This window comes from Delphinus delphis, chromosome 6, assembly GCF_949987515.2.
Source record: "Delphinus delphis chromosome 6, mDelDel1.2, whole genome shotgun sequence".
Classification (NCBI taxonomy): domain Eukaryota; kingdom Metazoa; phylum Chordata; class Mammalia; order Artiodactyla; family Delphinidae; genus Delphinus; species Delphinus delphis.
This window is the reverse complement of record NC_082688.1, coordinates 81,215,985-81,360,163: the sequence shown is the minus strand read 5'-3', so window position 1 is coordinate 81,360,163 and position 144,179 is coordinate 81,215,985. Positions and strand designations below refer to the sequence as shown.

Sequence of the window (144,179 nt, the reverse complement as noted above, 5' to 3'; positions counted from 1 at the left end):
GTATATGTCCATGCCTCTCTCTCACTTTGTCACAGCTTACCCTTCCCCCTCCCCATATCCTCAAGTCCGTTCTCTAGTAGGTCTGTGTCTTTATTCCCATCTTGCCCCTAGGTTCTTCATGACATTTTTTTTTTTTAGATTCCATATATATGTGTTAGCATACAGTATTTGTTTTTCTCTTTTTGACTTACTTCACTCTGTATGACAGACTCTAGGTCCATCCACTTCACTACAAATAACTCAAATTTCATTTCTTTTTATGGCTGAGTAATATTCCATTGTATATATGTGCCACATCTTCTTTATCCATTCATCTGATGATGGACACTTAGGTTGTTTCCATCTACAGGCTATTGTAAATAGAGCTGCAATGAGCATTTTGGTACATGACTCTTTTTGAATTATGGTTTTCTCAGGGTATATGCCCAGTAGTGGGATTGCTGGGTCATATGGTAGTTCTATTTTTAGTTTTTTTAAGGAACCTCCATACTGTTCTCCATAGTGGCTGTATCAATTTACATTCTCACCAACAGTGCAAGAGGGTTCCCTTTTCTCCAAACCCTCTCCAGCATTTATTGTTTGTAGATTTTTTGATGATGGCCATTCTGACTGGTGTGAGATGATATCTCATTGTAGTTTTGATTTGCATTTCTCTAATGATTAATGATGTTGAGCATTCTTTCATGTGCTTTTTGGCAACCAGAAGCTTTATTTTGAATCCATTAGTTAGATTAAAAAATCTAAGCCTTATTGAAATTACTTTAAATGATTGTCTACTTTTGATATATGATCATATTGAGATAAAACTGGCATCATTAACTTATCACTTCAGTTTTCTTACATGAACAAGAAAACTTGGAATCAAAAATGAACTAAATTAATTTTGAAGAGCAGTTATTTAATCAATATGAAATTACATTTAAATGTACCTGTTGTAGTTGCACTTGCTGAATCATCTCTGGGCATCACTTTCTTGCAATCACTATCAAGGCGACTTTGAATTAAGTGCTGAAGCTTCTTTAGTATATTTGTGTCTGGTTTTCATATGGTCACTGATATTGCTACAGCCCCATGGTGGATGCTAAGTGTCAACATTTTGTGTAAGTTACACTTTATATTTTTTTTAGGCAGGGAAATTCAGTGCTTAATTTTTCATTAAACATGCACTTTTATTACTTTTCTAGCTCACTGCTGCTGAAAAGATTTATTGAAAAAATAAAAACTATATTATCAAACAAAATAAATAAGTAGTTGTAGATTTATACCCTGCAGTAAATGACAAGACCACTGTAACAAGATCTACTAATCTAAGAGTAATTTACTCATAAACCTGTGCTCAGTCATAAACCTGTGCTCATGCATATTTTTCATGTTCACCTGACTTATGTTTCCCGTGTTTCCTACTGACCTAACTCACTGACTAGCTGCTTGTATCTTCATGCATCTTGCAAGCCATGGTGGTGTTCATGGCAAAACTGGCTGGTACACCAAGTGGCCAGCTGCAGCAATAGCTTCCAGTACTTTTCCTACCACTACCCTATACCAGGAGTTAGCCATCTCCTCTATACAACACATTTTTTTTTAACAAGCAAGTATCCTGCATGTTGAAAGGGAAACACTAGTTATATTTCATCTGGAAAGGGTTTGGAAGAAAGAGATGAATTACACGTTTTAAAGTGAAAACTCTGCTTACTGCCTATGCATCTTCCACATTACTAGACAAGGCCATGGCAGGAGGAGCTGGAAGTACAAAGTGGAGATCTTGCAAACCCGTCCTGGCTTATTGTAATTAAAATGATATTGACAGTACTTCATTAAAAATGAAAAATCCAGGGCACATGCTAGATCAAATGTTATGCTGCTGGGACCATAACCACAATCCAAGATTGTCCTATGGAAACCAAGAAGGTTCTGGAGAAATGGATGCATGATTACCCCAGTATTAGATAGTCAAGCAGAGATAGTCACGTAGGCAGTTAGATAAAAGAGCCTGGAGTTCCTGGGAGGCAACTCTTCTGGAACACATTTGGAAGTCTATGCGTTTGGGAATCATCAATATGTACATCATATTTAGAGCCATATATCGGATGGGGTCACCTATGGGAATAAGTGTAATCAGGGAAGAGAAGAGGCCCAAGGACTGTGAGCTGGGCATACTCCATCATGGGGAAGGGGGCGAAGATGAGGAACCAACAACAGAGACTGAAAATTGAAACAATTGCAGAATGTCACTTATCAGATTGCAAAGAGTACTTGAATTTCAGAGAGCCAGAATATTCCCTGAGTGCTTGCTATCTGCTTGGAGACTTCATACCCTTGCAGGGTTGCTGAAAAAGAAGTTGAACTCAAATATACCTATAGGCCTGGGCAAAGAACACAAACCCCTGATGCAGGTCAGTATAAAAGCAGAGGGAGGAATGAAGGGTGTGCCAAACAGGAGAAGGCAGGCTTCTTCTAAAGGAATGTATAAAGCACTTTTCACAATTCTGTGAACCAAAGAAATTATGTCTGTGGGCCAGATATGGCCCATGGGCCCTAAGTTTGCTATACCTGCTGCACGTTAAAACTTTTCAAAAGATATTCACATGTTTCCATGGAGGGTCAGTGCATCCCAGGGCCACGTAAATATTAAGCGGCAGATCCTGGGATGGAAACAAGTCAGTGGACTGCAAAGCTGGCGTTCTTTTCACCGCACCAGACTGCTACCCTGGAATTTCGGAAACCAAACCTCGCTGGAAATTGACTGATAAATCTAAGCATCGAGCTGGCTATGTCTGTGTGTCTGTTGAAGTGAAGGTAAAAAGTGGAGAAAATTATATTTTATTTGTTCCAGAATATTCTCACTGGTAGTTTTAAATATTTCCCTTCCTACTGCATCCAAGTACTAGAAAATGGTGACACTTCTTTGTATTTTTTACTAGAAGAAGTCCCATGTCTTTGAAGTCTGAAGGAAAGGTATGGAACCCAGGGCCACAGATGTAAGAAGAGGATCACAGAAGCATCCCGGAATTTTAAGGGCCTTACACAGTATTAATGGCTCTCAACATGACTCTGAAAGGTTGAATGACCCCAAAATGCTGCTCATTGTTCTTGGAGCGAATGACGTTTTTATTTATTTCCTTGCTGGTTTACCTCTGGATTCAGGCTGTCTGTTTATACTAGATGGCATAAGTGTTCCCTCTTGGCTGTGCCTCTTGTTTTTCCTGTGGAACCCACAAGGGGTAGTGGTTAGCACGTTGACTTTGAGTCAGCAGGCTGGTGTATGGGGCCAGGCTTGGCCACGTACTAGCAATGTGGCCTTCGGGCAAGTCACCCAGTCTTTCTGGGCCTTGTTTTTTTCTTTTTTAAATTCTAAAATAGGGATAAAAACACCTTTCCCCATTATTTCCATAGGTGGTTGAGAACCTACAATAGAATGTGTGTGATTTCGTCTATTTGAGAACACGTTATTAACTCTCTGAGCGTAAGGATTCTTATTTTAAAAGCAAGTAGGGTGAAAGAAGTATGCTGGTGTGGAGAGAGGAGATTTGCAAGCAAGGGAAGAAAGAGAGATGGCCAACTTATATCAAAAAACCCATAGGGAGTTAACTCCAAACTTTCTGTGCTTTAAAAGTTCATGAATTTTTTAGTGTTTCGAAGGTAATCATGTGTACCCAGGGAATGAGAACAAAATGTCAGGGCAGGGAAAGGGAGGAGATCAGCTTTCTGTCCAGCTGTGAGTTTTCTCACTGTGACTCTAAAGCAGAGGGAGATCCAGTGTTCTGGAGTTCCTGGTCCTTCTGAAATTACATGACTGAAAATATGACTGCGGATGGTACTTTCAGTGCTGGGGAAAAAGGGTTCTAGATAGGTTTGAACTTTTAAATGAGATCATTTTTTCTCTTTTTTAAAATTGAAGTGTAGTTGATTTACAATGTTATGTTAATTTCTGCCATACAGCAGACTGATTCAGTTATATATATATATATATTCTTTTCCATTATGGTTTATCACAGGTTATTGAATATAGTTCTCCATGCTATACAGTAGGACCTTGTTGTTTATCCATTCTATATATTGTTATAATAGCTTGCATCTGCTAATCCCAAACTCCCAGTCCATCCCTCCCCCATCTCCCTCCCCCTTGGCAACCACAAGTCTGTTCTTTATGTCTGTGAGTCTGTTTCTGTTTCGTAGGTAAGTTCATTTGTGTCATAGTTTAGATTCCACATAAGAGAATCTTATAGGCAAATGGATAAGGCAAGGAGGCTGTCACTCAAATCAGTTTGCACAGTACTGTCGTTCACGGGACTTTCCACATCCCATCTCTTCTTCCCTCATAACAGCAACACTATGCAAACGGGGCAGATATTATTGTCCTTGTTTTATAGCTAAGCCAGCTCAGGACATATTGACTGAGAGCTGGTAAATGGCAGAATGTAGATAAGAATGTGGGTCTGCTGTCTTACTCTGCTCTTTACCTACCAAGCTATCCAGGGTCCATATTTGTTGACGCCTAGAGAGGTTAAGTGACTTCTGAAAGGTCACACAGCAATAAATAGCAGAGCCAGGACTTTATTCCAGGCATTCAGACTCTGTATCCCATGCACTTTCCACTATTCCACTCAGCTTCCTTAAGGGACAGTAGAAAGGTTATCTGACAACAGCTGGGCACTCAGCAGGTGCCAGGGCAACACCCCAGCCTCACTGAGATGGCATTCAACGGCACTGGGTGATACACCTGGGCCTACCACACCTGCCTAGAAATGTGCCACACAGCCTTCACTACGTGGTTAGGTGCTGCTTTTGAAGTTTTGTATTTTTATGTCCCTTCTTAAGGACCCTCCTACTGAGGACTAGAAGAGAATATCAAAAGAAGAAAATCAAACAGTCTCATACAGTGGGTCTGGTATGAGAACACAGTGGCATGGGGTAGAATTCAAGAGTTTTTGACAAACAGCTGAATTACTAGGTTGGAGGAGAAAGGCCTGTGTTACGCCAGGGGAACTATAGAAGGCAGCTCAGGGTCCCCATGACAGAGAAACAAAGCAGAGGGGGCCCTGGTAACTTGCAATGGGTATAGACCCTCTCTGAGGTTTTGACAGCATAGAGATGGGGACAATTTTGTGGTGCCTTGGAAATTTTTAAGTAATTAGTGGGTTCCCTCGAATGACCAGGGAACAATAAATTTCTTACACACAATAACATATTCAAATAAACAGGGAATGTCTTTAATGAGGTAGAGATCATTTAATAAATGCTTTGCCATGGGGAGAGCAATAGGTCTGACGTAGAGAAAGAGAGCGGTGGGGGATAGTAAGGGAATGTCTAGGGTATGTCAGGGGAAGTGGTGATGTTATCGATAATATCTCACTGTAGGGGAGAGAACTGATTGAATTCATAGCAGGTGAGTTAGAATTGATCAAACTTGCTTTTCATTTCCACTGTATTTTATATTGCAAAACAAGTTTTCTGGAGCTGTTTTTTGTGGGAAGGTTAAGCAGCACAGAGTATTCTATTAGGCCAGAGGAGAAAACATTGGTCTGTCCAATTCTCCAATGGTCTGTTGTACTTTGTTCTGAATGCAGCGTCACTAACTGCCATGGGAGGGGTGCATGTGTCTAGCAAGGTTTAGTCTTGTCGACAGTGCTGCAGTTTTCTTATTCATCTCTTCGTTACAGCTAACACTATCAATACTGCCCAAGGGATTGGAAAGACTGATGGGAAATAAATAAGCAGGGTTTCTGAGTTAGGCTTTAGTTACAGTTTCTTTTGTGTGTGTGTACATACATATTCAGAGAATCAAGTGGCCTTCACTGGTAATTTTTAGTTTGCTAGAACATGAAAGTGGAATTCCCAGGAACGAACCATAATGACACTTTTAAAGAGAGAATATTTGGGGGAAAAACCCCTATAAAACATTTTCAATTTAGTTCTACACATGAAGAAAGACAATGAACCTATAGCATGAACAGTGGCCTGGGAGGGAGAAGATGTGGGTTCGAATCCTGACTCACCTTTACTGAAGTATAGGCTTGTTTTCAACCTGGACTTCCTTAGAACAAGAGGTGTAAAGAAGAGAGATGGTGTGTAAGGCCCCTTCCAGCTCTGATTTTTGAACCTGTGATTCATTCTGATGAATGGAGAGCAAAATGTTAATTATTCCGGAACTGTTCATCCTTTCTGTAGAATTTTAGAGCTGAAAGAAACCTTTTGGGCCAATCTCAGATGAGTTACATCATTTGATTGAGGCTGTGCATTTAGTTTTTCCTAGTGCTGGGTCTAGAGCCAGGAAATTGATTCCTAGCCTAGTGTACCTTCTAGTCCATCTGATTTCCCATCGTTTTGCAAGTATTGAGCACCTACCACGTGTGAGACCCTGTGTCTAGGCACTGGGGATATTAGAAATCCAGTCCTGTTCTTAAGGAGGTCATGGTCTAACTGGGGAGAAAATACACCTGCCTGGGGAGGGAGCCATCAACACAGCACCAGTGGCCTCTCTCTTGTCTTGATTTTAGTGATACTCTCCTGGCTTTCTTCTACATCTCTGGCAGCCTTCCTGAAACCATGTTTAAAAATTTTTTAAATCTGTCTCTAGAGAAAAGAAAGTCTGCATTGCTCCCTTCACACCACCTACGCTTTAGGTCTAAATTCCAGCTGTCCCAGAGACTGACGACATCTGTAGGCAGTTCTTCTGTGTCATGGCAGAGTGACAAGCCCTGTGTTTCTTTTCAGCATCTCCAAAAGATGTTCCTAAAATGCTGTTTGGCTGAGTTACTGCACATGATGAGCCAAAAATTAACCCTGGCTCTTCTCCTAACTTGCTTTTGGAAAAGTGATGGAACCAGTCAGTGCCTTGGTTTTCCAGTTGCAAACTGGAAATAATACTTGCCAACGGATCCTCTTCTAAATGTGAGAGTTCATCAGGGTTGAGAACTATTATACAAAGCCCTCTCCCGCAGGCAATTACATCCATTCTTGTGGCATCAGTCCCCCTCTACATAGCAATGAGTCCACCATCCCACTGGGTGCCCCATCCGGAATACTGGGAGCTAGCACACTCTTCTTCCTACCCCCACCTGCATATCCACCTAGTCACCAAGTCCTAACACCTAACACCTACATTTCTCTCAAATCCATTTTCCCTAGTTACACCTCTGTTTTCTCTCCATGGGCTTCCCTCCCAGCACCCTCCTCCAAATCCCTGGCTTTCCTTCAGCACATTCTCCACACCAGCAGTGTCCCAAGGGCCGGGTGGAAGGAAAGATCTGCCCACGTGCAGTCAGTAAGGGGATGCACTGACTGTGAAGAATCAGTCTGTTTTTTTATCATCACCATGCACTGGAAATGCTAAATAATTTTGGCAATAAAGTACTAATCCTTGAAAAAAATCTTTTGATGGTTTTAATTCTATACAATTGCTGTAGCTGCTGCTGAATTTTAATAATGAATATACAAGCTTTAAATTAGTCATTTTAATACTAAAATTAAAATGGAAATTGGGGGGGTTGGGATGAATTGGGAGATTGGGATTGACATATATACACTAATATGTATAAAATAGATAACTAATAAGGACCTGCTGTATAGCACAGGGAACTCTACTTCATTTCACTGTACAGTAGAAACTAACACAACATTGTAAAACAACTATACCCCAATAAAAACAAAACCACATAAATACCAAGAAGTGCAGAGCCATAAAGTTATATTTCTTCTTTTTTTTTCAGCTTCACTGAGGCATAATTGACTAATAAAATTATAATATATTTTTAAAAAAAGAAAATTTTAAATTACAAATGTGGCTTATATTACATGCTTATTTTATTTTTTTGTGTGTTAAACTATTTTATCATATGCAATTTATTATATAGTATAGTGTGTTGGTCTAGAGACTTCAGTTTTGAGCAGATAGATGGGGGTGGGGAGAGATAGATATAGATATATTGGTTCTAAAAGATGAAAACTTCAAAACCCAAAATTTTGAAGTCTTATATATATGCAAAAATTAATATTGTCTGTGTAAAACTGGGAAAAAAAAAAAAAAAGGAAATTAACTCAGAGAGCTCCCAGTTATACAATGAGCTCCTAAACATAGCAGGTACTTCAAACCAATCTGCATTGGTTTGAAAGTTAAGTTCATGATGGTTCAGGATCAGAGGTTGTGGATTAGTTCTAGTTCATGTCTCCAATCCTTATGTAACTACACATTCAAGCACTTAACCAGTAGATCTAAAGTAAACAATAGCACAGCAATTATAAAGATAAGGAAACAGAACTTGAGTTACTTCAATTTTATTATTCTATGCGACCTCATGGAGACTTCATATGCTTAACATTTAAAACAGCAAAACTTTGGTACATGTACTTTTTTGTTCATACATGAAGTTATTTACTGCATTTAAATAATGTCTTTAAAATGGAAAGAACTTTTTCAAAGCGATTGCCCTAAAGCTAAACAAGTCCAGAAAATAATAATTGTTATAGAAAATAATTTTGCCCTACAGAGGAGGGGTGTTGTTAAAAGTGATTTACCTCACCTCCACGACGTAGCCACAGTGATCTTTTTTTAAAATTCAAGTCTGATCCTTGCTTAATACCACTGGGTTCCACCCTCATTGTGCCCTGCAAGGCCACACACAGTGTGACCCCTGCCTGTCATGCTGCCTCATCTGGGTCTCTCCTCCTCACTATCTAAATGCTGGTCACACCAGCCTTTATTCATTTCCTCTGTGCCAAGCTCCTCTGGCCTCAGAGCCTCTCTCACCTGCCACCCTCTCCCTTTACCATGTGAATTCCCACCCTCCTTCACATCTGAGTGTAAATGTCTCTTCCTGGGGAACCCTTCTCTAACTCTCCAGTGTCACCCTGTGATATTGTGATTTATGAGAAATATATATTTGGTCATTCAGATGGAAAAAATATATTTTTTATATATTTTTGGTTTTCATCCATGGTTCCTGGCTCGCAAAACCCTTGGAATTTCCTTAGCGATAAGAGCAATGGGAGCATCTTCTGTTATATTTGGTCTCTTATCTTCAGTTCCTGAAAATGCTTCAGAGCCATAAAGGTGGAACAGGTGTCTTGTTATTCATAACTTTTACATCACAACTGGTTTATGTTAATGAGTGACTTGTGGAGAGCATCTATGGATAGGGGCTGGTTGCCAGGGGAACCAACCATGGAACTTGGGACTTCCAGCTGCCCTCCAGAAAGGAAAGAAGGGCTGGAGTCTGAATCAATCACCAATAGCCAATGATTAAGTCAATCATGCCCATGTACACTTTGCTGTACACCTGAAACTAACACAACATTGTAAACCAACTATACTCCGATAAAACTAAAAAAAAAAAAAAAAATCATCCCATGTAATGAAGCCTTCATAAAAATCTAAAAGGTTTTCTCAGAGAGCTTGCAGGTTGGGGAACCAGAATTCTCCCAAGTGCCACCTGCTGGGCCTCAAACCGCCTGAGGACAGAGCTCCTTTGTTCAGGACTTCACCCTATGTATCACTTCATCTGGCTGTTGATTCGTATCCATTGATATTCTTTGTAATAAACTGGTAATCTAGTGAGTAAACTGGTTTTCTGAGTTTTGTGAGCCACTCTAGAAAATTAATTGAACCCAAGGAAGGGGTCATGGGAACCTCTGATTTATAGCCAGCCCATCAGAGGCACAGGTAAGCCCCTGGGCTTGCAGTTATCATTTGAAGTGGGGGGCGCAGTCTTGTGGGACTGAGCCCTTAACCTGTGGGATCTGACGCTGTCTCCAGAGTTGAATTGTAGGACACCCAGCTTGTGTTGGAGAATTGCTTGGTGGTTTGGGAACCCCTCCCAGACACATTGCAATTGGGTACAGAACCCTGACACCTAATATAGTGGCCCAGCGTCTTGTACTTTAGCGTTTATCAGGGTTGCTAATTCAGTTTCACAAGTGACTACCTGATTGAGGTCGGCCTCCCCAGCTAGCCTCTGAGTGGCCCCAGGGCTGGCACCATATCTGTGTGGTTCCACCTTCGCCGTTGCCTGAGTTCCTGGCACATGTTGGTGCTCGGGACCAGCCCAGGAAAGGGAACAGCCCTTTCCTGAAGGTGTTGTTGAAGAGAAAGGCTTTAAGTTCCCCGGTTTTATTTATTATTTTTTTTTAACTCCCCCAGAGAAGCAGGTCCAGATCACAGACTGCTGTGTCCTAGAGGATGACTGGCTGGGGGCTCTGGCTTGCCGCCAGCCCCGCTCTCTCACTCTGCACAGCTGCCTTCACGCCAGCCGGGGCTGTGATGGACCAGGGCCTGAAACGATTTTTCCAGCACTGCGGGGCTGTTCTTCAGGTATCAGCACTGGCCCCCTTGTAGAATAATTTTTGCACTGCAGGGAATTGTATGGATTGGATTCTAATGGCTTTCTATCCACTTTCCCCCCTCACTTCCCATAAAACAGTACCTCTTTTGCATGGAGTTATATAAAAAATTTAATATAGTGAATGAGCCACTACATTCACTTGCCTTAAAAAATGAACATGGTATAAAAAGATATCCTTTGAGAAGTTTCACTCTCACCCAGTTGTATTAGTTTGCTTAGGGCTGTCTTAACAAAGGACTGTAATCCGAGTGGCTTAATCCACAGAAATTTATTGTTTCACAGTTCTGGAGGCTAAAAGTCTGAGATCGAGGTGTCAGCGGGTTGGTTCCTTACGAGGCTGTGAGGGAGAATCTGTTCCAGGCCTCTATACTAAGTTCTGGTCGTTTGCTAACCATCTTTGGTGTTCCTTGTCTTGTAAAGCATCACCCCAATCTCTTTCTTCATCTTCACATGGCATTCTCCCTGTGTGCATATCTATGTCCAGATTTCCCCCTTTTTATAAGGAAATCAATGATACTGGGTTAGTGGGATATTAGGCCCACCCTACTCCATTTTGACCTCATCCAAACCTAACTAATTACATCTGTAATGAACCTATCCCCAAATAAGGTCACATTCTGAGGCACTGGGGATAGCACTTCAAAATATGAAATTCCAGGAATCATACTTCAACTCATAACATATATTCTACATGATATTTTAATTTCTCATTGGACATCTGTGCAGGTGAAAAAACACTTTATAATTTTCTGAGTATAGAATGTAACACTGTTTTATGTATACACTCAAAGTAATTTTTGCGCAGTTTTAATATGCACTAAATTTCTCAGAAATGCAACTACAGATTTATTGAAGAATGAGTGTGCTTGTTTTATTTGGAAATTTACCAAGAGTTGTTCATGTCTTCAGAAAATCATGTCCTTAAAAGCAACACTGTGCATAGTGTTTGGGTCACCAAGACAGCACACCTAAAGCACTTTTCATTTAGAGAAAAATATCAGGCTCCTGCATCTGTGAAAACAATGTGGAATGTGCTTTTTTGTTACATAGTTTTTCTTCTGTCTGAGGTCGAAAGAATGGATTGCAAAATGTTCTAAGCCAGATTTATAGATATTTCCTCCCAGAATATTATGGGAAACACACACACACACACACACACACACACACACACACGTATATTGTTGGGGAGGAAGAAATTTTCCTCTACCTTTCTAGATTCTTCTGGCTGCTCTAAGAATTAAATTGACATGAGGCAGATTGACAGGAGAAAATCACCCAAAATTATAATAACATGTATACATGAGAGAGACCCAGAAAAACTGAGTAACTCACCAAAATGACTGAAACCCTCAACTTAAATACCATCTTCAGCTAAAGATAAAATAGGCCATTGCGGGTAGTGGTTTGGGACTTCAAAGGAGAGGAAGACAAGTTCCATGAAGATGGAAAAGCAAATGTTTATAAACAAATGTTTGCTGGGCCATGCAGAGACAATGAGACACAGAGTGAATTCTGATCTCCAAGGGTTTCTCCCACCACACCTAGCCCATATTCATTGCAGATATCTCTCGTGATGGCTCTATACCCGTCATAGACCAGGCCCTCTTTCTAAATTCTTCAGGCAGTTAGGGGGAAAGGTCAAAGTTTCTTCCTGAGTTTTTTGGGCCTTGATTGTTTTCAACTTGAAATAATCCGCAAGCCAAAGAGAAGTATTGGGGTGGTAAATTTTGCTTCCCTACAATATAAACAACACCCATACATACATATACATATATATGGTACATATGAGATATATGTATAAAGTTACATATTTGCGTCATCTGGGAAGTACTGAGCATAATGACGTTGTAAAATACCTTGAAGATTCTACTATTACCTTTTAAAATTCCTCTTAAGATCATTAAATTTTTGTTAGTCTCCCTTCGTTTATTTTCATCCAGTTGCTGGGGTCTCTGTATTTTCTGCACAATTTTGTCCCCAAGTTTTCCAAAGTCCAACACATTTTAGTGGTGTCTTCAGTTAAGGGTTTTTAATAGTGGAGAATATACCTGGGAGTTTGAACCTGATGACACTTAAAAACAGTGGGGTCTTAAGTGCCTTGCTTATTAACATGTGCACATATTAGTTTGAAAATTTGTCTGACAGAAGCTGTCAACAGAGAGTTTTGAATATTCAGTGAGAGTTTCCAACCTTCATCTGAGTTCAGAGATGAAAAATTTAGAAGGACAGAGGGTGTCCACTCTCTGTTGACATTCATGGATCAGTGGGTGTGCAAATATTAGATTCTTTCTGGCTATAATAACAGGCAAACAACAGCAAATCTACTCTCCAGAATAGCAAAATTATGAAATACTCACTCAAAGGGGAATGTGTGTCTTCGTGTGTGTGTGTGTTTAGAATTAATTTTATCCAGGAAACAGCACAGAGAGCACATAGTAGGAGCTCAGTAAGAATTTAATCAAGAATTACAAACATTTTTTCAGAGCTAGAAAGACCTTTAGAGATTATCTAGGTTATTCCACCTGCCTGTCATCCCCCACCTTTTCAAAATGATGATCCTGAGGCCCAAAGAGATTAACTGAGTTGCCAGTGATTGTTCATATACTTGGTCTATTTTGCGGGATCTTACAAAAAACAGTTGTCTTGCATTTTTATACTGATGTCTTTGAGGACTCAACTTGTGAGCCATCGTATGGCTCCCCAAGGAGTGTCACCTTCAAGAATACTTTGCTCTTCACTTTTTTAGCACTTTATTTGTCCACTTCAAATGTCGTGGATTGTTAAACTTTAAGGCACAACATTCTTTACAGCGACGTTATAAACTGTCCTCTTTATGAGGACCTATGAAATAAATTTCTCAAAAAACTCAGACTGAGGGATATTTGTCATTCTTCTGTGTAACTTGTTTGTGTTTACTTTATGGAATAAAGCACGATTATGCTTTCTTCTTCAACTTTGCTGCTAGGAAATCCAGGCTCAGATTTATGAAATTAAACATCTTAATAAGACCTAGCATGTTATGACTTATATTTTGTAAACTAACCTAAAACTTTGTCCTTATTTTATTTTTTCGACCTTTTTTTCCTGTTTATTCTTATTTTCTCCCTTCCTTATTTTTATCTTCTTGAACTGTGGGTAGTTTGAAGTTATATGCGATCTTTGTCAATATTATGCTTAACAAGCTTCTTCCGTCTATTATTTATTGCACATCAAAGTGTGTGAGGCATTGTCAATAGACTCACTTTAGAATTTGTGGTGAGACAGGCTTAAAAGATAGAGAATCCAAATAAGCTGTCTTTTTAGTATTGAAAAAAATTGGGGGCCCTAATAGGTAGGAAGAATATGAAAAGAATAAAGGATTCTTTCAAGTTCTAAGGGGAGCTAAATGGGAAAATAAATTATTGTATTAAACACATATTTAAAAGTACAGTATATCTTAAAAATATACAGTTGACTACGGAACAGTGCAGGTTGGTAAGGCAAGAAGCTGAAACACGGGACCTCTCCCTAGAGTGGTTCATTACCCCCTTTACTATTTTCCCCCTACTTTGAGTAAGCTGTGTTGTGTGCTGATTGTGTGCAATAAACTGAGTGATTCAAGGGAAAAAAAAAGAAGAAGCTGAAACAGTTCGGATAGAATCAGGACTGAAACCCTAGTTCTTTTGATTCCACATATTGTGATTTCTAATCAAACATAGACTCTCCCCCTTTTAGTTAAAAATCTGTAAAATGAAAATACAAGTGCAATATTTATTGAAAAAAAATCCTCGTGTAAGTGGACCCATGCAGTTCAAACCTGTGTGGTTCAAGGGTCAACTCTAATCTGTTAAGCGTGAAAGTAACCCAGAATTCTCTCAAGTGGTATAGTAACCCTGGATGGCAGTTAGAGGCTCAAATCCGACTTGAAAATTACACTATGGTATGACTCAACCCCAGAGATGTGTCATGTTTGATTATCTCCTTCTATAAATTTTATAGTCCTTGTTAAAGATATAAATAGAGCTCTGTCTCACCTACTTTTTGAACAAGAATTTTTGAACTGCCTGCATTTCAGCCGGTCATTCCAGTTGTTAGGGATTTTTAGCAAACTGAGGATGCAGCCCCAAAGATTGCTTGGAAGAGTAGCCTCAAAATTGTTTGGGACGATTTAAATTGTTTTCCTTATGAGTTAATAGATTTTAATCGTAGAAATTAAGAGTGGAAATGTTGATGAGAGTCAAGCCCATGTTATTTTGTGTAAAAATCTGTACATATTTGTGCTATAAGTATTTATAACATTTAAGAGGAATTGGCTTATTAAAATAACATGATGCTTATGATTTTAACTTAAAGTGTATAACTGAACACATGTTTCATTCATATAAGATAGGATTTACATCCTTACGGCTCTGGGGCCTGTTTTTTCTCTTCTTCCATGCAAATAGTGTAAGAAAATGATTGATTAGTGTAACTCAATTACTCACCAGTGAACAGGTTAATGCTTAATTTCTGGGTGCTGTCTCCTCTTGTGTACCAGCTGTCTCATTTTCTCTGAAGGTACTGTGTACTTTCACACCTATGTGTGTTTCTTCAGGCTGTTCCAGACACCCATTGTCCTATTTCTGCTTGGAAAAACTTAACCCATCCTTTAAGGCACAGTGGAAAAGTCCCCTTGGCTGACATCTTCCCCCTCCTCCTCTATAAGCAGGGTTTCCTACATGCTTTGTGTGTTCTGCTTTCCCTGCCTTGAAATAGGTACGTATGGCTGTCTGTGGTGTGATCATGCATGCATAAAGGCATAGTGTCCGGTCCATAATAATCACTTAATACATATTAAATTGAGCTAACCTAATGAGTTAGATTGGCATAAGTTAAACATGCTGACCAGCTAGATAAGAGACCATTCATTACTCAGCCATCTCTTATTTAGGATCTCATAGAAACAGAGTTATTTGAAAGATAATCTAGTTATAGCTCACATTTTGTGTTCTATGGAGAATTTAATTTGAAGGAAGGTTTCTGTGGCATAAAACAGCGTGAAAGCCACTTATCCTGGACAAACTCTTTATTTTCCGATGGGTAAACTGAAGACTTTTGAATATAAAATCTAGATAGTATGATTTCTTTTGAAAAATTAAAAGACCGAGCAACATGGTTTCAGTTTCTCATTGTTGGAAAGTGTCAGTCTTCTGGAACCTTCTCCAGTTTGCTACAGTCCTCACCACTCCCTGATGCAGAAGCTATCAAAAGCAGCACTAAACCCCCAAAATGATGACTCTGGCGTAGCGAGGAAATACACCTGGCCTTCTCCCTTCACTTGTGTTACCTGACTATCACTGAAGACAATTGAACTTGAGGCTTCAGATTTGCAATAGATGTGTTTCTATGAAGTATTGGGGGGGAAATATTGTTTACAAATTAAACTCCATCTGAAATGCATATAGCATGCTGTTCAGAGGACTCAACTGTAACTGTAAACTAACTCTTCTGTACATCAAATGGGCACACTTGATTATATTTCTATTGCCTTGACAAGATCTACATCTTAGTTTGGCACATAATTCTGAGAGCTCAATTTGTCCTATTAAAATTCTATGAAAATTTCTTCCTTTTATTTTCATGACATTGACTTTTGCACAGGGGAAGCTTGGGTTCAGCGTGATCGTTCTTCCTTTGCAGGTGATCTGTTTGTGTGGCTTTCTTTTGCTGCATGGATAAGATCAGGGTTCTTATACAGTTTGGGGCATGAAAACAAAACTGTTGCCAAGACAAGTTGAAGACTGAGCAGCAATAACTTTTGCCAGGGGCATGGTGAGCTCATAAGAGTTGTAAATTTAGGCTTTTTTTTTTACCCTATCAAGTTTTCCTTTTTGCCTATAGTTTCAAAAAACTTTTATTGATGTATCAATTTCATATAAAATTTACACATGCTAAGTGGTAAACGGTTTAATGATTTTTGGTTTCAGAACATTTTCATCATCCCCAAAAGTCCCTTTGTCCTCATTTGCAGTTAATCCCTGCTCCCCCCCAACCCCCAGTCCTAGCAAAGCCTGAGCCAGGAATATACTTGCCCCAGTCATGACCTCAACCTTGGGCAGGGCCCTCCTTATTCACTCATCACTGAGGTCATCACTTCCACCAACAATGCCATTGGACATGGGTGTTGCGATCACTCCAAGTGGAGCAAACTCCCTTCCACCGAAGCCCAGCCTGTCCCCTGCCCTGGCAGAATCCCTGTGCCTACTGAGCTGGAAGGGCTCCAGGCAAGAATGCTTCAGACTCCCACTGTTCCTACTTCAAGTTCAGCTGTTTTTTAAGCACAAATGTTTCACAGATTGTTGTTCGCAGTTGTTTTGGGGAAAAAGATTCATTGACCTCCTCATTCAGCCATTAGCCAGAAAGCTCACTTCTATATGTTTTTTTCTTCAATGATATCAACGGCCAGCTGATTGGAACTTTGTAATCTATCGCTATCTCTTTTTATCTTACCATCTTCAACTGTTTGCTCTGTACTGCCTTCAAGGTGGGCGTTAATTAGCTATCGCAATATTAGATTTCTTTACATTTATATTGTTTCCTTGCTATCTACCTTTTTATATCAACCTGGTATCTCAGTTCTGTTTTTATCAGGGGTTTTTTCTTAATTTTATGAAATTACTTTCCTTCTGTGTTTTTGAAACTAGATGTGCTTTTAAAATTTTTATCTGACTTCATAGTATTAATAATTTTTCTCTGTATTTTTGGAGCAAGAATATTCTTCTTTGATTTTCAAATGCTGCATGTTATATAATTTTCCTAATTATTCAATTTGAATAAAGAAGATAGATCCTGGTCTAATATTTGCCTGATAGGACCCATATTCTATTTGGATTCTCTTACCATCTACCAACGTACCATCAGAATTCTTTTTCAGGAAAAAAGCTAGAGGCCAAGCAGATGCACACATCCCTAGCATTTAAGTTTTTAATGTCTAGAAGACATTTATCCTGTTCAACATTACTTTATTGAGGGAGGCATGACTACTTTTCTTCCTATTACCTGATTTTCTAACTCTGAGCTAGTGTATTTATTACTGGAAACTTTGAATTAGCATGTAGCTCTTGCTTTGTTGGAAGTAGACCATGGGTAATCCAGTCTCCAAAGTGGATTGCTTCCTCTTTCTGCCCCCCACCTACTCATGCCTTGACACCACAGGGTACAATATTGATTGACCCTTGAGCTCATGACCAAGTTCAACTACTGGGTGTTATAAGACTCCAAAGTGAATCTAGCAACAAAGCACTGAAAAATCCTCAGGGAAGAATTCCTTTAGGGAGGAAGATTCCCCTCAGGAACTAGGTCTCTAATGTAATAGTTAATTTTTATGTTTGTATTGCTGTCTTTCAGAGACCCTTTTATGACCTCACTGGCCATCATTTCTCAGTATGACCCATCTACGTTACAGTTAGGACTAATTCCTCCCAATGATTAAAAAAAAATCCTTGATATCATTGATTTCGTTTCTACTGCTATTGTATTTTCCTACCACATTGATCAAAGGGGGAAATTAGCAACCTGATACTATATACTAAAAATTTCCAAATATTGGCTAAACTAATGAAATGTTTTCATGTTCAGAGGGAATTTTTTTCTATGACCCTTAATATTTTTAGCTTAAGTCCCTAAAAAATACAATTTCTGCTCTACTTTAAGTACAAAGAAATACCTTGGAGGGGCGTGTACTAGGGCAGCGAATCTGAAATTTTAATACACAGTGCTTCTGCAACTTTAACGTGTGCACAAATCCCCCGGGGATGCTGTTAAAATGCAGACTCTGCAATTCTCACAAGCTCCCTGGTTACGTGGCTACTGCTGTTAAGAGCTTCCAGTAAGGTGCTGGAAGAGCTAGCATGATTTGGAGCCAGCTCGGGTTTGGATAACCATTCAGGAAGATACAAACAGGGAAAATTCTGCAACATCTCCATTTCCAGACTCACCGAGGGCCTAGTGTTCTGTGACCCCTGCCCCCAAAGCGGAGACTGTCACCAAATGATTACTCTGTCAGTAATCGTGTGCCATTTCACATTCAACGACTCATGGCCTTTTTTTATCTGGGAGGAGATTGTTAGAGGAAGGAGGTGGCCGCCACAGATAAGACTTATCATTTTCATGATACCAATCATATGTGTTTATTTATTTATTAAAAGCTTATAAGAGTTTGAGTTTGTTGTATAGCAGGTGACGTCAAAATTCAGACAGCCCTCTGAGGCCGTAGATACAGGAGCGAGAGATTCCATATCTCCACAAAAGTATTTCTGAAAAGAATGCAATTTTCCTAGGAAAATAGCCAAGGGTGTGTTTGGAGCTATGGGAAAAGAAGCAGCAGGCTGGCTCTGCTCTAGAAGAACAGAATTGTGGATGTTTCAACACTCAATACAAATAAATACCCTTATTGATTTGGAAGATTTAACAGTCAGTAAAATAAATGCCCCTATTGATTTGGATAATATGTTATAGAACTCCCCTCAAAATAGGTTCCACTGTAGTCTTTTGTTTGGCAATTTGGGCATTTGCATGGTGTCAAACTTAAGTCAGAGTTAATTTTCAGGGTAAGACTGCTTTGATCCCCCTGCCTGCTTGTCATCCACTATTTTCTAGAACTCTTGTCCAGCATAATTACTTCCTTATTCTAATATTTTCTTTAGAGAATCTTCTTCGTGACTGATAGTTTCAGTTTATGGGTTATGTTGTGGCTAAGAATTACAAGGCAGTTATCTGGAAATGCCTAAAAAGTGTGTCTGGCTTCTTTCTTTTTTATTTTAATTGGTATAGTTGATTTACAATGTTGTGTTAGTTTCAGGTGTACAGCAAAGTGGCTTCTTTCACTTAGCATAATGTTTTTAAAGTTCATCCATGTTGTAGCATGGATCAGTATTTCATTCTTTTTTTATGGATGAATAATTCCTTTGTTAATTGATAATACCACATTTTGTGTATCCATTCATCAATTAATTGATGGCCATTTGGATTGTTTCCACTTTTTGTCTACTATGGACAGTGTTGCTATGAGCACTTACTTACAAGTTTTTGTGTGGATGTATGTTTGTTTTCAGTTCTCTTGGCTATGTACCTGGGAGTTTAATTGCTGAGTCGTATGAGAACTCTATATTTGACTTTCTGGGGAACTGCTAGACTCTTTTCCAAAGCAGCTACGTCATTTTACAATCCCATTGCAGTTGGTTTTTACATTCTTCTTTCATTTAATTATTCTTCTATAATGGGCATATATTATTTTAATAATTAGGAAAAAAGTGATTTTTTAAAAATCTGTGAGCCCCAATCTGTGGGCCACAGGCCTGTTGCGATGGGCTTTTAATCCGTTTGGGTACCAGTTTTGTCTTTAAACTGAGCAAAGACCCCCTTATGCTATATATAAAAGCTATTGTGATCAAAAAGGAACAAATTCTTTGTTGGAGGAAAGAATCTGCTCCTAGTCAGTTTGTCCAAAACGATAGACATGTTGCAAAGAGTTGTGGACTAAATGTTCTTCACAGGATTTCTCTACGTGAGTTATTGAGTTCCTATCCTGAGTGTTCTCTGTTACATGTACCTGTGAAAGTACAGTAAAACCACCTCTGCTGATCAGGTGACTGAGAATAGGGAAGGGGAGAAGAGGGATGGGAAAACCTGTGAGTGGAAAAAAATCCATTTCAGAACATTTGGGATATGTTGCTATGTCTATACAACTATCTATCTGTATATGTCTATCTCTATACCCATATCCATGTCAATAACTATATCTGTTGAAGTTGGCCATCAGAATTTTGACTCATTCAGAGTCCTGAAGTGATTTGCTTAAATAAATAATATAACCTATATGTAAAAGAATGTTTCTTAGTAGCATGCGGGAACCTAAAACAACTTAAGCATCTATTTCTTGTCTGTCACAATTATGTGTGACAAATTGGTGGAACTCAATTTATGTGACTTTTAAGGCTCATTAACAGTGCTATGCTGAGGTATATTGGAACCAGAGGCAAAAGGAAAAATAAGTAATACTGATCCTGATTTTGGTGAAAGTTTTGACATTTTGTTCATCATAGATTTTGTGTGCATTAATTTTGATTTTTTTTAAATATTGCACTAAATATTATATATCTTGATAACTGAGATTTTGGTACTCTCTTAAATTGTGTGCCCAAGGGGAGTGCTTCATTGGCTTCACCTTAGTCCCAGCTCTGACGTTGACTATATTTAGAGTTCCTTAGGTAAAGGAGCTAGAAAACTGAGTGGCAACTTATTCATGGAGAAACTGAGACATGGATTAGATCATATGATGTAGTCATATAGTGACTAATGGGGAATCAGAAGAGTAACCCATCACTCCTATTCTTATATCAAACTATGGGTGATACGTCCCTGTTATATGTTTACTGAGGTTTGATCCCTTCACCTTAATTCCAATTTCAAATATTTGATTAAAAAATGAAATATTTCTGGGCTTCCCTTGTGGCACAGTGGTTGGGAGTCTGCCTGCCGATGCAGGGGACGCGGGTTCGGGCCCTGGTCCGGGAGGATCCCACGTGCCGCGGAGCGGCTAGGCCCGTGAGCCATGGCTGCTGAGGCTGCGCGTCCGGAGCCTGTGCTCCGCAACGGGAGAGGCCACGACAGTGAGAGGCCCGCGTACCGCCAAAAAAAAAAAAAAAAAAAGAAATATTTCTAACTCTTTCAATATTGTCTCTCTAATTTTTTAATACTTACGAAGTAGGTAAAAGTTTTCCCAGTCACTAGCAATTTAATCCTCATTCCTGAACTTTCAGAGTTTTCTATACAGAAGTACTCTATTTTAAAGCCAAGAAGGAAATTAGTATGACCTTGCAGTGGAATTTGGAATTTTCTGCATAGATCCTTCATTCCTGCCAAAGAGATTAGGGGGAAAAAATCTCTGTATTTCTCTTTTTAGCCAACTTCTTAGAGCTTTTCAGTTTGAAAGTAAGATATAAGAGCCAGATGGTTATGAAAATTTAGTGCATCGAAATGTTTGTCAAAACCATGGGAAGAATAGCACATCCTGGAGCTATCATTGGCACAGCAAATAATGAGTGACATTCAGAGTTTATGCTGTTTGCTCTCTGATACTGCTGGAATGAGCTGACATCACACACAGGAGTTACCAAGTGGTGACTCTTGCTCTTTCTGGGCTGGCCAATTACTATTTGTTTTTCAGTTTATTATCACTGAGGTAAAATCTTCATTTTCTATAGTTCAGATCACTGAGGAAGAGAGAAACTGACCAGTGGGACGAGAGTGTCATTTTAGCCCGGAATTTCCCAAAGTTATCCCTTGAGGGTAGTTATAAAAATGGTTTCCTGGAGAAATGAATTGGAAAATACTGCATACAAATACCAGTCTTGGAGGTTGTACATGCTCATTAGCACAGGAAGGCTCTGAGAAATCCTGCAGGGGAAAACAAAAACCTATAGAGTTTGGTTTAACCCAGTTTTGACCAATCTTTGTTATGGAAACCTGTGAAACAAACTGCCCGCAAACTTAGAGGCTTAAAACAATAATCATTTCATTATTTTTCATAGTTTCTATGGGTCAGGATTTTTCGAAGGACTCATCTGGGTGGTTGTGGCTTGGAATCTTTCATGTAGTCCAGTCAGGTGATGGTTGTTGCTAGGACAGCAGGTAGGATCAGCTGGGGACTGGCTGGGCATCTCTCTTCATGTCACATTAGGGCTTCTCCTGTGGTTTTTCCATGTAGGCTACACTGGGCTTCCTCGCAGCATGGTTGCCTCAGGGCAGTAGGACTGTTCCATGGAAGCTCAGAGTTCCAATGAAAGTATTTCAACTCACAAGGTGAAAGCCACCGTGATTTCTATGACATAACCTTGGAATTTATGCAGCATTACTTTCACTGCATTCTGTTAGTTACAAGTGAGTCACAAGACCACAAGAGCAGGGGAATTCAATTCCACATCTTGTTGAGAAAGTGGCAAAATTCCATAAGAGCCTGTAGATGGGAGATACTATTGCTACTCCCTTTGGAAAATATAGAACCTTTTTTTTCTATGTATCTATTCACCATGAAATACTTTGTGAATTTTGCTTTAGGCAAATATCACCAGAGCTGCTTCTAAGTAGAAAGACAGACTGGTCAAAAAAGATCTGTCTTCACAAATTTTGGAGATATCCAGATGTGCAATTCACAAAGAGATTATTTGGCATGACTATACTAAAAGGTACCATTATTTAAAATCCTAAGTGGAGGGCTTCCCTGGTGGCGTAGTGGTTGAGAGTCCGCCTGCCGATACAGGGGACACGGGTTCATGCCCCGGTCCGGGAAGATCCCACATGCGGCGGAGCGGCTGGGCCCGTGAGCCATGGCCGCTGAGCCTGCACGTCCGGAGCCTGTGCTCCACAACGGGAGAGGCCACAACAGTGAGAGGCCCACGTACCGCAACAAAAAAAAAAAAAAAAAAAAAAAAAAAATCCTAAGTGGGTATACCCACTTAGATGTTTAGATTTTATGACTCAGAAAGAGTTAATACTCTAACCTTCTTCATCAGGGCCAGTGACTGAACCAGGTTGTGTGGAATCTCTTGGTACTTATATATCTAGACTGGAGTAGGTTCAGAAGTGATCTACTATAATTCATAATTGCCCTGGAAAATATTCTGCAAGTAAGATGGGTCGTTAACAAACTGAATGGCTTCCTGGCAGTGTAGCCAAGTTTCTAAAGACATTACCAATAAGCTACTGGTGTTTCCTGAACCTCCTAACACTCAAATTCTTGTCCCAGGGTCTATTTCTGGGGCAACCCAAATTAAGACATGCATTGTTAGGAGTGGAAAAGTACTTAAATATTTGAAATACTGTGTATGGCATTGCATCAATGCCAAGAGCACAGAGAAAATGAGTTGAATTTTGCGTACAGATGGGGGAGAAAGATTATGAGATGCATTGTTAGAGAAAAGGAAGGGCCTTGTTGGATTGATAGGCAATAATTTACCCAAAAGAGCTAGCTTGAGGACAGTGTCACCCAGCAGGAGGTTACTCCCAAAACACTGTGTAGTAGATTTTCAACATTTGAAAGCTGGGGGATTAGATGAACGCTAGCTCATCACACTGAAACCATCCCCTCAGAAATGGAGAGCTTGGTGATGTGTCTTTCAAAACTTGGCTACCCTGCCTCACAGATATTTTTTCCCATCCCGGATGTTCTTCGTACATGCTTACTTTCAGGCTAAGCCTGATCTAAGGAAGAGCCACACATTCTGAAAATAATGAACAAGCTTCCATTTAATATCTCACTCATGTGAATTGTAGGCTTAAATGAGAAAAGGGCACCCCTTTTAGGAATAAATCCTCTAGAATGATAGCAATATTTGAACTTAAAGCAATAGCTGTTAAGTCAAGGTACTTAAAATTCATTCCCACACTAGTGATGAATTTTTATTGATTTTATCCAGAAACGTCTTGGCCCCAAAGGCACTATTTGAAAGTCATCTGACAAGTGTTAAGAGTATGTAGTCTGTGACATAAACGATAACTCGGTTTTTCTTTTTGTTTTTATCTAAAGGTAACTGACCTATGTAGGGATAAAACCCATTGATTTTGCTGAAATTGTGATTAACAAATTACTAGGGTATGGGTTTAAAAGAATAAAATAATATGGAATAAAAAGTATTATATTGAAGCTGTCATCATTATTTTTAAAGAGTTTCAGGATTACTAAGATGCTTCATAATGAAAATATTTTGTCTTTATATAAATTACAGAGCATAGAAGTAGAAGCATTGGATATAATTCTATTCGTTTTTGCAAAAAAATCCCCTTTGTAGTAGTAGGCACTCTATTTTTGGCGCTGTTCCTTGAGTTTCGGATCAATGAATAGGAGCAAATAGCAACTCATCTAAGAAATATGGGAAATACTGTCCACCACAACCAGGTTTGGTTCTGGATGAAATGTACAAAAAATTAGGGAAATCATCCCTAAATTTGTTTCTTTGAGTCAGTGGCTCCCGCAGGCTTTGTGGTATGTATCTCGGTAGACTTGCCAGGTTTCCCACATCCTTGCTGTTAGTATCCTGTTTCAGGGCTGCTCGCAGACAAAGGATCACCTGTAAAAGTGGTCACACCCCCGGATCAGGACACGCTGTAACTAACCCTCACCAGTGGTGCCTCGAAAATGAAGCTTTCTTTTTTGTTCCAATCTCTCATTTCACTTTTGTTCCTGCCTTTTCTTTCTCCACTCTTACTGCCAGCACATTCACTACACTTTTATTCACATTGCTAGAATTGTTCTACTCTGGCACTCAGTCTCCCAATCTCATTATTCTCTCTCTGAGACATTTTCTCCCCCTGCCCCTGCTTTTCCTTTCCCAGCTTGCTCTAACAGAAGGATAGATAAAGTCTCAACTAGGGGGCTCTTAACCTAGGGCCCCTGGATAGAATTGAAGGGGTTTTTGAACTTGGATGGGGAAAAAAAATCATGTTTATTTTCATTTCTATCCTACAGTAACTTAGCATCTCCTTCTACCATGACTCTAGGTAACTGATTATGTATTAACAATACCTGTGACTTGGTCACCAATAGAAATCATACTTATTTTCATTTCACATTAAAGTTGTTGCAGAATCTCGGGGCTTCCCTGGTGGCGCAGTGGTTAAGAATCCTCCTGCCAATGCAGGGGACACGGGTTCAAGCCCTGGTCCAGGAAGATGCCACATGCTGTGGCGCAACTAATCCCATGTGCCACAACTACTGAGCCTGTGCTCTAGAGCCTGTGAGCCACAACTACTGAAGCCCACGTGCCTAGAGCCCGTGCTCCGCAACAAGAGAAGCCACTGCAACAAGAAGCCCACACACCGCAATGAAGAGTAGCCCTTGCTCGCCGCAATTAGAGAAAGACCACGCACAGCAACGAAGACCCAACACAGCCAAAAATAAAATAAAATTTTAAAAAATAATAAAAATAAAATTCCCCAATGCCATCAACCTGGGAAAGTCTAACTGGATAGTACATTAGATGTGATGATATGTTAAAATCATGGCGCATGATGACTCCAAGGTAAATTGGGAGTCTGATGTACAGTATTCTCAAGACTCCTTGTGAAACATCCTCACTTTGATCAGTTCTCTTCCTTATTATTTTATAAATCATGAAGCATAAAAATCAGTTTATATTGTATTTTTGGAAAGAGTATCTGAGAGACTCTCAATATTTGCTTAAGCCCGTGGTTATTTTGATGCCTTAGACTTTCTACTTTATAAGCAGAACAAGTATTTTACTAAATTGATCTAAGTAATTGGCCAACTTGTTATGAGGAGGAACTACTAGACACATTATAATTGGTTTACAGATTACCTATCCTGCTACCTATTGATATAGTACCTCATTTTTTCCTCTCAAATTCTTACTACTCTTTGAAGCCTTCTTTGAGTAGTAAGTGAAAAAAAAGTAGAAATCATATAGACCTGTTCGTTAGTTCTGTGAATTTGGGAAAGTTATATACTTTCTGAGCCCTAGATACCTTCTTTATAAAATGTGGGTCATAATAATCATCAGGGAGAGCTGTTGTGAAAATTAAAAGAAATAATATACATAAAACCCTTAGTCACTAGTACTTAGTATGTGCTCAATAAATGTTACTTTAATTATCTTATTCCAGCCTACATTGATTATCCCCCTCTCTGAATGCCTATAGCACACACTGGGTGTTCCCTACTATTTCTATAATTATAACCTTGTCTCCTTAACCAGTTTTTAAAGCACGAATACCTTTTACACCTGCAGGATCTGGCACAATGCAGGAAATAGTTTGGGGAAACACCATGAATCCTCCCAAGGTCAACAACATGTGAATTGTGTAATAGCTTATTTGATAGAAAAACACACCAAGGAGCATGACCCCTGTGGTTAAAAAAAAAAAAGGCTGGAGCTGGCCAATAAAAACCTCATCAAATTGAATTCTGATTGGCAAAGTATACAAGTAAATTAAGAAGGCCAACATTTCTTACATAAATCAGCAGCAGCTTGTGGTTTCTCTGAATTATCTCAAGTCTTTTTTTTTCGGACGCGCCGGCTCAGCGGCCATGGCTCACGGGCCCAGCCGCTCCGCGGCATATGGGATCCTCGCGGACCAGGGCACGAACCCATGTCCCCTGCATCAGCAGGCGGACTCTCAACCACTGCGCCACCAGGGAAGCCCTCTCAAGTCTTTTGAATACTAGTCCTTGAACAATTTTGACATAGTCAACATTAAATGGAAAAATAAAACTAGAAATAAAGTCTTGGCAGGGAATTCCAAAATGGTCCCTGTTGCCAGTTTCAAATCTCACCATCACTCACTTTGGAATATTAATACCAATGCTTTGCTTCAGAAAAGTTCCAGTGTACTTTTCTTGTTTCTTTGTTAAAACTATTACCATTTGGATATATTTGCTTCCAATTGTTTCTAATGCATAGGCTTTTTTGTTTTTAATAGTTGTACCTTTTTTTGGTCTTTAGCATTTTAGCAAATATTTTCCTGCATTATTGAAAACTTACCATTAGCATTATTTGAACATTTGAAATATGTATTAGACATCTCTTAAGTTTTGAATGGTTAGGATGTTTCTAATATTTTAAAGGAAAAGCTGCCCCAATGATACATTTTTTTTTGCATGGAGATTCCCATCTCCCATTCAATGACTATTTAGGCTAGATTCTCCAAAGTGGGATTCCTGGGTGTAATCACATGAAAAAAAACCTTAAAAATCTTGATTTTAATGTTCTCGAGGATTGAACTAACTTATACTCCATCAACAGTGGAAGAGAATGCCTTCATCATACCATTGCCAGTCACTGTTCTTTGGGGTGGGGATGGGGACTTGAGGGGCAGGGACAAAGTGAACTTCACTGATTTGAGAGGGGATAAAAGGAAGTTGCACTCTTGCAAGATTGCTTTATTAACTCTTGTCTTTGATTACTTGGTTTTATCTTTATACTTACGTTTGCTATTGGCATTTCTTCAATTGTAAATTTCCTATTCAAGTCCTGTTGAAGGCATAGTGGTTTTTGTAACAAAGAAATTTCATTCATTACTTTTAAGAAGCACTGTTCTTTTCTATCTAGATATCGGATTATTATATCCATATTTTATTTTACTTCTTATATATTGTTGAAAACTGACTCAAATCCATAGGGATTTTTACATACAATACTTATTTTAAAAAACATAAAAACAATGTTTTTAAAAATTTAGAACATACAGAATTAGATAAAGAAGGAAATAGGGACTTCCCTGGTGGTCCAGTGGTAAAGAATCCACCTTACAATGCAGGGGACACAGGTTTGATCCCTGGTCTGGGAAGTAAGATCCCACATGCCACGGGGCAACTAAGCCCGCATGCCACAACTACTGAGCTCACGCGCCTCAACTAGAGCCCACGGGCCTCAAACTACAGAGCCCACGTGCTCTGGAACTCACGTGCCACCACTGCAGAGCCCACGCACCCTGGAGCCTGCATGCCACAGCTAGAGAAGAGAAAAACCCGTACACCACAACTAGAGAGAAGCCCGCGCACCACAACAAAAGAGCCCTCAAGCCGCAACGAAAGATCCTGCGTGCCGCAACTAAGTCCCTATGCAGCCAAAAATAAATTAATCTTTTTTTAAAAAAAGGAAATAAAAATTGTCCTTAATTTTAATACTCAGTGATGAGCACTGTTTATATCTTCTGTACTTGCTTTCAGTCTTTGTTCTATATATGGAAAAAAATTTTTTAAACAAAAACATAATCCCAAGGATAGTTTTGTAGTATTTATTTTCGTTAAATACATGAAGAGAGTATTTTCAATTCATTAAATATCCTTTGAAAGTATAGTTTTTAATAGTTGCATAAAACAAATGTACAACTTCACTAACAGATATTTGGATAATTACTAAATGTTTGTTATTATGTGTAGTATGATAAAAATTTTAGGATAGAATCTTAGAGGTGGAATTACTGGATCAAAGGGCAAGAATACAAATACTGCAAAATAGCTTTCTAGGAAGAGGTGACAATATGCATTCCAACAGAATGTGAACATGTAATCTAACCTTACTTTGCTAGCATTGAGCACTATTATAATTTTAAATTTAAAAAATCTGCTTCTTTGATAGATTGGAGTTATAAATTATCATTTTGCTTTGCTGCTCTTTGATAGCAAAGTTGAACATTTATTAGAACAGTTGTTTATCATAGTTATTGTTTCTTTGCCGCTGCTCTCCTGTGGAATATGTCTGTATTCTTTTCACACTGAAATATTTATTATTTTGGAATATATTATTCTGGATATTCTTTGGAAACTAAAACTGTACATCAATATAACTATATGTATTCTTAACACCCCAAATTATCTGCTATTAATATTTAAATTTTTTTCAGTCTTCCTTTTCCTTATCTTTTCAAGGAAAAAGTCATCTACTTATGATTTATATGCTCATTATTTTATTTTTCTTCATAGCTGGAGGATTGCTGAGAATTCTCAGCATTTTATTGACAGCATAAATTCTGGGTGAGTGGGTGGGATAGGAACTAAGTCATACTAATCCTTCTCTGATCCAGAATCTGTTTCTTTTCTTTAAAAGTTTTTGAAATTTATTGCATTCAATGACCCTTGTCTTTTTTGGTTGCTCTTGAAGAGTTTTAGATGTTTTCACTTTTTTCATGTTTTTCTTGCTCATTTCATTGGCTATTGGGGAAAAGAGATTCAATGTTATAGATACAACCCAGAAAGTCTCTTCTCACTCTTATTTTTGTCACTGGGGTAAGGTGAGGATTTGGCATAAGTTCTGTGAGATGAGCCAATTTTCTACTGCTACCTGCTAAATAGTTTTAGAAATGTTTCTAAATAGTACCCTATTGGTTTGAAATGCTTTCTTTAACCTATGGTAAATTTTCCTCCTCATCAGAAAATATTTAATTCTATTACATTGTCTGTCAATTCTTGTGCTAATATCCCATTTTTCTATTATATTTTTATTAAATATTCTGAAATACAAAAGGAGAAGCTCCTAACTTCATTTGTAAACATTTTACTCTCCATTCATCCCTGTTTGATTTTCTAGGCAATATTTAGAATTGTTTTCTCAATTTCCTTCAAAAATTCTCTTGAAATTTTTTTATTAAACTCTTTGTAAAACTTTAAGTTATTTTGGAAGCACTGTCAGCATTTATAAACATTTGCATTCTGTGTATTGTCTTCAGATCTTTTTCTGGTTCATTATTTCTTCTATTGCATGAGGTTTGCAATTTAACCCATCAATTTTTTTAAATTTTAATTATTACATTTTCATTCTTAGAAGTTTTCTTTTTTTTTTCAAATCTGCCTAAACAATTTTGATAGTTTCTTGTTATTTGCTCATACTTTCAATACTAGTATTTCTTTAGTGATATTATGCATTCTTATTTTCTATTCTGCACCCAAAAACTCCAATATCTGCAGGATTTTCATGTCTGACTTTGCTACTTGTTTCTGGTAATTCTTGCTCATGGTGCCTTGTTTCCTTATGTGGTTTACGATTTTTTTTAATGTCAGCTCGTGTTTCAAATTCCCCTGGAACCCCTAGAGGATTGGGTGAACATACATTTCTCCAGTAAGGATTTGCTTTTTCTTCTTCCTGGTTCCTGGAATACTACTAACCCAGAATCACTTTAAAAGAAATTCTGGACTTAGGGCTTTTCAGACCAAACATGAGGTATAAATTTAGGCCACAAAGCACTGTGAGAGCCAACTTACAATTGTCATAAATACTCAGGGGAGTTGGGCAGTTTCTGTGATGCCTCCTTTTGGGGCAAGCATAATTTATTTTTTCACTGAAAGTGGAGACTTTTAAGATCCTGACTCTGTGGGCATATTTCTCTTCTGACTTCCGTCTTTGTACACACCCTAGGCTTTAGATCTCATCTTCTGCAGTGCCCTTAAAATATAAGATTTGAGACAAGTACCTCCATCTTCATTCCAAATCAAGATGCTAGGCCACCCATATAGGACATGCTAAGAGAGTATAATATTAGTTTTGCAGGATGGCAAACACCTACCCTCACTGTGTGAGTAGTGAAGGTTGAAGAGTTGGGGGAGGAATTTTGCAGGGAATGGGTCATCGGTATATCCTTATGGGGGAGGGAAGTGCCCCTTGACCTCAAGTCAAGAGGGGAGGGTTGGTGAGAACCACTAGGAGAGTTTGACCCATGTCCCCTCTGGTTTAGGAGCCACAGGGCCTAGTGTCTGCTTTGTGTTCTTTGAGTCCATTCTGGCTCCTAAATATGGTTGTTCTGAGAGCCGTCCTCTGTCCACACTGAGATGGCCACTTTCCATAGGCTGATGTGTGCCAATTGCTCTGAGGCCTTAAGAATGCTAACTACTAGAAAGGAATACAAACATTTCATTTTCTTTAAAAATATCATTAATAAAATGATTTTTTGATAAACATGAGTTCAGTGTCCCTACAGATCTGTGGATTCTTATCAGCTTGATACAAAAAGTAGCAAATGTGGACAGAACATGTTCCCTCCACTTTGGAAGCTGATTCATTGGAATTAGAGAGATTTAGCCTCTTGATGAACCCATAAAACGTTTTTATTGTTACAGAAAAAGCATTCAATCTCATTGAAAGGAGAATATATAACATTGCATTTGGGAAGAAAATTAGATGTACTAAAGCTTGTATGGTGATGGAAATGATAATTTTTTATTAACAAATTGTCAGCATGGGGCACATTCCTTCAATTTTCAGCAATTTGAAATCCCAGCATTAATCAGCTTTCGTTAAATGCCACCCACTGTTCGTACAGCAGCGAGGAAGGCAGTAATGAAAAATTGAAAAACTAGCATTAGATCAGAGATCATGCTGGCTGCAGAATCTTTATTTTATATGAAGACCTTTTTTTATTATTCTGGAATTAGGCAAAACATGCCATGTCCTCATCCAATGACTTCTGTGAGTGCTTTCTTTCAGAACAATAAATGGTGCTAATAAGTTGGCCAGCCTCCCACCAACTAGACCTTTGATATATGTTGTATCAGCACATTAATAACAAATTAGAATTAGAGAAACGTAGGGAGTGTTCCGCACTCATAATTGTCTTTTTCTGTAACACAAAATAAATCAAACTATCACGTTGCTCCCAGGAAGCCTAAACCATTTATAAAACAACTTTGTTTTTTATAAATTGGTTTAATTTATCCATTTTTAATTGCTTATTAGGTTCCTACAGTGTGCAAGGTGCTGCAGGGACTAAATAGATGCATAAAAAAGGCCCTGCTGTGAAAGAGCTCACAGTATCCACATACACTTCATTGTTTGGTCCACAAGTTTTACTTCCTCTGTATTTTTGGTCTATATACTTCCTCTATATTTTTGGTCTATTGAATAAACGTGCCAATATTCTTCAGATGTGAATGTGACACTGCTTACTCTTCTGTCTGTAAGCTGTTGCTTTGTGCTTTTTTTCTAGAATTAAGGCTAGGGACTGCCAGTTCATCACTTCTGGTGTTCTCGGTTTCCCTTGGTACCAAGCTATATACATTTTCAGAAAGACTTCTCAAGGCTAAGTAATATATAGACTGTCACCTAGAGGGAGAACAAAATAGATTGATAAGTACCCAGTACTGTGACCTGGGCCACTTTGTTATTGGGTATTACCGTGAGTAGTTCCAAGGAGCAAACAAGAATGTGAAATGGAAGTTCAATCATTTGTGATTCAAAGAAAAGAGAGCCAACCTGTGGACTGTTCTCAGTAGAGTGGTTTAGTAATTTGTGATGAAAACCTCAAACAGGAAGTCTTAAGTTGGAGTTCATGGCTGCTTCAGAGAATCTGTGAACTTCCTGAAACTATAAATAACATTTTGTATTTAAGAAGCTGTGTGTTTTGTTGAGATAATCCATAGCTTTCACTGGATTCTCCAAGACAGTCATGAATCCCTAAAATAGTTATGAACTATTAGTCTAGGTCAGGGGTTGGTGAATTTCTTTCTGAAAAGCAAGAGATAATAAATATTTTAGGCTTTGAAGAACATACAGTCTCCATAAATAAGTGAGTGTGGCTGTATTCCAATGCAACTTTATTTTCAAAAACAAGATGGCCCAGGGGCCATAGTTCTCCCACCTCTGGTTTAAGCTATGATTTGGTAAGACAGAACTTTCAAACTACTGTGCTGAAGTACATCCAAGTTTTCCCTTTTATATAAATCATATTTAACATGTGAATTTTATTTATTTAATTTTGTTTTTTCTTTCTTATCGAAGTATAATTTACATGGGGTAAAATGAACAAATCTTAAGCCAACTCAGTGAATTTTTGCATATGTTTACACCCATGTAACCACCACCCACGTCAAGATATAGACTATTTCCATCACTCCAGAGGATCCCTCATGTTCCTCTTTAGTCATAATCTTCACCCTCCCCCAGAAGTAACCACTCTTCTATCATCATAGCTTAGTTTTACCTTTTCTTGAACTTCATTTAAATGAGACTGTGGAGCAGTGTGCAGTTTTTTGTGTGTGCTTGGCTTCTTTCATTCGATATAATGTTTTGAGATTCATCTGTGGTTTTGAGCACACAGACTTTTAATATAGATATCCTGGTTGATTTATAATATTGTTGTTCCTAAAGACCCTTCTTTATTAACTAGCAAGAATTTCTTCGTCCTTCTGGTGTTTGTAGTGCCAGACTAGTGGCCACAAGAAGATGCAGAATTCCTGTTTCCACCTTCCCACCACTTGAAGTGAATCCACAAACACAGAAATTGCAATTCAGGAACTCCTACTTCCAAATAACATCAACACATTGAAGCATGAGCTCTGAGTACTCTTTCTCATTGGAGAAAGTAAAGGTCTAAACCTTGGATGAGTTTAATGAGTGAGGGCTCTTGTTTCTCTTTACCCTCAGATCAGTAGTATAAATTTAAAACCAATTGGTTTTATACTATCATTGGCCCATAGAATCATGAGGAAGTTTCTAATGTCCTTTAATCCAGTGCTTCTCAAACTTTTATGTGCGTACAAATCCCCTGGGGGTTTTGCTAAAATGCAGATTATGATCCAGTTGGTCTGGGATGTGGCCTGAGAATCGTCCTGCAGAACCCTGACGTTGCTTGCTTGTAAAACATGCTTTGAGTAGCAGGATTGTCATCTAGTAATCATTACTGATGTGGTTTAGACCAGAGACGATGGTATTCAAGGGCGGTGACAGTGCAAACTCAGAGAGAAATGCAATAGTTATGAGTGAAAATGGATAGGAGCTGCTGAGAAACTGAAATAGTACATGAGGAACAGAAGATACCAAATTAGATAAATGATGGTAGCTCTGGATATCTATCCAGACTAGTATCCAGCTCTGGATTGCTTCTGGGCCTGAGTCTTTTGCAGCCATGGAAACTTAAGAATTTTGGTTCCTGCTGGAGCAACATATATTTTCCACCATCCTTATGTCTAAACTTTCAAGGTCTGAACACTCTTCGTCTTCCTCTCTTGGGTTTATTGTGGATTTTTTTCTCAAGAAAGGCCTGCACTCTCTGTATCATAATAGTTAACTAGTTAGTTCTCATGATGTTACCTAACCACCTCTACTTTTTTTTTTTTTAATTGGGGTATAATTGTTTTACAGTGTTGTGTTAGTTTCTACTGTACAGTGAAGTGGAGTTCCCTATGTTATACAGCACGTTCTCATTAGTTATCTGTTTTATACATATTAGTGTACACAGGTCAATCCCCATCTCCCAATTCATCCCACCCCTCTCCAGGTTCCTCAAAAAACTAAAAATAGAATTACCACATGATCTACTTTTTTTCATTGAAGTATAGTTGATTTACAGTGTTGTGTTAGTTTCTGCTGTACAGCAAAGTGATTCAATTATACAAATATATGCGTATTCTTTTTCATATTCTTTTCCATTATGGTTTATTACAGGATATTAAAGATAGTTCCCTGTGTTATACAGTAGGTTGTTTATCTATCTTGTATATAGTAGCTTGCATCTGCTAATCCCAAACTCCTAATTTATCCCTCCCCCAACCCCTTTTCCCTTTGGTAACCCGCAAGTTTGTTTTCTACGTCTGTGAGTCTGTTTATGTTTCATGAATCAGTTCATTTGTGTCATATTTTAGATTCCACATATAAGTAATATCATATGGTATTTGTCTTTCTCTTTCTGACTTACTTCAGTTAATATGATAATTTCTAGGTCCATCCAAGTTGCTGCAAATGGCATTATCTCATTCTTTTTTATGGCTGAGTAGTATTCCATTGTAACCACCTCTACTTTTATGTAGTAAATATTGGCATAACATTTGCTTTTAGATTGTTAACACATTCTTAGGGCTTATGATCTTCAAATGGACCCACTGTTTTGTCAAGTAGATATTACTTCATTGCAACATGACCCTCCTGCAATAGGCAGATCTTTTTACAAAAACATGTGATTTTGTTGATTTTCATCTCTTGCTTCAGGTTGCCCACAATCATCTCCAGGAGCTATTGTTCACAACAGCTCATGTTCATGCATGGGTTACCTCTTCACTGAGCCCAAACACACACACATATTACTTATTTAGAAACCTCATTTACACAATAATTATGATTACTCATCCCACATTTTATAACAAGCCCCTGCTAGTAGTAGCAGGTTGTACAGCACTTTTGCCTATGATAGCCTTCCTCCCCCTCTCTATAATTCCAAAGCCCTGTTTTCAGATGTTTACATAAATAATATATCCAGCATAAAGTCCTTCTTAGTTCTGTCTTTTAAAAAATTGTATTTGAAAAATTCCCTGTATATTGAATGATATTTGTAACATACAGACAATTTAAAAGATAATTGTAAAGTAAAAAGACTAATCGGAAATCACTCATCTATCTACCAACCATCTTAAGAAATAGAATATCATCCATTGCATATAAATCCTCTGTGCACATCACCCTGCCTCGGTAATAGAGACCATCAATTGCCTGGCATTGATGAGAATGATTGTCCTGTTTTTACTTATAGTGTTACCATATATGCATGCAGCCTTAAAAACAGCTTCATTTTGCCTCTTTAAAAATTTTTGTAACTGGAATCATTCTGTACATATTATTTTGTGATTTGATCCTTTTGTTTAATATTGTTTGTGAGATGCACTAATGTTAAAGCATATGGTTATGGTGAATTCATTTTAATTAATATATAGTATCCATTGCATTAACACATCACAGTTTTTGTATTTATCAGGTCTATTATTGATGGACATTTAGGTTGTCCAATTTTGGCTTATTGCAAATAATGCTTCTATGAACAAATAGAGAAAACTTGGAAGTGAATGTTATTCGGGGAGGAAACATTTGAGTGTGTTCTTAGCTATACCGAGTTTGAAGTGCTTTGGGATATATAAGTGGAGATGTTGAGTATGTATAAGGATATAGGACTCTGGAGCTCAGAGCAGGATCTGCCTGGAGATGGAAGCTGGAGAAGCTATGGCCATGGTTGACATCCAGAGAGAGATTATCATATGAGAGGAGAAGAGGCTCTTGCCTTTAACCTTGACAAGTCCCAGTAGTCAGTGATGAGACAGAGGAACCTGAGTCTGCAAAAAAGAATGAGAAGGAATAGCCAAAGTGATATGAGGAAAACCAGAAGAATGTGTGGTTTTTTAAGAAATTTTAAAAAAACTTTTAAGAAACAGGCAGTGGTTAACAGTGTCCAATGCTGCTTAAAGTATACATAAAATGGGGATTTTAGCATGTTTGTTGGATTTAGCTCCTAAAAATCATTAGTGACCTTCATGAGAATTGTTTTGGGGGAGTGACAGAGTAAAAAACCACATCAGCATAAAATGATAAATGAATGGAAAATAAGAAAATGGAGATAGAAAATAGAAATTTTTGTCTAGAAGGGCAGGAAAGAAAGATAAAATGATCACTGGATAGGAACATAGATAAAGTGAACACTGGATAGGTCAAAGGAGGCTTTTGGTTTTTTCATCAATGAGACTTTTTTTTATATATAAATTTATTTATTTATTTTTGGCTGCGTTGGGTCTTCGTTGCTGCGCACGAGCTTTCTCTAGTTGCGGCGAGCGGGGGCTACTCTTCATGGCAGTGCACGGGCTTCTCATTGCAGTGGCTTCTCTTGTTGCAGAGCATGGGCTCTAGGCGCACAGGCTTCAGTAGTTGTGGCACACCGGCTTGGTAGTTGTGGCTCACGGCTCTAGAGTGCAGGCTCAGTAGTTGTGGCGCACGGGCTTAGTTGCTCCACGGCATGTGCGATCTTCCCAGACCAGGGGTTGAACCCGTGTCCCCTGCATTGGCAGGCGGATTCTTAACCATTGCACCACCAGGGAAGTTCCACATCGATGAGACTTGAACATGTTCAAATTCTGGTGAGAAGGATCCAGTTAAGACAGAATAATTGGATATATAAGATGGAAAATGTATAGGTGACAGCATATGGTTCTGGAAAAGGCTGGAGTTGATGAGATCCAAAGATGTATAATTGGCTCTTTTTTAACATATTTATTGGAGTATAATTGCTTTAGAGTGGTGTGTTAGTTTCTGCATTATAACAAAGTGAATCAGCTATACATATACATATATCCCCATATCTCTTCCCTCTTGCGTCTCCCTCCCTCTCACCCTCCCTATCCCACCCCTCTAGGTGGTCACAAAGCACCTAGTTGATCTCCCTGTGCTATGCGGCTGCTTCCCACTAGCTATCGGTTTTACATTTGGTAGTGTATATATGTCCACGCCACTCTTACTCAGCCATAAAAAGAAACGAAATTGAGTTATTTGTAGTGAGGTGGATGGATCTAGAGTCTGTCATACAGAGTGAAGTAAGTCAGAAAAAGAAAAACAAATACCGTATGCTAACACATACATATGGAATCTTAAAAAAAAAAATGGTCATGAAGAACCTAGGGGCAGGACGGGAATAAAGACGCAGACCTACTAGAGAATGGACTTGACGACATGGCGGGGGGAAGGATAAGCTGGGACAAAGTGTAACTGGCTTTTGAAAGGAAGAGAAATGCTAAACCAATGAAGGAGGAGTGGAGAAAGATGAAAAAATACATGAAAGGACGTGGTAGTGGAGTATTGAGCATGAGGTAGGAGGTAAGATCACTGGCTATGAAGAAAAGGGAAGCTGGAGCTATAAGGACACGTCTAGAGAAGAATGACATGGGTTTGAAGGCCATTCCAGAGAGTGTAGTGTGTTGGCCAGACAAATGTTAGCAGGTTGCTGATCATTTGTTTAAAGTGTCAGTATATCGTGTGCCTTGTTCCAGTGCAAGGCCAGAGAATGTGGGTAACAATTTATGTGGATTCTGAGTATGAAAGATAAGTGAGATAGGATTTTGGGATACTGGCTAGATTATCAATGAAATGGTAGATCATGGGATTTAAGCAGTAAGAGAATAAAGTGAGTCTTTTGTGTATATATAGATACTTGCATGATATACTGCAGTCAACACTGATTCCCCAAAAGGTCTTGCTGTTGTCAGGAGTTATGCACTACATCCATCATAACTGTACTAAACACATTTCATATGTAAATAAATATGGGACATCTTGCCCTTGAGTAAAAAACATGAATAAAATGAAGAAATTAGAAGACTGGTGGTAGGAGTGAAAGCAAGACAGATATTTGGAGGCCCTGATGAGGTGGAAGAATGGTCATGGTGGGAGTAATTAGAAAAGTAGTTATAAGATAGGAGGAAAAAAAGTTGGGGTCTAAATGAGGGATGCCCCAGTTAGTAATTTCAGGGTATGACAGGGTCCAAGGCCGTCCTATTGGAGTAGGTGGCTAATGGGGTGCAGAGGAGAAGATCATAAGTTGTTATAAGGTCAAGAACCCAAGGTCAAGGTGTTAGAGGGGTCACTGACTGGGCTACTGAAGTCACCCAGGATATTGGCAGGACTTAGGGTGAAGAAGAAGACTGTGATTGTATAGTAAGTCTTTCATGAATGGTGGTGAATGAGGGACAAGGGAAGTTGATGTGTAACAGCAAGGGTGGTAAATGACAGCTAAGAGGAAGGGGAGAGGCTGTCATGCATGATGTGAGGGGAGGTGATAATTGTTGGCAAGTGATGATGGGGAGCACAGAGGACAAAAAAATCTCTGTCCTGATTTTGAGCTACATGACAGTGAGAAAATGAACGGTCTTCACTTATGAGGGGTGTGGGAAAATATTTGCAGCGGGGCGTCTCCCTTAAAGCAAGGCAGAGGGATTAAGCAAAGAACATATACATTCATGGAGGATTTAGTGTTTGGAGCAGTATTTCCATAGAGCTCAGCTCAAGGGTTTAGATGGGGTAGGGCAGGGATGGGCTGAGTCCAGGGCCCAGAAGTACCAAGCAGAAGGGATGAGGGTGGAGGAGAGAATGGATGGCCAGAGATGCATTCTCTGGGTATTCCTGGTGAAAATGCAAGGTGGGTTTTCAGTTAATCTCTTTGGAAAGAGGGGGCAATAGGCAATGGACTTCTAAAAGAAGTCATGTCCAGATGACTTCTCTTAGATGATGTTGGTCTAAGAAGCTGCAGTTTCTGCAGTCACTTGGCCTTCAGTGGTGTTCTTCTAGGCTGCAATCCTGCAGCCAGCATGGGATGCTGTAAAACCCTTACTGTTATTCAGCCTTATAATCAAAATTCCTGGTTATGATTGGTTTCAGCTTTTATATCCTACATCTGACTTACTTGTCATAAGTTGGCTGGGATCTATTGATATAATAATGCAGCCATACACTTCCATAGTGTTTACAGACTTCAGAACAATTTTAAGGTACTTTCAGTCAAGCACATAATCCTATATAATGCCATGCATTTTACTTTTATAAAAACAAAGTTTTCTCTTATGGTTTCTTCACAATTAAAACTAGGAGAATTTTTTTTTTAGTTTTTTTGATGTGGACCATTTTTAAAGTATTGAATTTGTTACAGTATTGCTTCTGTTTTATGTTTTGGTTTTTTTGGCTGTGGGGCATGTGGGATCTTAGCTCCCCGACCAGGGATCAAACCCGCACCCGCTGCATTGGAAGGCGAAGTCTTGTGCCAACTCTAAGACAATTTTATTGTGGGTTAATAATTTTTGTAAGATCAATTGGTTTATCAAGTGGAAACAAAAAACACATTGAGGGGGTTTAAGATGTGAAAAATACGCTTGGGGAGTGAGAGGCAAGGTGTACCCTTTGTCAGTTTTCAGTGATCCTGAATGGGTGAAGTTGAAACTAATTTTAGCAGGTCGTTCTTCATGCTTCATTTTTCATGCTTCATTCTCTAGACTTGATGATGGCTTCCCTCCATTCTTTATTTTTCCACTTTTAACATAGTGTTCCTCAGTGCAGGAGTCTATATTCTCCCATTTAGCTTTGTTGACTTTTCGAGATTAGGTGGAAGTGGCAGATATTGTGAACAGTTGGCTGGTTTGGCCTTGGAAGTAGCAAAGGAGGTAGAAATAGCATGAAGTGTTGAAACTTAGCGTCTTGCAGATGCTCAAGCTTGAGTGAGCTACGTAGCAGCTCCTGAACCCCATTCTCCTCCCTGTTAACAATGAAAGTTATAATATCCATTTACTTGGAACAAGATAGGCATTCAATAAGTGTGAGGCTTTCATTTCTTCCTCTTAGCTGAACAATAGTTTACACTTGGCCCTCAAGTGAAGTTTGAAAGTATAGGAAGGATATAAAGAGGTCTTTTGTCCAAGGCAAACTAACCCTGGTAGTGGGCAAGTCTTAAAGAATGTGATGTGTTTTATTTTACACTTTCTGGATATCCTGATACTAGTTTGGGCAGATAAATGTTTTTAGAGCGCTAATAACGTTTTATTATCATTGTAAGTATATTGAAGTACACAAAGTTGATGCCATATACCAAGAGATTAATCATTTGAGAAATGCAGAATTCTTTGGTCAGATGAAGCAAAAAATTTTCAGAATTTGTCATTGAGATGTTCTTTTCATGGGAAGAAAAAGGAAATAATTCTTTGTAGTTTTAATGGAATGATACCACCAAGTATATTTGTGTAGATGCGTCCTCTCTCCTTTCCTTTAGCAGACGCATTGATTATCAAGTGCTCTGTTGCTGTATATTAAGTAAAGTGTCTTTAAACAGCATTTTGATTAAAGGATCTTTAATATTGTTCATCTCCTTTTATCGCACAGACTAACTCAATATTTCTTGCAGTCTCTTTCAGAGGCTTTACAGACGGTATGAAAAAAAGACTCAGAATTGCTTCTTTTTAAATTTCCTCTGTTGATTGTTTTATAGTTATGGAGTTATAGTTCACAGTTTGTTTTTTAAAGGATTTTTATTTCTTTAAACAAGAATGATGAATTTGGGGAAAGAGTTTTCTCAAGCAAAAAGTTGGTCACTTTATGGAAACTTTAAGGAAATACTTACATAAATTTAATAACTTAGAATGTTCCTAAAGAAAAATCCATTGATAACCATTAAAACCAATATATTTCCTTTTCCTTCTGTTGATAAGTTTTATAGGAATTTTCACACCAAGATTTCTAAGTGATGTGTTTGAAGGATTGTTTCATCAATTCGGTAGAGAAATGTCATCTTGCCCTTGTTTCTGAATGATCTTTTAACCTCACTAATTAAGCACCCTCCATCACTATTCAGTGAAGCTCTCTTGAGAGTAAAGGGCCTTTGACTAGGGAAACTCTCTAATTGGATAGGACCTCTCATCATAAAACAGTCAAAACATATTGATTATAGTTTTACCATTAGGACTTCCATTGCTTAAAACAAATGGCTTATAACAAGAATTAGATTGACCTAAGTCAATTTTAGCCTGGAGATATTTGGAACCATTAAAAAAAAGATCAAGTAACCTTAGCATTCCAAGAGTCTATGGAAAGAGGGTGGGCTTTTGATTCATAAGCAAAAATAGCAAAAATAAATGTTGTACAGTCGATTTTAGGTTTTAACATAATAGCAATCCTCCAATGATTACTAATATCTAATACTCCTTTTCTTTATGTCTCCCAACTTACATTTAAATATTTTTATTTTGAAAATATTTATGCACAAAAGAATACACAAAAGAAGAACTGTATAATGAATTCCCATGTATGTCACCCAGCTTCAATAATTACCAATATTTTTTCAATCTTATGTCATCTATCTTCTCCCCCTTTTTGTCTGTTTACTGGAATAATTTAAAGCAAATCCCTCATATATCATTTCACCCATAAACACTTTAGTATTCACCTCTGTCAATCTATTTTTATGCTGTTAGAATAACTGTAAATGCTAAAACTTACATAGTGCTTTATACTTCTAGACTGCCTTATATCATTAGGTTATCACAAAAATTTGATAGGTGTTATCACCACTATTTAGAAGATTTTTAAAAAGAGGTTTTAAATGGTTAAGTGACATTATCAGGGGCTACTAAATAGTGACAATAGGTTTCAGTCCTGGGTCTCATAAATATATAAGTCAGTTTTACACTCTGTAGCAGATATGACCATACCAAGTAAAAGTCTATTCCTTGGATATTTGACTTCAACTGCTCTGGGCAGAGGCTCCCTTCTTTTGGTCTTATGATACCTGTGGACCAACTGAAGAGTGAGCATAGCCAGAGGGAAGTGGCCATTAGAGATGTGTATCGAGCATGTCTTTTTATTCTGATGTTTTGACATCTGGGGCTTTGCTGACCCTGGAGAGACTGCCCTTCCGAGGGCTCCAATTCCTAGAGACAGTAAAGGACTCACTTGCAAGTGTGACTTGCATATGCAAACCAACCAATCCAATGCCCATATTCCCCAACCATCTCCTTTACCTAGCTCTTACACTCCAGGCCACTATCTGCAAATCCTAACCACCCCAGGGCCAGGTACCCAACTAGGGACAGCCCCTGTGCCCTAGAGCCCACCAAAATTATTCAATCCAGCCCATCCTAAACCTGCTTACTGTGTCTCACCCATTCCTTCCAGTGGAAACCACAATAAATGCTCTTGCCCACATTTTCCCCACACTCCTTTGCCTTCGTGACCCTGGTGCCAGTGTGGTGTGGCATGACCCCTCCTCTTGGGAGCTGTGAATGTAACAAACTGTTTTCAGTGGCAATCATCTCCTGATCTGTTGACCTTGCCATATCTGGATAATAATAAAACCTACATTTTAAAACAAGATGGTAAAGGCTGAGTAAACACTCTGGGACTTAATATCAAGGCTTACTGCTGGAAGATGTGACAAGCTTAGTTGGAACAGGTGACAGTCCTAGGTCGGGTAATTGGGTTGGAGATCAAACTCTAAAAGAATAGCAGAAGGGGATGGCAGTGAGGTCAACAGCACGTGAAAGGCATCATAATTGAATGGCAATAGGCAATTATGCAGTTATCTTGCTGGCTTCCCAAGGTGGGCTGAATTCCAGGGGGAATTATATTTTTTCTTAGGTATGAATATCATCTCAGGTATGAATACATTCCCCTAGGACTATAGGAAGGCAGTGTTCCCTCACACCCTGTTGTTGATACCTCCCCAATAGTTCTTCCCTTAGGCCACCATTCCTGCATATCCCATCCAGTCTTGCAATAGTCAACAGTGAATGGTTATATCTGAGGTTTTCAGTACCTGACTCTACCTCAAGTGTTTCCTCTTCTATGAGACTCTAGTTCTCAAGCTAACTCTGGCATTTCCAGCTCAGTTTCCATCTTGAGTAGAATTTTAGATCAGACACCAAAGATCCTTATAAATCCAACATCCTCATTTTAAGGATGAGGAAACTGAGCTTCAGAGAGGTAAAGGACTGGTCCTAAGGACATACATAGGCTGCAAAAAGGTAAAGGCCTTTTGACACTAAGGTACACATTTTTACTATGTTGGTAACTTTTGGTAAAATTTGACTTCTATTCAATATAGACCCTATTTCACAATAACAAGTTCTGGTGGACTATCAGTTACTGGGCTGTAGCACAATCAATATAACAAATATGTATTTAAATAATCAAGAAATTAGTTACTTCCTTATGAAAAAATGTTCTTATGTCATATTTCAGTATAATACTTAAACTATAATATGCTAGGTTTTTCTTTATGATTTTTACTTACATACACACAAATGTAGTCACAAACACTCACAAACACACAACATACACACACCCTACACCTGAAGACTCACTCTCCTATTGCCTAAAAAAAAAAAACCTCCTTAACTCAACCTAATAAATTAATAGTTCATGTGTTAAAATACTTAGCAATAACTCATTCATTTTAATATGAATTGATTTTGAAATAATGTCCTAAAAGTATGCTGTCAGTTAAAAGAGGTATTTTATTATTTTGTACTGGTTCTGGGAAATATATGATTAAAGCTTCATTATTCAGTAGTGAATTCAGTTTTCCAAGATGTAATCATGGACTCAGGACCCAGGTGCCTGTGTCAACTAATAAAGCAACCTGGGCATGATTAGGGAGATTCCTGAGGTCAGTGATTCTCAAACTAAAGAGGCATGGGAGTCACCTGGGGGGCTGTTAAAGCACGGATCACTGGGCCCTACCTTCAGAAGTACTAGGGTGGGCTCCAGGCATTTGTATTTCTAACAAGTTACTGCTGATTCAGGAACCACATTTGGAGAGCTGCTACCTTAGGTAATCATTCAACTGAAAAGCATACAAAAAGAGGGGCTGGTGGGAGTTTCCTGATTCCTTCAGAAGCAACTCATAGGCTTGCAGTCTTATACCACGTAGACAATGTTATTACTTACTATCTTGCCTGTGCCCTTACTATGACCTGAAATTTTCTAGGTCACAGTAGTAACTCAAGTCAGACAAGTACGTGTGAAAAATACACCAATAGCACCAGCTGCTAGAATAGAGACACAAATACCTGCAAGTCTTCATGCTTTAAAACAATCAGACAGGTTTTATATGTTCTGTAATTTGAGCGTGACAGGTGGTTCCATATTTTTTGTACTATCAATTTGTAAGAAATGTGAAAATCTTTTTGATAAACCTATAGGCTATCCTGTAATTTAGGTGTTACTAGCATGAACTAAGGGAGTGCTGCTTCTATTGTAATCTTTGACCATATATACTATTGCTGATTTTAGTGTGTTGATATTGTAGATCCTCATTATTCATGGATTCCGTATTTGAAAATATGCCAACTTGCTAAAATTTATTTGTAACCCCAAAATCAATACTGTGGTGCTTTCCTGGTCATTTATGGACATTTGCAGAGAGGTGACAAATTTGAGTTGCCCAAGGTGCATGTTCTCAGCTGGGATCCAATAGGGTGAGGTTCTGCCCCCTTGTTTCAGCTCTCCTACTATAAGGAAGTATCCTTTTCATGGTCCATTTAGTGCCGTGTTTTTCACATTTTTGTGCTCTTCATTAGTGATCTTGCTATTTAAAATGGCCTCCAAACATACTACTAAAGTGCTGTCTAGTATTCCTGAGGGCAAGAGGGCTGTGATGTGCCTCATAAGAAAATATGTGTCAAATTAGCTTTGTTTGGGCATGAGTTATAGTCCTGTTGGCCATGGGTTCAGTGTTAGTGAATCAATAATATATATTAAGTGTCTTTAAACAAAAACACACACAAAACAAGGTTATGTATTAATCACTTGACAAAAATGTTATGACCAGATGCTCGCAGGAATCTGACCCTGTATTTCCTTAAGAGCAATGACTGAGTATTTGCTAATCCAGTGTTTGCAGCAGCTTCACAGAACATAACTACCATGAGTAAGGAAAATCAACATGGCTTGGATTTGCTGAGGGTACGTGTGAATTTTGTTCATCCGTTGATTAAATTTACTACTTCATTTCATGTTATTAGCACTATTTGTTCACTGCCTCAAGTATAGTATTAAAATGCAGACTTTCCACCATAAAAAATTTTAAATGTCACTCAGGTGACTTCAGAGATCTGCTGAAGTACGTGGATCAGGGAACACAGTATGACACTTCACTGATTTTTTTTCCTTCCTTAGTCTCCACAAAATAGAAGTATTTGGCTGCCTTGCTCTTACCGCCGGGAGTATCGGCTCCCTGGTCCTGCAATGTCCACACCTTCGGGCCCTGAATATTGGGAGAGTCCCCAAGGTTTCTGAGGCCTGCCTGGTCAGGAGCCTAGAGAACTTATGAGAAGTTAACTGCGCTTAATGTTTCTGGCCTCAAAATGGTGAGACTTCTTGGACTCAGACTGACTTGTTCATTGGTTTCCATGTTCCTAAGTTTTCAGAACATAAAACCAATAATGCTTCCATGTCTTTCCCACCTCATCATGAAGTAGTGCTCTGAAATGTGCACTTTAGGGGGGAAAGACTCCCAGAGTACCTGTGTGATAGAAAGGGTTTGGACACTGCACCATTTCTTCTACTCAAGAGAAGAAATATTTGAAACTGTTTCCCTGAGGAAACATTGCTATTTGGTTATGGAATAGGTAGGCAATAGATCTAAAAGTTGACCTATTAACTGGATCTTTTGCCACTTTTCTAACTGAACTAATATTTACAATAATTCAATAAAACTATTAAACAAATAAGAGATAATGATAACAGCTATTATTTCTTGAGCCCCTTCCATGTTCCAGGAACCACATAAGGCACTTATTACACACATTATTTCATCAGCTTCCCATCTTCCCTGTGTGAGAAGTAGCATTGTCCCCAATTTACAGGTAGAGTCATTGAGGTTCTGGAAGTTGAAAAAGGAATGGTACAGGACCCAGGTTTGCTGGTTTCCCCCCACTGTATTCACTTGGCTTCTGTCTATGTGGAAGGAGAAGGGAGTCTGTCTTCTCCCTCAGATATGATTAGCCAGAAGGTGATGTGACAATGGGACAGGCTGATTTTCACAAATTAAATGTTGATTGCAATTCTGTGAATTTGGAGTGGATAGTACTTCTGCTGAGAACAGATTGTTATCATGCTTTTTGATACTGGTTGATTAGGAGCCAGTGAAAAGATGTTCTGACATAGCAGTTGAATTACAATTTTTATGTTCTCCGTTTTCTCTTTTACTAGGTTCATCTTGGGCTCTGAAGTGTTCTTGCCTTAAACTGAATGAATTAATGCGAAGAACAACACTACATTTCTTCTTTTTAATCAAAATGTCATGTCTTTGAAAGGAATTCTTTAGAAGTTGACAGTCTGCTCTTAGCTTGCTTGACGATGTATTTAGGTATGTTTGAGGAAGTCTTTCACAAACTCAAAATTTGGGGAAGAAATAAGCTTTCATTCTTAGTCTCTTTTCACTCAGAACAGCAAACTCACACAACAGCAGTAGCTTGATCTTACTCAATTTCTAGGCATTCACTTCTAATCCATGAAGAACTCCGAAATTTGCATTACATGTACCATGTTGGATTACTCGATATCCTAAATAAGATGACGGATGCCATACAAGGGCAGAGCCTATTGCTTAAATTATTTGAGTCTAATTTAATAAATGCTGTATTACTATCGTATTTGAGTTTCCTTAGTTATTAATCCAAGCACAATACCGGATAAGCAGTCTCTGATTTATATATTCAAATGGGGATTCTGTAGAGTCTGGCACTAAAACAGACATGCAAGAGCACAGATTTGGAGCCCAGCCCCAAAAGGTCTCTGGGGCTCTAAGTGTTGATCATGAAGCAAAGCACAGTTCCTGGTATGTGGCCAGTGCTCTGTCAATTTTTGTTAACTTAATGATTGGGTTAAAAACAGGCTGTGAAGGCTATATCACAGTAAATTATGTGTCAACTGAAATTGTATGAATCAATTCTCATTTTGAATGCATCGTAAGAGGTTGTTAGATCTAGGAAATTTGCCTGGAATTATCTGTTAAATAAATAACTACTTCCCAATTGCCTACTCTGTAAGTTTTACTTTTTTAAAAAACAATTATTGACTATATCCCGCACACCGTGCATTTCATACCTGTGATTCATTTATTTTGCAACTGGGAGTTTGTATCTCTTAATTTCCCTCAGCTGTTTCTCTCCTCCTCCCACTCTCTCCCTTCTGGCAACCTCCTGTTTGTACTCTGTATCTATAACTCTGTTTCTGTTTTGTTATATTGTTCACTTGCTTTGTTTTTTAGATTCCACATATAAGTGAAATCATATAGTATTTCTCTTTCTCTAACTTATTTCACTTAGCATAATACCGTCTAGGTCCATCCATGTTGTCACAAATGGCAAGATTTCATTCTTTTTTATAGCTGGATAATATTCTATTGTGTGTGTGTGTGTATATATATATATATATATATATATATACATCTTTTTTTATCCATCCCATCTATTGGTGGGACTTAGGTTGTTCCATATCTTACTACTTTAAATAATGCTGCAATGAACGTAAGGGTGCATATCTTTTCTAATTAATGTTTCAGTTTCTTTGGATAAATATTCAGGAGTGAGATTGCTGGATCATATGGTAGTTCTATTTTTAATTTTTTGAGTAATCTCTATACTGTTTTCCATAGTTGCTGCACCAATTTACATTCCCACCAACAGTGCATGAGGGTTCCCTTCTCTCTACATTCTGACCAGTACTTGTTATTTGTTGTCTTTTTGATTTAGCGATTCTGACAGATGTGAAGTGATATCTCTTTGTGGTTTTGATTTGCACTTCCTTGATGATTAATGGTACTGAGCATCTTTCATATCTCGGTTGGCCATCAGTATATCTTCTTTGGAAGAGTGTCTATTCAGATTTTGAAAAAGTTTGACATTTTCTTCACATGCAATTTCCTTAAAGTGTGGATCACCTGAGTGAAAAAATAACTTAGTATAACATGGTATCCTGGACAGGGTCTCTCCTATGATTTTCCATCTTTTCATGTCCTGGAAAGTCAAAGACCCTTTATGATATTCCCTGAATGTGAAGCTTTGCGATAAGTTCTTAAGAGAGTCACCGTGGAAGAAGGGCATGTTTTCTTTGCTCCTGAGAATGTAGCCTTTGTGGTCTAGATGGAGTCAAGGTTTGAAAAATGGGCTTTTGTGCTCCCTTATATAGACAGTATAAGTATATATGTGCACTTAAATCAGACTATAATGGGTAAAGGGAATAAATATTACAGCTAATTATAATATATACATAGATGGATAGATGATGGAACATAGATACAGAAAATGTAATGACAGAGATAGAGATATAAGGATGGGTGAAGGCTATAGACGACTCGATTTTCCCTTCTTTGCGGGTGTGTACGTGCACATGTATATAAAGAAATAGGGCTTCCAAGATCCTGCTCTATTATAAATGATGAGAGGAAATAATTGGGTCTGTGTTCAATGCCTAGCACCATCCTAATTAAAATTTGGTGCTTATTAATGATTTTTTTATATAATGATGATATTAGGGAGATAAATAAAATCTTTCTGTTAATAGAGTACTATATAGTCATTAACTTGGTCAAAAATAAAAACTAAATGAGCAGTGGTTAAAATATGCAGAAAACTCATATAAAATCTTGGGGTTAACCATAGATTAGATTTGATTTTCCTACATTTATTAGGTTCCAGTTTGGTACATTTTGATTCTTTATAGCATATCAATTTCTTAGTGTTTTATAAGTTGTTTCATTCTAATAATAAGTTAAAGCTCAACCTATAAGGCCTAAACTTTTCATTCATTTTAGAATCTTACAGCTAATTCCATTTTACATCATTAGTTTATCAAGGTCTCTCTTACTTGCAGATTTTATTAATAAAGAACCTGGGTGCTTGCATCAGATGACTAACTCTTACCAGTTTACTTCTCAACTGAAAATGCTTTGGAAAAGGTATGAGATTTGGAACCCTCACCTCCAGATTTGACTGTTACCTTCGCTTTGTACATAGGGACAGCCTCAACAAGACATTTACTTCCCATACCCACAATTTCCTTATTTGTAAAATGGGGATATTAACATCTATTTTGTAGGACTCTGTCCTACAAAATAGATGTTAGACTAGCTCTATGTTTAGAGCTAACGCATATAAAATGCCTAGCTCAGAATCAGACACACCTTAGGCAGTCCTCAAATGAAAACTACTAATATGATGATGATTATAACACAGCTGGAAAAAAATGAACATTTTAATTTCTAACACTCTTGATTCATTGCCCCATCTTCTCTGTGCAGAGAGACCTGTGCTTAAAAACAGATTCTATTTGCTTCCTCCTGTAGGTGAGGGATCAGATCGTCCATCTTATTGTCACAGTGTCCTAAACTGGACAGTCTGGTCCTCAGCTCCTGCTCTCAGGTAGCCAACCTGAGCTTGGTGGAAATCAGCACCCATCTACGAACCCTCAGGTACTTCCTCCTCTGTGGGATCCTAACCAGATCCCAGGAAAGTAGTTACATAGCTCTTTAGGCCTGTGGCTCTGGTCTTTTGACTTTTCTTTATTTAAACCACTGGAATAACCAATACACTCACATCAATGGAGGAATGAATTAGAAGCCGGGATTCTGCCTGATACGTTTTTGTGTCTTTGGCAGAACAGCCAGCATCATTTTGTGGGGTGACCAAACCCATCATCACTGACTGGAATAGAATCAAACAGAAAGGAATGGATGCATGATTTGGGGATGTGTGAGAATTTGTTTGACTAAATTGATTTTTTGGAAGGACCAATTTAGGATATGATTTCAACAACAGAACTGTGACCATTCTGAATTCCTAACAGGCCAAAATATCAATAAATAGTTCTACCACTTCTTTCTTTCACCATCAAAAATAAGCAAGAGCTGGGACAGTGTGAAGAGGTAAGGGAAGGCAGAGTGGTCTCAGAGGAAATGCACTCCATGACAGAAGCCCACTTGCCCACGAGCATTCACCAGAGAAAGACATAGCATGAAAGGTGGTGTTCTAATGGGTCTGAGCCACAGCACTAGTTGCTTAGTTAATTCCCACTTCATGATACTTTGCCCCAAAATTACAGAGCTCTTAATCCCAAATTATAGAGCTGCGAAGACAATGGGGAAAACTTTGTATCTTTATACAATCTAGTGTTATTAGTCTCTGTTTTATTGGCTGTTGCTGCATATGAAAACCATCCTGGAATTCAGTGGTGTGAAGTAACCATTTCATTAGACAGATTCTGTGGTTTGTGAATTTGGACAGTGCATAGGAGGGATAGCTTGTCTCTGTTCCTCCATGTCTGGGGCCTTAGCTGGGAAGACTCAAAGGCTGGGTCTAGAATCATCTGGAGGTTCCTTGACTCACATGTCTGGCATCTGGACAGGGATGACTTGAACTCTGGACTCAGCTGATAGTATCAACTGAAGAACCTACACATGACCTTTCCTTATGGTTTGGGCTTCCTCACAACATGGAGGCCTCAGGATAGTAAAACTCCTTACATGGCAGCTCAGGTCTCCAGCATGAGTGTCCCAGGAAACAAGAAGGAAACTGCATCATGCTGTATGAACTAGCTTCAGAATTCATGTAGTTTCATTTCCTCTCAACTGTATTGTTTGAAGTAGTAACAAGTGTGCCCAGTTTGACAGGGGAGGGCACATAGATCTCAACTCTCAATGGGAAGAATATCAAAATATTTTGTGACCATTAAAAAAAAAAAAAGGTCACTGCCCATTCTATAGTTGAGGCATCTAAAAGTCAGAAGGTATCAATCACTTGCCATGTAAAGTCTAAATAAATTATAGACTTGGAATTTTTGAGCTGAAGAAAACCTTAAAGATCCCCTAATCCAAACACTTGTTTAAATAATGAGGATGTTATCAAGAACCAGAGAGATGCTATGACTTTCCCAAGCTCACACAACTGTGTAATGGCAGGGCTGGGATTAGATCCCAGGTCATCTGACTCACAAGTGCTCTCCCCACCGTGCAGAATGAGTATCAGCAACCGGGTGACACCCACTCCAAACAAGTCTCTCACTCATGGAAGAGAACTTTGGAAAGGCAAATGACACCAGCAGTAACATCAAAGACTGCAGAAAATAGTAACCGCCGCCACTCCTGAAAACATGAGGGATAGAGTAACAGCTGGGAAATCCATCAATATCCCACCTCTTGAATAATATTGCCTTCTATCTGATTAGCAATATATCTCTTTCACAGAGACACGTGTTTAATCACAATAATAACTCTAAATGTTAAAGTTGTTCCCGTTTTTTTTCCCCCCAAGGGAAACTAGGGATCAGAGGAATTCAGTAACTTGTCCAAATTTGCCTAATTAGTAAACGGCGTGTAGGCCTCCCCATCAAGTCACCTGGCTGCACATCCTATGCTATTTTTTCCTAAGTAGGAAAACTGTTTTAATATTTAATGTGCAACATACATAGTTAGGGGTATCCTGGTTCTATGAAAGTTTGTATTGTAAGAGGGAAGGGGGTGAATGTCATGGAATGCATCACAGAACAAGGACACAAAGCCAGCAGTTTTGACTGCAGCCCCTGAGCTCACCTAGTGAACTTTCCACTTCCCAAGCATGTCCTCTTTCCTTCAGAAGAAGGGAAAAGGAGTAACAGGCAAGCGATGCTATTCCTGCTGCCAGCAGTGCACCCCGTGTTACAGGCTCCTACCCACGGCTCCCAGGCAAGCCAAGCAGAGGCTTTCAGAGATGGGTATTTGCTTCCTTCGAGAAGCAAGGCAGGTAAGGGGTGGTGCCTTCTGGAAATAAGACCTTAAAGGAGAAGACCCTGGAGGTGATGTTTATCTCATAAGCTTGAAGGGTTGTTCACTGACTCCACAAGGTGATGTTAGAGATGGAAGGAAAAAGGGGATTAATAATATAAAATATAGATAATAGAAACAATAAAAAGTTAATAATATAGTTACTGTTATTATTATGTTTGTGTAGATGTTTATGTACAAGCTCTTCTCTATTCTGAAAGCTGAAGCTATTTTTGCTCTTGCAAAAATTTGGCAGTGATTTCTCAAATAGTTTTTCATTTAGAAAAGTCTTTATTCTATTTCTTGATTTTGATATTTAAAAATACTTAGACAAAAGCAGCAAAAACACTAGAACTTTATTTGAACTCTGATCATGGAAATCTCATTTATATTATCTTTAGCACCTTTTTTTTAAAAGATTTTTTGATGTGGACCATTTTTAAAGTCTCTATTGAACTTGTTACAATATTGCTTCTGTTCTGTGTTTTGGTTTTTTGGCCAAGAGGCATGTGGGATCTTAGCTCCCCACCCAGGTATCAAACCCGCACCCCTTGCATTGGAAGGCGAAGTCCTAACCACTGGACCGCCAGGGAAGTCCCTTCAACACCTTTTTAAAAGAACTCTCATGATCAGAACATTCTGTGAAAATCTAGATAAGGCTAAACTTGTTTAAATGCTTAGAGCTCATGGTACTTAACCAAGTAGATGTGGGGAGCACAGAAGACAGAGCCCTTTCTCTATTTTGGAAACTGAGACCTGGGGCAATGCACAATGTGATTTGAAGCATGTATGTCTTCTTTATAGCAGCAAATTCCATTGAAATGGCCTCTCCTCTCAGCTAGTTAGTTAAATATGAAGCTAATGTTTCTCCACATAAAAGTGCACCAACTCTTGTCCTGCTAGCTAGGAAAAGGGTAACGGAGTGTGCCAATTTGTGAAAAGCCCCGACTAAATCCTTTTAAATTAAACTCTACAGGTATCTTGATGTGAGTGGATGCCAAAAGATAACTAAGGCAGGAATCCATGCATTGCCAAGCAGCTGCCACCAGCTCAAGTATCTGGATCTAAGCTCTACAGGGATAAGCAAAAGAAGGTAGGAATTTTGCAGATTATCCTTTTTTATCCAGTTTAAGAACTTGAATCATGAGTTTATCCATTTCAGCTTATCATTTTAAGGGCACCTGTTAGTCTGTAATGTAGATTATGATATGATAGGCCAAAAGGAATCTCTAGAGATGCTAAATGAAAATATGAATGGAGATTTATCCAATCAACTGAGGGGAAAGTTGTTTGCCAAGAGGGATATACACCAATGATATATTGTATATAGTCTGGTATGAACTACTACACAAACTTGGAATTATAATATGGTAATAATTATTTACTTTTCTAATTAATTGCTCATTTAAGCAATTCCTGCTTCATTTATAGGAAATCTATTTTCTTCCTCTTTGGTCTGCCCCTTTGCTAAATTATACTGGGACTCTGGAGGCTTACACAGTCGCAAGAGGAGGGAGGGTCTATCCAGCTTCACCCAAGTGAGGAGACTAGAAACTCAAAACATATTCCAGATCATCTGCTTTTGTCTAAATCCCGTTTCGTCTGGCTTTGACAAATGTAAGAATCTTCTGATTGGTGACCCCTACTTCTACTTGAACCCTTCTATAAATTGTTCACTACACAGCAGCAAAAGTGATTTTTACAAAATATAAAGAAGACTCCTTTGATGAGAAATAGTGCAGGGCTTCTCATTGTATTTAGTACAAAGCAAACAAATTAATTTCTTTCCCAGCTTTATATGAACCTATAAGATACATTTCTTTGAACTCACTTAATACCAATTTTCCCTTTTCCCTCTAGGCTCTCATTTAATGATGCTTCTTAAATTCCTAAAACAAGTTAAGCCCATTCATCACTGTAGGGTCTTTCCACGATCTAGTTCCACTGCCAGGAATTGGCTTTCTCAATCTTTGTATGGATGTCTTCTAAAGATTATTTAGCTTAAATGTCACCCGTTAGGTCTTTCTGACCCCAAAGTCTAAAGTCTAGCTGGGCAGCCCTCTCACTCTTGGAGTCTTTTCCTTTTTCAGGAACTTCGTGGGAGAGGAACAAATTTCCTTGATAGAACCCACCCACTTCTTGTCTCACCTCTTCTTCCTTCCCTTCAGTGATGAAGGAAAAAAGAAAAAAACATCAACTAGTGAAAAGTGCTATGCAGAAGATAAAAACAAGGAGAGTAGGCATAATCAAATAATCATAGGAGCAAACCCAAGGCATATGTAATTACAAATGATGGCAAGTATTATGAAGGGAATTATGGAGTATTATGAAGAGTGCTGTGGTGTACACATACTCTCCTCTGTGGTCCTACCTGTGACCCATGGGGCTACCCACAACTTTGCGATGATATTGGCTCAAGTGGCTTAGTGGCCTGTGAGTGGTCTGGAACAGTCTAAAACCAGGCTTTCACACAGATTTGTAAGCCATATTTGCATATTCATTAGCTTGGCGCTTTGACCTATTCTTTACAAATAATAAGGTACCAGGAGCAGGTACTTTATTACTCATTCACCTGAGCTGTGCACTAACTACAAGACTAAATGGTTGAGATTTAGAAACTGGGTGTCATTAGCACTCAATAGACAAGATTGCTCCAATGTCTTGACTTGAAACTCATTTTATTATTCCTCTATTTTATTTTATTTTTTTGTAATTACTTTAGGAAATTGTAACAAATCTATTCTGGATTCCTTTGAGAAGTAATACAATTCCTAGAAAGAGAAGTAGGCTGTGTGTCAGAAAGAGGGGAAGAAAAGCCAACACAAACATAGACTGCACACCTACTGTGTGCTAGATTGTTAGGCACTTGTTATATGCTCCCAAACTGCACTGTAGATATCTCTTATACTCATTGCAGTTAATTTATATGATAATTTGATTAATGTCTAATTCAACAAGTAGATATTCAGTAAAGTTAATGCAGGGATTTTTTTTTTCTTTAACTTACTACCTGGCACTGTGTCTAATACGTAGAAAGTGTTGGAATAAAATTTTTGAATGTAAAATATGAACATATGTTATTTCATTTGATAATCTCAGTAATCCCATCAAGAGGTAGTGTTTCACAGATAATACCACCACTCAGAGATAAAGCTAACATTTTGTTTCATGAAACATATAAAAGTCTTGTGGACAAATAAAACTATGTCTGCATAAAACTGTTCAATAGGGCTTCCCTGGTGGTGCAGTGGTTAAGAATCTGCCTGCCAGTGAAGGGGACATGGGTTCGAGTCATTCCTCTATTGATGGACATTTTACCACCTCTTGGAGTTTCTAGAAATATACTCTTTTTGTTTTATTTCAAATCCTTCTCACCTCCCTGACCTTATAACTTAGGGTGTGAAGAGTCTGCTCAGGCTGCTATAACAAAATACCATAGACTGGGTACCAGAAAACAATAAAATATATTTCTCGCAGTTTTAGAAGCTGGGAAGTTCAAGATCAGGGTGTCGACATTGTTGTGTTCTGGTGAGAGCTCTCTTCCTGACTTGCAGATCGCAGCCTTTGTGCTGTAGTCTCAAAAGGGGCGTGGGGGGAGGAGGGGGGAGAGAGAGAGAGAGAGAGGACTCCAGCGCTCTGGTGTCTCTTTTCATAGGGGCACTAATCCTATCATGATGGCCTCACCTTCGTGACCTCACCTAATACTGTTTACCACCCAGACACCCCATTTCCAAATACCATCTCATTGGGAGTTAGGGCTTCAACGTATGAATTTTGCGGGGACATAATTCAGTTCATAACAAAGTGACTTTTTGATTTTTGTCTTCAGTGTTCCTGCTACTCCCCCTGTAATCTGGCTTCTATTGCAATACCCACCCCTTGATAGTCAGATATGCCTACTTCTTTCTTATTGAGTTCCTGGCCCCAGGAAAATCAAGGGATGTAACAAAATACTTGCTTTAAGTGACTGATATTCTATCGCACTTACTCTCTATGGTTGCCAGCTTCCAAGATAGCCCCCCCAATAGTCCCCAGCACCTGTTATTCATACCCTGTGTAGTCCCTTCCAACAAAGTACTAGCCTTGCTCTGTGTGACCAGCAGAATACAGCAGTATCTCATATCTAGGATTAGATGACAAAAGATTGTTGGCTTCCATCTAGGGCAGCTCTTTCTCTGTCTTTCTATCTGTCTAATAATGTCTAGTAATGAAATAAGAAACATAGAGGAGATGTTGGTTTGGAATGTATGCAGGGCCACATGCACATTATTAATTACTGTTTGAAGTTTTGCAGCTTCTTTTTAATGACGCTTAAATGATTTTATCTCATGAAAACTGAGATTTTATATCTGTAAATGATAATAGTTTAGAATAATTGAATATATAGACAATCAACTCCCTATGATTATAAGAAGTCAATGGACTCCCCAGCTTCTGGGTATTATTTCTATTACTATTTTTAGTTTGCAGTGAAGTGGGAGGGCATGGTGGTAGCTGTGGTTTACTGGAAGCAATTTACTTTCCTGGAAAGTTAAGTGATGTTCTTGTACCTATTTGTTGTTATTGGTATATATCTTTTAAATATTTCATATAAAAGACTGCTTTGTTGTTAAGTCTTCTTTGTGGAATCACAAAGCTGAATATTCTAGAATAGATGCAACAGTATAGTTCCTGTTATTTAATTTAATTGATATATTTTAAATATATAATAAATTCAAAATAATTATGATGAGCTATTTATAGTGAGGGATAGAAAACAATGTCCAAGACAAGTTCTTCCCTCAAGGTACTTATCATCTAATTTGAGAAAAAAAATGTCACACACACACATGGGGAAATCTAAATGGCATGCACATCCTTTGAAGAAAAAAGAGATTGCTGGAGCTTTAGGAGTGGGTTTAACCTCAGTCCTTGAAGGACTGGTAAGATTTAGGTAGGCAGAAAAAAGGAAAAGGGACTCCAGGTGAGAGCAAATTCTTCTACAGTGTGATATAATATATATCACACCTGCAAGGTGCCTAGGGCAGGTATTCCCACCTACTGAATAGGACATTTTAAACCAGAAAGCAACTTGAGAACTTACCAAGTTAGTTAATATAAGACAGGGATTGGAAAATTGTAGTCAGCTGCCTGTTGGTTTTTTTTAACATCTTTATTGGAGTATAATTGCTTTACGATGGTGTGTTTCTGCTGTATAACAAAGTGAATCAGCTATACATATACATATACCCCCATATCTCCTCCCTCTTGCATCTCCCTCCCACCCTCCCTATCCCACCCCTCTAGGTGGTCATGACCTACAAGCTAAAAATGGTTTTTACAACTTTAAATTGTTATAATTTAAATGGTTATATAAAAACCTCTATTATACCTTTGATTTTTCCTCTTAGCCTGTGATCAAATACAAACTAAATCCTGCAAAGCCTAAACTACTTACAATCTGGCCCTTTAAGAAAAAGTGTGTCAACCACTGATTTAGGATCTTCATTATGAAATAAAACATATTTGGATTATTATAATGAAATTAAGATATGGAATTATTACAATACACTTAAATATGGATCATCCTGTAAATATAGTTTTGTATCTGTCTCTTTTCCATCGAAACTTATACCTGTTCTTTTTATTCATCATTTTTTCAAAAACTTTATTTTGATGCTTGCTATTCCATTATAGAAATTTGAGATAATTCATTTAAATATTATTCTATTGTTAACATATAGAACATACAGATTGCTTCTAATTTCACTCATGAAAAATACAACAGTAAAAAAATCCTTGCACATAAATATTAACATCTTTTAAATTTAATTTATATAAAGCCCTAGCAGTAGAATTACTAGTTCAAAAGTCACAAAATGAACAGTTTAAAGGATTTCAAATGAATATTGCTAAATTGCCCTCAGAAAGGCTGTATACTTTATTCTTCCAATAGTAATGTATGGAAGTGCCTATTTTGCCACACCTTTGGAAACTCCAGTGCTCTCCTAAATATTTAGCCAACATTATGTAGAGGGTGTCTTATTTTAATTTGTTTTGCTGATGATTCTTGACATTCTTTTTTTTCAATATTCTAAATGGCATTTTGCATTTCTTGATTTATTTTTTATTTTGTGTGTGTGTATGGATGGATTTTTTTGCCCCTTTTACTATTCAAGCATACATCTTATTTCATAGATTTGTACATATTCTTTTTTTTTTTTTTTTTTTTGCGGTACGCGGGCCTCTCACTGTTGTGGCCTCTCCCATTGAGGAGCACAGGCTCCGGACGTGCAGGCTCAGTGGCCATGGCTCACGGGCCCAGCCGCTCCACGGCATGTGGGATCTTCCCGGACCGGGGCACGAACCCGTGTCGCCTGCATCGGCAGGCGGACTCTCAAACACTGCGCCACCAGGGAAGCCCTAAAAGCTTTCAACTTTAATCAGGTCCCATTTGTTTAGTTTTGTTTTTATTCTCATTACGAGGGGAGTCAAAAAAGATGTTGCTGTGATTTATGTCAAAGAGTGTTTTTCCTCTAAGAGTTTTATAGTGTCCGGTGTTACATTTAGGTCTTTAATCCATTTTGAGTTTATTTTTGTGTATGGTGTTAGGGAGTGTTCTAATTTCATTCTTTTACATGTAGCTGTCCAGTTTTCCTAGCACCACTTATTGAAGAGACTATCTTTTCTCCATTGTATGTTCTTGCCTCCTTTGTCATAGATTAGGTGGCCATAGGTGTGTGGGTTTATCTCTGGGCTTTCTATCCTGTTCCGTTGATCTATATTTCTGTTTTTGTGCCAATACCATACTACCTTGATTATTGCAGCTTTGTAGTATAGTCTGAAGTCAGGGAGCCTGATTCTTCCAACTCCATTTTTCTTTCTCAAGATTGCTTTGGCTATTCGAGGTCTTTTGTGTTTCCATACAAATTGTAAAATCTTGTTCTAATTCTGTGAAGAATGCCATTGGTAATTTGATAGGGATTGCATTGAATCTGTAGATTGCTTTGGGTAGTATAGTCATTTTCACAATATTGATTCTTCCAATCTAAAAACATGGTATATCTCTCTATCTGTTTATGTCATCTTTGATTTTTTTTCATCAGTGTTTTATAGTTTTCTGAGTACAGGTCTTTTGTCTCCTTAGGTAGGTTTATTCCTGAGTATTTTTTTCTTTTTGTTGTGATGGTAAATGGGATTGTTCCCTTAATTTCGCTTTCTGATCATTTGTTGTTAGTGTATAGGAATGCAAGAGATTTCTGTGCATTAATTTTGTGTCCTGCAACTTTACCAGATTCATTGATTAGCTCTAGTAGTTTTCTGGTGGCATCTTTAGGATTTTCTATGTATAGTATCATGACGTCTGCAAACACTGACAGGTTTACTTCTTCTTTTCCAATTTGTATTCCATTTATATATTTTTCTTCTCTGATTGCCATGACTAAGACTTCTAAAACTATGTTGAATAATCGTGGCAAGAGTGGATATCCTTGTCTTGTTCCTGATCTTAGAGAAGTGCTTTCAGCTTTCACCACTGAGAATGATGTTTGCTGTGGATTTGTCATATATGGCCTTTATTATGTTGAGGTAGATTCCCTCTATGCCCATATTCTGGAGAGTTTTTATCATAAATGGGTGTTGACTTTTGTCAAAAGTTTTTTCTGCATCTATTGAGATGATCATACAGTTTTTATTCTTCAATTTGTTAATATTCTTTAATTTGTATCATGTTGATTGATCTGCATATATTGAAGAATCCTTGCATCCCTGGGATAAATGCCACTTGATCATGGTGTATGATCCTTTTAATGTGTTGTTGGATTCTGTTTGCTAGTATTTTGTTGAGGATTTTTGCATCTATGTTCATCAGTGATATTGGTCTGTAATTTTCTTTTTTGTAATACCTTTGTCTGGTTTTGGTATCAGCATGATACTGGCCTCGTAAAACAAGTTTGGGAGTATTCCTCCCTCTGCAATTTTTTGGAAGAGTTTGAGAAGGATAAATGTTAGCTCTTCTCTAAATGTTTGATAGAATTTGCCTGTGAAGCCATCTGGTCCTGGACTTTTGTTTGTTGGAAAATTTATAATTACAATTTCAAATTCATTACTTGTGATTGGTCTCTTTATATTTTCTAATTCTTCCTGGGTCAGTCTTGGAAAGTTGTACCTTTCCAAGTATTTGTCCATTTCTTCCAGGTTGTCTGTTTTATTGGCATATAGTTGTTTGTAGTAGTCTTTTATGATCCTTTGTATTTCTGCGGTGTCAGCTGTAACTTCTCCTTTTTCATTTCTAATTTTATTGATTTGAGTCCTCTCCCTTTTTTTCTTAATGAGTCTGGCTAAAGGTTATCAATTTTGTTTATCTTCTCAAAGAACCAACTTATAGTTTTATTGATCTTTGCTATTGTTTTCTTCATTTATTTCTGCTCTGATCTTTATGATTCCTTTCCTTCTACTAACTTTGGAGGGGTTTTGTTCTTCTTCTTCTTTCTCTAGTTGCTTTAGGTGTAAGGTTAGATTGTTTATTTGAGATTTTTCTTGTTTCTTGAGGTGCGATTGAATTGCTATAAACTTCCCTCTTAGAGCTGCTTTTGCTGTGTCCCATAGGTTTTGGGTTGTTGTGTTTTCATTGCCATTTGTTTCAATGTATTTTTTTATTTCCTCTTTGATTTCTTCAGTGATCTCTTGGTTATTCAGCAATGCACTGTTTAGCCTCCATGTGTTTGTGTTTTTTACAGGTTTTTTTTTCCTGTAATTGATTTCTAATCTCATAGCTTTGTGTTGGAAAAGATGCTTGATATGACTTCAATTTTCCTAAATTTTCTGAGACTTGATTTATGACCCAAGATGTGACCTATCCTGGAGAATGTTCTGTGTGCACTTGAGAAGAAAGTGTATTCTGCCACTTTTGGGTGGAATGTCCTACAAATATCAATTAAATTTATCTGGTCTATTGTGTCATTTAAAGTTTGGGGGCTTCCCTGGTGGCGCAGTGGTTGAGAGTCCGCCTGCCGATGCAGGGGACACGGGTTCGTTTCCCGGTCCAGGAAGATCCCACATGCCGCGGAGCGGCTGGGCCCGTGAGCCATGGCCGCTGAGCCTGCGCGTCCGGAGCCTGTGCTCCACAACGGGAGAGGCCACAACAGTGAGAGGCCCGCGTACCGCCAAAAAAAAAAAAGTTTGTGTTTCGTTATTTATTTTCTGTCTGGATGATCTGTCCACTGGTTTAAGTAGGGTGTTTTAGTCATATCACTCAATCTGAGATTTAGTTTTCTTGTCTCTAAAATTGGAAACCTACCTCATGAAGGATGTTTAAAGGATTAAATATGATTGCATGGTGGCAAAATAGGAAAAGGATCCTGGGAAGAGGGAAGAGCATAGAGGAAGTATGGAGTCTTAACACGAGTGCTTAAAGTTTGGGAGACAGTATAGCTGGAGGCAGGGCACATGTGCAGCAGGTATGGCGATAGAAATGGGCTCCTATGGAGACACTTAAAAGGGAGGCCTAATCTCTTTTTGGAAGGTCAAGGAAATGATATCTGAGCTGAGGTCTAAAGCAGAGGGGGAGGATATCTGGTCAATATGGTAGACTGAGCTGAAGTGACAAATATCCCATCCCACTTCAAATATACAGTGATGTAGAAAAAAAATACAACAAGAAGGGTGTGATATGAAGCCAAACTCAAAGCAAGGAAGCTATGGTAGATTAAAGATGGCGACAAATTCTTTACTACTACCCATCTTGTTGAGAGGTGGTGACTATTTACTCTCCCCTTGAGCTGGGTTGCCTTGTTGACTAGCTTGACCAGTAGAAGGTGGCTGAACTAACAGTCTGGGACTTCTGAGGCTAGGTTGTAAGAAGTCTTGTAGCTTTGGCCCAAGACTCTTTGAAGACTCATTCTTGGAGTCCTGAGGCACCATGTAAGAAGCCCAACTATCTTGAGGGAGAGACCATGTGAAGAAGCCCTGAGACTACATGGAAAGTGACAGTTGGATTAAAATTTGAAAATTCATCAATATAATTTACCACATTAACAGAATAAGGGAGGGGGAAAAGCCATGATCATCTAAATAAATGCTGGAAGCATCTAACAAAATGCAAAATCCACGCATGATAAATATTCTCAGCAATGTAGGAATAGAAGAGAACTTCCTAAACCAAATAAAAGGCTTCTACAAAAAAACCTATAGTTAGCATCACAATTAATAGTGAAAGACTGAATGATTTCCCTCTGTGATTAGGAACAAAGCAGGCAATCTGTTCTTATCACTGCAATTCTATATTGTACTAGAAATCCAAACCAGTGTAATAAAGCAAGAAAAAGAAATAAAAGACACACAGATTAGAGATGAAAAAGTAAAACTATCCTTTTTTTCCCCACAGACGACATGACTGTATATGAGAAAATCCTAAGAATTACACCAAACAGTCACTAGACCTAACAAGTGAGTTTAGCAAGGTCTCAGGATATAAGTTCATCATAATACCAAAAACAATTGAATTTTTATATGTTGGCAACAAATAAACAAGAGATATATCATGTTCACTGATAGGTAGACTTAATATTAAGATAACAATTCTGCCAAAATTGATCTATAAAATTCAACACAATCATAGTGCCAGGATATATTTTTGTATAAATCGAAAAACTGATCCTAAAATTTATATGGAAATACCTTGGACCAGGAATATCCAATACAATTTTGAAAAAGAGTAACAAAGTTGGAGTATAACAAAGTTATACTAAAGTACTTGATTTTGAGACTTATTAAAGCAATGTAATCAAGACCATATGGTGTTGGTAAAAGGACAGATATACAAATCAACAGGACAGAATAGAGAGTCCAGAAATAGACCCACACATATATGGTCATTTGATTTCTGATAAAGGCCATTCAATGGGAGAGGACAGTTTTTTTTTTTAAGTAGTGCTAGAAGAACTGGCTATCCATAAAGAACAAAATAAACTTCAACTTTTAACTCACCCAATACGCAAAATTCACTCAAAATGGATTATAGATGCAACAGTAAATGATAAATCTATATTTCTAAAACACATAAAGAATATCTTTGCAACTCTGGGTAGATGAAGATTTTTTAGGTGCTCACAAAAGTATAAACCATAAAATAAAACACTGATAAGGTAGATTTCATCAAAACTAAAACCATCTGCTCTTCAAAAGATACCATTAAGAAATTGAAGAGGCAAAGGAGAGAATGGGAGAAAAATTTCAAAGTACATATACATGACAGAGGACTTGTTTGCAGAATAGATGAAGAATGCTTACAACTTAATTAGATGGCAACCCAATAAATAATGGGCACATGACTTGAATAGAGATTTCCTTAAAGAAGATACAAGAATGGCTGATAAGCATATGAAAAGTTGTACAACATCATTAGTCATCAGAGAAATGCAAATTAAAACCACAATGGGATATGAGTACATATCCATTAGGATTGCTAAAATTAAAAAGACTGATACTACCAAGCGTTGGCAAGAATATGGAGCAACTAAGTAACTAGAACTCTCTTACATTGCTGATAGGAATGTAAAACCAATCACCTTGAAAAGCACTTAGTTGCTTGTAGAGCTAAACATATACCTACCATGTGATCCAACCATCTCACTACTAGGAATTTACCCAAGAGAAATGGACACGTGTTCCTTCACACAGACTTGTACAAGAATAGTTATAGCAGCGTTATTCACAATAGCCAAAGTCTGGACATACCCCAAAAGCCAATCAACAAAGTGATGGATAAACACACTGTGGTATATGTATATATAATGTACTCCTATTCATTACTAGAAAGGAATGAATTACTGAGATATACAACAATATAAATTAATCTAAAAATTATTATGCTGAGCAAAAGAAGCCATGCATGTGAGAGTACATGCTGTATGATTCTATTTACATGGAACTCTAGAGAAGACACAATTAATCACAGTAAATCTAAGCCCTCAGGTCCTAGCTATAGGGCCCTCTCACAATATGGCAGCTACTGCTTCTTCAAGACCAGCAGGAGAATTGTCACTCCAGGCTGCTCAGAGTCTTACACAACATAATGTAATCACGGGAATGATTCTCCCATCCAATTCACAAGGCTTGGTCACTTTGAAAAGGTGGGGATTATTCAGAGCACGTACACCAAGAAGTGGGAATATGGGGGCTACTGAAGAATTCTGCTTACCACAGTTGGCCTTGTTCTACTGTCCAAAAGTTGAGATGGATATATTTGCACTGGACTCAATTTCTCTCTCTTTATTTCCTGCATATATAATATGAAATGCAAACTTTTGTCTCAACTGAGAGGCGCAAGATGTATCAGATACATGGTTTACCAATGTGGGGAAATGACATATGAGCTTTGCTTGGTCATCACATAATGGGATCAGAAGTTTGAAATTCAACACTTCTCACTCAGTTCTAGTACTGGAGGCCAACTCTGCTCTGGTCTGTAAAATGGCGTTTGATACTGTTTGGAGCATTATAGAGATACTTAATTTTTTACAGTGAAAGATTTACCGAAGTCTGACTGCCAGCACATACATACATATAACAATGCTATCTATTGATTACAGAAACGATAGGCAATCAAAGAGTAAGTTCAACTGGGTCCATAATTCTTTATTTTCTAAAAAAAAAAAAAAAATCTGATGTGAATATGATAAAATGTTCCTATTCGTACTTTCTGGGTTTGTGGGTGTTTTTCTTTTTCCGTATTTACATAAAGAGTAAGTAAATCACTATGATGTAAATTTGCTGACATATTCTTCTTTGTAAAATATTCAAAATTTTTCTATAACTTCCTTAGGAATAGTAAGCCTTGAGTAGATACTCATGAGAAAACTAAGACACAAGCTCTTGCAGGCTGTGTTTGTTTGAGAGAGTTCCTGAACCTACTAATTGGTTCCTCAGTGGTATACCATTACTTGGATATCTAGTTCCATCTTAACAGGCTTATCAGATCTTTCTGGGTCAGAGTAACTTCAGTGTTAAGGAAGGCTCTGAGGAAGGCTCTTGTACCTGTAGGGACTCCTATAGGGTAGATTACAATAGGCTTCTGTTAAAAGCCTCTTCCATTTACTGGGTGAAGAAGAGGTTAAGGGGTGGTGCTCATTCCCAGCTATAGAAAGTTGGATCAATTTATGATGTAGTGGCAAAGGATAATTTCTCATGACTCATCATCCTAGTCATTGTCTATCACAAGATTTCCCAAAGTATGTTCTCAAGAGCACAAACTCTGTGGAAAGCCCACAGAAACTGAAACAAAAACAAAAAACCCAAAACTAGAAGCTTCCATGGTCAAATACATTTAGGAAATATTAGATTAAACAAGTATAAACAGCTTTCTTTATCTCATCCAAGAAGGGATACAGTAGGGTTCTTTTCCAAATGTATTTGTGTTTTAGAAATGTATTTGATCACAGTAGTATCTTTTCACTCTTTTGAGAAACATGCTCTAACAAGATTATCTCTGATTTTTAAAATCCTTGAGCAGCCACAAAGCAAGCTGATCTTTCTTAAAAGTCATGCTGATAACTGCAAGCAAGCTCTCCTTACCTACCAATTCACTGGCTCTCAAAGGCTGCTCTGTTATCTCCAATTCCTCACTAGCTGTTTCTGGATGCTAAAACAGAAAAGAAATGCCTCCTATTTCTTTCTTCTCCTCTCTTTCCTCTTAATTCTTCAAAAACTTAGAGACAGATTATATAACCTTGGGCTTCCCCTGAGTATATTGCTGGAAATATTCAAAAGCACTCCTTAGTACCTTGTGAGGTACTTTAAACACTTAAAAATACAAAAGGCAACTCAATAGGACTCCTTTAGGAATCTTTTTATAAGCTCAAGATGTGAATGATTCCTCAATAGAACAGACTAGAAAGTCCAGAAATAAGCTCCAATACATACAGGAATTTAGTATATGCTAAAGGTGGTATTTAAATCCATGGAGAAGAGATTCTTGAATAAACGGTGTTGAGACAACTCGGTAGAAAGCCAGAAAAAAATAAAGTTGAATCTACAACTCACACCAGACCCAAAATAAATTCCAGATGAATCAGAGTTTTAACATAAAAAATAAAACCATGAAAAAGACTAAAAAAGAAAAGAAAAAAACATTCCTATGGCCTGAGCTGACATAATACACGCTCAGCACTGTCCTTGTAAGTGACAGCCCACAATGAAATTGAAACTTTGATAGGAAAAGCAGGATCCAGCTCTTCACCTGAGGCTGGGAAATGGTTTGATTAGGCAGAAGAGAAAAAAACTAAAAGATGTTTGTCGACATGACAATGAGAAGCTTAAGTTAATCGTGTAATCAAGTGTGGCATATCTGGGGGACAGTAGGAGCCCTGATGGATATTAAAGGGAGAGATGTTTGGATATATAAGATGGGACCAGACTGTAGAGGATTTTGGATGCCCAGATGAAGAGTTTACCCTTGATTCTCTGGGGGTTCATGAGCTAGGGTGCAGGATTTCTCAGTCTCAGGACTATTGACATTTTTGACCAGATAATTTTTTGTTATAGGTGGCTGGGCCTGTGCATCATAGGATGTTTAGTAGCATCCCTGGCATCTACCTATTAGATACTACTAGCATCTCCCCCTTTTCGAATTGTGACAACCAAAAGTGTCTCCAGATATTGCCAAATGTTTCCTGGGGAACAAAATTACCACTGATTCAGAACGACTGAGTTCCAGAATGACAGAATAATTGATGTTTAAGAAGGACTGTCCAGCTGTGGTTGTAGAATGAACAGGAAATCAAGGACAGGAGCCCAAGAGAATGTATTAGAGGCTAGGTATGGTATATTGTTATAGTAAGGGCCCCCGATAAAGTACATCTCCCTGTATCCATGACCTTGTATAATCCCCTCCCCCATTGACTTAGGGCTTGGCCATGTGACTTGCTTTGATCAATGGAATATCAACAAACACGACACAAGCTGAGGCTAGAAAAACATTTGTGCACTGGGGCTTACGCTCATGAGACACTGCCACCATATGACAAAGCCAGTGCTAGCCTCCTAAAGACATATCCAGCTAAAAGCCAGCACCAAATTCAGACATGAGTTAGACACTTAAGACCATGCAGCCACAATAAAGCTACCATGACTACATGATCCTAGGCAGGCCAGCAGAAAAACCACCTACTGGAGCCCTGCCCAAGTTGATGGCAATGAAATATTGAACAAATAAAATGGTTGATGTTTTAAATCACTAGGTGTTTGTTGTGTTGTTATGTAGTGATAGATAACTGTTACAGTAGGTGTGGAGCAGATTCACATCAGTGGAAATGAGATGTGTACACAAGACATTTGGAATAATCCATGTTTCTTGACGACCCTTCAATGAAGGGGCTTACAGAAAGGACAAAGCAGGTGAAAGAATATAAGAATTTACAATTGAGTGCAAAGGTCAGAGTGAGTTAATGAAGGAAGTTGCATGAGCAGTCTTCAAAAAAAGCACTTCTGGGCTTCCCTGGTGGCGCAGTGGTTGAGAGTCCGCCTGCTGATGCAGGGGACACGGGTTCGTGCCCCGGTCCGGGAAGATCCCACATGCCGCGGAGCGGCTGGGCCCGTGAGCCATGGCCGCTGAGCCTGCGCTTCCGGAGCCTGTGCTCCGCAATGGGAGAGGCCACAACAGTGAGAGGCCCGCGTACCGCAAAAAAAAAAACACAAAAAACTAAAAAAGCACTTCTGCCTAAGAAGTTAAAAATATTATTAACTCATCTATTTTGAAAAATACAGCTATTTATTAATTGCTAAAAGAACAATGATAATATTTCAGAGATTCAGTTTAATAAGTAAATTTGTAAAGCTTTAAAGGCATTACCAAGCTAGCCATTTCTTTTTTTTAATAAATTTATTTATTTTATTTATTTATTTTTGGCTGCATTGGGTCTTCGTTGCGGTGCGCAGGCTTTTCATTGTGGTGGCTTCTCTTGTAGCGAAGCACAGGCTCTACGCACGCGGGCTTCAGTAGCTGTGGCTCACAGGCTCTAGAGTGCAGGCTCAGTAGTTGTGGCCCACGGGCTTTGTTGCTCCGTGGCATGTGGGATCTTCCAGGACCAGGGCTTGAACCCGTGTCCCCAGCATTGGCAGGTGGATTCTTAACCACTCTGCCACCAGGTAAGCCCCATTTCTTCTTTATATGGAAAAAATCAACCTTTAGAATAAACAGGAAAGCACATGAACTCAAAAATCGCTAACAATTTACATTGCACTGATAATAAAGTTCATTTCAATGTATTAGCTATCTATTTGTATAGTACTGTATTCACTTAGCGATTAGATTGCTAAGTCCAGGGCTTCTAATGGAATGCCTCTCATAATTTACCAGTTAAATTTACAGATTGTAATTATCAGTGGTATTTACAGCTTGACAGATGCTGTGCGTGTTGACTTTATTTATTGTACTACACAAGAAGAAACAGTTCCTCAGATGTTTAGCACTTAGCTTTCTGTTTAAGAACACAAGCTTGAGGAACTGTGTCAGTCAAATCCTCTTTTTATTATATCGAAAACAAAATAGTAAGCAATAAAGAGAATCCAGAATGAGAATAAGTGAAATAGAGTCATAACTAAAAGAAATGGAAATAAATAAAAGAAAATCTAAAAAGTGGCGGAAATTGACGTGAATAAAGTAAAAATAACCCAAATGCACTTTCACAGGCTATGAGAATCACCAAAGGGAACATATACATAAATCATGACAGAGTGAGGGTCTCTTGGAAATAAGACAAGATTTTTTAAGAGGATAAAAATGGATGAATTTTAAAGATCTTATACCCATGAAGCAGCCAATATTAAAGAAACAATAGCATTGTTGAAATAAATGTTTAAGATCAAAGGGTAACATACATCTGCATAATTTCCGTAAGATTGGTTGAAAGGAAAAAAAAAGCTACCTCAGTCCTTGTTTAAATATTGCTGCCTGCCAAGGATTTTGGTTATTAATTTTCTCTCAGGTTGAGGAGACAAGGACTGAGAAAAATTATTTGGATTTGAGCGTCTGGAAGATCTATGTGATTCCTACTGTGCATTAACTAGTTGGACCTTAACGTTGGAGGGACATGCATTAAAGAAAGCGAGTAAAATCAGAGAATGGGGTCTTCTGGTAAATCTCATACTTTGGTTTGTAAGAAAACTTGTATACACGGAAGTTTACCAATTTTCCGGAATCAGAAAATAATAAAATACACATAACGTTAACCAATTTGGAATCCTACCCCTACCTTCCTTTCCCCTCTCTATCCAGTGAGTTAGCTTCTCATACCAGCTCTCGATTTACCCGAGCAAACACTGTTTATACCGAAGGCCCTGGCAACGCTTCTGCCTCACCCCCAGTTCCGGCCGGGCTCCCCAGCTCCAGGAGCCCCAAACACAGGTTCCAGAGGCCAGCACGGAAAGCACAGCCGGACTCTCGAAGGCGTGGGAACCGGAGCGGGGCGCTCCTCCTCCCAGGTGGGGCGGAGCCGGGCCTCGCTGGGCAAGTGCGTGAGGCCGCGCCGGGCGCTCAGTCGCGGCGGGCGTTGGTGCGCGGGGCTAGGGGCGCGCTCGCACCGCTCTGGGGCTGAGCCCAGCCAGGGTCCGCGCGCGGAGCCACGTCGGAGCGCGCCGTCCCGACCCACCCAGGCGCTTTGCCCCGCCCCGACGTTCTCGCCAGTGGCCTAACCTGCTTGACTCGCCGCAACTCCCGGCGGCAGCAGGTGGCCTCGGACTCGCCGCCGTCACCGCTGCCCGAGCGGGCCGCGCGGCCCGGAGCCCTCTCGGTCGCCCCCGACAGGCGGGATGGAGCCGGACGGGGACCTGGAGGAGCTGGCCCGGCTGCGCTCCGTCTTCGCCGCCTGCGACGCGAACCGCTCGGGGCGCCTGGAGCGCGAGGAGTTCAGCGCGCTGTGCGCGGAGCTGCGCGTGCGGCCGGCCGACGCCGAGGCCGTGTTCCAGCGGCTTGACGCCGACCGCGACGGCTCCATCACCTTCCAGGAGTTCGCGCGCGGCTTCCGCGGGACCCACCGCGGGAGACGGCGCTGGGGCCGGGGGCCGCGGGAGCCCGCGTTCACTGCGGCCCTGGTGGGGTCCGACCCCGGGGACAGCCAGGAGGACGAGGGCGACGAGGACGCGGCGGCGGCACTGGCCGCCCACTGGGACTCGGCGAGCCCGGGCCAGGCTTGGCAGGACTTCCAGGCGCGACTCGGGGACGAGGTCAAGTTCATCCCCAGGTGCGTGTGTGGTTTGCAGAGCGGAAGGTGGTGGTGGTGTTTCTGTCCTCCCTGGGACGCTGCCATCTCTCCCTCTTACACTCGGAGTGTGCAGACCCAGTGGACCCTTTCTCTCTCTCTCTCTCTCCTCTGTCTCTCTCTCTGTCTCTCTGTCTCTGTGTCTCTCCCTCTCTCTCTGCCTCTCCCTCTCTCTCTCTCTGTCTCTCCCCCTCCCTGTGTCTCTGTGTCTCTGTCTCTTTGTCTCTGTCTCTCTCTCTCTCTCTCTATCGCTTTCCTCCTTTCACCGACGCACTTTTAACTCTTCCAAGACGGGATCCCCTAGAGTTAAGGAAAAGGAATGCGTTCGGAGTCATAGTTCGGGGAGAAAGTTTCACCTGCTCATTTCTCAGTTTCACAAGCCGGAGTGAAATCCACAGCGTCCGGAGATTCTTCCGGGGCGCTGGTTTAGGAGCGCTCCCCGAACCTCAGAGACTTGATTACCTCACCTCCCACTCCTGGCCTCCAGGCTGCACCCGGAGCAGCAGCGCTCGGTGACCCGGTCTGCTAGCCAATTTGCCATTCTCTATGGTGGTTTTTGTGTTTGTTGTTTTCCTGCTACTACGTAGAAAACGACATTGTTGCGCATTTATATTGCTGCAGGTTCAGGGCATGGTGGGAAAGATATTCAGGTTTTATTGAGATTAATTTGCATCTGTCTCTGCCTAGAGTCATGGTATGTCTTGAGCTATTTTCACTTCTTCCTCAGGCACTACAAACATCTTAATACTATAAAATGTTTTTCTGCTCTCTGGATTTTCATTGAAATTTTATGCATCTCTGGTTGTCATTATTAGGAAGATCTGAACATTTTGCTTGGCAGTTCACATATCTGAGACATAAGACTCAGAAAAGGAAATAGCCCTGGAAGGCAGCAGTGGCCTGGCTCACCCATTCACCGCTTAGACCTGCAGGGCTGGGAGTCCTCACTTCTTCCTCCGCCCAGCTTCTCCCTCCTGTTTGGAAAGTTCAGGAATACTGGGCATGGAAGTTTACTCACTGCAGTATAAGAGAGATTGTGTAGAGAAAGTGGGCTTGATACCCATCTTTTCTGTTACTTACAAATGAGTGAAAATGCAGTGTCTCCACCAGGGAAGTAGAAAAATTTAAACTTCGCTATAAACCATATACTTTGAATCATCTTTCATCTGTAACTTGGTTTGGGTCCAGCTAGTTTAAAAAGGTAACAATATTAAGAATAAGAGTCAGACCACACCGTATTTTACACACACACACACACACACACACACACACTGAACTACTTTTCAGAGTTGCTAAGTCTCAGCAGCCAATATTTGACACTTAACCTTTAAATGATGAAAATGACCTTCTTAGGATCAGCATACAACCAGGTCTTAATATTATTGGTGACATCATTATTATCACGATGCCTTTCCGACTCTTGAGATGTTATTAAATGTAATGGCACCAGCGTCACCTGGTAGACTTGTGTCCTAAGTCCCTGAGAGATTAACAAGGACAATATTTGCCTTCCTGTACTCGTTCAAGTGGAAAAGAACTAAACTGAATTGCTTCACCTGATTGTTACTATGGCAGCCGTTAGCTGTTTTGGTAAATTGGGTTGCTTCTATTCTACTTCCTCATACAGCTGTTCATCTTCCCTTCCTCCCATTCAGATGTGATAAACATCTTTCCTTATTGACAATGTCATTGCCATTATTTCAGCCAAATTAATTCTGCAAACATTGTTGAGTGCCTGTTTTGTGCCACTGTCTTAGGTACCTTCCTAGGTACTTGGAGACAAAGAGAAGGAGGAGATGTGGTTCATGCCCTCAGGAAGTTCATAGTGTGGGTGAAATACTTCTCAAAAATTTCCTCAGAGAACATGTAAAGGCAGGAGGGTTATTTGTAGAGTTATCTGCATGTATTGTGGACATAACCCAGTAAACTGCCTGCAAGCAGGAACTTTCTTTGAATTCTTGAGGTTTTACCTTTAAAAAAAGAAGTCACGTTCACTTTATAATATACTGGGGCTTGGTTTACCGTAAAATATTATATATTCTTCCAGGGGGAAAATTGTCTCTCTGGGAAACTGTGCCATTTCATCTGGTGCCTTAGTTTCCCACCTGGCACTCCATCTTCCCCCAGGTGGCACCCTGTCCCACGCCTATCCTAGGGGGGTATTTGTGTACAGTTTAAGCAGAACAGATATCAGATATAGGAATGTTTGGTTCCTGCAAAAGCAAACTGTGGTAGTGATTTCCATTTCAAAGATCATTCAAACTCTTAGATCAAAATATTAAACAAATTTGGGTTAAAGTCCTCAGTCATCGATAATTGTAATATTAGAGAGAAAATAATATTGCACTGCGAAAGAATAAAAATGCTCTCTGGGTGGTGTGTTAAATTCTCAAGTTGGTCTTCTCTTAGAAACTGAGGGACTCCTTTCCTTAAAAGTTGGGGAGGGGGAGTGTCCCGCCAGGTGTCACTGTTAACCTGAGCTGGGCAGGTGTAAATGGTCCAGAGGGTCAGGATGGGCCGTTACCACTAGTTCCAGTAAGCTGGAACTAGGTCAGCCAGCAGGTGAAACCAGAATGGCCAAGGCAATGTAGTTACTTAAGAGAATTCCAGAAGGAGGATTGTATCAGGCCAAGAAAAATCCATGAAGTGGGAAGAGAATGTCTGGGGAGAAACAGAGAGCAGAGTTGTAATTACCTAGTGAAGCCAGTTTCTGGTGTCAGGGGCATTATCTTGGTGAAAGGGAAGTTTGTATCCAGTAGGTACTCAATAAATGTACTCAATAAATATTTGCTGAATGTTCTTTGATTCCCTGCTTCATATACTGAGAATGCAGTTAGTTCATGCTGCATGCATTCTCTTCATTTCTTTTGTTGGTTCCCTCCCTATATTTTCACATTCTGGTGAGAGCTGGTATCTTCCGAGATTGGCAAAGAGAGAAGGATATAGGGTGTGTGTGTCTGTGTCTGTGTGTGTGTGCGTGTGCATTGAGCATTCGACTGCGGCGGGGTCATGACAGGAATTCACCTCTCTCCTCTCGTCAGAGCCGAAGCTTTTCAGAGTGTTCTCAATTCCATTTGTAGCGATTTGAGTGTCATTTGTGGACTGATTCACTTTAACTTAGAACCCCACGTTCTCACAAACAGAAATGCGAGGGTCCAGCTGGCACCAGAACCACAATGGACTTGTGAATGGGCACCAGTTTTGCCACAGTAGCCAAATTAGACCCAGGGTGGGTGGGGGCCTCTGGTGTAACAGGGGTTAGCGTGATTGGTGACGTGCCAGACAGGGCTGGGGCGGGACTTGTTCAGGCACCAAAATCAGACCTGTGTGGTCAAGCTGTTTCACATGATTTGTGCCCTTTCTACACACACAACGCTGAAGAAGAGTCTTCTGTTGAATAACTTAGAAACAAGAAATTTAATTGAGAAGAACCAAAACTACCCACGTGTGAACTGTTATGTGGATTGTCAAAAAGGTTTACTTCGGCACGTCCACATAACTATGAAGATGATGTCTAAAATGGAGAGGAAAAGCAACAGGTGACACCAATCCCACTTAACTAGGACGTTTTAGAAAACACGAAGCCACAAGTAGGCAGAGGCATAGTTTCATGGTCAGGGACTCCTTTACATTTCCCTTTCTTGGGGTCCACTTTAGGGCTTTTGCCTCTGATAGTCTTCTTTTGTAATAGTGCAGTTGCTTCAAAAGCCCGCTTCACCTTAATGGTATGGTGCTTGGCAGGATGGGAAAGGGAGAGGAGAGATGGACGCAAAGGGAGAGGTAAACACAGAGAGGACTGGAGACACAGGGTGAGAGGAGGCAGAAGACAAGCAGACAGAGAGACACTGATTGATTAGATAGTGCCTCACTTGTCCCTCTCTTCCCACTCAGTGAGGGTATGGCCTTGAGACAGCTTGGGATGCGAGAGTTAAATCAGCTCTTCTCTGTTTGATCTCAGCTCTTGAGTATCTTCCACATGTGAGCATCTGGGTGCTTTGGACTGTGTTTTTCTTTTTTTTTTTTTTTTTTTTTTTTTTTGCAGTACGCGGACCTCTCACTGTTGTGGCCTCTCCCATTGCGGAGCACAGGCTCCGGAAGCGCAGGCTCAGCGGCCATGGCTCACGGGCCCAGCCGCTCCGCGGCACGCGGGATCCTCCCGGACTGGGGCACGAACCCGTGTCCCCTGCATCGGCAGGCGGACTCTCAACCACTGCGCCACCAGGGAAACCCCTGGACTGTGTTTTTAATGTTTGAAGATAAGTATATTTTTTTCACCCATATTGCCAGTAATATCTGCTACTCATCCAGGGAGATAGAGATTGGTTCCAGCCTTGAGGCACCATAGTGGGTTGGACTTCAGTCCTGCAAGAGGTTCAAAGATGTTTTTGACTGTGTGTGATGCTTACCTTTGGCACTGGCTTTGAGGCCTATCAGTGTGCTAGCCACAAGCTTTCCAGAGATTTCCTGCCGTTTCTGCATTCAGAACTGGGGATATATATATATGTATGTGTGTGTGTACATATATATATATATATATGTATATATGTATATCTTTATATGTCTCTATCTCTATATATAGATTATATATATCTTTATTTTCTGTTTCTGGTCTGTTGCTGTTTGGTTTTCCTGTTCAGTATATCCTCTGTCACAATTATGTGTCATTACGCTACTGCTGAGTGGGAGAAACCTGTCCATTTAAAGCACAGCTCTTCCTTGAACCATCCAAACCTTGCTCCTGGGCCTAGCAGGAGTCCCTGTATGGCTTATTTTTTATGAGCTCTGCTTGCGTGTGGTGGCCCCTTCTCGTTCTGATATTTGAATTTCATCTCGAGGTAGTAATTGCTTTTTGGCCTCCCGGCCCCAGAAAGGTATTCTGGGCTCCCATCCTTAGAGGACTGCCAGTTTTGGCCATACAGACAGTGGCCTGCTCTGACCCTCAGATCTCACTGATTGTTCAGAGCTCTGCTGGCAGGTTTTGGTGAGAGACTGTTTACTCAGCCCTTATGGTATGGGTAAAAAGAAAAAGGCTTAAGATGGGGTGTCATTGGAAGACTACCCTCCAAGGACCACAGACTCTTCTCTAACTTGTCTTTTAGCCTGAAGTTTTCATTTACTTCTCTCCGGAATCACTGTTCAAATACACGGTCACTTTGAGCTTGTAAAACCTGTTTCTTGATTTCTTCCCAGGTTACATGATTTTATTTCATTTGTAAAATGGAAGTAGCTGAATCGGGCTGATCGGCCTTGAATGGAGGCTTAGAGGCTGATGGCGGAGAAGAGAGCCTTTGATGATGGGGGAGGTTAGGATGCTGAGGTGATTCAAACGTCTGCTTTTTTCTCCTAAGAGGATATACAGTATACTTTCTTGCTTCATGTGTAGCTTGTGAGAGCTTAGTTGCACCTGGCTGCAGTATATCGTTGGAGGGAAGAAATGGGAAGAGAGTATTTATCGTGGGTATTTGGGCTGCTCCTATCTGACTCTGTTAGTCTCATATCACGTTGTAAAATGGAAAGTAAACACTGTTTCCCAGAGGAAAGCTGTAATGATGGAATGACACGTATGATTTCTTTGATATTAATTCCTCAAAAAAACAGTTTCACTGCTTCAACTGGTAAATATTTGGGGTCTTTCAAATTATAATTGCCTTTGTCAGAGTAATTATAAAAAGAGAAAAGTGAATTTTAGCCCTTAAGGCCTTATGTATATGTCTTATAAAAACAAGACATATAGATGCAGTAGCTCAGACGTGTTTCTTTCATTCTTTCTCTAATTCCCTTGGTATTCATGTGCCTGCCAGTGTCCCAGGCACTAGAGAGACTCCTTCGTAGACCTGACCTTCAAGGAGCTCATTGTCTCACGTTTTTAAATACTTAGGAGTTTCTGACATCTGAAGGACCTGAGATGCAGTATAATAAATGCAGAAAAATACCTCAGGGCACATCTCCAGACTATGGACATTTCATGTCAAGAGTGTTTCTCAAATTGGGGGCCCTTTGGGTCTTTATGTGTATGCTTGGCAATCTTAGAAGACTAAACATTTATGTTTTCATTTTATGTTATCATTATATGATAATATAAAACAAATTAATTCGAGCACATTTGGAATCACCTGGATGACTCTTACATGACAGATTTGGCTACACTGTTTCAAAACCTGCCTCTGTGTTTAAGATTGTATGGCATCTGTTCCTTGTCATGCATGGGCTGATGAGGAAGGCACAACAGTGGACTTGGTGCAAGTGATGTGTCCACGTAAATTGAAAGTGACCAACAACACGGAGTGTTGGGTTGTCTGTGTCCTCAATGGAAAAGTGATCAGGGAGTGGGGTTTTGATCCTGTAAGTGTGGCTGGAAAGCGCAGCACACAAGCTGCCAGGACCATACTGACATTGGCTGTGGGGGTGTAGTTTCAGTAGAAGTGCATCCCTTGTCAGTTTAAATGAATGTTGCTAATTCTCATTCCACTGATTTTGCAAATGCATGTTGGTCACATAAATGTTTGGGAGCTATAAGTATAAGGAGTTTATATCTGGTTTATGTTTGTTTATAGTTAAGTGATGTAATATAAACAATATTTATATCAACTCTGGAATCCATAGGAGATATTTTCTTTAATAAGGTCTACATGTTTATCAAGTGTGAGAAATACTGTTCTAAAAGGACTTGAAATCCTCAAGAACTGTATAAGATTGAAAACATTAGTTTCTCTATTTTTCATTGCTTATCGATCTCATCCGTCATTTAAATTGAGGGCATAATATTGTGGAAGAAGTTCATCTTAAATTGTTCCCAGTCTTAAGGATCATTTTTGTTATTTGCCCACAGAGGAAACTCTTCTTGCCTTTTCCCTATGTCATTCATTCACTCCTTCATTTAAAAAACTTTTCTTTTAATGCATGTGTGCCTGGAACTGCACCAGGAATGGGGTGCTTTAAAATGATATCCAGTCAAAACTCAAAAGTTCCTTAGACAGTTTCTCTCTCTCCAAAGGGGATGGCATCAGTGAGCGTAATGAACGGGAAGAATCACAAGGTGGGTGGTCTGGGTCCAGCTCTCACTGGGGGTCAGAAATCAAGCAGACCAAATTGACAGATGAATGGATAAAGAAGATGTGGCACATATATACAATGGAATATTACTCAGCCATAAAAAGAAACGAAATTGAGTTATTTGTAGTGAGGTGGATGGACCTAGAGTCTATCATACAGAGTGAAGTAAATCAGAAAGAAAAACAAATACCGTATGCTAACACGGTATATATATGGAATCTAAAAAAGAAAAAAATGGTTCTGATGAACCTAGGTGCAGGACAGGAATAAAGATGCAGACATAGGGAATGGACTTAAGGACACGGGGGTGGGAAGGGTAAGCTGGGACAAAGTGAGAGAGTGGCATTGACATATACACACTACCAAATGTAAAACAGATAGCTAGTAGGAAGCAGCCGCATAGCACAGGGAGATCAGCTTGGTGCTTTGTGACCACCTAGAGGGGTGAGATAGGGAGGGTGGGAGGGAGACACAAGAGGAAGGGGATATGGGGATATAAGAATACGTATAGTTGATTCACTTTGTTATACAGGAGAAACTAACACAACAATGTAAAGCAATTATACTCCAATAAAAATGTTAAAAAAATAATAAGGCATTAATTTAAAAAAGAAAGAAAAATCAAGTGGACAAACTAAATTCAGGGAGTTTCTTCCTCTCTTCAGTAGAGCAGTTATCTCCATTTATCTTGTGTGGTGGTGTCACAGTTCCAGCAAGAGAGACTCTAGGCCCTGTCAAATTATCTCCACGTTCCCTCCTCTTACCACCCCGTGGGCTGTGACTGATGTAGTGGAGGGGGGCTCACAGACTCTGAAGCCTCCGGGGCCAGGCAGGTAACATAGACCTGGTGGAGTGGAGTTGGGGCCCAGTAGCAGCCTCTGCTTCATATGCTGGGGGGACGGACAGATGCTGCCATGCAGGACATCGGCCCAGTTTTGCCAGCGACGCCAACTTATAAAGGATGGTGAAAAATCCAGATTTTAGGTAGGAATCTCCAGTTTTGCATATTCCATGAAGGACAAAGCACAGAGGCGGGAAAGATACTTTTTCCAGTTTGCAACCCCTGTTTCCTACCTGAGAATGTGCCCTAGTAAATTTAAGTGTCAGGCGTGATCTTGCTTTGAAGATTCGTGTTGATGTGAACATGTGGTTCCATGGTACCCTAACTTAGTATTTTAATCATGCTACTTCTTCCCCTTCCAAGTTTGTGGGATAGTATTTTGACCCAAAGATAGTCTGTCTGTACTCTCTTTTTTTGCTCTTGGGTGTTCTTGTAGTTTCCTGAGTTACCTTGTTCAGGCTTAACAGATGTTGCTGTACAGTATTTTCTGCCTCCAGATTTGCTGCCCTGATGGTGTGTCCTTGGAGGAGGAGGGCTGAGCTCTGAAAGCATTGAGATGTCCAGAACACCTTTTACCCTGATGTCTTTCTTTCTCTTCATTTGAAGCTGAAAGTATTTGTCACTGTTTTAAGATATGTTAAAAAAAAAAAAAGGAATGAAATAAAAATAAGGGAATTTAGTGATGAGAGGTTATATTTTCTGGTACCACAGTGGTATTTCCTTTCATTATTGGAATATTTTGTCCTTCAGTCAAAAAAAAATTTATGGGGAGGAAAAGATGCTCATTACTAATCATCAGAGAAATGCAGATCAAAACCGTAATGGAATATTGCCTCATACCTGTTAGGATGGCTGTTATCAAAAACACAGAAAGTAACAATTGCTAGTTAGAATGTGGAGAAATTGGGACCCTTGTACATTGTTGGTGGGAATGTAAATTGGTGCAGCCACTATGGAAAACGGTATGGAGGCTCCTCAAAAAATTAAAAATAGAACTACCACATGACCCAGCAATCCCACTTCTGCATGTATATCCAAAAATATGAAATCAGGATCTAGAAGAGATACCTGCACTCCTGTGATCATTGCAGCACTAGTCACAATAGCCAAGAGGTGGAAACAGCTCAAGTGTCCATTGATAGATGAATGAATAAAGAAAATGTGGTATATACATACAATGGAATATTACTGAACTATACAAAAAGAAGGAATTTCTGTAGTATGTGACAACACAGGTGGACCTGAGGACATTAGTCACAGAAAGACAAATAAGGTATAATTCCACTTATATGAGGTATCTATAGTAGTCAACTCTTAGAAAGTTGAATGGTGGTTGCCAGGGACTCAGGGATTGGGAAATGAAGAGTTGCAGTTCAGTGGATTATAGAGCTTCAGTCGTTCAACATGAAAAAGCTCTAGAGATCTGCACAATAAGGTGCATGTAGGCAACAATACCGTACACTTAAGAGTTTGTTAAGAATAGAGATTTCATGTTATATGCTTCTTAACCACAAGAAAAGCAAACATATGGAATACAAAATTTCTTTTTTACAGAGATAAGAAATTGGGATAGCTACAAAAGCTCTGTGTCTCATATCTTTTTGGATCAGTACCAAATACAGGCTCCGTCAAGGTTTGCCCTTTAAATATACTCACACCTGTCGTTTTCAGGTGACCAAGCAGAAACACTCAAAATAATGACACATTCTGAGAGCTCCCTCCCACCACGCACACTGAGGGCAACCGCTCTCTTCAATTTCAGTTTTTGGGGGGCATTTTATGGGCATGTTCAGCCATGACACCCCCTCGCGATCATTACAATTATGGAGCATGCTCAAAGTGACCATTTTGTTATAATGGTATCTCTGACCTAGAGTGGTTTTTTTTTAATGTCTGGATAGAAAACAAACAAGTGGGGCTTCCCTGGTGGCGCAGTAGTTGAGAGTCCGCCTGCCGATGCAGGGGACACGAGTTTGTGCCCCGGTCCAGGAGGATCCCACATGCCGCGGAGCGGCTAGGCCCGTGAGCCATGGCCGCTGAGCCTGTGCGTCCGGAGCCTGTGCTCTGCAACGGGAAAGGCCGCAACAGTGAGAGGCCTGCGTACCGCAAAAAAAAAAAAAAAAAAAAAAAAGAAAACAAACAAGTGCAGATGAGTTATTCATTCTGAAATCTGGGTGCAGCGGTGGAGGTTTCACCTGCTGTGAGCCTCTTGTGGCTGCCTGGTCCAGAGGTGGAGGGGCGGTGGGAGGTTGAGGCAGCCGGCACTGGCTTGTTGCCCATCTCCTTAGGCATGGGGGTTGCACAGTGCATCCCCTGGTGTGACCCACTCACCTCGTAATTCTTGCTCCTGTAGAACAGTTACAGTCTGCTCTGGCTGAGGTGGACGAATTCCTGAGGAGTCAACCAACATTTGCTTAGAAAATCCATGTTTTAGGACGTTCATATATCATGTTTTCTAATGGACATGCCATAAACTAGTGTTTGTGTTTGTGATGCAAATATGTTTTCTTTTCCTCCTTGGGGATCTGTTGGCATAGCATGTACTTCAGTCTGGCAGAGATGGTTAGCCTGGGGATGTCAGTGAATGAATTACAGTGCATGCATTTCTACTCTAACACAGCACATGTATTCTAGACAAACCTAATGTTCTGCAAACACACAAAGGACATATGGAAAATAAAAGTAGGGATGGGGCTGATCTCTCCATATCTGTATAGCTTTGCAACCAGCATACTCAGAAAACCAGTAACAATCTGAATAAGATATTAGCACAATAAAAAAGTCACATTAGTTGCTTAATAGAAACATACGACAGTCCAGGGTACCAGTACAGAAAAACTGTAAACGTTTTAAAGCAAGTATAGGATTTTGCACTTTGTTTTGTAAGGTGAAGGTAACTCGGTGGATGGAGGTACCTGGGTTGTGGCTGCTGGGTTACAGGAACAAGGACAGAATGCACAAAGACAATGCATGTGTACCGTCTGTGCTGGGAGGAAGCCCCCAGGGAATGGGCATTGTGTCCAGACTGAGTTCACCTGCAGCCGGCTGCCTTCAGCTGTGGTAATGGGCTTGCACTTGGTGACTGTTACTTGGGCTCAGAGCATCCACATGCTGGGAAATGCAACTTCCACTTCTGCGTCATTCACCTATTGACCTAAGGGATGAGCTAATTGATGCTATAGGAACATGCAGTGTGTCTGAGCAGTCCTAGTCTTGAGTGAAAATGCATGGGAGGCTAAAGCAAGGCACAAAGCCAGAAATGAGGGTTAGATTGATTCTGTGTGTACAGGTCCGGAGGTTTTATATTGGTCGAAAAGGGATAGTGCATTGCCTCTCTGCTAAAAGATGACAGTGAATAAGCTGTCTTCAGGCTAATAAATATCTGTCCACAAAAGTCCACAGGTCTGTTGGATAGGCTGTGATAGGTTCATCCTAATGAACCCTGGTGAGAATTATAACGTTATGTTGTAGGTGAGCATTTGGGCCATTAAAAAGTAACCTATTCTGTTGAAGAGTATTTTAAATTAAAGTTCTTATTTAGCAACTGAATAAGAATTCAGTTCTTATTGAATTCAATTTATTCAACCAAGTAAGCTGAATAACCTTATTCATCTGTTTTAAGCAGTGCTAGGATATACTCATGGTGAAGCTGGTACATTTGTTTATGCAATTAACCCCAGGGAAAGTACAGTGATATAAGCCACTGAGTTAGTTAGAGAAATAGAGCCAATAAGATGTGAGCGTGTGTGTGAGCGTGTGTGTGTGTGTGTGTGTGTGTGTGTGTGTGTGTGTGTGTAGGTGAGGGGGCGTGGATTTATTTTAAGGAATAGGCTCACACGATTGTGGAGGCTGGCAAGTCTGTAATCTGCAGGGTGGGCCAGCAGGCCGGAGACCCAGGGAAATGCTGATATAGCAGTTTGAGCCCCAAGGCAGTGGGCTGGTAGAATTCCCTCTTCCTTAGGGGTGCTCAGTCTTCATTTAAAGGTCTTCAGCTCCCTGGATGAGGCCTGCCCACGTTCTGGAGGGTAATCTGCTTTACTCCAAATCTAACTGATTGAAATGTTAATCTCATGTACAAAAGACCTTCACAGCAACGTCCAGACATGTATGACCAAATATTGGAGCACTGCAGCCTAGCCAAGCTGACACATGACATTAACCATCGCAGCTACTAAAAAAAGTTTTCCAGATACTCTGTTTTTGAGATTCCCTATGCTATGCGAATTGGTTCCGGTGAGATCAGAGAGCATTTTTTTATTGCTTCCAGCTTATAAAATATGCACCAGAAATTTTTCAAATATTTATTTGAATCTGGAAAAATCCCTATACATATATTATATTCCCCTTGTACCCCTTCCAAATGCCTAAACACTTCAAAACCACATATCAAATTTCAGGGGTGGTTTAACGTTATTAATATTTTTCTATCTGCCAAGAAGAGGCTTACCCTCCCTGTGTTCATGGCTCTGAGATGCCCCCTGGGAGAAGAGGGCTTCTTCACCCTGGTGTCTACCCCTCCATTCTCACCCTACACCCTCACTCATCCTCAAAATATCCATAACTCCACACTGAGCCCTTCACAGAAGAGACATCTCGGATTTAAGCAGCCTCAGCCGTCTGGCAAGTCACGCCAGCCCTTTACGTTGCTGCACTTTCCCAGGCAGTCTAACTGCTTGCTTGTTCATTTCCTTTCTTCCTTTACCTCCTCTTCCTCTCTCCCTCCCACCCTCCCTTCTGCAACTGCTGTGGGAAAAGCACTATGCTAAGAAGTCCAAAGGTGAAGTTTTAATGAGAAATTGTACAAAAATCCCCAGAGTAGGAACAGGTTCTTACTTTACTGTCCCCAACTGCTAGTTTTTGTGCCTGAGTTGGTAGAGCTAACAGGGATGCAAATTGAAAGGCACGGGGAAGCCCAAAATGTTCCACCAGATACAGGTCCTAAAACTCAGCCGTAAGGAGGCCGTGAGTTCCATGCTCAGTTTCCCAGGACAGGCATTATTCAGCTCCCAGGAGCTGGTTTTAAGTCACGTCTTTTCTCAGGCTCTGCAGCTCAGGGCCTCAGACCAGCAACACTGGCCACACCTGGGAGCTCTTCCAGCAACGCAGGCTGTAGGCCCCACCACAGACCTACTGAAGCATCTGCGTTTTAACAAGATCCCTGGGAGACTCGTGCATGTCTTCAACTCTGCTGAGGAAATGAGAATTGAGGGTGTGGAATGCAGCCACGTTGGGTTGGGAGCTGCTATTCAAAAGGTAGAAAAGCCCCAGGAAGAGAATGTGGAACTGAGGTAGAAAAGATAAACATCACGTGCTTCAGATTTTGCCTTGGGTTGCCTCTGAAATGGAATCCAAATTGTGAAGTGTTCGTGATTGAATTTCCCATGAAGATAAAAAATATATACTTCCTCGAATATATTGTACAATATTTTGTGAACGTGTTCCTCAGAGACAAATACACCTACAGAAGAGTGCAAGGAGCTTGGTATACGGCTTGCTGACTCTTCACAGATGGAACACTCTCATATTTGGCATCCAGATCTAGAAACAGCACGCACCTAGAAGCCCCGTGCTCCCTTCCCGTCACCATAGCCCCTCCCTGACCCCCCGGCATGATTTCTTGGGTGTCTGTTTCCTTACTACATAGGTCTGGCTTCTTGCACTCACCATTATGCTTGTGAGCCTGTAGTTGTAGATCTGTCATTTTCTCTCTTCGTTGTGTGAAGATATCGCAGTTTATCCATTTTACTTTTCACGGCCATTTGGGTCATTTCTGCTTTGTGGCTGTTACATAGCGTGCCGTGATGGGCAGTCCATCTTTTGGCAGGCATATGGACTCACACAGTGCCTTGCTTTTAATAACTGTTTTCAAAATAACTTCAGCTTTCCTTGCTAACTCAGGGTCATCATTATGATGCTGAGTTTCATCCTGGGCTGTGGTGTAGCGTATCCCCAGGATTTGTGGGGATGGCAGTTCAGTTTGGCTTTTCGAGTTCCTGTGTGCATTTTCTGTTCTTGCTGTCAGGCTGCCAGGTGACGGTTTACTGTTGTCAGTTCTTCCTTCCTTCCTGGGTACCTTCGTTTACTGAAGACGCAGAAAGCAAACTGATCAGATGAATTAGAACTGTGTTCAGAACCCCTTTGAATGCATGTTACTCCTGTGCCAAGGAGGGGGCTCACAGGCCGCTGTTCGTTCTCTCCTGACTTTGTCTGCTTTTGTATTCTTCTCAGGGCCAGATGCCTGAGCTTCAAAGGGCTGGAGTGCTGCCGTCGTTTTGAACTTAATTTTTTTTTGGCGGTTTTATTCCTTTTCCATTTTTATTTATATTTTAACTCCTTGCCCCCTTTCGTCCATTTTGGAAGTTCCCCAAGGTAGACACTGTAGTTCTAATTGTCTTTGTAGAAATTATCCCATGCAGAAGAGGTCCAAGAGGGAGGGGATATAGGTATACACATAGCTGATTCACGTCATTGTACAGCAGAAACTAACACAACATTGTAAAGCAATTAGACTCCAAGAAAAAGAAAAGTAAGCACAAAACGTGGATTTATATTATCATGAATACCATGTGAGAAGTACGCACCTAGCCAAGAGTAGGCATGCTATTATGCTGAGATGAATCCACAGGAGTCTGGCAAGTCTCGCACCTGGGTCTTGGGCCCCAGACCAATAGTTGCTTATTGAAATTATTTTTAATGCTCTTTTCTTTGAAAAGAAATGCTACAAAAACTGTACGTGGAGGTAAACAGATACTGCTGCTTTGTGAGGTTCTCCTTGTCCACTCAGGCCGATTATTGTAATCACCTATTACCGCTCCTTCTTTAGTACCACCTATACAACAATCTGAATGAGATATTAACACAATAAAAAAGTCACATTCGATGTTTCATAGAAACATACAACAGTCCAGGGTACCAGTACAGAAAAACTGTAAATGTTTTAATGCAAGTATAGGACTTAAAGCAACCATTCAGCTTTTATTTCCATTTTGTTTAGTAGCTTTTAGGCCAGTTGTACACTCCAGAAGGGATGTTATCCACACCAGGTGAGAGAGGGCAGCTTATACCCCAGGGAAGCAGAACTGGAAACAAGGGCAAAATAAAGGTTTCAGATGAAAAATGTAAACTGAAATAAATGTAAATACACAGTTGACTGAAATTGCTTTTTCATTATCTGATGAACCAGCGAATTAAGATGATGACTCGAGAAAAGACCGGTTTCTCTTTTCTTGGCTCTCCAGAGGGGTTGAGGTCAGATTCCTTCAGGAGATAGTGTTTGCAAATCTGCAGGTTGGTTGCTCTTCCAGTGGACTGTGGCTCTGGGAGCACAGAAGTGGACTAGTTTTCAGGGCAGCTGATTCTGGTATAATGTGGAAAAGTCAGATTTTAATAGCTTTTTTTGGCTACCTTCTTTTTTAAATCAGATTCCAGAAAATCACCCTTTGGTTCTTCAGAAAATCAAAGGAAAAAGTAATTAAACTTCCCTGCAGGTTGCTAGGGAAGCAATGAAGTGCAAAGTTGATGAGCAGTGGAGTGTATCTCAGGAAACTTCCATCTTGTGGAAAATGTACCCTAGGCATCGTTGAATGAGACCAAGAACCTCTCAAAGGGTTTTAACTGTTGAAATGTCAAAATTAAAGATGTCAACATTTTATTTTAGAGGGGAAGTGTGTTCAAGAAAATTTGTAAGAAAATCTCTACAACTAATTTTGCGTTATTTTGATTTTTTTTTGTCCATCTCTGCATAAACAGAGAGACTGGAAAACCATTATTGGTTTTTGATGGTTAGGTAGCAAGGTAGGTAGGTAAAAGTCAATGATTCTTAAAAGTAGATTAAAATTTTTTCTGTGGTGTTTTTGTACCGTAACTAAACAAACACTACATGTTTGTTTTAAGTTAAAAATAAACTTAAAACTTAAAAATAGTTTTAAGATAGTTCAAAGATGTCATAGAAAAGAAATTCTCATTTAACTACATGATTATCAGGGCTAACTCTTATAACCTTTCAGAAAGACTTTTAAGAAGGCCAGAGCAGGTTGTGTACAATCTCCAACAGATTTCCTTGCCAGTATCATGTATACTCAAGCATAAGGTCGAGATTTAACTGTTGAAGACAATGTGACTGTAGCTTATGTACCTAACAGTTATCCTTTCATGATATCAATAATAATTTAGAGTTAAATGCCAGTCATTCAATAGTTAGTAGCAGTTATTCAATATATATTAAATACGAATTCAAGAAGTAAGTTTACTTAAAAAACTAAAAATAGAGCTACCATATGACCCAGCAATCCCACTACTGAGCATATACCCTGAGAAAACCATAATTCAAAAAGAGTCATGTACCACAATGTTCACTGCAGCACTGTTTACAATAGCCAGGACATGGAAGCAACCTAAATGTCCATCAACAGATGAATGGATAAAGAAGATGTGGCACACGTATACAGTGGAATATTACTCAGCCATAGAAAGAAACGAAATTGAGTTAGTTGTAGTGAGGTGGATGGACCTAGAGTCTGTCCTGCAGACTGAAGTAAGTCAGAAAGACAAAAACAAATACCGTATGCTAACACATATATATGGAATCTAAAAAAAAAGGGTTCTGATGAACCTAGGGGCAGGACAGGAATAAAGACGCAGACGTAGAGAATGGACTTGAGGACATGGGGAGGGGGAAGGGTAAGCTGGGATGAAGTGAGAGAGTAGCGTTGGCATACATACACTACCAAATGTAAAATAGATAGCTAGTAGGAAGCAGCTGCATAGCACAGGGAAATCAGCTCGATGCTTTGTGACCACCTAGAGGGGCGGGAGGGAGACACAAAAGGGAGGAGATATGGGGATATATGTATATGTATAGCTGATTCACTTTGTTATACAGCAGAAACTAACACAACATTGTAAAGCAATTAGACTCCAATAAAGAAGTTAAATTTTAAAAAAAGTTTACTGCTGAGTGAACAGATAGAATTCACTTATATCCCAGAATATGCTCATTTTAGGAGAGAAAATGAGTTCTTTGCTGGTACTCATGTTTCTGTGGTATATAGTAAGAAGTCTTTGGGAGATTTTAGAAAGACAAGCAAATCCTCATCTTCTGTAGAAGCTGGTGATGGGTTATCTATATAATGCAATATTTTAATAAGTCCATGTTGATCTTCATAAAATCATGTGATTTAATTTGTTTTTAGAACTCACATATATAATAATATCTATAAACTTAAACATTATTTTGTTTAAAATGCATCCTAATTTATTATTGAAATATATTTAGGATTCACCATATTGTTTTAGCCATTTAGCTTGGATGGAGTTCTGATTTCAGCATCCTCAACCCACAAATACACAAATCTGAAGTGGAAGAAAAGGAAGGGGTCTCTGTGTATCAGAAATATTAGTTAGAAATCCCCACGGGACATTTTCTCCAGTTGACGATTTTTGACTCTCTTCAGCTTTCTTAGTGTATGTTATATAGCAAATATTGGCTGCTTCCCTGTTGGAAACAGTGTGAAAGGAGAAAGGGGAAAATTAAATCAAGGCAAAAGGCAGCCAGCAGGTTGAAGAGGAGTGTATGCCCTTGCATGTAGATTTGAGATGCAACCTGGTGTGCTTCTAGAATCTCTCCTTTCTCACTGTGTTGTGAAGGGAATTGACCCTTTTCAGCTTGGCAGTCAGATATACCAGCTTGTCTCCTTCCTGACCCTGTGCCCAGCAAGGCTCATCTGCTCCCTGCTCACCACTGTCTTCTTTACCCTCCGTGAGGCCGAGTCCTTAGCCTGCCTCAGATCCAGTACAAAGCTCCACCTTCTCCACTCCACCCCGCACTGTGTCCGCCTTCCCTAGGCTACGGCCTCATTCATTCATAATGCAGGATCTGTTGCTGGTCAGATCTCTGGGTGCTGCAAGGGATGTGGAGACTGATAGGGTAACTGGGAAGATAAAACATCCACAAAAAACTCAGTACATAGAGCTTCAGATGAAATGTGGCATGGGAAGGATTTCTTGTGGTTGAATCATTCAGAGCAGGCTTCATGGAAGAGGCAACTTTTGAGAGAGGCTTGACTGATGTGCAGAGTTTGATTTCTAGATAGGAGTTACAGAAAGTTTTGGTTTTATCAGAGAGTAAGATTAAAATATTCTTTGACTGGGGAGAAATAAAGCTGTTTCCCAACTCTTTTCAGTCTCAAAAATTGAAAAAAAAAGTTAAGGAATGGTATAATTTGAAATCAACCAAGATAACATATTTGTCTCCTTTTTTGAAAATTTATGTATTGTGTGTTGGGCACTGTGCAAAATATTTGAGGACAGTGAGCACCTAAGAGTGTTTAGAAGATGGGACGTTTGAAGGAAATGAGATAGGAAAGTAGAGTGGCTGTAAAATTGGTTCTCCAAACCAGAATTTTCCTATGAATGAAATGAGAACTAATATACTTAAAATTATCTAATATTATTGAAATATTATTTTGTCTGAAAAATTGCTTTTATTATATATGTGGTCCTATAAAACAGTTCTATATAAAATCTTTTTAATAAATAAAAATAAAGTTATTTCTAAAATATATAAAAATTTTTAGGTACATTAGTGCAAAGAAAATCTTTTAATAAATATGTGAACATTTAAAAATTGCAAAGCAGAGTAGTTTTGGAAAATATTTAAGTATTTTAATCTGTTGCTTATTCATTTATCTCTGATACTTTTTTGAAGAATATATATTTTTTCCAATGTGGTCTTATTATGCTTTTTTCCTCCATAAAATTGCTTGTAATCTTTGGAGTTACATTTTATGATTATTAAATTTGAAATTGTTGACATCAGCAATTGACTTTTCTCTGTGGGTCATGTTTTTAATTAAGAAAATTATTCTGTGTACAAGGGCTGAAGAGCACTTCAAGAGCAAATTCTGTGATAAGCTTAGAGCAGATTCTACTAAACAGGATATTCTCAATTTTTTTTTTGGTACGGACATGTATGAATATCGACTTTTGTAAATAGTTCAGCGCTTGATTGTCCCAAGTTCTGTTTTTGCCTCCCTTCAAAGTACTTTCTTTGACAAATACTTTGACAAGTTTCTTAGCTTTTATAAGACAAGACTTGTCAAATAAATTGTCTCCATTTATGACTCTTTTGAATGTTTTCCCATACTTAGATGCTTCAAAATTGTAGGCCTTTTCAACTTTGTTTTATTTTGGTACAGAATATAAATATAAAAGATGTAGATGCTGATGCTTCTTCAGGAGATTTGTGTCTTCTGGTTCACGTGGTTAATGATATCACTCTAATTCACTCTAGTGGAGGATAAATGCTGACAAACTTTTTTTTAATAAGCCTATTTTTAAAGAATGTTGTCAGGTTTACAGAAAAATTGTGAAGATGGTACAGAGAGTTCCTATATAACCTGCACCCACTTTCCCTCATTTATGACATTTTGCATTGGTGTAGTAATTTGTTAAAATGAATGAAATGATATTGATATATTATTAGTAATTAAATTCTATACTTTATTCAGATTTCCTCAGTTTTTCCCTAATATCCTTTTTTTGGTTCCATCGTTCCAGCAGGACACCACATTATACTTAGTTGTCATGTCTCCTGAGGCTCCTCTTGGCTGTGACAGTTAAGTATTTCAAGCAAGTTACACGGTTATCACCATCATTCTTGAGGAAAGGAAATTTGGTACTGAACTTTTTATTAAGCATGCATCTTTGTCTGTCTTGTGGAGTCATTGCTGCTAAAAGGATTTACTGCAAAATGTAAAAGCATTACCATCCAGTAAAATAACTGGTTATACATTTAAACCACACTAAAAATGGTTAAATCACAGTAGCGAAAACATTCTAGTTACTTTCTGTTGCTCTGTGGCAGGACTCTCCAACTTGTGTTTTTGGTACCTATTTCCTGTACACTGTGCCTGTAATTTCCTAATTTCCCACTGATGTGGCCAAATGGCTGCCCGGCAGCACTGTGCATCTATCTGCGGGTAGCAGCACAACTGGCTGGTTTTCCAGGTGGCCCGCAGGTCAGACCCCTCCATCTTTCTGCATCACCATCGAGACCCGTAGGAGTTATCTGTCTCCAGCTTCTCTTGTCCAAGCTTAATTTGTTTTATCAGTGAGTATGTTTCCTGCTCCTGAAAAGAAAGTCTTAGTTACATTGTGTCTAGAGAGAGTCAGGAAAGGAGAGATGGGTTTATCACTGATTGTCTTCTGATTTAGCAGCACATTAGTGAGAAGTCTTTTCACTGCACAAATGTATCAACGCTACGTTCACCTTCAGGTGAACGCTGAAGGTAAAAAGCGCACATCCACTGACTCACCCTGGCTTATTTTAATGCAGCTGTTAATAACTTTAATGCTTAAGAAAACCTTTAATGTATAGTTAGTACACAGTTTAATAACAGTTACTACCTGTTAATGCAACTTTTTGATTACAGAAAAGGGGAAATTCTGGATAAATGCTAAAGGACAACAGGCTTAAATTGGAATTGTTCCTGGCAAACCTGGGAAGGTGATAGATGTCGTCTAAAGGGAAAATTTAGCATAGAAACTGATATGGCACTCTTTATTTTCTCCCCAACCCCTATCTTTCCTGCCCAAATAAAAATTTTCAGTGAAAAATAACTATAATACACATAGTTGCACTAACATTACTAGATTAAATGCCTACATTTAACTTGACTCAAGGTAAATTGATAGGAATATTGGGAGAGTGAATGTGCATTATAAGGTAAGAAAGACACATATTCCCACATATACCTGCCCACTGTCTACAATATAAGCACATTGATAATGTGATGCCCATAAATGAAAAAATTTGATATGGACCTAGGGACAGGGTGAGAGCAAAGGCCTGTGTGTTCCTGGGTACAGAAGGGTTAGGTCTGCATTGCCCCATCCCCATTCCTGTGCTCAGGGCCCAAAGTAAGGCCCATTTGGCCCTCTGCCTGTTTGTGTAAATAGTTTTAGTGGAGCACAACCAAGCTCATTTGTTGATTGTTGTCTATGGCTGCTTTCATGCTACAATGGCAGAGTTAAGTAGTTGCAACAGAGATGGTAAGTATTTTATATCTGGTGCTTTAAAGAAAAGGTTTACTGACCCCTGGACTATATAAGCTTTGCAGACTGACCTCGAGCGTGACCCAACTCTCACTTTTCAGTTTCCGCTGCCCTGGCCCCATAAGACAACATTTCAGTCCAAGGGGCTTCCACACCACACGGCTTTCTTCCTTTCGGCCCTTTTCCAGTACACAACATAGAAGCAGACAGGAGATAACCACCTACTTCTCTCTAACTCATTGGGGTAGAGGAGTCGAGAGGAAGCGTGACAATGGCTAATGTTTATCAATTACCTACAGCATTCCTTGCACTGTTGTCTGTGCTCCAGTTGGGTTAATCCTCACATTTCATGGTAGGTTCAAGTACTATGCCCACTTTATAACTGAGGAAACTGGAGCTCAAGAGGTTAAGTGTTTCTCACAAGGCCCAGGATGTGCTGAGGAAGCATGTGAATTTAGCCAGGCCGTTACACTTACCCCGTGCACTCCTCCTTCCTGGCTTCAGGAGCCCTCCGCTGTTTCGAGTGTGCCGTCCTTAAACCTTCAGCACAGTACCTCTTGCTGGCTCTGTCTTCCTCCCTCCATTGGCAAACTCCCAGTAACTAAATTTCAGTGATTTTAAATAGGAAGCAATTTGCAATTTGAAATGTTTCTAGACTTTGCATAAATCTAGTTAACGTGCTCACCTTCCAGGAAGTTTCCATTTTAAAACCTTTTGGGAAATGTTTCCCAAATAAGTACTTAGGCAAGTAAAATATTTTTTCAGGGTGACGGGAATCCAGGAGGAATTTTACCCGCAGGAGATGTATTCGGGCTGGGGGTCCTGGAGTAGGCAGCAGTGGTTGGTTACCTGAACTAGATCATCCTCTGACTCAGCAGCAGCAAAACAGCTGAGAAAAGCCCAGGCCACTGGATTGGTTGTGTTTCCCAGTCTGTGGGGTAGTGGGACCAGGTTGAATAAACCATTGTTTGTTTTTTCTAGAAGGGAGAGCCAGATCACCATTCTGTAACTGAGTTAATGAAGAGCAAAACCTGTTGTGAGAAACAGGCGGCCAGTGTGAGGCTGTTAGTGGGCTGAGGTACATCCTGTCTGGAGAGCAAGACTTGAACCTCCAAAAGAGAACTGATGCTGCCCTGTTCTAGCAGCACAGCTGGATTTTGGCTGTTGGAATTTATTTTCCAGTTAGTTGAGGTTTATTCTGAAAGTATGTGTACTATGTAATAAGAGTACACTTTGAAATCATTCATTTTCTCTTAACTTGTAAGGGGGAAATAGGCTAAGCCTTTCCCCCTCAACTGACTAAATGACAGTATGGTTTGTTCAGGGCAGCTAAAAAGATCAGTTGGTGTCACCTGAATAGGAATATACTCATTATCCTTATTCCCAAAGAGAAATAAACTATCAGATTTTAAAAAGACTTTATTTTTTTAGAGCAGTTTTAAGTTCACAGCAAAATTAAGAGGAAGGTACACAGATTTCCTATACACCCCCTGCTCCCATACATGCACGGCCTCCCCATATCAACAGCTCCCACCAGAGTGGTACCTTTGTTCAAATTGATGAACCTACATTTTCACATCATTATCACCCCAATTCCTTACTTTACGTTAGGGTTCACTCTTGCTGTTGTATGTTCTGTGGATTTGGACAAACGTACACTGATATGTAGCCATCATTATAGTATCATGCGAAGTATTTCACTGCCTTAAAACTCCTCTGTGCTCCGCCTGTTCATCCCTCCCCTCCAACCACCGGCAACCAATGATATTTTTACTGTCTCCAAGTGTTTCCTTTTCCAGAATGTCATGTAGTTGGAATCATAAAGTATGTAGTCTTTTCAGATTGGCTTCTTTTTCTTAGTAATATGCATTTAAAGTTCCTCCACGCCTTTTCATGGCTTGATAGCATATTTCTTTCTAGTGCTGAAAAATACTCCATTGTCTAGATGCTGAATAATATTCCATTGTCTGGATGTGCCACAGTTTATTAAAATCCATTCATCTACTAAGGGACATCTTGGTCACTTCCAAGTTTTGGCAATTATGAATAAATCTGCTATAAACATCTGTGTGGACATAAGTTTTCATCTCCTTTGGGCAAATACCAAGGAACACAATTTCTGGATCATATGGTAAAAGAATGCTTAGTTTTATTAAAATTTGCCAAACTGTCTTCAAAGTGGCTGTACTATTTTGCATGCCCAGTAGCAATGAATGAGAGTTCCTGTTGCTCCACATCCTCAGTAGCATTTAGTGTTGTCAGTGATCTGGATTTTCGCCATTGTAATAGGTGTGTAGTGATAGTTTGTTGTTGTTTTAATTTATATTTCCCTGATGACATATGATGTAGACTCTATTTTTTCATTAATTTTTATTGGAGTATAGTTGCTTTTTAAATTAATTTTTATAGAGTATCCTTTTTATGCTTACTTGCCATCTGTATATCTTCTTTGGTGAGGTGTCAGTTAAGGTCTTTGACCAACTTTGTAATCAGGTTGTTTTTCTTACTGTTAAGTTTTAAGAGTTCTTTTTATATTTTGGATGACAGTCCTTTATCAGATGTGTCTTTTGCAAATATTTTCTCCCGGTCTATGGCTTATCCTCTCATTCTCTTGACATTGTCTTTTGCAGAGCAGTTTTTAATTTTAATAAAGACTAGGTTATCAATTATGTCTTTCATGGATCATGCCTTTGCTGGTGTATCTAATATGGCATCGCCCTATCTGAGGCCATCTAGGTTTTCTCCTAGGCTTATCTTCTAGAAGTATGATAACTTTGCATTTTACATTCATATCTGTGATCCACTTTGAGTTAGTTTTTATGAAGGGTGTAAGATCTGTGTCTAGGTTCATTATTTTGCCATGTGGATGTCCAGTTGTACCAGCACCATTTGTTGAAAGACTGTCTTTGCTTCATTGTGTTGTCCTTGGTCCTTTGTCAATGACTATATTTATGTAGGTCTATTTCTGGGCTCTCTATTCTGTTTCATTGATCTGTCTATATGATAAGATTTTAGTTGTCTATAATTTTACACATTCTATAATAAAGGAAAGTAGAAGCTAGTGAAAACTCCTGAAGTCCCACATTTCTGGATTAAATTACAGTAGACTTAGATTTACCTTCCTATCTGCAAACCTGTTTCAAAATCCTTCGCTTAATTCTCTGCTGCAGCCAAAACTTTGAGAAGTTGAGAATGGTTAAGATGTACACTTGATCATGTTGTCTCTTCCTTTAAACCTTTCAGTGCCTTACCACCCTCTCAGAATAATTGCCCCTCTCCCATGTCTTTACCGTGCTTTCAGGCTCTGTGCAGTCATCTGGCTCTTGCTAACTTCTCCCCCAATCTGATGCTGCTGGTCCCTCCCCCACTCTAAGCTCCTCAGCCTCACCAGCTTCTTCCATTTACAGGAACTGCTGCTGGCCCCTCCCCTGCCCTCAAACCCCTCAACCTATGGTTATTGGTTCCTGGAACAGGCCACCCCCACCCCACTTCTGCCTAGTTGGCATCTACTCATCTTTCAGGTCATCATACTGCAAGGCTTGGTCATGTTCACCTGCTCTATGCTGTCAAAGCATCTTGTACTTAATCTTCATGGTGAGCCTAATGAGGGAAGGTACTCAGTATGTTTCTTAGCATTTTATTTCCAGGATCTAACATAGTGCCCTTTGGATTGCCTGGATATTTAATTTCCCATGCTCAGATGTTAGGGTCATAGTGTCAGTTTTCTTCCAGCCATCCCTAGTGTAGGATGATGTAGACATTGAATACTACTTGCTTTTGTCCACAGAGAACCATTTAGGGTTTTAGATCTACGTAACTTACAATTTGAATAAATTGGTTAGCTCTCTATTTCAGTGCTTAAAGCAGCAAGACTTTGAATCTAAGGTCCAATTTTCCTACCAACCTTACTGGGTCACCGTGTTCTTTAGCCTGGAATGATGTTGTCGTCTGCACTTGACTATTTCCCAGAGCTGTCCTGAGACCTGAGGTGTCCAGGCATTCTAAATACTGGCCTTACTACATTACAAATGCATAACCATAGATAAATATGTGCTCTTCTAAGTAAAATGTAAATCCTGTGGAAGTGTGTGACATTTAAAATTTTTACCAATCTTAATTATACCTATTTTTTTCCTCCTAAATTCAGGTAATTTATCTCTCAGCTTCAGTGGGAATATTTGCAATTTACAATGCTTATTTCCCAGGGATCATTTAAAATTTTTAAATTGTGAATCTTTCATCAGCAGTTTGCCATTATCACTGTCTTTCTTGTAATTTATTGAACAAAACGATAAAAAGGCTCAGATCTAAAACCAGTCGGTAATCCAGGGTGTGTCTTTCTCATTTCATTTGATCTCTTTCCTTAAGATATAAATTAGATTATTTTTAGCCTGAGTGGCTCTCTCCGAACAGAAGCAGAGACTGTTTTTCATCTTGGCTGACTAACGTGCATGACCTGACCCTTAATCTTTACCCAGTATTTGTCTGGTACACCTGTAAACAGGTTTGCATGGTATTTGTGAATCCAAGCATAGTTGTCTTATATGAGGCCCTGGACTTAAGTCTTGTCACTACCGGGCACCCTTTTCCGCACCCAGAGGCACCACCCTGGGTGAGGGTCAGGAGTAAACAGAGCTGTGTGTGCAGCATTGTGTGGTCTGCTTGTTTAACGTTTGACGTCAGGAGCAAGGACACTGGGAGAGACTGGTGACTCCTGTAATCTCGGGAGCAGAACAAAAAGACTGTCTTGGTACCAAGTAATGGCACCCAGTCTGTTGAGCTGAAGAATCCATAGGTGTTTAGCTGCCTGTACAGGGCACAGCATTTAAATCTTACATAGAGGGACCACGTATTATCTTGTTAAGATAAAGTAGTGTTTGTTTTTGTTTTGTTTTTTGCATCAGGTATGAAAATTGTTTGTTTTTGTTTTGTTTTTTGCATCAGGGGACAGCACTGCAGTCTCTAGGCATAATCCAGATGCTTCTCTAGTTTCACAGATAAGGACTGAATGAACCAAGCAGACAAAAGGAGGGGAAAAAGGGAGTGTGCCTCACTGTGTACAGTAGTGCTTTCCCCAAATAGCTTTAGGTAAATAAGAATTGATCAGATTATCTCATCTTAATCTTAGTTGTGCTTTCATTCGTTAAAGGAGTCCCTTTGTAATGTAGATGGTGCTTGTAGCAATACTACCTATCCTCTAAAATAATTTTCAAAAAATCTTGGTACATCAAAGTTTTTTAAATGGAGACAAGCACTTGGGACCCCTGAAAAGCAGATTAGCACTTACTTTTGGTATAAAGAGCTAGTTCCTCTGGAGAATTGGAATCCTAGCTCTGATACCAGAATGATACTTACCTCTCTTGACCTCAGTTTTCTCTGTGGTAAATAGGATACTAGTGATAACTTCTTCATAAGGCTGTTGTCAGGATTAAGTGAATAGTACATTTAAAAGCTGAGATCACTGCTGGGACTGCATATGTAAGGTGCTTAATAAATGTCTGCTTCACTATATGAATGCTTCAGAATAGGCTTTTATTCCCTTGAAAGAGAATGGATGGTGGCAGTAAAGACTCACCCTGGTCATAGAAGTTTTATTATTTATTTAATATGAAGCTATCAAGGAAGGAGTTAAGAAAGTAATTTAATCTGGAAGGTGATGATTAAAAAAACAAGTTAGGAAAGTATGACGCCAACTTTTTAAGTTCAAGTTGAGTTTTACAAAGAACTTCCAAGCCTTAGGCTCTACAAAATACAAACATTTCTTTCTCTCATATCGGGAAGATTGATGTGGTCAGGCATCCTTCCCAAGCAGTTTCCCTCCGTGTGGTGATCCAAACATATTTCATCACATGGTTTCACCATATTGGAGTTTTTCACTTTGGCCATGAGGATGAGGAAATGAGGAGGGAGACAGAGAAGGGGAGGGCAGGGGGGAGAGGGGAGAAACAGAGAGAGAGAGAAATAGATATGAGAGAGGGATAATGAGAATGCATAAGAGCTGAGGATCTTACAAAGGATTTTAGGGGCCAAACATGGAAGTGGCAAACACATCATTTCTGCTCCCATTCCATTGGCCACAATTAGTCACATGGCTCCAACCTGCCTGCCCAGGGTTCTGAGGAGTCAGTTCTCCCCTGTGTGCCCTATGAAAAGAAGCAGCATAGATGAGTATCCAGCTAGTCTCTGACACAACAGTTACCCATGTAATTTATTTCCTGCTAGTGGCAGACATTTTCTATAATTAATCTATTTGTACACTTCACTGTAAACTATTCCTGAAATTCTGTGTAATACCAGGACCAGCAAAGGACTCAAGAGAATTTACAGTCATTATGTTCTTCTCTTATTTTAGAAATTTTCAGAAATTCAGGGAATTTTCAGAGACATCTACTTCTGAACATTATATTGCTGTGCAGTTAGCCAAGAAACAAGGACTCTTGGTGACAGTATCTTAATGGCAATCCTTGACAGGCAGGTCCCTATTAACAAGAAAGTTTTTATGCTTTGTAAACTGCTGATGGTCAGTAAATGACAAAAGGCAAGGAAGTTAATGATCCTGTTGTACATTGAAATTACATGGGACAATGTAAGAGTAGAGATTTTTTTTTTTTTTTTTTTGCTGCTCCTTAATAAATATGGCTTACTACTGTAGCCAATATTTGTACTCAGCTCTGACAGGAAGGATGATGGCAACTTTCTGTGTCTTATATCACCAAATAAAGTGACTTGTTCCTGCAGGTTTATTAATAATATTTCAGTTGAGCAGTTCTTTTCAATCATAATTGGCCTCTGCACACATCGAGCAGTTTATTTTTTTTTTATTTTTTTGCGGTACACAGGCCTCTCACTGTTGTGGCCTCTCCCATTGCGGAGCACAGGCTCCGGACGCGAAGGCTCAGCGGCCATGGCTCACGGGCCCAGCCGCTCCGCGGCATGTGGGATCTTCCCGGACCGGGGCACGAACCCGTGTCCCCAGCATCGGCAGGCAGACTCTCAACCACTGCGCCACCAGGGAAGCCCCGAGCAGTTCATTTCTAAGAGAAAAGCTGGGAGAGTTTATAGCTACGTGGACACACCTCAGGGCCATGCCTAAATAAGCTTTGGGTTAATATATACCTTACATTTTGAAGTGTTTCATAGTTCTGTGTAATGATTTTGAATCCCATTTCTTCTGCCAAGGTTCAGATGTTTACCACCACTGGGAAGCAATATAATGTAATGGTTGACCGTGTGATCTGCAGTATCAGACTGAGTTTTGAATCCCAATTCTGCCATTCAGTCACTATGTGACCTTGGAAATTTTCACTGTTTGCTATGGTTGCCTAGGTATTTCTGATAACAAATATCAGACTGGGTGGCTTAAACAACAGATTTATTTTCTCACAATTCTGGAGACTGGAAGTTTGAGATCAAGGTATTGGCAGGGTTGGAGGTGAGAGCCTCTCTTCCTGGTTTGTCAACGGTGGTCTGACTGTGTCTTCACATGGCCTTATCTCTGTATCACTCAACATCAGCTCCCAAACTTGAGTCAAGGACACCAACAGCCTCACTGACTCACTCCTTTATCCCCTAGGAACAGCTGCCCAGTCTTACCAGGTTTTCTTTTGAAATGACTCTGAAATATTTGTCTTTTATAAATGTTAATAATAACAAGTATGAGGATTCTCACATATAAATATAATATATATGAAATAATTTTTAACTGACTATAAAACAATAGGTATATGTACTTTTATGATCATAAAGTCTGAAGTATGTCTGATAGGGATTGGTGGAACATATTATTAAGTAATTAGTTTGCTACCTAACTTTTTTTCTGTAAATCTATTTAACTTTCTATGAAAGGAAAAAAACCCAGCAGTGACAAAAAAATCCTTCCCTATCACTCCTTCCCTGCGCATGTCCACTGCCCTCACTGGCCTCCATCTTCTAATATTAAATCATCACATTGTACACCTTAAAAAATCACGCTGTACAACCTAAATATGTACAATTTTTATTTGTCAGTCATATCTCAGTAAAGCTGGGGGAAAAAATGAAGTTGCTGTTCCACTGTTAAAAATATAATAATAATATGAAGAATAGTGCAGTAGCATCTCTGACTGCTATCTTCCCTCCATTCTGGTCATTCTATTGTTACATTTTTCTTCCTTGGTTCTTATGTGTCTCTTTCCTAAAAAATATTCTGAAATTTTGACTTTTTTTACTCGGTTTTATTTAATTTTTAATCTAATTCTTTTGGCAGAAAAGAGCAAGTTAGTACCTTGTATCAAAACATCAACCTCGTGGAGCCAAGACTAATTCAGCCATATGAACATGTTATAAAGAACTTCATCCGTGAGATCAAACTTCAAAGCACAGAAATGGAAAACCTGGCCATTGCAGTGAAGAGGTATTGTATGTAGTCTTTCCTGTCTCAGTGGCAGAAGGGGTCCTTTAACTGGCTCTCTGACCAAGTGGCACAAAGACGGAACTGCATTATCATATGGTATGGGGGGTCGACCCGAACCTGAGGAATCTGGAGCTTTCTAAACGAAGCCAGCATGAGGGAAGCTGAGTCAGACAGTACTTTGTAGGGTCAGCCAGCAATCCATGGTAGGAGCCCTGGACTAAGGTTAAAGTGGACATTCCCAACATGGTAGATGCTTTACTGGGAATTGGGAATTGCTGGGGCAAACAGTGTGTCATTATAGACTACCTGATTTACTCCCCCTCCCCCAAAAAATAAGAAAGAAAGAAAAAAGAGTTGTTCAGAAGTGAAAAAGGCAGAAGGAACACATTGGGGAGGCATCCCAGATGCCCAGATGTTTGGGACTGGATGTCTAGAAGGAATGGCTGGAAAAAAATAGTCATAACAAAGGGAGAAATGGATGTGTGGCTTAGCTATTCCCAGTCCCAGAGTTGACCAAAAAACCCCGAAAGTTGCTGTGGAGATACATAATGCCTAGATTTCAAACATCAAGTGTTTGTAAACAAACCAGAACTAGCTGACTGTCCAAACTTGGTTAACATAACCTCGGGCAGGCTGTAAGGTGAAGAGGAAGTTAACAGGAGCAGAAAATAGTGATAAGTCACTCCGAAGTTTACTTCCAGGTCTTCCCTCCACCCATCAATGCTTGTTTGGAAGCTCATGTAGAAATTAAATTAATGCATGAACAAATTGTGTTGGGAGGGAGTAAATAAGTTGAAAGCAGGTAGGATGGTATAGCAGAAGCTATCAGACTGGAAGACAGAGGCCTTCTACTGAGGTCCTGTTTCTACTTTTATTAACACCATGTCATTGGGCCAAGTACACTGACTCTAAATCTCATGGTGGCTGCTTTCAGGTCACTTCCAATCTAGTTGAGTAGGCAAGACATACACATGTGAAAATTTAGATAATTGGACACAGAGCTGAGAGAGAACAAAAAATAAATTTTTTAGGGCTTAATCTGAAGCTTCAATCATTGTAAAGTGACAGGTGTCTCCGTGCTAGACAACTGCTAAATAAAGCTATCTGGGTATCTTCTCAGCGAAATTTTCTCATTTCTAACTTTTTGGCAGATCAGTATTCTCTGCCTCCAGAGGAATACGATTTATTGATTGTATTAATAAAAGAAACAGGAATTTTCTAAAGGGCAACTATATCTACATTCTAGAACTTTAGGGAACCAATCAGAAATAATTTTTGAGATCTCTTCTTTTTTTTTCCCTTCTAACTATAGCATTTAGCATTGTGTTTTTCATATGATAAAATTTCAAAATTTTATCTAACCATCTCTTTGCCATGGAGTTCTTTTCTTGTCTGGGATTGTAGCTCAGTCATCGCAGCAAAAAAGTTTTAAGAATTTATTGAGAGCCTCCCAGCGATTTGGTATCTTTATCTGTTCTTTGCTACACTCTAGTTTAATACCATTTAATCTATTCCATTTATTTAATATCTAGTTTCAATGTCCCTTTACACCCAACTGATCGAATTGCCAACATCATTTTGTTATGTGGAAGGAACAGGGAATATTATTTTAAATGGTATGTTTCTCCTCATCTGTAAAATAGAGAGCTTGAAATAGATGAGGTCAGAGTTTTCTCTTCATGTTACAAGGCCAAGAGTATAATGAAAAGGTGTGCATCCTCTTAAATTTCAGAGCCCAGGACAAGGCAGCCATGCAGTTGAGTGAATTGGAAGAGGAAATGGATCAGAGGATTCAGGCTGCAGAACACAAGACACGGAAAGACGTGAGTTTGTGGGATGGCCCCTTCATGTGACGAATCCTCAGAACACCTTTTATGGACAGGGCACCGGGCATCCTCTGGGTGCAGCAAGTCCAGACTGCCACAGGTGCTCTCAACAAGGGCATTGTTAGTGCTGGTGGTTTTATCGGGGCGGGGGTGGGGGGTAGAGTAAGGAGAGAGGGAGAGGGAGTGGGAGAGGGAGTGGGAGAGGGAGGTGGGGAGGGAGAGAGAGAGAGAGAGAGAGAGAGAAAGTAATCAAATAAAGTGGCTAATTTCAGATGGCAACAAGCACAGTAAAGAAATGGCATGTGTGATAGACAGGCTGCTTCGGGTTGGGAGGTCAGGGGCCTCTGTGAAGAGGGGACAGGAGAGCTGAGGCCTGGAGAAGGCAGAGCCCGCCTTCATAAAGGATGGTGGCTCCACCCTTAATACCACTGTCTTGCTGCCCACATCCACCGCTACTTTAAATCTAGATTACAATGAAGTTAAAATGCTCTCTGCTAATTTTGGTGTTGTTTTACGATGGGATATACTTTTACTCATCAATATAGGAACTCTCATAGTTGAAAGTTGGGTGCTACCTTCAGTGATTTCCATAGGAGAAATAATTATCTTTTTCCTTTATGAAATATATTTGGGTGATTGATGTTTACTGAAAACAGAAAATAGACATATTTCTTTGAGTAGCTAACTTCAGGTTGAACATTCCCTTTTTTTCTATTCATTTTCCCCATTAACTCTGAGAGGCAGAAAATTGAGTGAGAAGGGCCTGGGTGTTGGCATCCAATAGACCTTAGTTTGCCTCCTGGCTCTGCCCCGTCTCAGTTAAGTGGCACTGGAAAAATAACATAACCTCTGAGCCTTTGTTGTTCCAACTTTAGATGGGATAATGCCACCTACCTGCTTTAAGGAGGGTCGAGCCTGGTGATCTGTATGCGTGCCTAGCGCAGTGCCTGAGGTATGGTAGGGGCACCGTGGCCATTGCAGTTCTGCTCTTTTCCGGTGCTCTGCGTACCTTGTGTCCTTTCAGATTCTTCACCTTAAATTGCTTTACCACATGTATGCCTTCGGGTCTCTTGATTGTCTTATCTCTTAATAACACATTTAATAACTGTTTGGAAGTCATGTTCACAGAGTGAATAGCTCAGAGTCCATGGTCCAGCTTTATTACAATGATTATCCCATTCTTTTGTTAGCGCTCTATTTCTTCTAGTCTAGAAACAGTAACATCCTATTTTTTTCTGCCTTTTCCCTCTCCATCCATTTAATCTGTGCATTCATTCATTCATCACACACTTATCAAGCATATGCGTTATTCGGTCATCAAATCTCCGCCTCTTCCAGCTAAGCACTTCCCAAACTGGTTGTTGGTGATGGATACCTGACCATGGCCCTACCCCTTATCACTTCATGTTTTGTTAATTATACCATCTTCCTCATTTTCCTTGGCTCTGGTACAGGGGTGGTGAATACATGGCATCTTTCTCTGTTCCACAGCGATGGCATAAGTGGCTGGTGAGTCACTGCACAGATGTGGTCTCTGAAACCTCAGCACACTGCTGCCAATGGAGCAGCTTTGGCCCTGGGATGACACCTATTTGCCAGTCTGCCCCAGTCTCCTAGTCTCTCCGGAATAACACATCCACGCTGACTGAAGGTTTTCCCTAACTCACCTCCACTAAGCGTGGCTTACCTTGGCTCCCCACACACAGTTCTTCACCCTGCAGCTCTGACCTGGCTCATTGCTCTGCTTTCACTCCAGCTGGTTTTTTTTGCCTTGATAACTCCTCTCCACTTTCCTAAATTTTGCAAAGATCAGAGAAAGTCTCCCCTTCTCCCCAGTGCCCTCCCCTAGTCCTCTAGCCACGTTCACCTCTTCCTGACCTTGACTCCTCTTGCACATAGAGTGTTTATCCCATTGTTTCAGTTAGGGTTTTAAAAATATGTTGTAACAGTTTTATTGAGGTATAATGGGCATGCAATAAACTGTACCTACTCAAAGTGTAGACTATGATAAGATTGGATATGTGTATATACCGAGAAACCGTCACCACAATCAAGATAAAGGTAGGTTCACATACTGTTGGTTTCCACGCCCCTGTGTCATGCCATCCTTCCTTGCCCCTCCTTGTCAGGCAACCGTCTTACGTCTTCTTTGGTGAAGCGTCTATTAAAATCTTTTGCTCACTTTTAAAACTAGGTTGTTTGTTTTCTTATTATTGAGTTTGGGGAGTCCTTTATATATTCTGATTTATAAATATTTCCTGACTTATCTTTTCATTCTCCTAACAGTATCTTTTGAAGAGTAGAAATTTTTTATTTTTATGAAGTCCAATGCATCATAGATTTAAAGTAGTGGTGGACGTGGGCAGCATGGATACGTTTTTTCTTTGACGGATGTGTTTTTGATATTTAAGAAATCTTCGCATAACCCAAGGTTGCGAAGATTTTCTCCTGTGTTTTTTCTATAAGTTTTATTGTTTTAGATTTCACATTTAGGATCTATTTTGTAAGGTATGGATCAAAGCTCATATTTTTTGCATATGCATATCTAATTGTTCCAGCCCATTTGTTGAAAATACTATCTGTTCTCTGCTGAATTGCCTTTGCACTTTGTCCAAAATCAGTTTTCTGTATTTGTGTTGGGTTTATTTCTGGGCTCTCCATTCTGTTCCATTGATTGATTTGTCTATCTTTATGCTGGTATTACATTGTCTTGATGATTATTGCTTTATAATGTCTTGAATTAGTTCCATAATGAGTCTAGTATTAGTTCTTCAGCTTTGTTCTTTTTCAAAGTTGTATTGGCTATTTTAGGTCCTCAATTTCCTTGTCAGCTTGTCAATTTTGAAAAACAACAACAACAAAAACCCAAAACCTGTTGGGGGTTTGACTGGACTTCATTGCATCTGTAGATCAACTGGGGGAGACTTGGCATCTTATTAATAATGAATAATCCACAAACCTGATATATTCTCCATTTATTTAGGTCTTATTACACTCAACTCCACTGGTTATAAACTTAAAACTTTATTTGAATACAGAACATAGGATATTAAATTCCATAATGTGTTAAGAGAAAAAGGAAACTGAAAGATATTTGGGCTCATGGGAGCTGCAGCCCCTGACCTCCTGGAGTGCCCTTTTGCCATTCTCTGTACCAGGGGTGACACACATGAGAAGTACCCGCCTATGGGGCAGCACTTTGCATAGAAATTTGCAGGTGATGTGGTTTGAATTTAGATAAGGTGTAAACTCTTGGAAAAACAGTAAACCCATCAGGCCTTCCTGAGTCCTGATGACATGATAGGATTCAGGCAAGCACTGGGGCCCTTGATTGTGCCATAGCTTAAAATTAAACACAGCAGTATTTAATTAGCTAGTTAATTGATGTGCTGCAGCCCTCTATCACAGTTGAGTAGTGGTCTTAGAGGTGTCACCCCAGGTTACGTGTGTATGTAGGTTGTGGGATTCTGCAGTTCTTCCAGTCTTGTACGTTTCCATTCCAGAAGTGCTGGGCATCTAAAGTTTGGTTACTTCTGCTTTACCTTCTCACTGTCTCTGTGTAGGAGACTTGGGGTCAGCCTTAGTTTGACACAAAATGTTTCTCACCTACAGGATTTTGAAGAACCTATTTAAATCAACAAAATCATTTTTTTTTCTTTCAGGAAAAACGCAAAGCTGAAGAAGCCCTCAGTGACCTCAGGCGTCAGTATGAAACAGAAGTGGGAGATCTACAGGTGACAATAAAGAAACTCAAAAAGGTAGGTTTGTGGCAGCTGGACTTTGAGGGATACTTTCAGTATCTCAATGTGTCTACATTTTTTTTAGCAACTAAAAACATACAGAATCATATTGAAGCAGTGGATAGATTAGATTTCAGAATCAAATTGGACTCCTTGGCAAGAATTTTTTTTAAAGGCCTGTAATTTCTATTTCTAAGGGCAGCCTATCTTCTGCATAGATCTAATAAATATTTCTGGTCCCTTGAACAGTTGTCCATCAAACCTCAGTTTTCTTTCCTTGGTCTTTACCAAGTGCCTTCAAGTCCCACGTGTCCAGTGGACTGTCTGCTCACGACAGCAGGGACACTGTCTTTCCTGGTCATGTAGCCCTACACTCAGCTTACTGCAAGGTATATGTATTCAGTGAATATTTATTAAATGAAATGAATACTTCTCTTCTCTGTGGAAAGTTCCAGATCTAGAGGACCACTGATCAGCAAGAAGTGGGAGAGAACCTGTTGACATGAAAGCAGAGGTGTGATTGGTTTGGGCCTCTGCTCTATTTGGTTTCTAATGATTAGGGTCCATTTCACTCAGTGGTATGCTGGTAGATGTTTTACAACAGGCTCTGGAAAGGGGAGGAAGGGAGGAGGCATTTGTAGCATTTGCCGATCCTCATGGTATAAATATTCCCACCATTACCGATTTCAAGCTACCAAGTTGACATCACTGAATGCAGAGTTTGGGAAGAAATGCTTAAAATAAATAGGCTCTCGCCTGCTGGTACACATTGGCTCCAGCATAATACTGGATTCACTTCCTGCATGTGGATGGTCTCCATAACTAATGGAAATACCTTAGCTAAAATGAAAATGGGTACTTAAAAAATAATCGTCCCCAAAAGTGGCATTGTGAATTTAGGCACATCACTTTGCTTCTCTGGTTTTTCATAACCAGAGATAACCTTTAATGCTCCTTCCAGTGTTTATACTGAATGAGATTAAGTGATAATTAACTGCATTTGTGGGTTACTGCAATTTAAACCTCTGGAATTATTAAGAATTCTCCCCAGTATCCTTCTTGGAAAAGTATTATCAACGTCAACCTTATATCTGATTTCCAAAGGTCATTAGACCATAATATTATTCTTGTATTACAGAATTTGAATGGACCAATCCTTTGCTTAATGCTAGAGTTACAGATTCTGCTAGTCACTGTCCTCAATTATTTCTGTGTCATCCAAACCTTTAAACTAAGAGAATGTTTGCAAGAGGAGACACAGAGTTGTTTTTTCATATAGTATATGATGAAGACCAAATAGGCCCTGAACAGTAAGAGTCAGGAGTGACGAGACCCAAGTCCTTATCAAGACTGTGCCAATTTCAGACTCCCCTGGTGGTGCAGTGGTTAAGAGTCCGCCTGACAAGGCAGGGGACACGGGTTTGAGCCCTTGTCCGGGAAGATCCCACATGCCGCAGAGCTAATAACTAAACCCACGCACCACAACTACTGAGCCTGCACTCTAGAGCCAGCGAGCCGCAACTACTGAGCCCACGTGCTGCAACTACTGAAGCCCACGCACCTAGAGCCTGTGCTCCACAGCAAGAGAAGCCACCGCAATGAGAAGCCCATGCACCGCAACGAAGAGTAGCCCCCGCTCGCCGCAACTAGAGGGAAAGCCCATGCGTAGCAACAAAGACCCAACGCAGCCAAAAATAAAAAAAATAATTTAATTTAAAAAAGACTGTTCCAATTTCTTCTGTAACACCCAGGACAATTGGCTTCATCATTCTTTTTTTAAAAAAAATAAATTTATTTAGTTATTTATTCATTTATTTATTTTTGGCTGCATCGGGTCTTCGTTGCTGCACGCGGGGGGCTTTCTCTAGTTGTGGCGAGCGGGGGCTCTTCATTGCGGTGCACAGGCTTCTCACTGCGGTGGCTTCTCGTTGCAGAACATGGGCTCTAGGTGCACAGGCTTCAGTAGTTGTGGCACGTGGGCTCAGTAGTTGTGGCTCACGGGTTTGGTTGCTCCGCGGCATGTGGGATCCTCCTGGAGCAGGGATCGAACTCGTATCCCCTGCCTTGGCAGGCAGACTCTTAACCACTGCACCACCAGGAAAGTCCGGCTTCATCATTCTGATTGTTAGCTTCTCATCTGTAAGATGGGATTAATAATAAACTATCCTGTCTAACCACAGTGACTGACATTTTCTTGACTTTGTAGCTTATTAAGCTCTTCTTCATAATTTAAAAAAATCAAATTCTTAAACTTTCTCTGAGGAAAGTGCAAACTTCCCACTTTTACAGATGAGAACACTGAGTTCCAGGTTAAATAACTTGCACAAAGTCACTCAGCTAATAAGCAATGGGTTGTCTTTCTGTCTTTACACAGTTGGTGCTTTCTCACTTATACCAGACTTCCTGCCTGCCTGATAGGGTTGTTCTGCGAGAGAGTAAGAGATAATTTATGGCAGAACATGTTAAAAGCTGTAAAGGAACATACAGAGGTCTACAGATTTAATATAATCACCAGACATTACCTTATGCCAGTGGTTCTGAGAAACTCATTTTCTTCCCCACAATTTTTTTTCTCTGAAATTGGCATGATCTTAAAATCAGTGGCTCTTTCGGCTTCAGCCACTTGAAAACCTTCCACTGATGCCACCTGGCAAGATGAAGAAAGTCTATCATCAAAGTACTTAGATTTTGATGACATATCGCATTCATTTTGATCAATGCATGCATATTCTATTAATGGACACCCACAAATCCCCACATTTCCCAAGGGATGTAAGCTATGTGTAAGAAAGACATTTTTGTTGTCCATGTTAGGGATGCTTCTGAGCCAATTTAGTCCGGTAATGCTCAGTAATCAACCAGGAAGTAAAGCTCATTTGTGTATTTATATAATTTTGTGTGTGTGTCTCTAACTTCATACCATACTTAAATTTTATTGACTTAAATCATTAAATAAGCATTTTTTGACATCACCATGAAGAAAACATAGTTGACTTTTGACACCAATTCTGCTCTTAAAAATCTTGGACTCTAGTAAGAGAGTTAAAACACTCATAAGTAATTATGATATAGAATAGCAAGTGTTAAATGCAGATAAAGTTTAAGAGAATATAAAGGTCCAGACTCATACGCAACATAACTGAAAAAGGGAGGACTGAGTTGCTTGATAGTTGAATGGTTTCCCCAAAACGGCTTTTCAATTGTTTCAAAGAAAAATATACACACTACTATATATATAAAATAGACTACTATATATAAAATAGATAACCTACTATATATAAAATAGATAACCAACACGGACCTACTGTATAGCACAGGAAACTATACTCAGTATCTTATAATAACCTATAATGGAAGAGAATGTAAGAAAAGAATGTATATATATGTGTGTAATTGTACATAAGTACATATGTATAATATGTACTTTACACCTGAAACTAACACACTGTAAATCAACTATATTTCGATTTAAAAAAAAAGAAAAAAAATGTACCTTGGCAAAAAAAAGAAAATTCATGAAATAAGAAAACCCCTTTTTTAAATGTTTAAATTATTTAAAGCAAATTTTCAAATCCTTCTGGATTATATGTAGTTTAATGATTTATAAGGTTGTATAATGTTGAAAATTGGAGACTTCTAGAATTCCCATATCTACATGCACATATATTCCTAAACTTAACCAAATCAATTCAAAATGAGTTTGTAAACGCCCAACTTTTATTTGCTTTTTCAGCTAGAAGAACAATCAAAACACATAAGTCAAAAGGAAGATGTAGCTGCATTAAAAAAACAAATTTATGACTTATCAATGGTAAGAATTAACTTTTCATTTACAGTAATATATTTCCTGTTAGTAATATATTACTGTAAGGAAAATATATTTCCTTACAGTAATATATTTCCATTGAATATGACTTATCAATGGTAAGAATTAACTTTTCACTTACAGTAATATATTTCCTATTTCCTAAATAAAATCATGCTATGATTTCAATATTCCAGGAATAAAAGCTTAAAGAGAAATTAATACTACAGTTAGAGAAAGTCTTTGAAATACCTCTGACTAAAGGTATTATATTTATGCAGGCTTTTTCCCTCAGTGATACCTATTGTAAATGCTTTTTTTTTATTCAAAGCAATAATGGCATGGCCTTTAAATTTTAAATAGTTAACTCCTGCATTCTTATAACATCAACTTTTATCTGTTTTCCTGACTTTGTAAGATGAGGTATTATTGCCCTGCCCTTCCTCCAAGTTTCCTGTCTGTCCCTTTTCCATCTTCTGCTGACCATATCTTTAGTATTTCTGTTGCCATAAATGATAACATCTACATCGTTATATTATCGTCATTTTCTTTATTTTGTTTTCAGGTTGACTCTAAAAGTTGAAAACCAATAATGAACATTTCCTTTATCGTGACTCTAAATATTCTCCCTGCAGAGCCAAGAAGTGAGCTAAAAGTGCAGTTCTTTCTCTCCAGTCATTATCCCTGTGCCACTCAAAAGAGAAGGTCCCCCAGCTTTGTGGTCAGATAAATCCCCTTTATGCATTACCAGTTTCAGATTTTGCTACCTCCTAGTTGGCTTTGTGCTTGGATCACAATGTTCTCGTAGAGTTGCTTACTTCTCTTGGATTCTCTGGTGGCGTTTTTGGTTTCTTGTAAAAAGAGCCTGCCATCTTCATGATATTACCTCTACCTTGCAACTTCTTATTTATTCTTTCCAGTACATGGAATTTGTTTTTTTCTCCTTGAAAATATTAATTTTGGAGTCCAGGAAATTTCAATTCTTATTGGACTGGCTGCTTTTTAAACTTGCTACCCAGATGTCATCTTGGAATTTCTGATCATTTTAGGTAGCTGTGGTAGGATTCCTGTACAGCTAGGCAAACATCTGTTTAGCTCAAGGCCTCTCCCCTGAAAGATGGCCTTCCTCAGAGCTCTGTGTGTGAAGCTGGCTGTCAGACATAGGAACCCAATTACCAGATGCATGGGGCCTGGATGTTCAGAGAGAAGCCTTAGCTTTGCTTTTGGGAATCATTCAGTTATTTTAAAAAAGACAAGCCCCGTCTTGTTGCCTTTGGAATCAACTCTGGCTTATCTGCTCTTCTTTCCTAGGGTAAGAGCAGGTAAAGGCTTGAGAGGCAGCATGTCTTAATGTACAGTTTTAATCTCTATTTCCAGACCCCCTTTATCACTCTCTGGGGTTCTGCCTGACCAGTGTCTCTTCTTTGTTCTACAGCAGAACCTTCAACACACATCTTCTGGACCTCCTTTTCCCCTACTCTCTTCCCCTTGTCAGCACATTGCCATCCGGTTTCCTTTTTCCAGCAATATGTTTAAATCACTTGACTGCTGATGGGCCCCTCTTCCATTCTTTTAATTTTTATTGGTTTATTTCCTTTGGTATTTCATGTTAATGGGGTCTCAAAAGGGAAAGAAGACAAATTCATGTGCCCAGTCCACCATATTGAACTGGAAGCCTCCAATGATTTTTTTTCTTCTCTTTTTTGTTTTTGTGTTTGTTTTTTTGTTTTTAAGAAAAATATAGAAACCTCCTAACCACACTGGCTTATTTTCAAGTGCAAAATTTAAAATTTTAGGTGATAGGATTTATTGTGAAAAGTAGCCAGTCTACCTGGTAACAGGTACTGTTAATTCCACAGAATGTCTATCAGTAGTTCCACAGCTCTCATTAAGTAAAACAGATGTTTAAATGTTTGGTCTCCGTTAATTTGCCAATAACATGTTAAAGTACGTCATGATAAACTCTTGACTGTTGTAGTTTCACACCAAATGTCAAGTATTTTAAAAAAAGAGCTTTGAGGATTTAATTTTTGATACTTTCTTTAATACTTTATGAAAATATCAAATTACCTTGAATTGATAATTAGTTCTTTGAACACCAAGACTTGAAGACTTGTGGAGGGGTGAGAGTGATGTGTGGGAAGGTTATACTACACTTGACTTCACTCCTCCCGGGTAGAAACTCTGAGTCTAATGACCTGCACTGTGCCTTTCCTCTAGGAAAATCAGAAAGTTAAGAAAGATCTTTTAGAAGCACAGACAAACATAGCCTTTCTTCAGAGTGAATTAGATTCTTTGAAAAGTGATTATGCTGATCAGAGTCTGAATTCTGAAAGGTATGAAACTTCACATTTTACTTTCCAGTTTGAGTGGAATGTTTATTTAGGTAACCATCCATGTCATTGAAGCTCAGCTATGTAGTAATAAAGGGTTCTTTATTAACTTTACTAATGTGTTCTTTGCTTTCTAAAGATTTTACTTTAGGTGTCAGATTTCCTAGTGATTTTTGTGTTTTCAATTTTTTAAATTATTGGCTGCTCAGGAAAGTGCAGGGCTTAGTAATGTTTGAATTAACTGGCAGCAGAAGAATATACCTAAAGTGTCGAGAGGCAGCGCTAATTGAAGTGCTTTGAAGGTAGGAATCCTGGCCCTACAACATAAAAAAATGGAAAATGAGACATCTTAGGCAAGTCATTTTATTTTGCTGTGCTTTAGTTTTGCAATATGGTGTTAATAACATATGACCTAACACACATGTACCCACAGAGGCATGTAATTATATATAAGGAAGATACACATGTATATTTATATAAGGGTATTTAAATATAAAATTCATCTATATGCCTTAGTATATGTGTATATCCCCTAGTACATGTATACTTGAGAAAAACACCTTGTGTTTTGTTTGTTGGTTTGCAGACTTTAATCAGAATTAAGGTCCTGTAATGGAAAGCAGTGAAACATTTATTAAGGACTTACTATATACAGGTCCCTGATCTAGATAAGGAGTTATGAGTGTGGAATATATAAAAAAAGAAAAGACGTGGCCTCTGCTCTTTGAGAACTTCAAATTTAGTTGGGAAAAATTAAAAGTTAAAAGCGTTATGGAGTTAAACAGCGTAAGAACTCAGCCATGTCAGAAACAATACCACTGCAGTGTCACAGGTTGGGTTCATTGCCATGAGATGGTAGACAGAGTGTTCCTTTAGTTCAGAAAGGTGGAGACTTTATTAAAGAAGAGATACTTGAGATGAGTTTGTCAGCAAGCAACACAGGTCACACTGACAATTGCCCGGCACTGTCTTTAGTACTTTACTAGCATTAACACATTCATGGTTTCCTATGAGATAGGGACTTTCCTTATCCCCATTTTACAGATGGGAGAAGAGTCTCAGAGATGTTCCAGGTGAGGCAGAACCCAAAGCAGGGGCAAGGACATGGGGAAGGATAAGACTGGTTTGGGGAACAGTGGTCAGCCTGGTGGACAGAAAAAGATATTTGGAATGGAAAGGCAAATGTTTAAAAAAAGATTAAAAAGTTTAAAAGCTAGTTTAAGGCTATAATGTAAGGGCCCAGAATTTCTGGCTAAGGAACTTAAATTCCTACAGACAATTGGGAACCTTTTAGCCTTATCAAGAGAGCAAATGGATAGCTTATTACAGACAAAATTTGACAGCCTGAGGGTTTTTGGAAGCTAGTGATGGGGTTTTATCTGCTTAGAAATGGGGCAGGTGTGAGGTAGGGGCTGGAGGTAAGTGGCTGATGTTCTGAGTGGACATTTTGAGGAGGAGGCCAGGGCTTCTTCACAATAAAGCAACAGAGGAATCGCTGAGCGTGAGTTTACAGTGAACAGAGAAAGCCTGGTCCTGTGGGTTCCACTGTGGCTTAGGGTAAGGCGGGGAGCGCAGGCAGGGCTGGGAGCACAGAGACGAGAAGGAATCACAAGAAGGGAGAGTACAGCTGGGGCTGAAGTTGCATATGGCTTGGAATGAGCAGAGAAGAGTCAGAGGTGAGACAATGGATTGGGCGGAAGGGGCTGGTAATGTGAGTAGCTGGGGAGAGGGGACTTAGCAGAACAGCAGGGGGTTCAGTCCCAGTGAAGAACAGAACCGGGTCAGTGGGCTGGGGTGGAGGAGCTGGTGGGTGCGGGGAGGGGGATGGGGGGAGCAGAGCCTTGCGAGAGGAAGCAGAGGCGTGGGTGTGCTTGTGGGTCACAGGAGGAGAGGAGGCTGCTGATGTCTCAGAGGAACCGGGCAGCAGCACAGAGAGATAGAAGACCACGGTCAAGGACACAGGCCTTTGGAAAAGGCGGAAAGAGGGTCTGGGAGGGTAGGTGTCGGTAAGGCAGGACTGAACACCTAATCCGCATTCAAACATAAAATATAATTTTACAGGGATCTGGAAATAATCCGAGAGTACACAGAAGATCGAAATAGTCTTGAGAGGCAAATTGAAATACTCCAGTAAGTTCTCATATAAAGTCCTCATCACATTTACATTTAACTTATGTTTTGTTAGTAAAACAGGTGCCACATGTAACACGAGTTGCCATATATCAAAGGCTGGGTTCGCGGCTCCACGCGTGTCCCTTCTCGACACGGTGTGTTCAGCACGTCAGCTTGGCTTTCTGATGCTTCTAATCCTACATAAACTATTCAAATCCAGGGACTAGAGTATAATTCTCTAAAAGTGCTCGCAAGTCAGGTGATATGTCTGGCACGTCTTCATGATACCTTTATTTTACTGTAAAGGACAGTGGCCCTGACCTCATCAGCTTTCTCTGCAGCTCAGCACGCTGAGAGGTTTCAGGCGTCTCACATAGTGCATGTCACATCACTAGGCATACACGATCATTCTTTGGTAATTTATTGTGTCTGGTTAGCAGTATATTTTTCTTTTCTTTTTTTTTTAACCTCTTGGAAATATTACACCTGCTCTGTCAAATTTGCAGCTAAGTTTTAGGAATTCCATCCTCTGAGACCTTCCCCACAAAACCTCCCCCTTTCCCACTGCCCCTTTCTCTCTTTTTCACCTAGGCAGTATTTTCTTCTGGTTTTAGTTCCCCCAAATGATGCCAGGTCAGATTTGACAATTTTTTTCCATCATTATGAATGCTTATTACATCTCACCTGTGACAATGACAGAGTTGCTATATTACAAGAATCCTGTTAATTCATTTATTCATTCATTCAGCAGGTTTTCACTCAGCACCTTTTACGGTTCAGGTATGCCAGGAGCTGAGGATACAGTAGCAAGTAGGAGAAAAAGGCCTCTCTCCTTATGGGGCTAGTCCAGGGGAAGAGGATGGAACCTGATCAATACTTACAGATGTTAGATGCCAAAGGAGCGGCAGGGGCCAAGGGGAGCCGAGTGTCTCGTAAGGGCATCCTCCTAACCAGAAAGGTCTAGGAAGCGTCTGACTTCTGAAGGACGAATAAGCCTGAAGCAGGGAGATAGTAGCCAGTCTCTACGGCAGAGACTTCATTTGATAGAAGAGGTTGCTCAGTCTCTGATAGCTTAAGTGGCTGCTGTAAGGCATATAGAAAGTAAGTGCCTGAATTGGGATTTGAACCTGAGTCAACATTGGAGCCTTTAACTGGTATAAAACAGTGCCTGGTGGTACAGCACCATGCCACAAGAAGGATGCAGGAGTAGCCAGGAGAAAGAAGTATGACATAACACAGCACATCCGTGCAGCGGGGATAGAGAGTAGGTGGGGCCGGCTGGCTTCAGGCCTTTAGGGAACACAGACCTGCACCAAACCTATCCAAACAATGGAGCTACCTGAAGGAGCAGTGGGTTCCACAGCATAGCTGACTCACTCCTAAAATGCCTTGAGACCTCTAAAGAGAGGTGACACATTGTTAAGTTGCACTTCTAGTGATGAATTATGATCTCAGTTTATGAGGTTTGAAGGGAAGTGGCAGAAAGATACAAGCGGTGGTAATGCCACGTTCTGAATATCACAGCCTGAAAAGAAGTGGTGACTTGCACCCCCACTAATACTTTCCTTATCTATTTATTTACTTTGTAGAACAGCTAACAGGAAACTGCATGACAGTAACGATGGCCTAAGGAGTGCCCTTGAAAACAGTTACAGCAAGTTCAACAGATCCTTGGTATGTGATAGAATTTTATAATGCATTTCATTCTTTCTCGTGGTATTTTGATAAAAATCATATATTTTCTTAGAAGAGAACTTATAATAATGAGAAACTATTTCATATAATAAAAGGAGACATTTTCCCAACTTAAAAAATATGCCACTCCTCTGCATAAATAAATGTCTAGGTGTCAGCCAACTCTTTGTTCAATGTTCCAGAAAACCAGAGCAAGATGTATAAGGTGTGACCTGGGTCCTGGAAGAGTTTATAGTATAGTAGGGAGTTAAGATGTGCACAGATAGCAATAATAGAAGAAAAAGTGAGATGTCTCATGGAGGTTAAAATATATATTGCCCAGTTGAGAGGAGAGAGAGGGTGCTTCTGGCTGAGGAGTTTATTTAGACCCACTGGTTTGTTCTTTCTGGTAGTGAGATCATCAGAGTGGAGGCCTTGGGCTTTAAACCCTCCTACAGAAACAAGCTAAGGCCCGTTTGGAATTTTGAGGACCTTTCCGTAGACTACATGTGCCAGAAAGCCTCTCCCCCCACTTTTGGGGGCCAGCTTCAAGGTTGGGGTTCCAGTGCCACAGCTTTGGGTATGGATGAGTCAGCTACTAAGCCAAATGATGGTTTGAGAAGAGATAAATCCTCAGTCGGTATTGCAGGGTCCTGGCAAATCTGGGGAACCAAGATTCCCCTTTATGGTTTATATGGTAGGGTTTGGACTTAAGACATGATGAGGAGAGAGTACTATGGGAAGTTGTTGCAGTTTTTCCCTTGATTTCTGTGCGTTCGTTTTCTCATGTAGGATACCAAACTTTTAATTACATTAGTAAACTAGTGTGCTACAGTTTTTAAAAATGTACACAGAATTTTTACATGTAATAACAAAATATTACGTATTTTATGTATTACAGCGCATAAATAATATATCACCAGGGAATACAATTTCCAGAAGCAGTCCTAAATTTAATGCTCATTCTCCTCAACCTCTGGGCTATGACAGGTATGTTAACACCTACTTACTTTTTGTTTAAATTCTGGAACAGAGTTAAAAGGAAAGTACATTTCCTTACAGGTAAATTAGAATAACAGAATATATTTGGGGCACTAATATCTGTTTTCTACTATCTTACTTTAAATTTATGAAACATGAAACATGTAAAGATTAAAGTAAAAATGTTTTAGAGAGAGTAAAGTGATTCCTTTAAGATGTTATTGTGACTTGGTTTTATGTATGCTTACCCTTACCTCATGCCTATTAAGTCTTGTTTCTTAGAAGTGCCCTCAGTAAGAGGTGTTTCAGGGAAGCCAGTGGAACTACCATATGTGATGTTGTGATATACTCAGTATATGATGTTGAGACTCTTGACACAATCTGTAAATGTTTAATAGCTCAGTATAATATTATGCAAGCTATGTTCAAGGAAAGGCAAACTTTCAAAACAAACAAATGTGGCAAGTAGATGTTTATGCGCTAATGTATTAAAGGAGTCACAGAGGCTTCCCAGAAGTGAGGATTTAGCTCTATTTTTAATCAAATGAAGTGAAATATTAGCCCTGCTATAACTTGAGATCTAGCAGTAAGAACTGAAAGATTACATTTGTGTACACATGTGTATACATATACATGTCCAGTGTTGCTACTTAATAGGCTAACTTGGAGTATGTCAAAGTTTGATGGTAGACGTGAGTGCGTAAACTGCAGGTCTCTGGCTCTCCATTTCTGATGCCACTTTCATAATTTATGTTCCTTCCCTTTTCATTTGAGGACTTTTGATCTAAAGAATAATGTACTTAAGTATCTTGGCATTAGCAAAATGGCCATATCCCCTTTCAGGAAGGTCTGTTTCCAAGGCTTACTGGTAATCACTTTTAATAAAATTCTATCCAAGTATCAGATGTTTTTATTATTCACTGATTTGTTTAATAAAAAATTTGAATGGTTTATCTATTTGTAGGAAACTGGCTTCTCTGTTTTTGAGAAATAGATATTACATTTTTTTAAGTTTAAAAAGGTATTATTCTTTATTTTTAAAAATTGTGATAAAATATACATAACGTAAAGCTTACCATCTTCACTGTGTTTAAGTGTACAGTTCAGTGGCATTAAGTACATTCACATTGTTTTGCAACCGTCACCACCACCCACCTCCAGGACATTTTTCTTTTTTCTTTTTTTTTCCACACACACACACTGTATTTTATTTTTACAATAGATAAATAAACTGACACCAGGCATTGTACATGGATGACCACAACAAAAGCAACAATGATTGCACTTATGAAACACACTCATACTACGTCATAATATTGACATTCAGTCCAGTAATCCTCCACTGTAACAGCTCCTTTACTTTGTAATGAAAATTGATTTGTACATTTTTTGCCTCTGGGACCTTGTGGGATTTTTTTTTTTATTCAAACAGAAAGTCACAAAAATTACAATCATCCTCATCAGTTCACTCAGTCCCATGTAATTAATTTTTTTTTCATCTTGATCTTTTGTTAGCACTTTTATGAATTCATCAGTTTTCCATTAGAGTTCTGAAAATGCTTATTCATTCAGTTCAGCAGTATAGTCAGTTACCAGAAACCTGTACTTGTCAGAGTCTTTTCCATGAATTCCTTGAAGATGAAACCCTTCTATAGGAACATTTCTGCAAAAGCAACAGGGTACACCCAGAACTGTCTGTAAATGACAAAAGACTTAAAAATGACCACGGTTAAAGATTTGATGAAAGTTCATAATAATGCAATTGACAAGGAAATTTAGTTATTTCTGAGATATACATTTTAAGGTAATAACTAGAATTATGTCTTATAACATTATACCAGAATGTATAAGAGTTTTAGAAATTTCATGTAATGTCTGAAACATTTATATTAACATATTTCCATACAAATAACCCAAAGAGAGTTTAGCATTAGTTGTTTTTTTGTTTTTTTATACTGCAGGTTCTTACTAGTCATCAATTTTATACACATCAGTGTATACATGTCAATCCCAATCGCCCAATTCAGCACACCACCACCCCCACCCCACCACGGTTTTCCCCCCATGGTGTCCATACATTTGTTCTCTACATCTATGTTTGCCCTGCAAACTGGTTCATCTGTACCATTTTTCTAAGTTCTACATACATGTGTTAATATACAATATTTGTTTTTCTCTTTCTGACTTACTTCACTCTGTATGACAGTCTTTAGATCCATCCACATCTCAACAAATGACTCAATTTCATTCCTTTTTATGGCTGAGTAATATTCCATTGTATATATGTACCACAACTTCTTTATCCATTCGTCTGTCGATGGGCATTTAAGTTGCCTCCATGACCTGACTGTTGTAAATAGTGCTGCAATGAACATTGGGGTGCATGTGTCTTTTTGAATTATGGTTTTCTCTGGGTATATGCCGAGTAGTGGGATTGCTGGATCATATGGTAATTCTATTTTTAGTTTTTTAAGGAACCCCCATAGGATCCTTAAAAAACCTATGTATCACTTATGAATATAGATGCAAAAATCCTCAACAAAATATTAGCAAACCAAATCCAACAATACATTAAAAGGATCATACATCATGATCAAGTGGAATTTATCCCAGGGATGCAAGGATTTTTCAATATCAATGTGATGCACCACATTAACAAACTGAAGAATAAAAACCATATGATCAGCTCAGTAGATGCAGAAAAAGCTTTTGACAAAATTCAACATCCACTAATGATTTAAAAAACTCTCCAGAAAGTGGGCATAGAGGGAACATACCTCAACATAATAAAGGCCATATATGACAAACCCACAGCTAACATCATTTACTCAAAGGTGAGAAACTGAAAGCATTTCCTCTAAGATCAGGAACGAGACAAGGATGCCCACTCTTGCCACTTTTATTCCGCATAGTTTTGGAAGTCCTAGCCACAGCAATCAGAGAAGAGAAAGAAACAGAAAGAATCCAAATTGGAAAGGAAGAAGTGAAACTGTCACTATTTGCAGATGGCATAATACTATACATAGAAAATCCTAAAGATGCCACCAGAAGACTGCTAGAGCTCATCAATGAATTTGGTAAAGTTGCAGGATACAAGATTAATATACAGAAATCTGTTGCATTTTTATACACTAAGAGTGAACTACCAGAAAGAGAAATTAAGGAAACAGTCCCATTTACCACCTCATCAAAAAGAATAAAATACCTAGGAATAAACCTACCTAAGAAGGTAAAAGACCTGTTCTTGGAAAACTATAAGACACTGAAGAAAGAAACTGAATATGACACAAACATATGGAAAGATATACTGTGTTCTTGGATTGGAAGAATCATATTGTTAAAACGACCATACTGCCCAAGGCAATCTACAGAGTCAATGCAATCCCTAACAATGTAATCACTAACAAAATACCACAGGCATTTTTCTAGAACAAATAATTTTAACATTTGTATGGAAACACAAAGGACCCTGAATAGCCAAAATCATGTTGAGAAAGAAGAACAGAGCTGGAGGAATCATGCTCCCTGACTTCAGACTATGTTACAAAGCTACAGTCATCAAAATAGTGTGGTGCTGACACAAAAACAGACACATAGATCATTGGAACAGGATAGAGAGTCCAGAAGTAAACCCACACACTTATGGTCAATAAATCTATTACAAGGAGGCAAGAATATACAATGGAGAAAAGACAGTCTCTTCAGTAGCCAGTCCTGGGAAAACTAGACAGCTACATGTAAAAGAATGAAATTAGAACATTCTCTAACAATGTATGCAAAAATAAACTCAAAATGGATTAAAAATCTAAGTGTAAGATCAGATACCATAAAACACGTAGAGGAAAATGTAGGCAGAACACTCTTTAATATAAATCATAGGAATATTCTTTGGATCCATCTCCTAAAACAAAGGAAATAAAAGCAAAAATTAACAAATGGGACCTAATTAAACTTATGAGCTTTTGCACAGCAAAGGAAATTATCAACAGATCAAAAAGACAACCCACTGAATGGCAGAAAGTATTTGGAAATGTATGACCAACAAGGGGTTAATATCCAACATATATAAACAGCTTATATAACCAAACATCAAAAAAACAAACAGCCAAATTAAAAAATGGGCAGAAGAACTGAATAGACATTTCTCTAAAGAGGTTGCTGATGGCCAACAGGCACTTGAGAAGATGCTCAACATCGCTAATCATCAGGGAAATGCCAATCAAAACCACAGTAAGATATCACCTCACACCTGTCAGGTGCTATCATCAAAAAGATGATATCATCAAAAAGAACACAAATAACGAATGTTGGCGAGGATGTGGAAAAAAGGGAACCCTCATACACTGTTAGTGGGAATGTAAATTGGTGCAGCCACTGTGGAAAACAGTATGAAGTTTTCTCAAAAAACTAAAAATGGAATTACCATATGACCCAGCAATTCCACTTCTGGATATATATCTGAAAAAAACAAAAACATTAATTCTAAAAGATGCATGCAGCCCAGTGTTCATAGCAGCATTACAATAGCCAAGATATGGAAGCAACCTAAGTGTCCATCAACAGATGAATGGATAAAGAAGATGTAGTATATATATACAATGAAATACAACTCAGCCATAAAAACTAATGAAATTTTGCCATTTGCAGCAACGTGGATGGACTTGGAGGGCGTTATGCTAAATGAAATAAGTGAGACAGAGAAAGACAAATACTGTATGATATGTCTTATATGTGGACTCTAAAAAATACAACTAACTAGTGAACATAACAAAAAAGAAGCAGACTCACAGATACAGAGAACAAACTAGTAGTTACTAGTGGGGAGGGAGGAAGGGGCAATATAGGGGTAGGGCAGTAAGAGGTACAAACTATTAGGTATAAAATAAGCTACAAGGATATATTGTACAATGTGGGGAATATAACCAATATTTTTTAATAACTGTAAATGGAGTATAACCTTTAAAAATTGTGAATCACTATATTGTATACCTATAATTTATATAATAGTGTACATCAACTATACTTCAGTTAAAATTTTTTTAATTAAAAGCATCTTGTAAATTTAATTTTATTGCTTTTGTGGCCTTATTGGATTTTAAGTTGTATATTTGTTTTAGTTTTGAGTTTTTTTCTAAGAACTCTAACAAAAATATAACTTGTTTTGTATTTTTACATATTTAATTGTAATTAAAATATTCTTCAGGCAGATAAGAATAGTTTACTTTTAAAAGGGTATGTATATAAGTTGAGTTTGAGAAAGTCTGATCTATACCTATATTTTTTATTTAGATCTATATTTTCATGGAGGTGATTTTTCAATCAGGATGTTTTTCTCTTTCATTCCTTATCAAAAATATGAATAGGTTAGGGCTTCCCTGGTGGCGCAGTGGTTGAGAGTCCGCCTGCCGATGCAGGGGACACGGGTTCGTGTCGTGGTCCGGGAAGATCCCACATGCCGCGGAGCGGCTGGGCCCGTGAGCCATGGCTGCTGAGCCTGCGCATCTGGAGCCTGTGCTCCGCAACGGGAGAGCCCACAACAGTGAGAGGCCCATGTACCGCTAAAAAAAAAAAAAAGATTACCCTCTCTTTTCTAAGAACATTCATCTCTTATTATTTCTCATATCTGGAGACCTATATACCCTGCCCATTTCCTCTTTCTGATGACATCATGTAGGCCAAATGGCTAGGATGGTGCCCAATGTGTAGCAGGAACTAAGTAAGTTGTAACCCTTGTTTTATTTCAGTATAAACTTAGATACTTATGGGAATCAAATGGAAAAGCAAAAGTAAATGAGGTAATTAACATTTATAAAATGCTGGAGTTTCCCAAGTGGAAAGATCCACAGAAGTCAGGAGTTCTAGCCTTTGTATGGGGCATCTCCCTATGAAACCTCTCCCATAGGAGTCTTTGAGACATGTCCACACTTAGTGGCAGAAAATTCATCTTGTATGCCAGACCATTCCAGGGCCACACATTTCTGACTGCCTGGCATTTTTCACCATGTCGATTACAGACGTGATTCCCAGAAAAGTTTATCAGTTGGCCCTGAGAGAATATAGTCTTCCTGTGTCAGCTCTTCAAATATTTGAGGAGAGAAACCATTACAACTTAAGCCGAGTGCACTGAAACATTTCTCAGACTGGAAGGTTTAAAGTCTCAGGTCATAATAGAGGTATTATCCAGAAATGGACATGCTGTTCAAAATATGGTCTGACCACATTAGAATAAAAAGGTTCAGATGTTCTGTGTACATTTTTCTTAACACAACTTGAGATTACATTTACATCCTGGGCATTCTGATTCTTTTTGTATCAGGAAATAAAGGTGATTTTTTTTAAATAGCTTCCTTTATTAAATGTTTGATTTAAGTGTCTTTATCTTAATTGATTGTTGCATAGAATGAACTATTGCTCTGAGCATTTTATTTCCCCTGTTGCTTAATCATGGAATACACTGAGGCTCTTGGCAAGAATGAGAATATCGGTCTTCTTGATTCTGTTGCTGTCTGATTCCATTGCTGTGTCATCTTGAGCATCGCCGGCCCTCAGGTACAGCAGTCCTCTCCTTTGTCCCCAGGTCATCCCGCTCTTCCTACATGGATGAGGACTGTGACTCTCTGGCCCTCTGTGATCCCATGCAGAGGATAAACTGTGACATTGACAGCCTGCCTGAGAGCTGCTTCGACAGCGGCTTGTCTACCCTGAGAGATTTCAATGAGTATGACTCGGAGGTGGAGTACAAGCACCAGAGGGGATTCCAGAGGTCACACGGCACACAGGAGAGCTCTGGGGGTGATGCTTCAGACACAGACGTAAGCCCCAAAGTCATTTCTCTCCTAGGCCTGATCTTCTGTAGAAATACGTATCTCACCCCGTTTGACCTTTATCTGTCATGGGCATTGTTTTAAAGGTTATACATGTGAAACATAGTTGGGAAAATGTTTCTCCCTATCAAGTTAGGGAAAACTCTCACAGATTCCCTTTTGCAGCCACTCTGTTCCATAATAGCATTGACTGTTGATTCAGCAGCATATTTTTCTTCTTTTTATTTCATGATATATATGTGTAATGAAAGACTTTGCTTTTTAACGGCTGACTTTAAAAAAAAAAAAAAAAAACAGGTTCCTGATATCAGGGATGAAGAGACGTATGGCTCAGAAGGCGTGGCTTCCATCCTGGACTGGAAGCCGCAGGAGTCTGCTAGTGAAGGCAGTGTCATCAGCTCCTTGAGGAAGCCCATCTCAGCACTTGCACCACAGGTAGGCGGTTTCAGAGACACTTTTATTCATGAACACTGTTCATCTTCATGCCATGTAACTTACTAGGAAGAAAGCTGGCACTACCTTTGTCACTCACTGTGGCTTCCTTCCCCTAGACAGACATGGTGGATGATAACCATAACTCTTCCAGCTCACAGAAGGCTTACAAGATTGTGCTGGCTGGGGACGCTGCAGTAGGAAAGTCAAGTTTGCTCATGAGACTTTGCAAGAATGAATTTCGAGGAAACACAAGTGCCACCCTGGGTACAGTTCCTTTTTCAGTGGATAATGGGAAAGTGACCTTCTTTAGGTTGATTTCTATTTTTGTTAGGGATTATATACAGACACACAGATCTCTCTCTTTCTCTCTCTGTATAATATGTATATAGGTAGAGGGGGGTGTGTGTGTGTGTGTGCGCACACGCACTTGCACACACACGTGTCCTTCTCTATAGAATAGCCCTCTGTTTTGGCTAAGGCCTAAGTTTGGGAGAGGAAGACTAGCAAAGGACTGAGGTATCTGCTTACCCAGTGAGATCAACCAAAGTTTAGAGCCAGAGATGACAGATTCATTTATTCAGCAAGCATATCCTGGTCCTGCTGTGAGCCACATTCTGTTGTAGGCACTACGGATACACAGTAAACAAAGTCGACTAAATCCCTGGATGAAAAACACATTTTAAAACATGAGACTGGGGAGAGGTGCACTTTTACACAGGGTGCCCAGGGAAAGCCTTTCTGATCAGGTGTCATTTGATGTTGATAAAGTGAGCTTACCGATAGCCAGTTTGGCATTAAGGTCAAAATCATAGCCAGGTGTATGTTCCCTCCCCTCCTTCACAACGGAATACATGAGTAATACCTCTCAGAACAAGGAAAAAATAGTGTCCTCATTTCCCAAATTTGCACAGTAATCAGTAAAAGGAATTGAAAGAAGATATGCAAATTATCATTTACTTTTCTTCCTTATCTAAAGAGTTCTTATTTTGATAACCAGAAACCTTAGAACAGATTATCTTCTTCACAATGGATGTCTTTCTAAATTTATGGTTCTCTGTTACACCTTTCAAGATAACAAAGCTGAAGGTTCACTTCAATTTGATTCATAAAAAGCCTACAATATTTGGTTCAGTTCCTAGAGAGCCTGGCATATATATACATCGTATACATGTACTTTTATATATATATATATATATATATATATACACACACACACATATATACATACACACATGTATATACCTGTATATATACATAGGCACATTTATGTGCATGCACACACACAGATATAACTGAGTCCATCTAATTATGTGTACACATAAAACATAGATTTTCCTTTTGTCCATAGATTAAATCCTTCCCCGAGTCAGCCAACCTGCAATAAGCATCTGCACGCACTTGTGTGGTCTGACTTATAATTAGTATGGAAGGTCACTGTCCTTGAAGGCCAGGTTCATTCCTCTCCGTCTTGCCAAACTTTGGCTTATTGGCTTTTGTCTCATCCTAAAGAGGGCTTGAAAGTAAATACCAATGGAATTATTTACATCGTGTTCTCCATGTTCTCTTATATTCCTTTTCAGGAGTTGATTTTCAAATGAAAACTCTCATTGTAGACGGACAGCGAACAGTACTGCAGCTCTGGGATACCGCTGGCCAGGAGAGGCAAGTGCTTTCCATAATACTTTGGATTCTGCTGAGTTGCACAGACAAGCCTTGTAGGATACTTGGTGGGTTTTGTACTCATATAATTCTGATCGAGCACGTTAGAATTTCAAGAATGCTTGTTTTTTCCCACATCCTTTCCTCCTTCGCTGATCCATCAGTCGTGTGAAGAGGATCTTTAAGCTTCCTTTGAATTGGTGAGCCACTGAGAAAAAGAGAATGCCCTATCCTAAAGAGAAAATTTCGGTGAGGCGGCATTCCTGAACGTGGCAACAGTGTGAGGAGCTGCATAGCTGGGGCACCACAGAAGATGGAGAGGAGGACCTGTCAGTTCCCCGGTTCAAGGGCAGGGACACAGACCATTGATAAATAGCAGACTCGCATCTGGCCACAGACAGTACCCTGTCTTTCTTTCACTGCTGATGGCCAGAGCATCAAGCATAGGTTTTAATCATATCTAACTCTTACGGAACAGACTGTATCCGATTGTGCACCAAACAAGTATGGGGGTACCTGCCGACCTCTGTAACCAGGCACCATTCAGGGTGTTCAGATTCAACGGTGAACAGGTGGACACAGACACCTGCCCACATGGAGCTCATATTTTCTAGCAGCATTTGAAAGATATGTGTGGTTAACATAGCTATTTAAGATCCTGTAAGATACTGCACTTGGTTTAGGACAGATAGGGTGTGAGGTGCGCTCTTCCCCTGGTGAGCCCCCAACACCCTGTGTGTGTGTCCTGTGGTGTTCCACATGGTTAGTTCTTCTACCACCCACCCACAATACTCCCTACCCACCAGCCAAAAAATAATTTTTCTCTGATGTGCCTCTCCTTCCATCCTTCACACACACCCTTCTGTGTCCCACAGCTGGGTTCTGGTAGTGTGTTGCTGAGGCTGAAATTTTTAGAAATTACGATCTCAACCTTGTCCTGGCTATGCTCTGGGGTATGTAGACTTTCTTGGGATTATTTGGTGGAGAAAATGATTGGCTTTTCTAAATCACTAGCCCAGATTCTTATTCTGTTACCTTTCACCAGGTCATTCTAGGCCTCGGGGATGACTATTTCACAGTAATAGGTTGCCATTAGATTCTCCTCAATTGGGGCTTGTTTTAAAAGGTGAGGGAAAAAAGTGAGCATAAAGGAGATGAAGAATGAGGCAGCACCAAACTGACTGACTGATTAGAACAATTACGTGCTATTCTCTTTTCCAGATTCAGAAGTATTGCCAAGTCTTATTTCAGAAGAGCAGATGGTGTTTTGCTGCTGTATGACGTTACGTGTGAGAAAAGCTTTCTTAATGTACGAGAATGGGTAGATATGATTGAGGTAAGAATTCAAAACAGAGAACCAAAAAATTACATAGGAGAGCTACAGGCTGTCTCGGGAAATGCTGTTTCTCTTCTTTGTCAAAACGAACTCAACTACGAGCCACTGATCCAGGCTCTCAGGAAGAAGTGGATGTGAGAAGTGGGGTTCCCAATGGCACTTGGCAGTACTGGTCTCCTCCTCAGTAGCTGGGCAAGTTCCCACAGAGCTAAGGACACTACTAAAGTGAGCTTCTGGGGTGGGGAAGGGGGGCGGGGAACTCCTGAGTTTTCTTTTTTTTTTTTTTTTTTTTTGCGGTAAGCGGGCCTCTCACTGCTGTGGCCTCTCCTGCTGTGGAGCACAGGCTCCGGACGCCCAGGCTCAGCAGCCATGGCTCACGGGCCCAGCCGCTCCGCGGCACGTGGGATCTTCCCGGACCGGACCGTGTCCCCTGCATCGGCAGGCGGACTCTCAACCACTGCGCCACCAGGGAAGCCCTGTCTTCATTTTTAAAGGATGGTTTTTCTGACTCTATAATTATTTGCTGACTTTGTTATACAGCAGAAACTAACACAACATTGTAAAGCAATTATACTCCAATAAAGATGTTAAAAAAAAAAAAGAATCCATACCTAGACACATCATGGTTGAATTGCTAAAAGTCAAAACAAAGAGAAAATGTTGAAAGCAAGAGAAAAATCACTCATTGTGTACAGAGGAACCACAATACAATAATGACATCAGAAACGAGTCCAAAAGGCAGTGAAGTGGCATAATTTCATTGTTTTTGAGGCTCATTTCTTGATGCTGTATCAGGTGTGGTACCAAAGTGGATGAGCGCCTGGATGTTTTTAGGCACCACGAAGAGTCATTTCTCAGTGAGGGCTGCTGCTTCGCTTGTTTAGGAGCTATAAACCTGTTTTTCTAGTCAGGTTGTCTTCTATTCTCATAGCCTGCTCAGGGGGATGTGTCCTTACTGCCCCCTTCGTTTTACAGATAGGGAAATGGAGGCAGAAACAGGAAGAGACTGCCTGATTTCATGCAGCCGGCGAGTGGCCAGGTGGTGGGAGGGACAGAGTCTCAAACTTAACTCTGCCTCTCACATCTTACATTCTGCCAGCCAGCTCCTCTATGAATGCCGGGACAGACAGTGCAACAGTATGCATATGCTGATTTGGGGAGCATTATCCTGAGAATCTGTTAGTTTGAATGACTGCTCCTTGGCTCTTCACAAGAAAAGTGTTGACATTTAGGGCCTTCTGATTTTGCTTTTGTTGTAAGCCAGATAGCAGCAAGTGTGGAACTCTGAGACCCCATTTTTGTCCCATTATAGCTGAGGGAATATTTGTGTGTTTTGTACCTGCGATAATGAAGTTGACTTGTAATCACCACTGTTTGAGTGAAAATTATAGAAAATTATGTGGGCACTACAGCCAAATGTAATTCTGGGGTCGCGCCTCTTGAGTTTGGTATTAGTTTGTATAGTGGCAAGGGTGATGGAGTCAGTTTGGACCACCCCTGGCCCTTACAACATCTTATTTAACCTCTCTGAATTTCAGTGTTCTGATCTGGAAATGGGAGAAGGTTTGGCTCCTTTTAGAGATATTTTGAGGTTTAAAGATATTGTCTGTACATCATGTGGCGCAAAGGGGCATTCAGAAAGGGTAGCTGTTGTCATCATCAACCTCATAACTTGCCCAATGTTTCATGTATGCACAATTTCTTTCTTTTCTTCATGGTAGGATGCAGCCCATAACAGCATTCCTATCATGTTGGTAGGAAACAAGGCTGATCTTCGTGATGCTGCTGAAGCGGAAGGACAAAAATGTGTCCCAGGGTACTTTGGAGAAAAACTGGCCATGGTAAGAGTAAGAGTGGGTCCAAATTGGGAGGGACCTTTCACTTCTGTCTACATTTGCTGAAGAGGCTGTTTGACAAACTCCACTCTGTTTGATAAGTCTTCTGTCCCTATACAGGCAGAACTCCCAGTGGCCCCTATCCGTCCCATGAATGTAAATAATTATTCCAAGAGTTAAATCCCTTGTGGAGGTAAAACAATCACATGATCATTTTCCCCCACTGAGTACCACTGAGAAAGAGGATGCAAAATTATTGTGTCTTCCTCCTCACTCTTCCCCAGTTCCTGGAATCCTTCTCTAGTCCTGGAACCTAGGTAGAGGAAGAAGAATGGGTGTCCTGTTTTGAAAAGATGGGTTTGGTTCCAGAGGGTCACTGTGCCAAGGGGCAGCAGATGGTGCAGTGTGTCATCTGGGTAAAGGGGTGAAGAGAATTGGAAGACTCATTCTTTCCTCTACGATTTGTAGTCAGTTGGAATAGTATAAAATTATTTTTGGCTATGCATTTGTACAAAGGATGGACCTCATTTCTGTCCAGATTATTACTGTGGGCAGTGTTTATTCTCTCATTATTATCATTGGGTCAGAATGCTATGTGGCCGTCTTATGACTTGTCTTACCCAAATAAGGAACCAGATGCTCCTTAGGTCAAATATGAAGTTCTTATCATAACAGTCCGATCTGACATCGCTATCATTGTTGTCTGTCATCAGCTTGAAAGGACTGCTCTATAACATATACATGTGAACTTTAAAAAGAAGTTTCCATTCCACTATTCTAAGTTGGAATTGTTTCTTGTTTTAAATTTTAGAACTGTGAGCCAAATATGATAAACATCAAAACTAGGCAGTAAAATATAGAAGAGATCCATTCAACACGTATTTAATTGTATCCACCATGTGAAAAAGCACTTCATTGTGAGCCGAGCAAAGGGTAGAGAACAAAGGAAACCGTCCTTGTCCTCACGTAGTTTACTGTCTGGGGAAGACAGATGTTAAACCCACGAAATCCACATATTCCCCTAGAGAGCTCATAATTCCTGGCCACATGCTAATTTTATTCCCTCCCCCCCAGTTTCTCAGATTTCCCAAGGTTTGCTTATTTATTATGCATCTCATGTCCTCCACCCTCCTGCATCCTCAAAGGCCATCTCTATTTCACCCTATAACATCCTGGCTATGAAATTCAGCAGCAGCACTACCCATTTCTACTAGAAATACATTCATTTGGGGTATTTTTTAGATTTTCTATGGATTTGGGGGCTCATGGGTAAAGGTTTCACGGTAGTCTTTCCCCATTGTTTGGTTCTTCCTGCTCTCCCTGCTCCAGAGCACCCATCACATCTTGCCCGTATCCCACACAGGACTGTGTTGCCCACACCCAGCCCCACAGCGCACATAATTCTCCTTTCCTAAAGGAAACTGTCTCCAGCTGTTAGACAAAGACACCCAAAAATAACCTCATCATTTACATCTGCGGCAAGTGCTATGCTGGAAAAATACATGCCTCAAGAGGTTTTACAGTAGGAAGACCTAATACCAACTTTTCAGAGTTAGAAAACACTTAATCTTAACTTCAAGGGAGGATTACCTAAAAATCTAGAAGGTAGGTAAAAGTCAGCCTGGGGAAAGAGTTACTAGGGATACAGGATAACCTAGGTAGTGGTAACAGCAGGTGAAAAGGTCCTGAGGTGGGAGGAAATTTGGAGTGTTGGGGAAATAGAGGGACGGCCAGGGTAACATGAGCACTGTGAGTGAGGGAGAGTGGTGGCAGGTAAAACTGGGAGGTTGGCTGGGGCCACGTACAAGCTAGGCCTTGTCGGCCAGGTAAGCATTCCAACATTGCTTGAGAGGAATGGGAAGCATCGAAAGGTCTGAAGCAGGAGAGTGATATGATCAGTGATTGTATGTATAACCACTGGGAGGTTAAGTAATAGACTAGAAAATGTCCATTGGTTTTAGCAACACAGAGGCTGCTGAATCTTGATAGGAAAAGATGATAGATTGAAGGGGGGGTGGGATGTGTGTTAGCTGCCAGCCAAAAGGAGACATATTTTTGATGGACATTTAATTCCTAAGTGGTTACCTTAAGCTATCATTTTTCTCTCTCTCAAATTATTTGATAGAGAACATTATTTGATAGAGAAATTTTGTATTGTGGGATTTTTTTTTTGGATGCAAAATAAAAATCTCTGACTAGGAACTGTTCCTGGAATAAGTAGGCTCAAACCTGTTTTTTTTTTTTAAAGTCTTGAAACTCAATCCAATTTCTTAACTATTAGTTTTAGCATACTCAACAGGGCAATATTTTTATTTTATTTTATTGGTTTTAAAAGCGAACATTCCAGGAAACCTAATCAAAGCCTTCATTTAATGGTATATATATGTTTTTTACAGACCTATGGGGCATTATTTTGTGAAACAAGCGCCAAAGATGGTTCGAATATAGTGGAAGCTGTTCTCCACCTTACTCGGTAAAGTTTTGCCTTATATTTGGAAAACTGGATGTAGGATTGAATTTTCACTTAGCTGTTGTATGTGTCAAATTTCTTGACCATAATGTGAATCTACATGGGAAAACACTCTTGTCTTTCAGTAGTGGCTGGAGAAACAAACATAGTTTTTATAAAAAACTGGTATGCTGCTTGTTCACTGTGAACATTGGCAAAATACCTCTACTGCCAAACAAAGCAGGTGCATCTGAGGTGTCACTGACATTTCTGCAAAATGTGCCCACAAAGCTAATAGTTGACGTGTGTGAATCACTTCTAGGAACCAGACTTTAAACACAGGAGACTATTATGAATATAACTATCTATTATATTATGACATTTTCCAAGGTAAAAGAACTCAACAAAACAAACTGTATATCATGCCAGTTGGAAGCACTTTGTTTACATTATTTAACCCAGGTAATTATTAAGCTAAGGCAATGGTGTTAATAATATATAACATTTTGGGATGTGGATTAGAATGAAAATTGCATCATTGAGGAACTTGGTTTTAACTGTATTTTAATCCTTGCAGTATTCTTAGGAAATAACAATGTTTTCTGCTGGATTTACTACTTCTGCCTAGTTTTCTGCCACAGATGAAGAAATGATTCTTTGCTGATCTAAAGGGATTCAATACGCCCCCAAAAAAGAAAGAAAAAATATAAAAATGTGCATTAACAAAATCCAGCCAATGATCCTTAATTGCTGACAAAGCAAAAACATAATTTTAGGCAAGTAGAGATTTGTGAGATCATTTGTGAGATTCTGATTTTATAAGAATCTTAACTTTAGTACAGTAAGGGGCTCCGTGCTACCTTAGCTTCAGGCAGGGAGTGCTGAATTGCTGCCTGGGCTGAGCAGGAAAGGATGCTGCAGGCCAGGTCCTCCGCATGGCTGCTGGCTTCTGCCCAGCACATTGGAGGACTGTAGTGTCAGGAAGCTCAAAGTCCAACCTTAAATCTACCCCGAACAGCTGTGGAGTCTTGACTAAGTCCCTGTCTTCCTTTAGGCATCTCTAATCTGTACAATGAGGGAAGGGGCTAAAGAAAATGATCCCTAAGGCCCCTTCTAGTTCTGACAGTCTATGATTCCATATATAATAATAGCTTGGACTCTACTGAATAACATAATCACTATTTAACGCGGAATTGTCTTGTGGGGTCATATTACAGTTAAATGACTCCAAATTGCCCCGGTCACACCCAGAGTGCAGAATCGATCCTCTTTATTATATCATAAAGATAGGAGAGCCGACGACAGCCTTTTCCCCTGGTGCTCCAGCTGGCATGTTGGGTCAGCCCAGCAGCCTCCCTGTTTACAGTGTAGCTTCTTTACTTAAAACACCTGTGTGGGGCTTCCCTGGTGGCGCAGTGGTTGAGAGTACGCCTGCCGATGCAGGGGACACGGGTTTGTGCCCCGGTCCGGGAAGATCCCACATGCCGCGGAGCGGCTGGGCCCGTGAGCCACGGCCGCTGAGCCTGTGCGTCCGGAGCCTGTGCTCTGCAATGGGAGAGGCCACAGCAGTGAGAGGCCTGCGTACCGCAAAAAAAAAAAAAAAACCTGTGTGCAGGAGCATTCTGATAACAAGGTCACTTCTTGTGAATCACTTATCAAGGAGCTTTTTAAATTGTTGCTATTGCATTATGGGCTGGTTTGAGGCCTCTAGGTTTGTTATGTTAACAATGTGTTAAACAGGAAAATTATAAATAAACCAAACATGTAAAGACTTTAATTTGCTTTATACTGTGTCATCAGATTGCTTGTCAAAATACCCAAGTCTTAAATAAAAATGGTATCGTTTCCGCAAGTGAAATTACCACTTTAAAAAGTTTTACAGCTTTCAGAATGTTATGTATAATAGTAACTCCCCTTCAAACCATGTTATGTCATAAAACTTGAACTAGAACAGTTTATGGGTTTGCACTGTCTGAAACAGTATTTGTTTTTGAAGGAAGGCCATAAATGTTTGGTTAACAACCTGAACTCCTCTGCTTTTTCTTGGAAAACCCTGTCTATCCCAGGAAAAGTTTCTCCTAGAAATGCAGTTTCCCTGTAGGGCTGATAGACATTCATTCCAACCATTGTCCACTGGTAAGTAAATCTGCCATCACTAGAGCCACAGGCTTTAAACATTTTTCAATAGATTCAAGTACAACAGGCATTAAACTGGTCAATGGCCTAAAATTCGAGAAAAACACGAAAAGCTCGGGCTGATGTATCAGTTCAGCGCCATTGCTGACCCCATTGAGGATAAATCTGTCCATAAGATTGAGTCATTTAAAATGCAGTTGTTAAGTACATGGCAGTTTGGGGTGAGGTAATTTAATTTTCCCAGCCTTAAACCTGTTTTAGATGTTTGGAATTATATCTTCCTGATTTCCTTAAAGTGGGAGATGCTTGCATCTTTGGTAGATTAAAGAAACTGAAGGCCAGGTGAACAATATGGGTACCTATTTTTTCTCCCTTAATATTTGCTTTCAGTGTTCAGTAATGTCTGCATTATTATCATTTCTGCTCAGTATGAAAGCCCTGTAGAGATATCAGGTTATGTAAGATAGGCTGTGCAATTTAACATTAGAGAAAAAAAAGAAAACAAAATACATGACCAGGCAGCCATATGATATGTAATTTACAGAGGCCTTTTAGACTTTCCAGAAGGGAGAGATGTGAGTTGTCTTGTGAAGATGCTATGTTTACTAAACCCATTGTACAGATAAGAAAATTGAAAATTAGAATGCTTCATCAGCTTGCTCAAAGTGACACAGTACTAAATGGCAAAATTGGGACTTTTCACTACTCTGAATCTCTGGCTTGCCTTTTAAATGTTGGTAATCTCAGGATTCTATTCTGCACTCTCTTCCTCTTACTCTTTCTCTCTCTACCTAATGTCTTCCACCACCATGGTTTCTAGAACTGTGTCTAGAAGGTGACTTCTAATTTCTGTATTTTTAACTCCCATCTTTTTTTAAAATTCCACAACTATATTCCCACCCACCAACAAATGAAAATTCCATAGGCATGACTGATCCAACATATCTAAACCCTAATGTGTTCATTTTTCTTTAAAATTGTTCCTTATTCTATACTCCGGTTCTCAGGAAACTACTAACATTATAATTGAAAAAGAGTAACCTAGAGTCAGTCTTGACTCCTTCCTCTTTCTTCATCATCTGCCTCTAGTGGGTTCTGGGGCCCTACTGATTCAGTGACCTCTCTGCAATCTTCCTTCAATCCCTCCCCGCCCCCACCCTGTTCTGCTTCAGGCTTCAAAATTTCCTACCCCGTTTAGTGCAGGAGGGACCTAAGTTTCTGCCTCAGAGTTTCTCCAGCATCAGTTCATCTTCCACCCTGTAATCAGGGTAATCTCTGTAAATAAAAATCCAATTAAGACCTTCTTGCTTGCACCCCACATTGGTGCCCTACCTACAGCATAGAGTCCAGCCTCCTTAGCAAGTGGCTAATGGTCCCCCAGAGCCCAGTTCACCTACCTTTCTATTTGCATCTCTTATCTTGCTTCCCAAATGAATGATAATCTATAGACACAGCAAACTTTGCTTCCGGTCATAGCCAAGTTCTTTTATGCCTCTTTGCCTCTATACATGCTATTCCCTGCACCTGGAATCTCTCTTCCTCATTAAATGACAGTGAATTCCTATCCCACCAAGAGGTCGGCTCCACTGTGCTTGTGTGTTAGCGGCTCTCGGGGACCTGGTAATGATTTATTTAGAAGACATCTGGCTTTCTCTCAAAGCTCACTAGTTGAGAGGGACTTCCCTGGTAGTCCAGTGGTTAATACTCCATACTCCCAATTCCGGGGGCCCAGGTTCGATCCCTGATCAGGGAACTAGATCCCGCATGCCACAACTAAAGATCCTGCATGCTGCAACTAAAAACATCCTGCATGCTGCAACTAAAGATCCCCTATGCCACAAGGAAGATCCCGTGTGCCACAACTAAGACCCGGCACAGCCAAATTTAAAAAAAAAAAAAAAAATTTACAATTAAAAAAAAAAGCTCACTGGTTGAGGAGCCCAGAGTTTGGCATAAATCGGACATTTGTTGAATGACCAAATGGTCAAGATTTTGCATTTGGGAGTTTGTATTAGTTTTATATTGTCACTGTAACAGATTCCTACTAGCCTAGTGCTTTAAGCAATAAAAATAATAGTTCTGGAGGTCAGAAGTCTGAACCAAGTCTTACAGGGTGTTATGGGGTTGAACTGTGTATCCTCCTTCTTTTCCTGAGTCTTTATTTCTTATCTGTGAAGGGAAGACATTGATGCTCACTTGTTACCTGTCAGCATGTGTGTGTGTTGTGTGTATTAAATAAGGACTATGTGAAAACATGTAACATAGCATTTATTAACTAGTCTCCAGCAAGAACCAGTTACCCTTTTGTTTCCTACTCACAGTGCAGTGGTTTTCAAAGGTTAGCACATATCAGCTCCTTTTGGGGCTGTGCTGACCAGTTTAGTAGCCACTAGCCACCTGAAGTGTGGCTAATCCAAGCTGAGATGTGCTGGATGTATTAAATAAATACTGGGTTTTGAAGACAGTATAAAAATTGTATTCAGACTATACTACAAAGTTACAGTAATCAAGACAGTATGGTACTGGCACAAAAACAGAAATATAGATCAATGGAACAGGATAGAAAGCCCAGAGATAAACCCATGCACATATGGTCACCTTATCTTTGATAAAGGAGGCAGGAATGTACAGTGGAGAAAGGACAGCCTCTTCAATAAGTGGTGCTGGGAAAACTGGACAGGTACATCTAAAAGTATGAAATTAGATCACTCCCTAACACCATACACGAAAATAAGCTCAAAATGGATTAAAGACCTAAATGTAAGGCCAGAAACTATCAAACTCTTAGAGGAAAACATAGGCAGGACACTCTGTGACATAAATCACAGCAAGATCCTTTTTGACCCACCTCCTAGAGAAATGGAAATAAAAACAAAAATAAACAAATTTTTTTTATTTGACCTAATGAAACTTCAAAGCTTTTGCACAGCAAAGGAAGCCATAAACAAGACCAAAAGACAACCCTCAGAATGGGAGAAAATATTTGCAAATGAAGCAACTGACAAAGGATTAATCTCCAAAATTTATAAGCAGCTCATGCAGCTTAATAACAAAAAAACAAACAATCCAATCCAAAAATGGGCAGAAGACCTAAATAGACATTTCTCCAAAGAAGATATACAGACTGCCAACAAACACATGAAAGAATGCTCAACATCACTAATCATTAGAGAAACGCAAATCAAAACTACAATGAGATATCATCTCACACCAGTCAGAGTGGCCATCATCAAAAAATCTAGAAACAATAAATGCTGGAGAGGGTGTGGAGAAAAGGGAACCCTCTTGCACTGTTGGTGGGAATGTGAATTGGTACAGCCACTGTGGAGAACAGTATGGAGGTTCCTTAAAAAACTACAAATAGAACTACCATATGACCCAGCAATCCCACTACTGGGCCTATACCCTGAGAAAATCATAATTCAAAAAGAGTCATGTACCAAAATGTTCATTGCAGCTCTATTTACAATAGCCCGGAGATGGAAACAACCTAAGTGCCCATCATTGGATGAATGGATAAAGAAGATGTGGCACATATATACAATGGAATATTACTCAGCCATAAAAAGAAACGAAATTGAGCTATTTGTAATGAGGTGGATAGACCTAGAGTCTGTCATACAGAGTGAAGTAAGTCACAAAGAGAGAGACAAATACTGTATGCTAACACATGTATATGGAATTTAAGAAAAAAAATGTCATGAAGAACCTAGGGGTAAGACAGGAATAAAGACACAGACCTACTAGAGAATGGACTTGAGGATGTGGGGAGGGGGAAGGGTAAGCTGTGACAAAGCGAGAGAGAGGCATGGACATATATACACTACCAAACGTAAGATAGATAGCTAGTGGGAAGCAGCCGCATAGCACAGGGGGATCAGCTCGGTGCTTTGTGACCGCCTGGAGGGGTGGGATAGGGAGGATGGGAGGGAGGGAGACGCAAGAGGGAAGAGATAATGGGAACATATGTATATATATAACTGATTCATTTTGTTGTAAAGCAGAAACTAACACACCATTGTAAAGCAATTATACTCCAATAAAGATGTTTAAAAAAATTGTAAAATAGCTCATTAATATTTTTATTGGTAGCATGCTAAAATGATATTTTTGTAGTACTGAGTTAAATAATATATGTTAATAAAATTAATTTCACCTATTTCTCTTTACATTTTTTACTGTGGCTGCTAAAGAATTTTAAATTACATACGTGAATTACATTCTATTTCTATTGAACAGCGTTGCTGTGCTGGGAATATGCCAATTCCCAGGATCTACTGCTTTGTAACAAGCCACCCAAAATGTAGTCGCCTAGAACAAGACCACTTTTTATTTTTTGAAATTACCAGAAGTGACTGGATCTCACTGGAGGGTCCGTGACTGCTCTCCCTCGGGCGTCTCATGCATTTGCGGTCGTGGACACTGCTGTGGCTCGGTCTGATGTCTGCGGCCAGGGGGCTCCTCCCTGTGGCATCTCAGCCCCCTGGACCTCTCTGCTGCCCTCTCTCCAGTGAGGAACACTGGGCTTCGTAAATGGCAGCTCAAAATGGTCAGGCCTTATTAATGCCCGGCTTGGTAGTTTTAGCACACCATTTCCTCGCCATTCTATTGGTCTGAGCAGTCACAGAGCCGGTGCTGACCATGGGGGAGTGACACAAGCTTCACCACTTAATGGGGGGCACCAGACACTGACAGCGGAGGCAGAACTCTTGGGGGTTGTCTTGGGGACAAGCTGTCACACTCTCCTTACTCACAGAGTTTGCCATTCAGCTTGTCTAAGGTGGGACTTCAGGATGTGTGTATTTCACAAGCATCCCCAGGGATAGGAGACTTCCCTAGGGGGCTTTCATAAGATCATGGAGATCTTTGGTCCAGTGTTGCCTCTAGCAGTTATTTCTAAAAGAAATTTAGGAAGAGGCAAAAGGAAGACATTTTTTCTGGATTTTAACCATCTGTTGTTATCTCCACGATCTTGTATAATTACAGAATGGTTATAAAGTCAATGTTAATGTTAAGCCTTAGCTGGGGGTGGGAGCCAGGTTCCAGAGTCCTAAGGAGTGACCTGTGCGTGTGCAGACTATAAGCCATGCAAAACCACAGGAGAGAGCAAGAATAGTCTGTGTGTGTGCATGTGAGTGTGTGCACGTGTATAGGCACCTGGGCGTGTGTGTGTGTGTGTGTGCGTGCGTGCGTGCGCGCGCGCATGCATGAGTGTGTGGCCTGGTACTGAGAATGTGAGCACTGGAGCCCACCTGTGTGGCCACTTCTCCAGCTGTGTAACCTAAGGGAAATTTCTTAACTTTTTTTTGCCTTTTTTTCCTCACATAAAATGGGGCACAACAAAATCATATAGTTGTTGTGAGGATTAAATAGGTCAACACCTACAAAGCACTTAGAACACTGTCTGGATGGCACACAGCAAGTGCTCAGCAGTGCTCTTTTATTTCCAGAGAGTTGTTTATGGTTCAGTTTTATACCTCAGTAATCTCCTTTCTCTCTGTGTCTCTCTCTCTCCCTCCAGGGAAGTGAAAAAAAGAACTGATGAGCATGACAGCAAATCCATTACCAATCTGAGTGGGACCAGTTCCAAAAAGTCAACCCAGATGAAGAATTGTTGCAATGGTTAAATCCAAAAGATCCTTGGCCCACGAAGCCTTCATTCCCAGAGTACTGAATGTCCGTGACTTATCTGCTTCCTACATGGAGTGGTACGTCCTACAGGCCCTGTCGTATGGAGAGTTACAGTGTGGGAAATCTGAACTGTGCTCTCAGGTCCCTCCAGAACCTCGGCTCTTTTTTGCTATGTTTCAATGAGTGATTTGGGCCCCCTGGTTAAATATACCTGTCTTATCCTTACAAAGTCTTAATAGATAGTGTGTAAATGTTTTTAAAGGGGTTAAAAAAAAAAAAAGCACATGCTCAGATCAGAGCTATAGAAGAAATTCACTGACGTAATTAGGTTCATGTGGTAAATAACCTATGACATTTACTTCCAATATTCAATACTAGCAAACTAATAAAAGAGGGTTACCATCCTAGCTTTGCTGTAAACTAGCCTTGTGGTCTCAGACGTGTTGCCAACCCACATTACATCCATTTCCTCATCTGTAAACAAGCAGCTTATAGCCTTTCAGGCCTAGGCCCTCTCAGCTCTGTAGCTCTTTTAAGGAGTGAGAAGGAGAGCATGATGGCCCACAGTTAATAAGGACTCTGCTTGTCTGTACTTTTAATTTTTATTTTTTTATTTATTTTTTTGCCATACGCGGGCCTCTCACTGTTGTGGCCTCTCCCCTTGCGGAGCACAGGCTCCGGACGCGCAGGCTCAGCGGCCATGGCTCACTGGCCCAGCCGCTCCATGGCATGTGGGATCTTCCCGGACCGGGGCACAAACCCGCGTCCCCTGCATCGGCGGGTGGACTCTCAACCACTGCGCCACCACGGAAGCCCTGTCTGTACTTTTAAAATATTGGGGTATTAATTTTTCTCACTTCTTGTACAAGAACAGAATTTGAGAAAAAATGGTAATGTTTTAAGCTCCAGTGGAGACAGAAAAATCTATTTTTTATATATAAAGAAAGAAAACAAAATAAGTGTTTTGGGGGACAAAAATAGTTTGTATATAAAAGAGGGTATTTTTTAATCTCAGAATACTTATAAAGTCAATGGTTTGAATTCACTGTTAAAAATTCTAATGAAAAAATATAAAGCGACATGCAACTGAAAATACAATGCCCAGGAAAGTTGTCACACTTCACTTAAAAAAAAAAACACCAGCAAGAGACTGCCAGGGGCTGGTAAAAGGGAGGAATTGAGAGTGACTACTAATGGGCTATGGTTGCTTTGCGGGATGATGAGAATGTTCTGGAATTATATTGTGGTAATGTTGCACAACTTGGTGAATATACTAAACCCCACTAAACTGTATACTTTAAATGGTGAATTTTATGGTATGTGAATTGTATCTCACTCAAAAAATACACTAGTATTGATTTAACATTTTGCTGAATGAAAATATGCATGCTCAAACCTCCCCATGGTTTACCCATGGTTTAAGAGTATAATCTCCAGAAAAACACAAATCCCCTAACTCCCTGGTTGCCAGCATTCTCCTCCTTAAATAATGAACAGTGAAAGAAATGTTACATGTAGTTTCGGAAAATCACCTCTTTTGAAGAGGAATTGTGGTTAGGGTACAGGTAACTCAGAGTCCTTTGTTTCAGGTGATTAGGGACTCATCCTCACCAACAGCCTGATAGGTTTTGCCCTCCTAGAAGCCGTACTGCCTCCCAGACTTCCCCACTGAAATGTCTCCAAAAGCCAAAGGAGTCAGTACCTGACCCCAGGGTGGGTCAGCAAGGCATGCTCTTTGGTTTTTGGTTTTGGTTTTCAGTGGCCTGAACCAGCTAAGTTATTCCCAACTAGAGTCTTGAACTTACCTTTGTTCATAGGTCCAGGCCCCAAGTAGCCTGCTGAAAAAACTTAAATAATAGCTCTTATTTATTGTAATACATAAGCTAAAAACATCCCTCTTGTAGAATTAAAACAATTCTATTTATGATTTTTATGATCATGTTAGCACACAGAGATTATAATTAGCCACAACGTCCGTTTAGCTTTTCAAAGTGTGCCTTCTCTCTACTGGTGAGATCTAGTTCGGTTTGTTTTTTGTTTTTGTTTTTTTTTTTTTTACTGGAAAGTTGGTTCTGTCCTCAACAACTCTACCATGGATTCCTGTTTTCTGTTTTTTGGTCCCAGGAGAAAAAAAAGTTTACATTTTTTACCAAAAAGAATGCCTTGCTGGTGGGGAATTGTCAAACTGAACCAGGGAGGGATGGTTATTTTTGTGCCATGGTGTGATGAAAGTTTTGCCACTGCTGTTTGCCTAGGTGGCATCTATGGAGCCTAGGTTAGAATAGGCCTGACACCTATGTGTTGATATATGGTACTCAAGTTTAGGTGTTTAGTGCAATTGCACAAAACTGTGTTGGTATACATGTTATTGTGTTGTCTTTATTTATTTTCCCACAAAGTGTCTATATTTGTCTTACAATCTGTATATAATAGTATACCTTTGATACAGAAGTATTATCTTGGTCTTTGCTTCTGGGTTGTACAGCCAGTGCACCCAACTTGATTAGATTAGATAGGTGCCTGTGATTAACAAAGCAATCATCTTTAACTAATTGAACCTGAATAGATATTTTTGCAACAAAATCCAAATTAGAGACTTATAGCTCCATTAGAGACTTACAGTTAGCAATCTTGTTTAAAGAAAAGCTACTTATAGCTCTTTCAGTTGCCTTGCTAGGAAACCAAGATTATTACTAACATTTGACTTCATGAAGGTGTTCTCAAATTTAGAGTATATTTTTGGTAAGAACAAAAATAACTAATGTTTTTAAATTGAACTTAATTTGCTACACTTGCATAGTTCTATGCAAGTAACTCACCTTGTCTCAATTTTTCCTTGGAGAGCTTTTAAAATCACAGTTAAACTACACTCTTTTTATGTATCCTGACACAATGGATAATATTTTAGTTTTGTCATGGAAAAGAACATTGGCTATGGAGACATTTTTCACTGTTAACTTTTAGCCTCATGCATTTTCATAATTTATTTTTTCCACTTGCTGCTTTATATGACATATGTGACATTTGATTATTTAATACTAAATATGATTTGCATGAAGCCAAAGCGTACAACCCTCTTGCTGAAGATAAAATTGAGTTTAAAGATATTTATTTTCATATTTGTACAGTGATCGGCTTCAGAGTCACGTTTTTTGTGGGCTTTTATTGTATATGTGTATGAGAAATTTCATATGTATATATTAAGAAGGCCTCTGAGTACTGAATAATTATTTTATGATTTTGATTTACATGGTTGACATTTTCATGGTATCGGCTATATTTCGTTTATACTGTTTATTTCTCTTCAAACCATTAATAATTATGCTGTAAAGTGTAATTTTTATAGCAATGCAAATGTCTAAGGAACTACAAATATTTTCTACATCATAAATTCAATAAAGCATGCTTGCTTTGGCCTTCTGGTGTTTCCTTCAGCTTTGCTGCAGGCATCGCTGAAGTAATTTTAGTCCTACGATGTGCCTACGTGAAACCCTGCCTCTAAAACACTGGCCTGGGCAGCTGGCTGAGAGAGAAAAGGATGAACACATGGTGTGTGGTACTGTGGCACATCATGTCATCTCGGCCAGCGGGGCTACAGGTCGACCAGCTTGGGGTGTGACAGCCAGCAACAGTAAGGCTTTCGCAGAAAAATTTCAGGACGTGCTCTGGCAGTTCTCATGACCTCAGGGGTTAGGCCCCTCCTCTGACACCCCTGCGTGGCCCCCCACCCTGCCTAGCTAACTCCGCTCATCCTTCTGCTTTAGTTTAAACATCACTTCCTTCAGGAAGTTTCCCTTCTCAACCCCAAACCAGGATGAGGCTGCCTGCTTTCACCTGTAGAGCCCCCTTCCTAACTGGTCAGCATCCTTATTGCCCTCATACTTGTTTAACTAGACATAGCCTCTGAGCTTTATCCCTCTTGTCTGCTGCTGCCTCCCCTCTGCTATACACAGTGCTTGAATGGGAAATCAAAGAATTAACTGTTTAAAGGCAGGCTTTGCAGAGTTTCTGCAGACACACATACACAGAGACATACATACACAATACACAAGGACAGTATAAATAAGAGGCAACATATTTTGGTGGCCACAGGTCTGAGCTCTGCAGCCAGCCTGCCTGGGTTTGAACCTGGCCTCATGTACCTACTAGTCGCTAACTGTGAATAAGGGGCTTAATCTTTGTGTACCCCAGCTTCTTCATTGGTAAAATAAGGGTGACAACAGTACCTTTCTCATGGAGTGGTTGTGAGGACTAAATGAGTGTATGTATGGAAAGGGCTTAGAATAGTACCTGGCATTTTGATCACCCTCAGTGAAAAAAGAAAAACTTTTGAGGCACCACTGATCCCACTGGTCTTGCTCAGGGCCCTGGGTACTACCATCAATATGACAGAACTCCCGAAATTTACCAGATTACTTTGAGGAATGGGGCATTGTAGAGGATTCACTTGGACATAAGTTCATTTACCTCCCACGTATATTCTTGGTATTTCATTAGGCACAAAGTTGGGGTATCATATAGGACAGAATATTCTGTAAAGAGTAGATTAAAAGAGAAGGAAATCATTGAGAGAAAAATGAGGGCCTGAAAGTTAGAATGGAAAGTTGTGAATGGAGTCCTTATAAGCGTATGCTCTCCGTTTATTAAGGGGTGACTGGATGAAGTAGTTGAAAGGACGAAGAATGTAACAGAGCTCTGACTGGGCTTTCAAATCTAAATGACAGTAAAAATGGTGGTGGGTATTGGGGTTATTTAAATGGAAACTAACCTTTATACTATGACCAATAGCCTGTTGACAAGGATTTCCTGTGTATATATCCAAAAGTCCACAGGATGGGAATGAATCTCCAACAAAGCATATTGTTTTGCAAGCCGTAAAATAAAAAATAACATCTTTTCTTTCCAGATCTAGACATTAAGATGTTTTCATAGCTGAAAATGGAAAATAGGCACAAATGCTTCAACTTGAATTACAGGTTAAGCTAAATTTTCAAGTGCAAAATTCTACGAATAATTACCCAGTTTTAAATTTTTTTCTGCATATCAGGTTTATTTGTGAATTTATATTTCTTAAATTTCTGTAGAATGGGAATTTAGTTGTAAGGCCCTTTAACTCGTGACCTCTCAGGCTGGCAGTTCAGGAACCATGTTTCGTGGTATTTGACATACATTTTTATAGAGTCCCTGACTGTCCTTAGGATTTGAGCTTTCTGAAAATTTCTCAATCCCAGTTTTCTGGCACATCTTCCCACTGCTGTGCAGCAGGGTAGAACTCAAGAGCTGGATAAAGATCTCTTCAGAGGAAGTTCTGAGTTCCAGTGTACTTTTAGGAGTAAAACTAATGCTCTTTAATTCGCCACAAATATCTTCTCTTCTTGATCAGTCATTTCAGAAACAGATATATTTACTCTTAGATAATATCCAAAAATTTCTTAACATGACCCCTCAGGCCCTCTGTGATCTGACTCCTAACTGTTCCTTTGCTAATTCAGTTATGTTTATTGAGCCTGACTGTCATGGGTGCAATTCTAGACCCAGGGGATGCACAGTGAGTAAGATCTGAAGCCGACTGCGTTCTGGTGGAGGCTGACAACAAACTTGTAAACAAATAAAGAAGATCCACATTCTGCCTCCTCCCCCTCTTTCTCCACCCCAAAGTCCCCAGTCGGGCACAGGAAACTGTCCCTCCGTCAAGCCTTGCTCTCTCCCCTCCAGCCCTTTACTCAGCTCCACTCTCTGCCTGGAACACCACTCTGTCTGCTCTCGTCATCTGCTTGCCCAACTCCTGTCTGTCCTGCACATCTCATTTCAGAGACCGCTTCCTCCCAGCAGCTCTACCCAACCCTGGGGTCTGAGCTAGAGCCTCTCCCCCATGATTTCTACCCCCAATGCCCATGGTAGACTTGGAGACTGCATGTCTCACCAAGATGAGCAGGTTACCTGTGTGCCT

The 144,179-nt window shown here is 39.6% G+C and overlaps 1 protein-coding gene across 1 annotated transcript; it reads left to right on the top strand.

The window, feature by feature from the left end:
• The first annotated feature begins 69,429 nt into the window (after positions 1–69,429).
• RASEF (RAS and EF-hand domain containing) lies at positions 69,430–138,540 on the top strand. The gene is made up of 17 exons (XM_060014934.1): positions 69,430–70,096; positions 99,307–99,453; positions 101,186–101,276; positions 104,942–105,037; positions 108,753–108,830; positions 111,045–111,160; positions 113,219–113,287; positions 114,859–114,943; positions 115,845–115,933; positions 122,502–122,736; positions 123,046–123,183; positions 123,300–123,447; positions 124,764–124,845; positions 126,064–126,178; positions 127,900–128,019; positions 130,410–130,486; positions 138,120–138,540. Exons 1-17 carry the CDS (start codon positions 69,666–69,668, stop codon positions 138,223–138,225), a joined length of 2,223 nt encoding a protein of 740 aa, XP_059870917.1. The 5' UTR covers positions 69,430–69,665; the 3' UTR covers positions 138,226–138,540.
• Positions 138,541–144,179: the final 5,639 nt, after the last annotated feature.

Bases quoted from the DNA above. Each gene is read 5' to 3' on its own strand.
- RASEF (XM_060014934.1), top strand. From the start codon at position 69,666: ATGGAGCCGGACGGGGACCTGGAGGAGCTGGCCCGGCTGCGCTCCGTC. The intron at 99,454-101,185 runs GTATTGTATGTA...CTTAAATTTCAG, and splicing joins CTGGCCATTGCAGTGAAGAG to AGCCCAGGACAAGGCAGCCA. The intron at 126,179-127,899 runs GTAAGAATTCAA...TCTTCATGGTAG, and splicing joins AATGGGTAGATATGATTGAG to GATGCAGCCCATAACAGCAT.